At 38.5% G+C, this 129,963-nt stretch overlaps 5 protein-coding genes and 1 long non-coding RNA gene across 6 annotated transcripts; 2 read left to right on the forward strand and 4 right to left on the reverse strand.

Moving 5' to 3' along the window:
• Positions 1 to 4,786: 4,786 nt before the first annotated feature.
• On the reverse strand, positions 4,787 to 68,064 carry LOC140243899 (uncharacterized). Its single transcript, XM_072323569.1, has 7 exons — positions 67,941 to 68,064; positions 12,191 to 13,207; positions 9,526 to 9,664; positions 8,531 to 8,695; positions 7,627 to 7,778; positions 6,640 to 6,746; positions 4,787 to 5,581 (listed from the first exon to the last, which is right to left on the reverse strand). The coding sequence occupies exons 1-7, from the start codon at positions 68,062 to 68,064 to the stop codon at positions 5,363 to 5,365; spliced, it is 1,923 nt and encodes a 640-aa protein (XP_072179670.1). The 3' UTR covers positions 4,787 to 5,362.
• On the reverse strand, positions 33,924 to 38,776 carry LOC140243783 (uncharacterized). Its single transcript, XR_011902251.1, has 4 exons — positions 38,644 to 38,776; positions 35,502 to 35,769; positions 34,957 to 35,180; positions 33,924 to 34,440 (listed from the first exon to the last, which is right to left on the reverse strand). It is a non-coding gene; the product is annotated as an uncharacterized lncRNA (long non-coding RNA).
• An 8,003-nt stretch (positions 68,065 to 76,067) lies between the features above and the next one.
• Positions 76,068 to 81,625, forward strand: LOC140243943 (probable phytanoyl-CoA dioxygenase). Its single transcript, XM_072323613.1, has 4 exons — positions 76,068 to 76,373; positions 78,157 to 78,261; positions 79,740 to 79,970; positions 81,404 to 81,625. The coding sequence occupies exons 1-4, from the start codon at positions 76,086 to 76,088 to the stop codon at positions 81,623 to 81,625; spliced, it is 846 nt and encodes a 281-aa protein (XP_072179714.1). The 5' UTR covers positions 76,068 to 76,085.
• Positions 81,626 to 89,104: 7,479 nt separating this feature from the next.
• On the reverse strand, positions 89,105 to 106,246 carry LOC140243602 (WD repeat-containing protein 75-like). Its single transcript, XM_072323268.1, has 17 exons — positions 106,161 to 106,246; positions 104,546 to 104,675; positions 103,746 to 103,811; positions 102,868 to 102,955; positions 100,447 to 100,666; positions 99,819 to 100,003; positions 98,933 to 99,088; positions 98,382 to 98,575; positions 97,628 to 97,815; positions 95,296 to 95,465; positions 94,562 to 94,748; positions 93,600 to 93,691; positions 93,037 to 93,123; positions 91,510 to 91,742; positions 90,698 to 90,829; positions 89,951 to 90,045; positions 89,105 to 89,390 (listed from the first exon to the last, which is right to left on the reverse strand). Exons 1-17 carry the CDS (start codon positions 106,244 to 106,246, stop codon positions 89,105 to 89,107), a joined length of 2,595 nt encoding a protein of 864 aa, XP_072179369.1.
• A 292-nt stretch (positions 106,247 to 106,538) lies between these two features.
• LOC140243850 (oxidoreductase NAD-binding domain-containing protein 1-like) lies at positions 106,539 to 115,866 on the forward strand. Its single transcript, XM_072323524.1, has 7 exons — positions 106,539 to 106,671; positions 107,600 to 107,663; positions 108,015 to 108,121; positions 108,884 to 109,025; positions 113,556 to 113,801; positions 114,481 to 114,574; positions 115,438 to 115,866. The coding sequence occupies exons 1-7, from the start codon at positions 106,610 to 106,612 to the stop codon at positions 115,602 to 115,604; spliced, it is 882 nt and encodes a 293-aa protein (XP_072179625.1). The 5' UTR covers positions 106,539 to 106,609; the 3' UTR covers positions 115,605 to 115,866.
• A 6,739-nt stretch (positions 115,867 to 122,605) lies between these two features.
• Positions 122,606 to 129,721, reverse strand: LOC140243811 (uncharacterized). The gene is made up of 4 exons (XM_072323479.1): positions 129,563 to 129,721; positions 127,991 to 128,353; positions 127,112 to 127,163; positions 122,606 to 124,378 (listed from the first exon to the last, which is right to left on the reverse strand). Exons 2-4 carry the CDS (start codon positions 128,340 to 128,342, stop codon positions 124,231 to 124,233), a joined length of 552 nt encoding a protein of 183 aa, XP_072179580.1. The 5' UTR covers positions 128,343 to 128,353; positions 129,563 to 129,721; the 3' UTR covers positions 122,606 to 124,230.
• Between the last annotated feature and the right edge of the window lie 242 nt (positions 129,722 to 129,963).

Here is a 129,963-nt window from a genome sequence, read left to right on the forward strand (position 1 = left end):
TGGAATGCCATATATGGCACGCTGGCATGTGTGTGGGGAAGAAATGAGCTCCAGCAACGTTTCATTTGAGAAGCAGATGGGCATTATTTACATTGCTGCATTTCAACTGAGTATATGCCCTTCTTGTTCTGAAAACACAAAACTGGTGTAGCAGAGTATGTTGTGCATTTCTTTTACACGTCTTGTCAATATACAAGCATGAGGAGCGATATGATGGGTTGAGTGCCCTTAATAAGAATAAAAGAGTTTCAATGGATGTGTATGGTTTGGGTTGTCTGTCTGCATGTTGTGATATACAGTGGACTCCCGTTATAACGAAGTCCTCGGGACTGGCAGTTTTCTTTCGTTATATCGAAATTTCGTTATAACCGAATGAATAAACAATAAAGATACATAGTGTCGATAATGTTGCGGCCCTAAATTTTACTTCATTGTAACTGTGTTCGTTATAACCGTGTTCGTTATAACGGGAGTGCACTGTATGGCATCGCGACAAATGTGAGCTTGCCAAGTTTATGAGCATGTGAAAAGGGATCGGCAGCTTGTTTGAACTAGCACAGGAAACGTGTGCTACCCAAGGTGCTTGCTAACATGAAAGGATTATTTGAGATCTCTGCACTTCTTTGCTGTATGAGCAATTACCAGTAATGACCTCCAACTTTAACATCCTCTGAAACATTGCAAATTGTGGTTTTATACAATTGCATTTTTATGGGAGAAACCTACTGGTACAGTGGTTCAAGTTTCACCATTGTATTATGATGCTGTGAATTTATGTCCACATATATCCCACTCTTTCAAATTGAAATAAAAGTTGGCATTATTAGCCTCTTTGATACCATACTGTAAGAGTGGATAATTTCAAGTGAGTAATGTTTTGCGCTCAGCAGAGTAAGATGAGTTTTGCGGGTTTTTAATTCCGCAGAATCAAGACATGAACTACTGAAGCATGTAGCAAGCAAAAATATTTGCGTGCTTTCATTTTCACGCTGGTTTCTGGTCGCGCGAAATGCGCGAAAATTTCAACGCCGCGCAAACTTCCACTTTTACAGTACTTCTCCTATAGGACCAATGTAAGGCGAACTCAACAACAAGTTGCTAAAATAGTTGAGCTGAGTCAAATTAATATGTAGTGTGCACGTAGAGCTGTATGAAAGACTACCAGGGCTATTCCATGCCTTAACTTGGACTGGACGTATAATATCCATATAATGCAGCTAGATTTAGAATAGCCCATCGATAGACTGAGTGAAGCGGCTACTTTTCCTGTGTATACAACATGTATGCAAAGCAGTATTTCATAGTGTACATATGTAGATGGCACAAATATTTGATATGTAGAGACTACCGAGTGGATATTATTAATATGATGTTGATGATGCATAAACATGTATAGTGTATTCATGAGCTTGTACAGTGTGAAATAGAATGCCTTTATTCTGTGTCCATAAAGCCTCCCTCTTTCATCCTCCTCCTCCTCCCACTTCTCCTCTCTCTCTCTCTCTCTCTTTCTCTCTCTTTCTCTCTTACTTTTTTATGTCAAACCGCTGCCCCACATGTGTATGATTCATGTGTATACCCTGGTATTGTCCAGAAGTACAATGTGTGTATTGTACACACTAGTACATCAAGATGGTACTGCACTCTAAAATCGGCATGAGACCTTTGAAGCCTGTATGTTTTCCAGCTCACATTCTATCATTTTAAATCATGGGGGGGGGGGGGGGTGAAAGTAAGATGGCCATGTGACCAAAGGCATCGTAAATGTATGTTGGGAGGTCCTTTTTGCTAAGGAAATGGATAGGCCAAAGGGATAGTAGGCCATCCATTTTATGAATTTTGTGTGATTCAGACTATCTAAATCTTGGTTGATTAAACTGCCAGAATTCCTCTGCCCAAAGAAATACTGTGAAACCAGGAACATTCGCGGCATGAAGTTTTCACGAATTGGAGCCGACAGCCTTTTTTGCGGCATGAAACCTTTGTGCATTGCTGCTGTCATTCAGTGCATTGTGTAGACAAACACCTTTGCAGGCATTTTACTTTCGTGAATCTTTGCTTCTTGTGAAATTTCTGAAAGTTTCATGCATGCAAAAATTTCTGGATTTACAGTATCAAGAATGTAACCCTTGATGAACCAATATCCAATGGCACCACTCTGTGAAAACAGTCAAAAGCTGGTGTGGAGGAATGTGTGTCTTTCTGATAGAGTTTACTCAGATCTTACTAAATACAGTCGACCCTGCATGAGTCGATGGTGCAGCAGTTGATAATTCAAATAATAATCGAATAAGTCAGAAGTCGATGGTGTTGAGACCATTATTAAGGTATGAGGTTTTGCCCTTGTGTATCTGTTTCAGAGAAAGAGGAAAAGGGTGTGACAAAAAAATAATTGTACAAGAGTTTGAAAGAGAGACAAGATTGTGATTGGCAGTATCTTTATACGAAGCAAGGCAGTGTTGGAGGAGCAAGGTGGTTTATTCAAATCCAGGTGCGGCATTCTACAATTGAATATGCATTGTTCATAGTTGAATACGAGATGGATATGAATAAATCCTGTAACTATAATAGAATGGACTCATAGATACCAAAGGAAGTAAATTTTTGACTAGACTGCATGCTCTGTTGTATATTTTATGAGAGATTTGTTGTTTTATGACGGGGAAAGTGAATGTGAGAGAAAAAGGTGTGGACTCTGTGATCAGCATGTATTCACAAAGATGTAAATGCACATTGATGTAGCGAGAGTTGAATGTATCCAATCAGATGTACATAAATGAGCCGGGACTGTCACAGAAAAATCACAATGGACAGGGTAGTATTCAATGTTAACCTGTTGAAGACTATTGTCCCAAGTGTACTCGGGCAGGTGTCTATGGGAAATGCATGTTGTAGCGAAATCAGTTCATCCTCGACGAGTAAGTAAGTAGTAAGTCATTAAAAAAAAAAATAATTCCCTGGGTAACGTCCAGTGTTCCATGAATACTCTTTGTTTGAAAATAGTAGGGAGCAACTTTTTTTTTTTCAAGTTGTGGATATTCGGATTTTACATGTAGTTCTGTTGATGCGGAAGTAAATACAGTTTTTTCTCCTGATGGTCGTTGGAACAATTGCTGGACAAAGTTTCATCTTTTCGGGTCATTGACCACTGCCAATTGTCAAGTCGGTATCATCTGAAGAAACATAAATGAGAACAAAACATTACGGTAAGATTCACGAGATGTTAAGTCAAATGTTTTGATTTAATGTACTTTTGTAAAACCGGAATCAATGACAGTGGCAGCAAGCGTTAGCTTTGTGCAAATACAATGCAAAAATACTGCGAAGGCCTCTGTCTGTCCCATGCTCGTGAGTTTATTTGAAAGAATTTGAATGAGACATTGGATACATGTAGCGTGTTTCTCATTCTCTTGAATGAGATGGAAATTCAGCATTAGTCCTTTCATCTTTGATGATGGTTTTGAATCCCGGCTGGTCCAAATGTCACCCGTGGACAACACTTTGCTGAAAATTTGATGGGCTATGACAAGGAATATTGTTGCCTCAGTGCGGTTGTCTTTTTAATTTTTCCTCTACAGACCTTTCAAACATTGAGTTTACCTCACCCTGTAAGCTGCCAGTGGTGTAAAATGTACAGGGGTGAACAAAGATAATGTATGACCTCTATGGTGCAAGTGTGTCACGCTCCATGGTAATTTCTTTCAGGATGCAGAAATGAAAAGTCTAGCAGGGAACATTGTGTTTGACTACCTTCAGGCTCTACTAACATAGGATGAAAAGAACAAACAAACTTCAGACAGGGTTGCTCAGAATTGTGCCACTTTTGGCTCTTGTGATTGTTTCAGTTGATTTGTTTCCTTTGTGTCTATGTGTGTGTATGTGTGTGTGCGTGTGTGTCTGTGCGTCCCTCTCTCTCTCTCTTCAGCTTAGAAACTGTATCTTCCTACTGTAGAGCTGAAATAAACCTGACAGAATTTGCTCATCTTGTATTATACTTTGTCTCAGTGAGTGCCTTCTTTCCAATGTTTGTGACAATAAGAGATAAATGGGCTGCTTTGTCTTTTTCTCTCTCTCTCTCTTATCATGACAATATAAACTATCTCCAACTGTCAAAAAAAAACCCAGTTGAACATTAAAAATCTTACATTCTTCATATCAATCCATATCTCATTTAATAGCAAAGATCTAATAAATGCTTCTCTGAATTCATAGCAAGCCAGTTCCTTTTAAACATATTTTGATTTCTCAAATCAACTAATGTTTAAAATGATATTTCCACAATTCAAAATCACCAACAACAAACCCTCCCCTCCGAGGAATGGCATCCGCCGAGAACATACCTCTCCAAACTATTACATGTAGTTATTTGATTATCGCAGATGTGCTATTTAATTCTCCTTCGCACAGGGGTGGTCTCATCTGATTGATTCACAACGAAGGTAAAGCAGAAATACACTTCTCATCTGGATGCCATTTAATGTTAATTTAAATTTAATTTAATTTAATAACCATTTAATGTGCGTATACAATGAATAAAGGCCATCACACATACACACACACACATGTTTTCATACACATGTGAAGTGCGTATACACATACCCAGTTGCATAGAGAGGAAAAGCGATATACCTGTGCAATGTACAACAAAACTGTCCATAATACACTGTATACTGTAAGTATAAAGGCTTATAGCAAGAATGTGTTTTACTTGTTACTCTACTCAAATCTTGGTAAAACTAACACCAAATGTCAATCCAACAAAAGCTTCATGTAGTAAGAGCTAAATCGACAAAGTCATTTTGCTCGACAGTTCAACCTTTCAATTTACAATCAAAAGCATCTGTCGATGTAGTTCACATTCTGATTAAAAACGAAGTGCTGCAGAAAAGTACCATATCCTGGTATCACTTGACGACACTAAATGAATGATATCTACGTAGACAAACATCTGTACATAGACCAGAGAAACATGCCTCCAATGTTTGAGACTGATACTGTTCACAAAGATATGTCTTGTTGATTGGGTTTATAAGCACTAACTGTGGAATAGGTCGAAGGCATATGCCATCAACCTATATATTATATACTACATCACGAGCATTGCTGTTGCACAGAGTAACCCAAATCATCCTATAAAAACATAACAATATGTTTAAGATGATTTGGGTTATCTTACTCATTATCATTATTCATCCATATCATAAGCATGAAAAATATATATATGGTTTGTATCAGTAAATCGCTGTAGGCCTTTATGTGTATTCTACGGTTCACTGGATTTTTATCTTCATTTGTCATCAGGACACTAAAGATACGTAATTTATCTGGGCAATTCTGTGACTTATACAATCACCCGGGTCAATCACATGACTTGCTGAAGTAAGAACTCGACCAGGTTTTCCGACCGCAGTTTGCGCGGTACTTTGTACTGGTTAGCAGTGGTGCTGGTGTTGGCCAAAATATGGCCCTTCAACGCCTCGAACGCTCCAGGTTTTACGATGTGAACTCGAGGGGGCGCAATGGCACCTTCCCGGCGGAGCCGTTCGTAGTCGCTATTGCGGTCACGCAGTTCCTGATCGAGCTGACAGTAAAATAATCGAATGGAATATGAAACGGTAAACGGATTAACTGATAAATGAAAGAAGAACAAAGTAAACACAGTGAAAACATGTATTTATTGACTAACTATAAGTTCGCTAAGCAATAATTGTTTGTCATATGTCAATCGATTGATTAATGATCTAATCGAATGAATGATCAAATCGAATGGGTGATTGATTAACTGATTGATTGATTGATTGATTGATTGATTGATTGATTGATTGATTGATTGATTGATTGATTGATTGATTGATTGATTGATTGATTGATTGATTGATTGATTGATTGATTGATTGATTGATTGATTGATTGATTGATTAATGACTGATGACTGAATGAATTAATTAATTAATCAATGAAGGAAGGAAGGAAGTACTAATCGCTGAAGAGCTGTCGATGCTCATCACGGACCTAGGAGGCAGGGATAGTGGTGGATCAGCATTATTCCTATAGAGGCATTTTAATCTACACTTTCTCTTCAGCTCCGTGGATAGAACTCTAGTATCAAAAGTTCCAAGCAGAATGTTCAAGATAACCACATTGGAGAGTTCAGAGGGATATACCCCCATTTTTGAGAAATTGAAATTGAATAAAGAATAAGATGTGATTCATAGTAAGAAGCGATTGTTCAACATAGTATTCATGTCGTACAAAATACCCGTCCAGCGGTGAGTATCCACTGTTTCCGACCGGCCTAGTTGTCCCTTGGCTTGAACAGTGTTGTCATTAATTTCTTTCACTTGTATGAGTGGCCCACGTTGGCATTTTATTTTGCTAGTACGGGAATTCCATGAGAATCATCATGAGCTTTATGTTTACAAAGGAGAAACTTTTCGAAAGTAGTGCAGCGATGACGTTCGAATACCGTTCATAAACCTGTCTATGTTCGGGGCGGGGGGGGGGGGCATCCACTCTTGTGTTAAGCTTGGGCATGGTGTGTAATTTAGTGGACCTTGACATTGATTAAACATTAAAAAAAAAAAGAGAGAGAGAACAAAAGTCGATATTGATAATGCGTTCTACAAGGTAGATATTTACCAGTGCCTTGTGTTCTTGTGTGATCTCTTCACACGACTCATTTCCAGATGGGAACTCTAACTCCACAAAGAGCAGGTAGTATGGCATAATTTCGTCCTTCTCAAAGGCTGAATTAGAGGAGGAAAAAAAAAAACAAACAAAACAAAGCAAGTTGAAAACCAGAAATAAAAAAAAAAAATGTCAAGCATTTACAGAAGCTCGTTACGGAAGAAGGGACGCATCCGATACAAAGTTATCAGCAGATGACAACCTAGTGACACAAGGGAGTGATGAGGAGATGAGAGAGGGAGAGAGGAGGAAGAATGAGAAGGAAGGGGGAGGGGAGAAGGGACGGAAGAGGGTAAAGGAAGAGGGGAAGGGTACATTTGAGGGGAAGAGATAGAGGAGTGGAAAGGGAATGGGAGAGGGAAATGGAAGAGGATCGAATGGAAAAGGGGCAGGGGACAGAGGAGGGGAGAAAGGGATATAGAAAGGGGATCTCGATCGAGAGGGGAGGGAAGGGAAGAGAAGGGAAGGAATGGGATCAGGAGGGGGAAGGGAGCAGGGAGTGGGAATAGACGCATTGAAGAGGGAGAGAGGAAGGCGTGAAATGGGAATCACCTATATTGATAACAGGAATGGTGTGCCTGGGAGAGAGTTCATGGACGAGGAGTAGAAACTGACCTTGTAAGAGTTAGTGTTTGGCAACGCCCGGCGAGAGGCTGAGCGGTATATCAACGTACAGAAGCAAAGATATGGAGAAGGTAGTACGTAGATGGCACCCAGTACAGGATGATATCATCAATCACAGTTTACCCATCTTGACGCACGCTTATAGATGCAGCTGTCACTGATATGTTTTGGGGGGTTTTTTTTAACTCCAACTTTTAAAGCTATGCTTTGTTTTATCATTCTACGATTATCACTGTTGCTTCTACTCATTAGGGCATCGTTGGAATCGTTATATATCAGTTTCGGTGTAACTCCATGTATTCTTCGCATTCTCACCAGTGCACGTTTCAGAGAGCAAGGTACTTTCGGCAGCGGCGAACTCAGTCAGTTTGACCCGGCCCGGCCAGCGATCCACGGCAGCCTGAAGTGCCTGGAGTGCGACGCCTTGGTCAATCTTCTCGTATCGCAAATTCAGCATCAGGCCAAGACTGAAAATGGCACAAAGTGAAAGTAAAAGTGGGAGCAGTAGAGATGTACATGGTATACCTTTATCATAGCTCCGGGTAAATCTATTTACCTCCCCTGAAGAGACAATGATGTCATCGTTGATTAAGATCATTAATTAGACACTAATCATAACATGATTGGGCACTCCAACCATGCAACTCTCGTATTCATATTGACAATATTATTACGACTACACATTGCCAGAATATGTCATTTGAATTATAGGATATGGTGATTAAGATCACAAAGAAGCTCTAACTAGTATCAACAACATCAAATTAAACCTTAAAAACAACTTAGATTATAGTCATAAACTATCGCAGCTAGAGTAAGCTTGCGCTTAACAGCTCGTACCGTTTTAAAGAAATCAAGAAAGTATGCATGTAAAAGATCATAGATAGGAAGGTATCCATGGTGCCTTTTGTTCATGAGGCAAAACAACTGAAGATCACTTATCTGATATACACTACTGTGAAAATTTTCTGCCTGGCGACGCGAACGCTAAGACGACGCTGATTTAAAAAAAAAAAAAAAAAAATATATATATATATATATATATATATATATATATGTGTGTGTGTGTGTGTGTGTGTGTGTGTGTGTGTGTGTGTGTTCTGCACACGCGCGAGACAGCTGTTTCCGTTGTCCGATCGGGAGGCTGCGTCGTCTAAGCGTTCGCGTCGCAGATCTAAAGCTCGCTAGTTACAAAAGGAACGCAACTCTTCTCACTGACCGATACAAGAACCGAAAGGAAGGACAGTTGTCATGGAAACCAGTGACTCGAATGATGTCTCCCAGTCTGTATCGATAGAGGCCGCAATCCTGGGTGATCACAACCTCGTACTCCTGGCCAATCTCGAGTTCATCGAGGAACATCGTTTCAGGCTGACTCTCGTGGCTGATTTAAACAGAAAAAACCCCAACAACAAAATAAAACAATATAGGTTGTCGTTATTCACGAGACAAGAATTAAGCTAAGTGTAAACTGTTCTAGATATTCGATTATCATTTTGTATGTATCATCATGTATGCTTACGATTCATTCCCCTCTAATTTTCCTATTTTATCTTTTGTTTGCATTTTTCACGGCTTTTGTATCTCTGAACCAATTTAAAAGGTAAATATGGTGGAAATGTATATGTTTCTTTATTTATCACTTTCTAAACATCCCATCAAAGTTAACAATAGATCGTTGAATTTCAATTCTGAAAGTGCAAAAGCTCCCTCACCCTCCCCTCAGGTCCACCTCAATTGACAAAGTACGCAATGAAAGACGCGACAGTATAGATACTACCACGATTTAGGCATTCACATTTTCCGTGAATATTCGTTTTTCTTTTTGTTTTGATTAAAAAAAAAAAGGTCAAATTTTCAACCAGAAGTGAGCAGGAGATGGTTGAGTTCAACTTCTATGAATGCAAAAGTTCCCTCGTTTGACGTTGGGGATTGCCCTCTCAAACACCCATCCCGTATGTTCTTGTCACTTTAAAAACGTCATATTATCATTCTGGATTGGTTTGTTCACCCTACATCCCCACCAACTATACCACCATTAATTCCGACATCATCTTTCGGAAGTGAGACATCTTTAGACGGCGAAACTACACAGCAGCCTGCATCCAAACTTTCTCTACTTTAACTATAACCGTTAGCCAAGCGTTGCCTCCTATCCGCTATAATATTTCCACCTGCTCTGTGCTCTCAGAGCAACAGTTGGCACAAACTTACGTTTTCTGCAGCCTGATGAACTCGAAAAAGTTTGAAGTGGGATGGAAGAGCATCTCTGGTCGCTCTTCCCAGTCCCAAATGGGGATCCCTATGATAAACCCCTCTGAACATCCGTAACCACCGGAAACCAAAGTGATACCTGGTAGGTGGTAGGTAGAGGGAATACATCCAGGGAGCACTGTGAATATGATGCTATATGGGCTCTTAAACAAGATATGCCGCCCAGTGAGTACATCCCCGGATACACTATATCATGGAACACATCCGAGAGATTTTCGACAAATTCCTTTTAGATTTTGCCCATTACCACCACCCCATATTTTGACTCAGGTGTAATTCAGGCATACCTGCTATTACAATGGGGTCACGTCACGAGTTCGACACCCACGAATCTAACAGCCCATGAGTTCGACACTAAGCAAACAAGGCCCATGAGCTCGACATTAATTCACTGATGAAAACTTAACTTGGAATGATCACATACGTTATGATTGTTACAACCTGTATTTCCAAAAATATTGGTATTCTTATAAAGATGAAAAGTTATCTTCCTGAACGTACTCTTTTTATGCTTTACAATTCTTTAATCCTGCCATATATTATGTATTGTAATCTCGTGTGGGCTACAAGTGCGAAGACTAAACTCAACTCTATTTCATTTATTCAAAAGAAAGCCATTCGCATTTGTACTGGCTCACAATATTTAGCCCACAATAATCCGCTCTTTTATCAGCTAAAAACACTAAATATATTTGATATAAATACATTTCACTCCTTGCTTTTTATGTTTAGATATTTGAACAATTTACTTCCAAATACTTTTCACGATTTCTGAATAATACTGTCCATTCGTATCCCACTCGGAATTCGCAAAATTTTCATTTAGTAAATCCCAAATTATCAATTGCACAAAAATCTATGACATAATGGACCAAACCTTTGGAACACACTCCCAGATTATGTTAAATCATGTAAAACGTTATATTCTTTGAAGACTAGATTGAAAACTATGTTACTGTCAGAGTACAATCTATGAATATAGACTTCGTTTTGTTTGATCACAATTTTTTCAGTAAATTGGATTTAAAACTACAGCAAATGTACGCAATGTTTCTGTGTCTACCATTTCATTTCATTCCCATTACCTTCATCATCACCACCATCACTTTCATCTTCATTATCACATTTTTCCCCTCGTCATTACCCCGTTGTCATCATCATCATCATCATATAATTCACTTTATTTCTATTCGTATCTATGCACTAGCATATAAAGCATGATGCATTAGTGTATTATATTCAATAGTATTTCCCCATTCCGCTAAATATAATACGTGTATTATGTAGATACAACCTTGTAGGTCCCTGGGCTGCCACGTGTTAAAGATTTTGCTTTGTGGCAGTCCTTCTTCCGCGTAATCATTTGTAAATTTGGTAATACGATGTATATTTTGTTAAAGGAATTAATTTACACATTTATTTCCTTCTTCGAATCATGTACATTGTAATCTGTATACTGATATTTTATGTGATATTACTGAAAGAATATTGATTTATGTATGAAATTGTGTTGGAAGAAAAATCAATCAAACAAACAAACAAACAAACAAACATCAAACCCGTGTTGTAATGTAGAACACGTGGGCTGTTTTACCTAGCGTCGAACTCATTTTGGGCTGTACTACTCGTGGACTGTATAACTCATGGACCTTTTTTTTTTTTTTTTTTTTTTTGATGTCGAATTGGTGGGCTGTATGACTCGTGGGTACTGGTTTCGTTGGATGACCTCAATAAAATGCGGGCGTAGCAATGATGGTAGGGCCCTATGGAAGAACGGCCATCTGGAGTAAATGCGTCTCGAACGAAGGGTTTGAAATGCTATGGGAGTGGGGTACGGGGGGGGGGGTATTATTACCCCGAAATATAATGATAGCATTTCGAACTCTGTGGCAACATTTCTCTAAGAACTCACACCGTTGCAAGTTGAATATGGAAGGCAGCGTCGCAGCCCTGCACCACCCCAGCCCAATGCATGCTAGGCGGACCAATTTTTCATTCCACACTAAGATCAAATTTCGTACTCCCTCAATTCGTAGCTTTTGATGGAATACGAAAACTTACGTTATTTTTACATTCTTGGCTGAAGTTACATTAAGAAAAGACCGGTATTGTTTTTGTTTTATTTTGTTCTTTACCTTGAACTTTGACTTTTTATCACTATCTCACTGTGTAAAGAATGGTGTATCTACTTATTTCTACACATTCTCCCAAATCATCACCACATACCATGACTAGCTGATTTACTAGATGAAATTGCCGTTTGGGTCATAGGTTAGTAATTTCTGATATGTGACCTTAAAAGACTTTAAGTGCATATTAGTATAAAATAATACGCACACAATAACTCGGCCAGACAACGCAATTCACTGAACAAATTTTCTTAAGTTGTGAAAACTATAAAAACATGTGGACGGGCCGGTCGGACAGACTGGAAGACAAAATTATGCCTGGGGCATTCCTTTGAGGTATAAAAACGTTGTGACTAATAGTTTGCCAATCGTATGGAAAATGTTTTAGGGAAGGAGAATGAAGTAAGATTTAAGTACGCACTGTGAGTTTATAATATCTGTCCGAGTAGGTCTGTGTGTAATGGTCGATACAATACCTCTTGAGTATTTCTCTCTTAGTTTGGGCCAGATTCCAGTGTTGTCCGAAGATAGGATGACTCTGAGCTTCGGCCACACCCTTGGCAAGATGTTGTCCAGTCCGGCTACAAACTGTTGCCGTAATTCCAGTGCCCTCTGTCGGTCGCCTCCACGAAGTTCAGCTGTCAATGCCGACCGTATGTCGTCCGGGAGATCGAGTCCCTCACTGATGGTTCCGAACTCGATGTCGTGGACGATGTCCTCCCACCAATTTGAGAGTTGTTTCATCATGCTCTCGAGCGTACTCAGAAACAAGACGCAGATGGAATCGAGATTCCTGTCACGCAGGGCAAACAGGAGATGGATATAATTCGCAACCTCGTAGGAGTGGATGCCAAAACCAGCTGGAGGTGTGGCGTGATACAACCTTCTGATATCTCTTAATGTCAGGGCACTTTCGACGTACCCGCCATTTTTACTTCTAGAGACTACGGGGGCTACATAGTGATACAGTTGCTTCTGAATTATCCCCATATCAGGATTTGTCATGTAAACGATGGCGTAAAGAATATCCAGATAGCTCTCGAGTCTCCCTAGTCTATTCGTCCTAGGGATCAGCTTGGAGTGACCAGTCGTACCGGAAGTCCTGGCATAACTGGATTGGAATTTCCGGGTCATAACGTTTCTTTCTCCGTTCATCTCCCGTTCGACGAAAGGACGGTAGTGCTCGTATGTTGTGAGTGGATGGCGAGCCCTGAACTCATCTCTGTCCTTGATGTCTCGAAGTCGGTATCGTCGGCCGTACTCCGTGTCGCCATTTTCGCGGAGAATTTGTCGGAGGAGGCGATCCTGGGCTCGGCGAGGATTCTTCCAGTGTTTCTGCAGACGAGAGAGGGCGGTCTTTCCCCGCAAGAATGCCGCAGTGGCAGATAGGAAGTGACGCAGAGTGGACTTTACCCCGTCATTGGGCGCAGGATCAAGAGCGAGGAGACTCAAAAATAGCAGGGAGAGACAGGTAGCCACAATGGCAAGGAGCCCTGGAAAGGCAGAGCGAGAGAGAAATAATAGCAAAACAGCGAACGACAGAAGAGATATTGTATGTTACAGTCATTGCGTACTATTAATAGTGGTCTTTGAAAAGGACCGTAGACATGGTAGATCTGGGGGGTGTTTCATCAACGTTTGTCAGCGCTGACAATTTCAGCAAAATCCTCGGTTTTGATGAGATATGAGATGCTCTGGTCACTGACTGTTACTATGGTGATTGTCAGCGATGACAACTTTTAGCGCTGACAAACGTTGATGAAACACCCCCCAGGTGAATCGAAAATACTAAGAACGTCGTGCAAACACTGTTATCATACCGTAATATAACATCAAATGATGAGAATTTTCCTGATTGTATATAGTTGTAGGTTTGTTTGTTTGATTGTTTGTTTGTTTTTGTCTGCGGAGTAAACGTAGATATTCTGACTTTCTAAAAAATAGTCCAGAGAGGTAAACAGGAGTCAGCGTCAGAAGCGTAGGATTCATGGAACCGTCAAGGGAGATGTCATAATGATGGTGCACCTCTGCCAAAGCGAGATTTTTTCATCTCACGCGTAGCGAAAACAACCTCTGATGATCAAATGCTGAGATACATAAAGAGCAAAGGTATTGACACAGCTGAAATAGTTTGTAAGTCAAATATGGAGGCAGTTTTCAAGTCATACAAGCTGTCAGTTTCTGTGGATGAAAAGGACAAAGTCATGGAGGAAAGTATATGACCCTATGGTATCTGCGTACAGAGATGGAGAGAAAAGGCAAGAGAGAGACCTGGGTGAACATCATCGAAAATGGAAGTGAATCACAAACTGTCACTTATCACCTATAATTGCCAATGTGCAAATGACTCCAAACTTCCTTTTTTAAAGGAGATTTTTAAGCGTGGTGATTTTCTTTTATTACAGGAACATGGTTTGTATGAATCACAGTTTCCCTGGTTTGATAATAATAGACGATGAAAATGGTGTAGGGAAACATGGGGTTAGTGCAATGAATGAAGAAATTTTGTTGTCGGGAAGACCTCATGGAGGAACAGCTATAATCTGGAAACAAAGTAATGAGTTGAAAGTGGAACCTGTAAGATTGGATTCAATTAGTAAGAGAATGGCTGCAGTTATTATAACCTTTGAAGATATGAAGAGAATGTTATTATTCAATGTATACATGCCGTGTGATGATAGGTCACAGTACGGTAACTTACGGCAGTACCAGGAAATTTTAAATGATATTGAGATTTGTTTGGAAGGAACCAATCTTGACTATGTCTGTGTTGGTGGTGATTTTAACACTGATATCTCCAGAGATACTTATCAAACTAAATTATTTTTAACAATTTTCAATGATAATTTTAAAGTTTGCACACAAGATGAGTGTTGTATGTTTGATTACACCTACAGAAGTAAAGGGACTAATGCTATACATCATTGATTGATCATTTCGTTACAAGTGAAAATCTAGCAGAGTCTGTTCAAGAATACAAATGTATTGACACAGTACATAATTTTTCTGATCATGTGGCTGTGAGATGTGTACTGGATCTGAACGTCTCTGAGGCTGCTGAGAATCAATCAATTCCAGGTCCTCTAGGAGAAAAGGAGGTTGTGTGTAACTGGAAATATGCCAAAAAGGAAGACATCAATAGGTATGAATCAATACTAAGAGGCTTGTTAGAGAAGATTGATGTCCCCTTATGTGCTATTCATTGCAGTGGGACGAATTGTAATGATCATTACTGTGATATAGATAATTTTCGTGAGAATATAATTAATGCATGTTTGACAGCAGCTAATGTAATATTTGATAAAGATATTTCAGGAGTCAAGAGTGAAGTGATACCTGGCTGGAATGAATATGTTGATCCGTTTTTTAAAAATGCATTGTTTTGGCATAAGATGTGGGTTGAGAATGGACGTCCACAAGAGGGTCAGTTGTTTGAGATTAGAAAGAAATCAAGGGCTGAATATCATAAAGCTCTAAAAAGAATACTGAAAGAGGCTGAATCAATAAAAAGTGATAAAATTGCTGCGGATATTGCATCTGGTAATTCAAAAAATTTGTGGAAAGAGGTAAAAAAATGTAACAGTGTTAAAAATGTGAAAAGATATCCAAATGTAGTTGATGGAAAGCAGGGAAAAGAGGATATTGCTGAAATGTTTCCACACAAATTTGAGAATCTGTATAACAGTGTTTCCTTTGATGAAAGAGAAATGGCTATTCTCAAAAACAACATTGATAGTCTACTGAATGAAAAATGCAGGCGTGATTCATGTACTCATGGTGATCATGGTATATCAGCAGCTGAAGTGTTCAATGCTATAAAAAAGCTAAATAAGTCTAAGAAAGACGATATTACTGGAGTAATGTCAGATCATTTTATTTATGGTAACAACGCTGTAAGTGGATATGTTGCTTTGTTGTTTACCGCAATGATTAGACATGGGTATACACCTGAAAATATGCTTAGAAACACAATGGTCCCTATTCCAAAGGGAAGATGGGCAAATCTTGGAAACTCATGTAATTTTCGTGCAATAACTCTGAGTAGTATAATTGGAAAAATCTTAGAATTAGTTATTATGAATAGAGAACTAGATCATTTATGCACAAGTGATCTACAGTTTGGGTTTAAAGAGGGGATATCTACGACAATGTGCACAAGTATATATGGTTAGAGAAACAGTTTCATATTTTCTCCATGATAAGAGCAATGTTTATGGTCTTGTGTTGGATGCCAGCAAAGCTTTTGATAGAGTCAACTTTGTCAGATTATTTGAAATTATGTTAGGCAAAGGGGTGTGTCCAATGTTTTGCAAGCTGTTGCTAAATATGTACTTAGATCAGAAGATCAGACTCAGATGGAATGGAGTTTATTCTGATTTTTTCACGGTTTCAAATGGAGTTAAACAAGGTGGTATATTGTCTCCATGTATGTTCTGTCTCTGATGGGCTTCTGCATCAACTGCAGGCACTTGGTAAAGGCTGTTACATGGGTCAAATGTTTAGTGGCGTTTTCTCATTATGCTGATGATTTGATCACTTTATCCCCAAATGTGTCAGCTCTGAAGGAAATGATTACTATCTGTCAAAAATATGCTTCTCAATTTGATTTGAAGTTTAATAGTGACAAAAGTCAGCTTATTATATTCAAATGTGATGGAAAAGAAGTTGTAGATCCAAGGATAACAATTAACGGAGAGTATGTGAAAGTTGTAGACAATATATTATTATTATGTCATCTTGGTCATATTATTACAAATGATATTTTGCATGCCGATTTGTCTAAAATTAATGGTGATTTTAATTAACCGTCAGTGTAATATTTTACTGAGTAATTTTAGATATGCCAAGTGTGAGGTACGTAATGTTTTGTTTAAAAAATTTTGTTGTAGCTTTTATGGCTCTCAGTTATGTCCATTATATGACTCCTCTTTAGATGCGTTATATAGACACTGGAGAACTGCTGTTCGAAGAGTATGGAAAATTCCATGGCAGACACATAATGCATTCTTGCCTTTTTTATCAGCAATGATGAGCCCTAAATTATGGTTTCATAGAAGGTGTTTGAATTTTATAACAAAATCTTTAAACACAAAGAATCAGATTGCTTCTTATATAACAGGAATGAGTAGATTTGGAGCATATTCTGTACTAGGTGGTAATTTGAGATTTTTGAATAGTAGGTATTTTTTAGACCAGTCGAAGATAAATGAAAGATGGAAGGCATTATGCGGTGAGATGGATGAAGCCATGAGGAATGCCGAGCAAATAAGGGAATTGATACATATGAGGGATTACAAAGAATTTTCTTTTTTAAACCCTCAAGAATGTAATGAGTTGATTTCGTATCTGTGTCTACATTAATGTGGCATAGTGTAGCTGGAATGAAATACTTTCAGGGAGAATGCAGTTTTTTTACTGGCTACACTATTATACAGAACATAGAGTAAAAGATGCATTTTTTTTTTTCTTTTTATAATTATCATCATGACTGCTTCGGGGACAGTTGTTGAATTTTATACACATGTTGTGCTGCATGTACACATAGTTATATACATGCACACTGTCATATTGCTACTATTTGCGGGAGTGTATGGGAGCGAGTGAATGCCAAATTGTGAATGCATTCGAATGTGCGTATACGGGTGCATAGTAGAACATCGTACTTATTGAACAATGTGTGCATGTCTATGAGAGCATGCACGGGCGCATGTGCGCACTTGTGTATACACATCATGTACTAGTAGTCAGAGAGTGAGGTACATTGTGCTGGATGGGCGAAAATATGTGGATGTCTGCTGGATCTCCCTGAGGGCATTTTTAGACCTATGTGTGTGTCTGTTTAATTTTTTTTTTTTATATTTCATTTCTGTATCCATGTCTACACATTGTATCTGCATGTTTTTAGGAATATTTTACTGTATATATACGTGCTTTGTAAGAAGCGAATAAAGAATATAATAATAACGAGATATGAAACTCGTCACACTGAAGACGAGTTAGGTGATACGCTTGGGGTCATCCGTGATCGACAAAGAAAAGAATGTAATACAGAACCTTGAAGTTCTAATGAGATACTTAGTTGAACTTTTTTGGGCCTACATTATTCAGATCACATTTGTTTTTCTGTCACACAAACTAAGTGGAAATTCTGTGCGTGTGCGACTAAGTCGATTTACGGACTTTTTGAGTACTTACAGTGCATAAACTTAGACCCCGTTTACGGTGCGGGGCTGGGCCGAGCCGCGGCCGAGCTGCAATCAAGGACAACCTCAATTGCGAGGCCGAGCCCCGCAATTTAGTCCGTTTACACTGCCGGGCTCGGCCGCGCTTTTGATTCGAACCTTTCAATATTTTGTCGTAGTGGCGCTCTACCCTTTTAAACAAACGCAATTTGGTATTGTCTGGTTTTCAGATCCTTTGCCAACTGAATTCCGTGGCGACGAAGTCGCCGTTCGGGCAAAGGCCTTTGTCGAAGGAGAAAATCCTTTGCAGGACAAAACCACCTTAAACTATACTAGTTTTCGACGTTGAAGTGGTTAATATCCTGAATAGCGAAATAGTACAGGCGAGGGTTTGGAAGCCAGGCTAAAATTGGCCGCGCATTTAGCCCAGTTTGCGCTTACACTGAGAAAAAGGCCGGGCGCGACCGCGGCTCGGCCGCGGCCGAGACCACCTCCAGAGCGTGGCCTAATGCGAGGCCAATTTTGGCCCCGCATTTGGCCTTTTGCGCGTTTACACCGAACGCGGCCGAGCCTCGCACTGTAAACGGGGTCCAAGTGATCCTCGGCACGTACAAATAAAACATGACAATTAAGTGTTTATAACCATCCTGGCTTTAACAGTGGCCTTTTAAAACATGACCTTTGACCATTATTTACATAACCAATATGACTCCCTCTATAATCTTGCTATCACAATGATCAGTTCAGAGAGCTCTTACAACTATATACAAGCCTGTGAGATTTACCAGCAGTAAAACCAATGAAGCCTCCGATACAAAACAGGGGATATAGAGCAAGTGAGTCTATTTACATGAGAATGTGATTTATCCTGGACGAAAGTGATACCTCAATTAAAGAGAAAAGGGCAAAAGAAAAACGGGCCAAACGTACGGCTCTAGCGAAAGAGACATCACCTTTAACCATGTAACTATAGGTCTCCTCCAACTAAGAGTACACTTTGAACGTAAGCTTATACGTGAATGATAATTTATGACGATCTCACGTGATCGACACACATTCAAAGGGGACAGTTAGAAGTGGAAGGAGTGCTTAATCGTGTCATTAATTCCTAATCAATGACACCACTACTATAGGCATATCATAATTTCTCATCTAAAATCAATGGCCTATAGGACTCATGCACCATTACTTGTATCGTGCATAAACTTTGTTTTTTAAGCTTTGAGTGAAACGTGTCATAACATAATTCTGTAATTCCATCAGCAGTGATTGATATAATGAAGAAAGATATATCACCGTATTGAACGCTTAGAACCTAACGGGGGGGGGGGGGTATTATAGCATGATACTCGGCTCTTTACTGCCCAGATGCCAACAACACCCATCACCCACGGCTACGCATAGAGAAACAGCCATGGCGAAAATAAAACTTTGCTTTCTCGTAGGCAGAATGACACAGAACCCCGTCAAACACACTTTTATTGGCAGGGATGGGCATGAAAAAGTGTATTACTAATACTAAACAGCGTATGCATTCCATTCATGTGGCGCGAGATACCTCTATAGCAACATAAAGCCTGTCTTCAACTCCGTTGGTCGAACAATGACAACCTGAAATTTCAAAGATATGAGCGAGACGCTATATACACCTGGCCCAGAGTTAATTTATTCAGTTCTCATTCCTACTTCAAGTTGGGTTATGCTATTGTAATCATTCCCATCTGCAGTATAACAAAACCAAAGTGAGGGAAAAGGGGAGAGAAAAACGAGAGGTGGCAAAAGGAAAACTGCATGCACAACTGCAATCCATGTCATTGCGTGTGACAGGTGAAGCAAATGTATTAGTTGTTATAGCAGTGGTTTATGAGCATAAACTGGCAAATAGACAGACAATGTCAAATATAAAAACCATCAATTTAATGTCAGAGAAGATGGTAAACAAGATGCATTGAAACTGTAACTAAATCGCTGCTCTTCTACTCGATCACGGAACGTCTAACTTTATATTCAACAAAAAAACAAATGTTAGGGGAAAGAAACAAATTTAGATATAACATTCTTAAATTAAAAACAAGAAAAAGAAAATGTCCACGTCAGGATTAAAAAAAAAACGCCGCACGAACATGCATTATATTCTAGATGGGAATACGGTCTTGATGCAAAGGTCCAATGATTGTCTCATTACTTTAAAAGCAATCTATGGTTCCCTTACCATCACCAGTACCACACCACAATGACGTCTCTAAAATCAATGGTAGCACATTTATCATTGCATCATGCATTAACTCCCTTTGCCTAAACTACCAGTGGAACGTGTCATATTATATTGCGTATTTCGATCAGTAGTGATTGACTTTAAAGAAGAAAGATGATACAAAAAATTGAACGCTTACCACATTGCTTATAGGGCTATTCCAGTTTGGTACTGATCTGTTCTTTTCTCCCAGATGCCAGCAACATATATCACCTATGGCTAACTAGTGAAACAGCCATGACGAAAATAAACGACAGAGAACCCCGTCATAATCACTACACTTGGAAAGGTGTTGCCCGAAATTCCTCATTATGAAGCAATATCAAGTCACTTCCTTCCCTGCCTGTCTTTAACTCCGTTATTTGGTCAAACAATAACCTGGAATTCCAAAGAGATAAGCGAGACGCCATGCACCTGGACTAGAGTTAATTAATTCAGTTCCCATTCATGTTAGTTATGTAAACGTACACGTTCCTAAATATCCTGCTACAGTATAACAAGAACAAATGAAGAGAAAAGGAAAGAGAAAACGAATGGTGGCAAGCGGGACACTGTAACAAGGGGCAATTTACAACATTAAGTGTGACAAAATTATTGAAGCAAACCCAATCTCCAAACTCCAATACAAAGCAAGGGAAATAGAGCAGCCGTGTTCACGGGTTACGTACACTTGATAAAATAATACGATAAATGACATCGGAGTAAAGCTGAACTGCCGAAAAAAAAGAGAAAAAAAGAAAGAACGGATAAAAGTCCTGCGGGGGTCGAACCTCTCACCTTCCGGTATGGCGTTATGAAGAACCAGCGCGCTAACCGATTATGCCACATGGCTGTCCTGAAGATCGAGTGCGAAACTTAAATCTAAATACTATTGTGACAGTGTCGACTTGTGATGGCGCTATTCAACTTCTCACAAGTGGCAGCGTGGATTCGATCAATATACAGTTGCAAAGAAAAATTGGGAATCGTTCCGTAGAGATTGCATTCTCATTTTCAGTTTTAAATTGCAAAATTGTCAACCTGATGAGGAGATTTGAAAACATAAAATGCATGATTACTAAAGCTTATTGTCTCAGCTACAACATATTTATGTTTCAGAGGAAATGGAGCAAAATCAGATGAGGTAAAGGTGCTTAAACGTTGTCAAGTCAATGCATGGTTTTAAAAAAAATCACCTCCCATAGACATAACACGTAAACTTGTCTGATTTTGAGTCTTTACCTTTAATCACAATTTCTAGTGTGATGACGTCATCATATTTCAAAACCATTACATGGACTTGAAAGGCAAATGTTCAAACTGCAACATATCTGAATTTGGGATAATATTGAGCTTAAACAACAGAGATACGAGCAAATGAATGTCAGAAACAGTACCTCAAAAAAATCAATTCCACTTTTTTCATCTAAAATGACGATATGATGACGTCATCGCGTTTTCCTGGCAATATTGATACCAGGAATGTTATTTACAATTCATATACTTTTGTAATATGCAATAGAAATATAGGGTCAACGGACGATTTAAAGAGCTATGGCGAAATAAACAAAGACATGTTTTTTCACTATATTTGCAGAAAGACGCGCACGTGGAATTTCAACTTTGACGCCAGTGCATTCCTTTGCTATAGGTCGAAATCGATCAGAAATCAATGGATATTGTTACTCAAAGTATCAGGAATCCAAATCAGTCAAAAAAATTGCATTTTCATGTTGCTTACGGGCTCTGCGCGCGAAATTGCGCGGACGGACACGCACGCGAGAAAATGTTTGAAACGCTTAAAATTGTCTGAAACTTCGAGATTTCCCATTGGGAAGTCGTTTTGAGCCTTTTGAAATTTTGACGCGCGCTTACGCGCGCGTAATGATGACCTGTGTAACTAGCGTTAAAAAGTAAGATAGAGCGTGACCTGAACTTGATGTCCACCGAAAATGATACAGAAATGACATCTAGTTATGAAGTTATGATCGATCATGTGACAAGGTCCGAAAATCACAAAATGGCGCCTAGATGACGTCATAGATATGTTACTGTCATGAAAACCTTATTGTGGCTAGATTTTGTCATGAGACATGTTGACTGAAAATGTCATGTTATTTCGTAATGTCATTCTTGAGATATTGACGACACAAAATTGTCCAGAAAGAAAGAAGAATAAAAAACGAGATATGAAACTCGTCACACTGAAGACGAGTTAGGTGATACGCTTGGGGTCATCAGATGTCGGTCATCCGTGATCGACAAAGAAAAGAATGTAATATAGCACATTGAAGTTATAATGAGATACTTCGTTGAACTTTTTTGGGCCTACATTATTCAGATCACATTTGTTTTTCTGTCACACAAACTAAGTGGATATTCTGTGCGTGTGCGACTAAGTCGATTTACGGACTTTTTGAGTACGTACAATGCATAAACTTAGACCCCGTTTACGGTGCGGGGCTGGGCCGAGCCGCGGCCGAGCCGCGGCCAAGGCCAACCTCAATTGCGAGGCCGAGCCCCGCAATTTAGTCCGTTTACACTGCCGGGCTCGGCCGCACTTTTGATTCAAACCTTTCAGTATTTTGTCGTAGTGGCGATCTACTTTTAAACAAACGCAATTTGGTATTGTCTGGTTTTCAGATCCTTTGCCAACTGAATTCCGTGGCGACGAAGGCGCCGTTCGGGCAAAGGTCTTTGCCGAAGGAGAAAAACCTTTGGAGGACAAAACCACCTTAAACTATCCTAGTTTTCGACGTTGAAGTGGTTAATATCCTGAATAGCGAAATAGTACAGGCGAGGGTTTGGAAGCCAGACTAAAATTGGCCGCGCATTTAGCCCAGTTTGCGCTTACACTGCGAAAAAGGCCGGGCGCGACCGCGGCTCGACCGCGGCCGAGACCACCTCCAGAGCGTGGCCTAATGCGAGGCCAATTTTGGCCCCGCATTTGGCCTTTTGCGCGTTTACACCGAAATGAAGGTGGGCTCGGCGCGGCCGAGCCGCGGCCGAGCCTCGCACTGTAAACGGGGTCCAAGTGATCCTCGGCACGTACAAATAAAACATGACAATTAAGTGTTTATAACCATCCTGGCATTAACAGTGGCCTTTTGAAACATGACCTTTGACCATTATTTACATAACCAATATGACTCCCTCTAATCTTGCTATTACAATGATCAGTTCAGAGATCTCTTTCAGCTATATACAAGCCTGTGAGATTTACCAGCATTAAAACCAATGAAGCCTCCGATACAAAACAAGGGATATAGAGCAAGTGAGTCTGTTTACATGAGAATGTGATTTATCCTGGACGAAAGTGATACCTCAATTAAAGAGAAAAGGGCAAAAGAAAAATGGGCCAAACGTACGGCTCCAGCGAAAGAGACATCGCCTTTAACCATGTAACTATAGGTCTCCTCTAACTAAGAGTACACTTTGAACGTAAGCTTATACGTGGATGATAATTTATGACGATCTCACGTGATCGACACACATTCAAAGGGGACAGTTAGAAATGGAAGGAGTGCTTAATCGTTTCATTAATTCCTAATCAATGACACCCCTACTAGAGGCATATCATAATTTCTCACCTAAAATCAATGGTCTATAGGACTCATGCACCATTACTTGTATCGTGCATAAACTTTGTTTTTTAAGCTTTGAGTGAAACGTGTAATAACATAATTCTGTAATTCCATCGGCAGTGATTGATATAATAAAGAAGAAAGATATATCACCGTATTGAACGCTTAGAACCTAACGGGGGGGGGTATTATAGCATGATACTCGGTTCTTTACTGCCCACATGCCAACAACATCCATCACCCACGGCTACGCATAGCGAAACAGCCATGGCGAAAATAAAACTTTGTTTTCTCGTAGGCAGAATGACACAGAACCTCGTCAAACACACTTTTATTGGCAGGGATGGACATGAAAAAGTTCATTACTAATACTAAACAGCGTATGCATTCCATTCGTGTGGCGCGAGATACCTCTATAGCAACATAAAGCCTGTCTTCAACTCCGTTGGTCGAACAATGAAAACCTGAAATTTCAAAGATATGAGCGAGACGCTATATACACCTGGCCTAGAGTTAATTTATTCAGTTCTCATTCCTACCTCAAGGCCCGGTCCCACTGGCCAACGGACACAAAGCGTATGCAGAAAGGACACAGCGGACGAGCAAAATTTCGGGGATGGCTTCATCCGCTTTCATCCGCTCCAGAAATTGACAAAATTGGCGAAAATTGACGGTAACAGAACGGAAATAGAACGGACGTGGGTAGTATGTAGCGGGGATGTTAAACGGATGTTCATCGGAAGCCTAGCGGATGAAAGCGGATGGAAGGGGATGACAGCTCCGAAGGGGTTACCGGAGATAATTGCGAAACGGACGCATAGCAGAAAAAGCGGATGTAGAGTGGATGCAGAGCGGATGCAGAGCGGATGCAGAGGGGATGCTTTCGAAATGCTTTATATACGAGATGCATACGCTTACATCCTTTCTATTAACGTGCTGTTAACGATATAAAGACGTTCCACGTACCATATCTTTCCTCCCTCTTTCCGTTTTTAGCTGCAGCGGATGTGAGTTCCGAGGATGCCCAGAGGATGCAGAGAGGATGCAGCGGACGTTTAAGGGATGCCGCACGGACATACAACGTTTGTTGCTCGTATGTCGCGGATTTACATCGTACACAGCGGAAAGTTCATCCGTTCTAAAAGTTTTAAGCAGCTTAAAACTTTTTGCGCGGATGAAATCACAGTGGACGGATGCTCGATGGATAGAGCGGATGAAACACGTATGCGATGGGTACACAGCGGATTCGTAGCGTTTTCCAAGGGATGCCAAGATTTTTTGTACGCTTTACATCCTCTTTGCATCCGTAAGTGCAGTGGGACCGGGCCTTCAAGTTGGGTTATGTTATTGTACTCATTCCCATCTGCAGTATAACAAAACCAAAGTGAGGGAAAGGGGGAGAGAAAAACGAGAGGTGGCAAAAGGAAAACTGCAAGCACAACTGCAATCCATATAATTGCGTGTGACAAGTGAAGCAAATGTATTAGTTGTTATAGCAGTGTTTTATAAGCATAAACTGGCAAATAGACAGACCATGTCAAATATAAAAACCATCAATTTAATGTATGAGAAGATGGTAAACAAGATGCATTGAAACTGTAACTAAATCGCTGCTTTTCTATTCGGTCACGGAACGTCCAACTTTATATTCAACAAAAAAAAAATGTTAGGGGAAAGAAACAAATTTAGATATAACATTCTTGAATTAAAAACAAGAAAAAGAAAATGCCCACTTCAGGATTTAAGAAAAAAAAAAACAACGCCGCACGAACATGCATTATATGCTAGATGGGAATACGGTCTTGATGCAAAGGTCCAATGATTGTCTCATTACTTTAAAAGCAATCTATGGTTCCCTTACCATCACCAGTACCACACCACAATGACGTCTCTAAAATCAATGGTAGCACATTTATCATTGCATCGTGCATTAACTCCCTTTTCCTAAACTACCAGTAGAACGTGTCATATTATATTGTGTATTTCGATCAGTAGTGACTGGCTTTAAAGAAGAAAGATAATGCAAAAAATTGAACGCTTACCACATTGCTTATAGGGCTATTCCAGTTTGGTACAGATCTGTTCTATTCTCCTAGATGCCAACAACATATGTCACCTATGGCTGAACTAGTGAAACAACCATGACGAAAATAAACGACAGAGAACCCCGTCATAATCACTACACTTGGAAAGGTGTTGCCCGAAATTCCTCATTATGAAGCAATATCACGTCACTTCCTTCCCTGCCTGTCTTTAACTCCGTCATTTGGTCAAACAATAACAACCTGGAATTCCAAAGAGATAAGCGAGACGCCATGCACCTGGACTAGAGTTAATTAATTCAGTTCCCATTCCTGTTAATTATGTAAACGTACACGTTCCTAAATATCCTGCTACATATAACAAGAACAAATGAAGAGAAAAGGAAAGAGAAAACGAATGGTGGCGAGCGGGGTACTGTTTTAATTCAAGGGGCAATTTACAACATTACGTGTGACAAAATTAATGAAGCAAACCCAACCTCCAAACTCCAATACAAAACAAGGGAAATAGAGTAGCTGTGTTCGTGACATCAGAGTGAAGCTGAACTGCAGGAAAAAAAAAAAGAAAACAAATAAAAGGAAAAAGTCCTGCGGGACTCGATTAACTTCTCTCCTTCCGGTCGGGCATTATAAACACGCAGCGTGCTAAGCAAATCTGCCACACGGAAGATCCGAAGATCTTGTGCGAAACTTAAATATATCTATGTATGCTATACATTGATATTCAGTTTTTTGGCTATATACGTCAAGTGACTGATAGCGCTATTCAACTTCCCACGAGTGGCCGCGTGGATTCGATCAATATACAGTTACAAAGATAAATCGGGAATCGTTTCAACCAGATTCCATTCTCATTTTCAGTGATCGACAACGAAAATAATGTTAAGTAGCGACTTGAAGTAATATTGAGAAATGTTCGTGAAGTCCAATTCTTTATACAGTCCTACATAATTCAGATGAAGTTGTTTCTGTCATGCAACTAATTAAAAAATTTCGTTTGGTGTCGGCGTGTCCAAGCAAGTTGATTGGAAAGGATATGTGAATGAATATTTACCAATAGGTCTTTATATTGCAAAAAAACAACAAAAAATCAAACATGGCCATGCGGTCTTTTAAGAGTCATCTTCACTTTAACATTTGTAATTTCAAGTCCAAGTTGCCTGTCAAAGCTATGTGGTCTCAAACACAAAACAAAGGGATATTGTGTGGGTGTGTGTGTGTTTGTGTGTGTGTGTGTGTGTACGTTTACATGAAAACGTGATTTCTACATGGACGAAGGTGAATACTCCATAAAAGGAAAAAAGCAAAAGATATAAGTATTTTGTTTCGTGCTCTTACGGGGTTCGAACCCGTACGTGTGCAACCTCACGTCTCTTGTGACGTCGCCTTTATCCTCTCGGCCATGTACGTCTTGACGAGAAAATATGAGGAACGTAAGCTTATATGTGAAAGATGATTCAGGAATCGTTTTGTCCACATTCCATTCTCATTTTCAGTTTTTAGCTGCAAAATTATCAACCTGATGAGATTTGAAAAAATAAAATGCATGATTACTGCAGCTTATTGTCTGAGCTACCACATACTTACGTTTCAGAGGAAATGGAGCAAAATCAGCTGAATTAAAGGTGCTTAAACGTTGTCAAGTCAATGCATGGTTAAAAAAAATCACCTTCCATAGACATAACACGTCAACTTGTCTGATTTTGAGTCTTTACCTTTAATCACAATTTGAAGTATGATGGTAAGTCTTCTCGAACTAAGAGTGTGGAACGTATACCTTCTACGTGAAAGGTGAATCATGACGATCACCCGTGACTGACACATCTTCAAAGGGATCAGTTATTAGAAGTGGAAGCCCTCGTGCCAAGATAATATTGTCTCAGCAATTCCAAAGCAATGATACCCTTACATTAATTTAGGTATACCATAATTTCCCTCTGAAATCAATGGTATTATTCATGTACAATTGCTTGCCTTGTCCACAAACTTTGCTTTACAAACTTTCAGTGAAAGGTGTCATAACATAATTCTGTAACCGTCCATTAGCAGTGATTGACTACATAAATCAAGATGATAAATATCAATTGAACGCTTAGCGAGTATATAAGGGGGATTTCAGCCTGATGTTGTGTTATTCACTGCTCAGATACCAACAACACTCATCACCTACGGCTACGTATAAAGAAACAGCCATGACGAAAATAAGTTTTCCTTTTCTTTGGCAGATAGACACACAACCCCTATAACCCCTATAACTGACATGGAGGGACATGAAAAAGTTCATTACTACTACTAAACAGTGATGCCTTCTACTCATGTGGCACAAGATACCTCTATAGCAACAGAAAACCTGTGTACAATTTCGCTATTGGATCAAACAATAACAATCTGGAATTTCAAAGAGATGAGCTAGACGCCATACACCTGGCTTAGAGTTAATTTATTCAGTTGCCATTCCTGCTCCAGTTGAGTTATGTAAATTATTTCCCGACCTGTCTTGTGCAGTGTAACAGGAACAAACGTAGAGAAAAGGAAAGAGAAAACGAAAGGTGGCAAGCGGGGCACTGTATACCAAAGGCAATTTACAACATTACGTACGATAAATGAAGCTAATCCAACCTCCAGCCTCCGACAAAAAAAAAAGGAACTTGAGTGACTGTGTGTCGTGGGGTAATGACATTGGAATGAAGCTGAACTGCCAAAAGAAAAACAAAGAAAGAGAGAGAGAAAAAAATAATAGCGTCCTGCGGGTCTCGAACATCTCGTCCTAAGGTAGTGCGTAATGACCATGCAGCGCGCTAAGCGACTATAAAGCCACACGGCTGTCCCGAAGATTGGATGTGAAATTCATATCTTTATATCATTTACAACATGAAAAAGTTCATTACTACTACTAAACAGTGATGCCTTCCATTCATGTGGCACAAGATACCTCTATAGCAACATAAAACCTGTCTACGTCTCCGTTATTGGGTCAAACAATAACAACATGGAATTTCAAAGAGATGAGCGAGACGCCATACACCTGGACTAGAGTTAATCAATTCAGCTCCCATTCCTGCCAGTTATCTAAACGTACATGTTCCTACCTATCCTGTTACAGTATAACAATAACCAATGAAGAGAAAAGGAAAGAGCAAACGAAAGGTGGCAAGCGGGACACTGTAACAAGGGGCAATTTACAACATTAAGTGTGACAAAATTAATGAAGCAAACCCAATCTCCAAACTCCAATACAAAACAAGGGGAATAGAGCAGCCGTGTTCATGGGTTACGTACACTTGATAAAATAATATGATAAATGACATCGGAGTAAAGCTGACCTGCCGAAAAAAAAAAAAAAAAAAGAACGGGAAAAGTCCTGCGGGAGTCGAACTTCTCTCCTTCCGGTATGGCGTTATGAACACCCAGCGCTAAGCGATTACGCCACACGGCTGTCCTGAAGATTGAGTGCGAAACTTAAATATATAATAATACTATCGTCACTAGTTGACTTGTGATGGCGCTATTCAACTTCTCACAAGTGGCAGCGTGGATTCGATCAATATACAGTTGCAAAGAAAAATTGGGAATCGTTCTGTACAGATTGCATTCTCATTTTCAGTTTTAAACTACAAAATTATCAACCTAATGAGGAGATTTGAAAACATAAAATGCACGATTACTAAAGCTTATTGTCTCAGCTACAACATACGTATGTTTCAGAGGAAATGGAGCAAAATCAGATGAGGTAAAGGTGCTTAAACGTTGTCAGGTCAATGCATGGTTTTAAAAAAAATCACCTCCCATAGACATAACACGTAAACTTGTCTGAATTTGAGTCTTTACCTTTAATCACAATTTCTAGTATGATGACGTCATCGTATTTCAAAACCATCACATGGACTTGAGAGGCAAATGTTCAAAGTACAACATATCTAAATTTGGGATAATATTGAGCTTAAACAACAGAGATACGAACAAATGAATGTCTGAAACAGTACCTCAAAAAAAAATAATTCCACTTTTTTATTTAAAATGACGATATGATGACGTCATCGCGCTTTCCTGGCAATATTGATACTTGGAATGTTATTTCCAATTCATATACTTTTGTAATATGCAATAGAAATATAGGGTCAACGGACGATTTAAAGAGCTATGGCGAAATAAACAAAGACATGTTTTTTCACTATATTTGCAGAAAGACGCGCACGCGGAATTTCAACTTTGACGCCAGTGCATTCCTTTGTTATAGGTCGAAATCGATCGGAAATCGATGGATATTGTTACTCAAAGTATAAGGAATCCAAATCAGTCAAAAAAATTGCATTTTCATGTTGCTTACGGGCTCTGCGCGCGAAATTGCGCGGACGGACGCGCACGCGAGAAAATGTTTGAAACGCTTAAAATTGTCTGAAACTTCGAGATTTCCCATTGAGAAGTCGTTTTGAGCCTTTTAAAATTTTGACGCGCGCTTACGCGCGCGTAATGATGACCTGTGTAACTAGCGTTAAAAAGTAAGATAGAGCGTGACCTGAACTTCATGTCCACCGAAAATGATACAGAAATGACATCTAGTTATGAAGTTATGATCGATCATGTGACAAAGTCCGAAAATCACAAAATGGCGCGTAGATGACGTCATAGATATGTTACTGTCATGAAAACCTTATTGTGGCTAGATTTTGTCATGAGACATGTTGACTGAAAATGTCATGTTATTTCGTAATGTCATTCTTGAGATATTGACGACACAAAATGTGGCAGAAAGAAAGAAGAATAAAAAACGAGATATGAAACTCGTCACACTAAGGACGAGTTAGGTGATACGCTTGGGGTCATCAGATGTCGGTCATCCGTGATCGACAAAGAAAAGAATGTGATATAGGCACCTTGAAATTATTCAGCGTGCATGCAAATCCGTTTCTCTAACCACTCGGCCACGGGACATCCACGGAAATGGTTAGGCAAAAAAAAAATGTATAGATATTACAGGGGGAAAAAGTCAATGCCCACTCAACAAACGGGGCCGCGTGAACATGTATTGCATTGCTAGACGGAAATGCGGCCTTGTAACGACTGATGTCGCTATGCCATTTCTGGCGACTTGGGAAAAATACGTGCCGTAGACATAAAACCTATAATCGGCTGGTTTTGATACCTTGCCTTTAATCACAATTTTCAGTGTGATGACGTCATCAAAGTACGAAACAATAAGCCAGTTCGGGGTTCCACTTTGAGCATGAGCAGAAAAAGGTCATCTGTACCAGCAGAGCATGGTGGTTTTTAAATTCACTGAGATAAGCATCTGTAATGTAATGATTATTCAACTGATCCCTATAAGTGGTGCTTGCCAGCACATCCACATGACAGCAAAAGCGGTGTCTGACAATATCAATAGAAAGAGATTGTTAATACATTCAATGCAAAATAATGAAATGGATGCTTTCCAAAATGTCAATGGAAGGATCATTCTGGTCACCTGGTCTATGCAAGTTCATCCTTTGTTTGAACATGACTGATGAATTCCATAAATTGTTACGTTGGGCAAGCTCATGCCTTCTGTCGCTTGAAACTAGTGGAGTGCCTAATCAACTGAGAAAGAAGAAAGGTCATTTCCCTTGTAAAAAAATACCATGGTTTGACTATGAGTCATAACCATGGTTTTACATTGGATCCATCCATGGTTTAACCATAGTGCAATATGGTTTGATTATGGTCAAACCATGGTGCACTAATGTTTAACCATAGTTTAACAATAGTTAAACAATAGTGCACTATGGTTAAACCATGGTATCTACGGTTAAACCATAGGTTTAGCATGGGTTAACCATGGTAACCATGGTTTAAAGGTGGTAAATTGGAACGCACTTACCATAACATTACTGTGGTATTACCATGGTCACTACTGTGGTTCTACAGTACCAAAACCATGGTTAAGAAAAAGTAAAACCATGGTTACGGAAGTGTGAAACCATGGTTAGGAAATGGTGAAACTATGGTTAGGAAAAGATGAAACCATGGCAAACTTATGGTTTAACCATAGTGCAATATGGTTTAATTATGGTCAAACCATGGTGCACTAGTGTTTAACCATAGTTAAACAATGGTACACTATGGTTAAACCATGGTAGCCATGGTTAAACCATAGGTTTAGCATAAGTTAACCATGGTAACCATGGTTTAAAGGTGGTAAATTGGAACGCACTTACCATGACATTACTGTGGTATTACCATGGTCACTACTGTGTTTCTACCAAGCCAAAACCATGGTTGAGAAAAAGTGAAACCATGGTAAAGGAAGTGTAAAACCATGGTTAGGAAATGGTGAAACCACGGTTAGGAAATGGTGAAACTACGGTTAGGAAAAGATGAAACCATGATAAACTCATGGTTTAACCATAGGGCAATATGGTTTAATTATGGTCAAACCATGGTGCACTAGTGTTTAACCATAGTTTAACCATAGTTAAACAATGGTGCACTATGGTTAAACCATGGTAGCCATGGTTAAACCATAGGTTTAGCACAAGTTAACCATGGTAACCATGGTTTAAAGGTGGTAAATTGGAACGCACTTACCATGACATTACTGTGGTTTTACCATGGTCACTAACTTGTGTTTCTACCGTGCCCAAACCATGGTTACGAAGAAGTGAAACCATGGTTAAGGAAGTGTAAAACCATGGTTAGGTAAAGGTGAAAGTTTGGTTAGGAAAAGATGAAAACATGGTTTTACAGCTGCCAAACCACAGAATTACAACCCAAATAACGATACAACCATGATCCATTGTACAAAGTAAACCCACTATTTAACCACAGTGCAATATCGTAGAAAAATGTATTTTTAACTACAGTTGTATTTCACAAGTACTTTGAGAAACCATGGGGAAATTTGGTTGGAGAAATATATTTTTCCACAATTGCTTTGCTATTTGATGAATAATGATCAATAAATAGCACAGTAGAGTCTTCACATAAAGTGATGAAATAAAAATATTTTCAGTAAATTACCTGGAGCAGAATAATAATTCTTACAATTCCTATACATATGTATTGTGATACAGTACATTTGTAAACATGTATATGAACCTGGACTCTGAAACAGGAGAAAACCAATTCTCTATTACATGTATTTTCCTTCTAGCTATAGTCTAAAAAATATGTACAGCTGTATTTAAAAACTGACTTCCATGTGTGTGTTGGTGGATGGGTGCAGATTTTAAGTGTTAATTGATTCACTGTTTAATAAAAGAAGCTATATGTAGCAACGAGTACATGTAGGTCGATGCTCTTACCAGCATTGACTTTCACACAGCCAAAGCTCTCCCCAAAACATACATGTATATCGAATACACTATGGCCAAATTGAGGAAACCAATAAGTCCCAATTTTTATGGCCTAGTCATGTGTATTCCTCTGAACATGCAGAAGTCAAACATTGCCCAATTTGATGTGCTTTTTCAGTCAAAACTGACTGACTGGAGTTGACTGTACTGTCATTAGCATTTAAAGGCACATAGACCCGGTGGTTTGCTTGCGTACACGGCGCATGGCACAAGCTTCCTTGAGAGACCTATGCTATCGACTCCTCTTTATCGTTAGCGTACACGGCGCACGGCACAAGCTTCCTTGAGAGACCTATGCTATCGACTCCTCTTTATCGTTAGCGCTTACGCTTTGACCCATTTCCATGAGTCCGAAGAAGTCCAATCCACTGCTGATGATGACAGCTTTAATATTTTTTTCTCTGAAGTCAAACAAAGAAGCATGCACCCTGGCATTCAAATTCTACGGACTGTCTGACACGCAGAGAAGACAATGAAGGCAACATTACCTAGCAACACCTACGCGCTTTACCGTTGAAGACAGCTCAATTTCGGCAGTCTTTGTATCAATGCTAATGGTGATCGGCACTCTCATCCAAAAGCGCTGCAGCAACTACCGGGTCTAGGCACCTTTAGAATAAGAAAGTACACAGGGGTAGAAACAGTCAATTATGATTATACATTCAAAAGTTATTTTTCAGCAGCTGGGTGTGAGAAGTCAAAGTATCATACAAATATCACATTATTTCCAGTTGCAAAACTGTAGGTTTATGTAAACAAATCAATGAAGAAAATGTACTCTTACTGAACCTCAGACAACAAATAAGACATAAGAATGCACATTTGCTCACTTTGCTGTTACGATTGAAAAGTAGCTTTTTATTGCTTCATGAGCAGCATCTTGACTGTACGTGGGTATGGCTTATTGCCAGTCACATGATTTAAAACTATAAGAATATCACCTGCAAAGAATTAGTTGGATAATTAAATACAGTGTACATATATTAGTGCATGTTTGATGTACATGATCATTAGTAGCTTTGAATTGTATAGATAATGCAAATTTGGACTTAAGTGACACCAGGAGCACTGGACAACAGAACAAAACAGCATCAAAAAAAAAAAAAAAAATATCTAGCAACCAACAGTCCTGACATGAGAGCATACATGAACACTTCACATGTCCTTGTACTTCTACTGTCCAAGACTATCCAGCAGTAAGCTTTGGTGCAACTTCTGGATGAGGCTTCGCAGGAACTAGGTCTTGATATAGCTTGGTTAGTGTGCCCTTTGTCGTTGTGGAGCCTTGAGATGTCCTTCTTTTGCAACCGTGAGCCGTGAGAATTTTCTTGGGGAAGATCACTCCTGCAACGAACTGAGAATTTATTCATTACGCTATTATTTTTTTAAAATAATAATAACGTGTAGTACGTGTTAAACTCTACTTCAAATACTCAACACACAAAATTCTTGCACAGAATAGTTACCTTGCAAAAAAAACATAAGAATGGGATTAGATTGATGTGGTACACCTAGCCATCATTTCATCACTCTAATGTGCTGGAGAGATACTGTTTAAAATACAGTGTACTTTTACAATCATTTTAACCCCTAAGTGCCACATACAGGTGAAGCCATTACGTTCCACATTCCATATCATGTATTGTGCACAAATTGCCTGGAGTAATTTGATGTTTTTCAAAAATTGATCACATTCTATTTTAAGCAGGTTGCCAATATTTTAGGATGCTGCATAGCATGCTGCTGGTATTTGAGGATGTTGCACAAGAATTTGGGTATGCTGCAGTGTAATGCTCAAATTCCTCATGAACTACACTAATAATGGGTTGAAAAAAAGAAAGAAAGAAAGAAAGAAAGAGGAGTATCTTACCCTTGATGACATGGAAAAGCGGGAGAAAGTATGACATCAGTAGATGGACTTCTCTGCACCAGAATTCAGCCAGGAGGATGCCATACACGTATCAGCACTGCATATACTTGTACCCATGAAAGGAGCTAGCTAGGGGACAGCCTGATCGATGGTCATGGGTGGACTTCAAGTCTTCTATGGAGAAACCTTCTCGTGTCAGCCACTGGCACAATCAATCATTGATTCTGATGAGGAAAAAAAAAAGATAACACAACATAACGATAATAGTGATGATTGAGAGAAGTGAAATAAGGTTAGGCAGAAAAATCACACAGGAAAATGATGTAACATACAAAATACAGCATTGGATGATTTAAAGTTTGGTGCTTGTGCTAGCTCCCAAATGACTGCTGGAATAAAAGACTCCCAAATATTCTACAATGTCGCATAGCATGCTGCTGGTTTTTGAGGATGTTGCACAAGAATTTGGGTATGTTACAGCGATATGCTCAAATTCCTAATGAACCATACTGGGTTGAAATAAAGAAACAAAGAAAAAGGAATACCTTCTCCTTGATGACATGGTCAAACGGGAAAAAACATGACATCAGATGATCCACTTCTTTGCACCAGAATTCAGCCAGGAGGATGCCATGTACACATATTGATGTAAATCAGCGCTGCATGTGTATCATGTACTTGTACCCATGAAAGGAGCAAGCTAGTGGACAGCACGATCAATGGTCATGGATGGACCTCAAGTCTTCTATGGACTGCAAGTCTTCTATGGAAACACCTTCTCACATCAGCCACTTGCACAGTCAATCTTTGATTCTGATGAGGAAAAAAAAAAACACACGACATAACAATAATACACCTATTAATGATTGAGAGAAGAAAAATAAGGTTTGCCAGAAAAATCACACAACAATCCGTTAGGTGAATGATATACTGGTATAACATACAAATTACAAAATACAGCATCCTTTGCCATTGGGGGATTTCAAGATCAGTGCTAGTGCTAGCTCCCAAATGACTGACTTAAATTGAGCTCCAACACCGACGGTCGGATTAACTAAGCGATACTTATCAAAGTTATTGATCCCCAGCAATAGGTGTTGGAATCGCAGCATCGCAAGGTCCGTGAGAATCGCACGACGAAAAGTGATGGCGCATGATTACACTCGAATATTAAAAGATGCAGGACTGCTTAGTTTTTAGACACAAAGTGAGGAAGACAGACTAAAATGCCTCAAATTTCAACCATTCTTCAAAACACAACTTAATATTTAATTTTATGCTTCCAGGCTCAGATTTATGAAGCCACATGCTCCTGTAGGGCCTACGTTTCGTGGCGTGGGTGACCATTGCATTAGCATAAAATGTACATGCTACAGGCCTAACTCTTACACTACAAAATGGCGGAGCTAGGTTCAGCAGACGACATTCTTTGATTTCAACACCAAGCCCAGCACTTGACCGAAAGATTGGTCTGTATCTCGTCGACGGGGATATGTTCCACAGAGCAGAGACTGCATCTGGCTTTACGGATCCCCTCCTATAGACATAGTCCGGAGGTAGAGAGCCATAAGTAACGTCAAAAAAAAAAAAAATAAAAGACTCCTCCTTCGGACAGACGAATCTTTCACAAGTTTGCCCAGCACTAGCAACCAGAAATTTATGACATATTTTTGAGGTCATCCTACCAGCACCTACGGACTTCAAGTTCACTTCAGTTTTATCGCCAGTGCCAGTGGCTGCCAGTGCTTAAGTTAGTGCTGAGACACAATCAAAGAGTATAGAAGCTAAGAGGGCGTACTCTCGCGACTTGGCACGCAAACGGGTGTAGTGCGGCATGGAGCGGGAGCCCAACATGGAGCCCAATGGCAGCCAATTTAGTAATAATACCGCAAGCTTCTTAAACACGTGAGCCTATGGAGCAAACCCTACCTTCCTTTCATTTTCTTCATTTTAAAGGAAGCACACAGCGGTAGAATTGCATTTCAGACCTCAAAATATCACAAAAAGTATATTTTCTGTCGATATGTAAAAAAAAAAAAATTGAAGTAATGTAATTACTTTTTTATCAGTAGTCCCTCAGCAAGTTTGTATTTGAGCTGACAAACGCCACCTATCTCATTTCTCTCTCCCTCCCGAAACATAGTTTGGTCTACCTACTTCAGCTCAAACTTTGTGGGCCTGCAGATTGCGATTGGAAAGTAAATGACATTTTTTTCAAATACATTTCACGGTTAGACAGGAATGATATTTCTTTACGACAAAACAAGATTCTAAGTACATACATCGGTACATATCTTCCCCTGTTAAGTATGCCCCCTAAAAAGGGGAAAAATGAAAGGGAGACAGAAATACAAGGACCCAGTGATACGGCACTGATATCATGATCGCGTAATATACAGTACGCCCTCTAATCAATCTATCGGTCTGTTGCTTTCAATGGCGGAATGGCGTCAGTATTTCGCCCATGAGCGTACTAGTTCGCAGGAGTAAGCCCTTGTGTCTTAGCGTAGCTTCTACTGATTATCTTGATTCACTGGAGCAGTTACCACTAGAAGTCCTAACAGAGTTAGCAGAAAATAGTGTTGTTGATGTAGCTTGCACCGAACCTGATATCACCACCCAATATGAGGTAGGCCTATGCCTACTAACATTGTTAGGGATTACGCCTAACTGTTAGAACTACCGACTACCGTCTTGTTAGCCCGACCAGACGCTGTTAGAGTACGCTGTGCGAATAAATTATAGCCTGTCGCTACTAGTAGGGTTGGGGGTACCACGTATCGTCACCCTAAAGATCTGTAGCTTGTTTATTCTAAAAATATAACACAAATCCGCCTAATTCTTACCTCAAATATGCCATAAATACTGCAGTTTTGAATGTCGAGACCGTCTCGTTGATTATGAATCTCCGTTTTAAAATAGCGCAATTTTAGCGCGTGCGTTTCGTTTTCTTCGCGCAGCTAAAAAGGGAACCTTGCGATCGGCACCCCCTAACCTCCATAGGTATACACGTGAATTTCACAGCATAGGTAATACACGTGAATTTCACAGGCCATAGGTAACACGTTAATACACGTGAATTTCACAGCCATGCGTCGTTACTGAGCGGATGTGTAATTTTTAGCTTGGTTTGTTTGAGTTTGATTTTCGTTTCTTCGTTTTTATTGTTTTTATAGCTCATGACACTCAATCCCGTGCGTACCTTTTCGTTCTATACGCAAACAGCCATGATACGCAGGGTGCCGATGGGAAGGTGCCCTGCCGATAGGTGGTGCCCCAACCATACTAGATCTACACTGTCTACAGCGACTGGGTTGTGTATAGAATCTAGTTACCGTACAATGGCGTAGATAACTTGTAGAATTTACGTGACACAGTAACACTAACAGTTCAGTACATATACAGCACCGTCAGTAGCTGAGTTAGAACAACTCATTCCAAATTCTTGAGCTCTCATGTCATACTCTCACACTCACTGACTCAGTCACACTTTCAGATACAGAACAGTCTACTGGACTGGTTATCCCCACTTGATACGATCATGCGAAATTTGCACAGCAGGGGCAGGGCCGCTGCCGGCCCCGGGTCGGTCGGGACAATTCAATGCAAATCTCGCTGGTATCAGTGGTAATTATTTTAGCTAAGATTAGGTCTACTAATAATGTATTAAAAGTTACGTTGACCAACCTTCCTCGAAGAATCCCAAAGGAGCAGTTCCTCTTTTTCTTAGGGGCCGTTTGCTAGCCATTTCTGAAAATATCATATTCGTACGTCGAGATGTTTGACTCCGGTCAGAGATTATCACGAAAGAGCGTTTGAAATGATGAACAGCAAATCATCGTAGCCGTGTGTGTGGTTTTTGAGCGCGGTCGCGGACTAACGGTTCAGCAGTACATACACGTAAGGTTCAATCAGCGACAACAACAACACGCACATGACCTCTTACGTTACATTATTATCAAGAAAACTTGTAATCATTAATTTTTTGGTTTTGAATTATAAATATATGTTTAAAACTTTTTCTTATTGCGAATTAAATTTTTTTTAATGTGTCAATATTTTTTATGCTCCATATATTTTGAAATATATTTTTGTTGTGATCTTTGGTACGAACGAGCCTCATATCAACAACCCGGATCTCCCATTCATCGTACACAATTACTACACGCCGATTGCATTCATATAGTTTTCTATTGTTGTGTGTACATGTCAAAGCTACGGGGATCGAACGGGCGGCAATGGGTTACTACCTTTTTTTATTTTTTCACGAGTATGTAATCTCATTTAAGGTTTTTTATGTGCTTTATTCCGTAGTGAATAGATGTTGCATTTTAGGAATGCTGTAAATCAAGCAAGTGAAGCAGCTTTTTGTTTGCAATGGTAAGACTACTGTTTGTTTACATAATCCTGTTGAAGCCATACGGGTGCTGGTGGTTGCGTTAGATGAATGTCCGTCATGACTTGCATTGGCATTGCGGCCATCAAATTATGAGTTTTCATATTGATTTTTGTGATCGACATCATTCAATAATCATGGCTAGTGCACGTGGTTTAAACTTTGGTAAAACAAAAAGTTAACCATGGTTTAATAACCACTGTTCTTATGCTATCATACAAGGTTCCATGGTTAGAAATTCTAGAATATGGTTTTTCCGCACTCTATTTTATATCTGATCAGCATGAAACCACGGTTGAAACCATTGATTGTTAAAAAATAACCACTTTTTCAACCGTGGGTAAACAGAAGTTAAACCACGGTTTTATAACCACTGTTCCTATGAGCTATCATACAACCATGGTGAAAATCATATGGCTTTTTAACCGCCTCTTCACTATCATGAAACCACGGTTCGTAGAACCAATCAATGTTTCATAACCATCCTTTGCACATCACACTATGATAAAACCATGGTTCAAATCCTGGTGTAGCTATGACCATCGTTTTCCTTGCTAAAATGGAATTTGAACGATTGTTTAAAACGTTGTTTTCACACTTTTGTTAAACCACTGTTAAAGTCATGGTTATATAGCCTAACCATCATTTTTTAACTATGATAAAACCATGGTTAATATAATCATGGTTAATAGCCATCGTTTTCAACCTTTGTAAAACGAAGTTTAACCATGGTATTATAACTAGTGTTTTTGTGCTATCATAAAACCACGGTTAAAATCATGGTTTTATAACTATTGTTTTTACACTATCATAAAACCATAATGAAATCATGGTTTTATAACGATGGTTTTCAACCTTAGTAGAACGAGAGTTACACCATGGTTTCCTAACCATTGTTTTTATACTATTGTGAAACCATGGTTACAACCATTGTTATATTATTATGTTATTTTTACCAAAGTAGAACGATAGTCTTGTTGTGGTTTTCTCACCATTTTTTTTTTATTTCTTAAAACTGTGGTATAACGATAATTTTTTAACCATGGTTTTAAAACACTTTCATTAAACCACTGTTAGAGCCATGGTTATATAACCATCATTTTTAACTATGATAAAACCATGGTTAATATCATGGTTATAATACCCATCATTTTTAACCTTTGTAAAACGAAAGTTTAACCATGGTATTATAACTAGTGTTTTTGTGCTATCATTATACCATGGTTGAAATCATGGTTTTATTACTATCTTTTTTACACTATCATAAAACCATGATGAAATCATGGTTTAATAACGATGGTTTTCAACCTTAGTAGAATGAGAGTTACACCATGGTTTCCTAACCATTGTTTTTATACTATTGTGAAACCATGGTTACAACCATTGTTATATTATTATGTTATTTTGACCAAAGTAGAACGATAGTCTTGTTGTGGTTTTCTCGCCATTGTTTTTTTAATTTCTTAAAACTGTGGTATAACGATAATTTTTTAACCATGGTTTTAAAACACTTTCATTAAACCACTGTTAGAGCCATGGTTATATAACCATCATTTTTTAACTATGATAAAACCATGGTTAATATCATGGTTAATACCCATCATTTTTAACCTTTGTAAAACGAAAGTTTAACCATGGTATTATAACTAGTGTTTTTGTGCTATCATAATACCATGGTTACAATCATGGTTTTATTACTATCTTTTTTACACTATCATAAAACCATGATGAAATCATGGTTTAATAACGATGGTTTTCAACCTTGGTAGAACGAGAGTTACACCATGGTTTCCTAACCATTGTTTTTATACTATTGTGAAACCATGGTTACAACCATTGTTATATTATTATGTTATTTTTACCAAAGTAGAACGATGGTTTTGTCGTGGTTTTCTCACCATTGTTTTATTAATTTCTTAAAACTGTGGTATAACAATGATTTTTTCACCATGGTTTTAAAACCGTCGTAAAATGAAAGTTTTATCATGTTATCATAACTATGGTATTTTAACAATGGTATTACCACACTTTCGCCACACATTTACCATGGATATGAATTAAAAATCATGGACTACCATCGATCCATTGTAAAACCGTCCATAACCATGGTTATACCATAGTTACCGTTGTAAAACCATGGTTTTTTTTTTATAAGGGTTGTACCCATGTGCCCATGAGCTAACCCCGAACTGGCTTATTGACATGGTCTTGAAAGACAATTTTTCAAAGTACAACACCTCCGTCGTCGTCATTACATACTATGATCGGTTTGACAAAGTCAGCCTGCAAAAGTTTGCAGCAGTCGAAGCAATGTGGTCTCCAACACAAAAAAGAGGGATATTGTGTGTGTGTGTGTGTGTGTGTGTGTGTGTGTGTGTGTATAGGTGCGTTTATATACGAACTTGACTTCTACATGGACGAATATGTAATACACCATTGAAGAAAAAAAAGTAAAATAGCAAAGTATTTTGTTTCGTGATCTTGTGGGGTTCGAACCCGCACGTATGCAACCTCACTTTTCTGAGACGTCGCCTTTAATCACTCGGCCATACGTCTCGACGAGAAAATATGACGAACGTAAACTTATGTGTGTGAAAGATGAATCAGGAATCGTTTCGTCCACATTCCATTCTCATTTTCAGTTTTAAACTGCAAAATTGTCAACCTGATGAGGAGATTTCAAAGAATAAAATGCATGATTACTGCAGCTTATTGTCTCAGCTACAACATACTTTAGTTTCAGAGGAAACGAAGCAAAATCAGCTGAGATAAAGGTGCTTAAACGTTGTCAAGTCAATGCATGGTTTAAAAGAAAAATCACCTCCCATAGACATAACACGTAAACTTGTCCGATTTTGCGTCTTTACCTCTAATCACAATTTTCAGTGTGATGACGTCATCAAAGTACAAAACAATGACATGGTCTTGAAAGACAATTGTTCAAAGTACAACACCTCCGTAGTCGTCATTACTTATACTATAATCGGTTTGATAAAGTCAGCCTGCAAAATTTTGCAGCAATCGAAGCAATGTGGTCTCCAACACAAGAAAGAGGGATATTGTGTGTGTGTGTGTATAGGTGCGTTTCTATACGAACGTGATTTCTACATGGACGAATATGTAATACACCACTGAAGAAAAAAAAAAGTAAAATGGCTAAGTATTTTGTTTCGTGATCTTGTGGGGTTCGAACCCGCATGTGTCATGGTATACCCTACTGTAAAGTCATGTAATGTCGTTGTGTTTCTACTGTCTTGTTCTCTCCTGTCTTTGTAAAAAAAAAAAAAAAAAAAAAAAAAAAAAAAAAAAAAAAAAAAAAAAAAAAGTTTAATGTATTCACAAGAATCCTTTTGAGTGGTTCACAATTTACAAGCATGCTTTTCAGTGAACCTCTCAGTTCTTTCTTTTTTTTTTATCCTCCAAACATAACTTTGTATTTTGCTGGTATGCATGTATAATTTCGTATTTGTTAACCATTATCTACCATGTAAAGTCGAATACATGCCTATGTTATATCTTCTGATACATTTCGTGTTATGTTTGACGAAAAAGAAAGAAGGAATGAAATAAATGAAATGAAAATGAAAATGAATGAATGAATGAATGTGTGCAACCTCACGTCTCTGAGACGTCGCCTTTAACCACTCGGCCATACGTCTCGACGAGAAAATATGAGGAACGTAAACTTATGTATGTGAAAGATGAATCAGGAATCGTTTCGTCCACCTTCCATTCTCATTTTCAGTTTTAAGCTGCAAAATTGTCAACCTGATGAGAAGATTTGAAAAAAAATAAAATGTATGATTACTGCAGCTTATTGTCTCAGCTACAACATACTTAAGTTTCAGAGGAAATGAAGCAAAATCAAGTGAGGTAAAAGTGCTTGAGCGTTATCGTCTATGCATGGTTAAAAAAAAAAATCCCCCCATAGACATAACACATAATCTTCGCTGATTTTGATATCTTGCCTTTAATCACAACTTCTAGTATGATGACGTCATCAAATTAGAAAACATCGACATGGACTTGATAGACAATTGTTCAAAGTATAACATATTCAACGTATGTCGTCAGTTTGGTATTGACTGGACGATCAAACACAGGAACATGAGGCAGCGATTAGTAATCTTCGCTGATTTTGATATCTTGCCTTTAATCACAACTTCTAGTATGATGACGTCATCAAATTAGAAAACATCGACATGAACTTGATAGACAATTGAAGGGGTCGATGCAATATAGTGCTAACCCACACAATGTTCATTTTGAGATAATCGCTGTTGAATGTTTGGAAAGTCCATACATTGTATATTGATAAAACATGAATGCATGCATTTTTTACCATCTTATTGGTTGAATTCAAATATGATATTTTCACGGAGGTTAGAGTGAAGGATAAGGATTATGAAAATGCTTAATCGTGTCATTAATTCCCAATCAATGACATCCCTACTATAGGCATATCATAATTTCTCATCTAAAATCAATGGTCTATAGGATTCATGCACCATTACTTGTATAGTGCATAAACTTTGCTTTTTAAGCTTTGAGTGAAACGTGTCATAGCATAATTCTGTAATTCCATCAGCAGTGATTGACATAATGAAGAAGAAATATATATCACATTGAACGCTTAGAACCTAACGGGGGGGGGGGGTATTATAGCATGATACTCGGTTTTTTACTGCCCAGCTAGTGGCTAGATGCCAACAACATCCATCACTCACGGCTACGCATAGAGAAACAGCCATGGCGAAAATAAAACTTTGCTTTCTCATAGGCACAATGACACAGAACCCCGTCAAACACACTTTTCTTGGCAGGGATGGACATGAAAAAGTTCATTACTAATACTAAACAGCGTATGCATTCCATTCATGTGGAGCTAGATACCTCTATAGCAACATAAAGCCTGTCTTCAACTCCGTTGATAGAACAATGACAACCTGAAATTTCAAAGAGATGAGCGAGACGCTATATACACCTGGCCTAGAGTTAATTTATTCAGTTCTCATTCCTACTTCAAGTTGGGTTATGTTATTGTAATCATTCCCATCTGCAGTATAACAAAACCAAAGTGAGGGAAAAGGGGAGAGAAAAACGAGAGGTGGCAAAAGGAAAACTGCATGCACAACTGCAATCCATAGCATTGCGTGTGACAAGTGAAACAAATGTTTTAGTTGTTATAGCAGTGTTTTATGAGCATAAACAGACAAATAGACAGACAATGTCAAATTTAAAAACCATCAATTTAATGTCAGAGAAGATGGTAAACAAGATGCATTGAAACCGTAACTAAATCGAACATATTCAGATATAACATTCTTGAATTAAAAACAAGATAAAGAAAAATAATGTCCACGTCAGGATTAAAAAAAAAAAAAACGCCGCACGAACATGCATTATATTCTTGATGCAAAGTTCCAAGGATTGTCTCATTAATTTAAAAGCAATGATTCCCTTACCACCACCAGCACCACACCACAATGACGTCTCTAAAATCAATGGTAGCACATATCATTGTATCTTGCATTGAATTAGCTCCCTTTTCCTAAACTACCAGTGAAACGTGCCATATTATATGGTGTAATTCGATCAGTAGTGATTGACTTTAAAGAAGAAAGATAATGCAACAAATTGAATGCTTACCACATTGCTTATAGGGCTATTCCAGTCTGGTACTGATCTGTTCTATTCTCCCAGATGCCAACAACACATATCACCTATGGCTAAACTAGTGAAACAGCCATGACGAAAATAAACGACAGAGAACCCTGTCAAAATCACTACACTAATTGGAAAGGTATTGCCCGAAATTCCTCATATAATATGAAGCAATAAATATCAAGTCACTTCCTTCCCTGCCTGTCTTTAACTCCGTTTTTGTCAAACAATAACAACCTGGAATTCTAAACAGATAAGCGAGACGCCATACACCTGGACTAGAGTTAATTAATTCAGTTCCCATTCCTGTGAGTTATGTAAACGTACACGTTCCTAAATATCCTGCTACAGTATAACAAGAACAAAATCTAAATGAAGAGAAAAGGAAAGAGAAAAAGAATGGTAGCAAGCGTGGCACTGTTTCAAGGGGCAATTTACAACATTACGCGTGACAAAATTAATGAAGCAAACCCAACCTCCAAACTCCAATACAAAACAAGGGAAAGAGAGTAGCTGTGTTCATGACATCAGAGTGAAGCTGAACTGCTGAAAAAAAAGAAAAGAAAAAAGAAATAAAAGGAAAAAGTCCTGCGGGACTCGATTAACTTCTCTCCTTCCGGTCGGGCATTATAAACACGCAGCGTGCTAAGCGATTCTGCCACACGGAAGATCCGAAGATCCTGTGCGAAACTTAAATCTATCTATGTATGCTATACACAACACAAATTTACATTGATATTCAGTTTTTTGGCGATATACGTCAAGTGACTGATAGCGCTGTTCAACTTCCCACGAGTGGCCGCGTGGATTCGATCAATATACAGTTACAAAGATAAATCGGGAATCGTTTCGACCAAATTCCATTCTCATTTTCAGTGATCGACAACGAAAATAATGTTAAGTAGCGACTTGAAGTATAATTTAATATTGAGAAATATTCGTGAAGTCCAATTCTTTATGCAGTCCTACATAATTCAGATGAAATTGTTTCTGTCATGCAACCAATTGAAAATTTCGTGTGGTGTCGGCGTGTCCAAGTAAGTTGATTGGAAAGGATATGTGAATGAATATTTACCAATAGGTCTTTATATTGTAAAAAAAAAGAAATCAAACATGGCCATGCGGTCTTTTAAGAGCCATCTTCACTTTAACATTTGTAATTTCAAGTCCAAGTTGCCAGTCAAAGCAATGTGGTCTCCAACACAAAACAAAGGGATATTGTGTGTGTGTGTGTGTGTGTGTGTGTGTGTGTGTGTGTGTGTGTGTGTACGTTTACATGAAAACGTGATTTCTACATGGACGAAGGTGAATACTCCATAAAAGAAAAAAAGCAAAAGATGTAAGTATTTTGTTTCATGTTCTTATGGGGTTCGAACCCGTACGTGTGCAACCTCACGTATCTTGTGACGTCGCCTTTATCCTCTCGGCCATACGTCTCGACGAGAAAATAAGAGGAATGTAAACTTATGTATGTGAAAGATGAATCAGGAATCGTTTCGTCCACATTCCATTCGCATTTTCAGTTTTTAGCTGCAAAATTATCAACCTGATGAGGAGATTTGAAAAAAATAAAATGCATGATTACTGCAGCTTATTGTCTGAGCTACCACATACTTAAGTTTCAGAGGAAATGGAGCAAAATCAGCTGAAATAAAGGTGGTGAAACGTTGTCAAGTCAATGCATGGTTTAAAAAAAAAATCACCTCCCTTAGACATAACACGTCAACTTGTCTGATTTTGAGTCTTTACCTTTAATCACAATTTGAAGTATGATGGTAAGTCTTCTCGAACTAAGAGTGTGGAACGGAAGCTTCTACGTGAAAGATGAATCATGACGATCACCCGTGACCGACACATCTTTAAAGGGATCAGTTATTTGAGGTGGAAGACCTCGTGCCAAGATATTGTTTCAGCAATTCCAAAGCAATGATACCCTTACATTTAGGTATACCATAATTTCCCTCTGAAATCATTGGTATTATTCATGTACAATTGCTTGCCTTGTCCATAAACTTTGCTTTATAAACTTTCAGTGAAAGGTGTTATAACATAATTCTGTAGCGCCATTAGCAGTGATTGACTACATAAATAAAGATATATCAAATTGAACGCTTAGCGCGTATAAAAGGGGATTTTAGCCTGATGTTGTGTTATTCACTGCTCAGATACCAACAACACTCATCACCTACGGTTACGTATAGAGAAATAGCCATGGCGAAAATAAGGTTTTCCTTTTCTTTGGCAGATAGACACACAACCCCTTTGAACACACTATAATTGACATGGAGGGACATGAAAAAGTTCATTACTACTACTAACAGTGATGCCTTCTACTCATGTGGCACAAGATACCTCTATAGCAGCATAAAACCTGTCTACAATTCCGTTATTGGGTCAAACAATAGCAACCTGGAATTTCAAAGAGACGAGCGAGACGCCATACACCTGTCCTAGAGTTAATTTATTCAGTTGCCATTCCTGCTCCAGTTGAGTTATGTAAATTATTTTCCGACCTGTCTTGTGCAGTGTAACAGGAACAAACGTAGAGAAAAGGAAAGAGAAAACGAAAGGTGGCAAGCGGGGCACTGTATATCAAGGGCAATTTACAACATTACGTATGATAAATGAAGCAAATCCAACCTCCAGCCTCCGACAAAAAAAAAAAAAGGGAACTTGAGTGACTGTGTGTCGTGGGGTAATGACATCGGAATGAGGCTGAACTGCCAAAAGAAAAACAAAGAAAGAGAGAGAGAGAGAAAAAAAATAATAGCGTCCTGCGGGTCCCGAACATCTCGTCCTAAGGTAGTGCATAATGACCATGCAGCGCGCTAAGCGACTATAAAGCCACACGGCTGTCCCGAAGATTGGATGTGAAATTCATATCTTTATATCATTTACAACATGAAAAAGTTCATTACTACTACTAAACAGTGATGCCTTCCATTCATGTGGCACAAGATACCTCTATAGCAACATAAAACCTGTCTACAACTCCGTTATTGGGTCAAACAATAACAACCTGGAATTTCAAAGAGATGAGCGAGACGCCATACACCTGGACTAGAGTTAATCAATTCAGCTCCCATTCCTGCCAGTTATCTAAACGTACAGACATGTTCCTACCTATCCTGTTACAATATTACAAGAACCAATGAAGAGAAAAGGAAAGAGCAAACGAAAGGTGGCAAGCGGGACACTGTAACAAGGGGCAATTTACAACATTAAGTGTGACAAAATTAATGAAGCAAACCCAATCTCCAAACTCCAATACAAAACGAGGGAAATAGAGCAGCCGTGTTCACGGGTTACGTATACTTGGTAAAATAATACGATAAATGACATCGGAGTAAAGCTGAATTGCCGGAAAAAAAAAAAGAAAGAGAAAACTTCCGCGGGAGTCGAACTTCTCGCCTTCCGGTATGGCGTTATGAACACCCAGCGCGCTAAGCGATTACGCCATATGGCTGTCCTGGAGATTCTATGCGAAACTTAAATGTATGATTATACTGTCGTGACAGTGCTGACTGAGATGGCGCTATTCAACTTCCCACAAGTGGCCGCGTGGATTCGACCAATATACAGTTGCAAAGAACAATCGGGAATCATTCCGTACAGATTGCATTCTCATTTTCAGTTTTTAACTACAAAATTGTCGACCTGATGAGGAGATTTGAAAATATAAAATGCATGATGACTGCAGCTTATTGTCTCAGCTACAACATATTTATGTTTCAGAGGAAATGGAGCAAAATCAGATGAGGTAAAGGTGCTTAAACGTTGTCAAGTCAATGCATGGTTTGAAAAAAAATCACCTCCCATAGACATAACACGTAAACTTGTCTGATTTTGAGTCTTTACCTTTAATCACAATTTCTAGTATGATGACGTCATCATATATCAAAACCATCACATGGACTTGAGAGGCAAATGTTCAAAGTACAACATATCTGAATTTGGGATAATATTGAGCTTAAACAACAGAGATACGAGCAAATGAATGTCAGAAACAGTACCTCAAAAAAATCAATTCCACTTTTTTTATATAAAATGACGATTTGATGACGTCATCGCGTTTCTCTGGCAATATTGATACTTGGAATGTTATTTACAATTCATATGCTTTTGTAATATGCAATAGAAATATAGGGTCAACGGACGATTTAAAGAGCTATGACGAAATAAACAAAGACATGTTTTTTCACTATATTTGCAGAAAGACGCGCGTGCGGAATTTCAACTTTGACGCCTGTGCATTCCTTTGTTATGGGTCGAAATCGATCGGAAATCAATGGATACTGTTACTCAAAGTATCAGGAATCCAAATCAGTCAAAAAAATTGCATTTCCATGTTTCTTAAGCGCTCTGCGCGCGGAATTGCGCGGACGGACGCGCACGCGAGAAAATGTTTGAAACGCTTATAATTGTCTGAAACTTCGAGATTTCCCATTGGGAAGTCGTTTTGAGCCTTTTAAAATTTTGACGCGCGCTTACGCGCGCCTAATGATGACCTGGGTAACTAGCGTTAGAAATTAAGATAGAGCGTGACCTGAACTTTATGTCCAGCGAAAATGATACAGAAATGACATCTAGTTATGAAGTTATGATTGATCATGTGACAAGGTCCGAAAATCACAAAATGGCGCCTAGATGACGTCATAGATATGTTACTGTCATGAAAACCTTATTGTGGCTAGATATTGTTATGAGACATGTTGACTGAAAATGTCATGTCATTCCGTGATGTCATTGTTGAGATATTGACGACACAAAATGTGGCAGAAAGAAAGAAGAATAAAAAACGAGATATGAAACTCGTCACACTAAGGACGAGTTAGGTGATACGCTTGGGGTCATCAGATGTCGGTCATCCGTGATCGACAAAGAAAAGAATGTGATATAGGCACCTTGAAATTATTCAGCGTGCATGCAAATCCGTTTCTCTAACCACTCGGCCACGGGACATCCACGGAAATGGTTAGGCAAAAAAAAAATGTATAGATATTACAGGGGGAAAAAGTCAATGCCCACTCAACAAACGGGGCCGCGTGAACATGTATTGCATTGCTAGACGGAAATGCGGCCTTGTAACGACTGATGTCGCTATGCCATTTCTGGCGACTTGGGAAAAATACGTGCCGTAGACATAAAACCTATAATCGGCTGGTTTTGATACCTTGCCTTTAATCACAATTTTCAGTGTGATGACGTCATCAAAGTACGAAACAATAAGCCAGTTCGGGGTTCCACTTTGAGCATGAGCAGAAAAAGGTCATCTGTACCAGCAGAGCATGGTGGTTTTTAAATTCACTGAGATAAGCATCTGTAATGTAATGATTATTCAACTGATCCCTATAAGTGGTGCTTGCCAGCACATCCACATGACAGCAAAAGCGGTGTCTGACAATATCAATAGAAAGAGATTGTTAATACATTCAATGCAAAATAATGAAATGGATGCTTTCCAAAATGTCAATGGAAGGATCATTCTGGTCACCTGGTCTATGCAAGTTCATCCTTTGTTTGAACATGACTGATGAATTCCATAAATTGTTACGTTGGGCAAGCTCATGCCTTCTGTCGCTTGAAACTAGTGGAGTGCCTAATCAACTGAGAAAGAAGAAAGGTCATTTGTACCCATGTGCCCATGAGCTAACCCCGAACTGGCTTATTGACATGGTCTTGAAAGACAATTTTTCAATGTACAACACCTCCGTCGTCGTCATTACATACTATGATCGGTTTGACAAAGTCAGCCTGCAAAAGTTTGCAGCAGTCGAAGCAATGTGGTCTCCAACACAAAAAAGAGGGATATTGTGTGTGTGTGTGTGTGTGTGTGTGTATAGGTGCGTTTATATACGAACTTGACTTCTACATGGACGAATATGTAATACACCATTGAAGAAAAAAAAAGTAAAATAGCAAAGTATTTTGTTTCGTGATCTTGTGGGGTTCGAACCCGCACGTATGCAACCTCACTTCTCTGAGACGTCGCCTTTAATCACTCGGCCATACGTCTCGACGAGAAAATATGACGAACGTAAACTTATGTGTGTGAAAGATGAATCAGGAATCGTTTCGTCCACATTCCATTCTCATTTTCAGTTTTAAACTGCAAAATTGTCAACCTGATGAGGAGATTTCAAAGAATAAAATGCATGATTACTGCAGCTTATTGTCTCAGCTACAACATACTTTAGTTTCAGAGGAAACGAAGCAAAATCAGCTGAGATAAAGGTGCTTAAACGTTGTCAAGTCAATGCATGGTTTAAAAGAAAAATCACCTACCATAGACATAACACGTAAACTTGTCCGATTTTGCGTCTTTACCTCTAATCACAATTTTCAGTGTGATGACGTCATCAAAGTACAAAACAATGACATGGTCTTGAAAGACAATTGTTCAAAGTACAACACCTCCGTAGTCGTCATTACTTATACTATAATCGGTTTGATAAAGTCAGCCTGCAAAATTTTGCAGCAATCGAAGCAATGTGGTCTCCAACACAAGAAAGAGGGATATTGTGTGTGTGTGTGTATAGGTGCGTTTCTATACGAACGTGATTTCTACATGGACGAATATGTAATACACCACTGAAGAAAAAAAAAAGTAAAATGGCTAAGTATTTTGTTTCGTGATCTTGTGGGGTTCGAACCCGCATGTGTCATGGTATACCCTACTGTAAAGTCATGTAATGTCGTTGTGTTTCTACTGTCTTGTTCTCTCCTGTCTTTGTAAAAAAAAAAAAAAAAAAAGTTTAATGTATTCACAAGAATCCTTTTGAGTGGTTATCAATTTACAAGCATGCTTTTCAGTGAACCTCTCAGTTCTTTCTTTTTTTTTTATCCTCCAAACATAACTTTGTATTTTGCCGGTATGCATGTATAATTTCGTATTTGTTAACCATTATCTACCATGTAAAGTCGAATACATGCCTATGTTATATCTTCTGATACATTTCGTGTTATGTTTGACGAAAAAGAAAGAAGGAATGAAATAAATGAAATGAAAATGAAAATGAATGAATGAATGAATGTGTGCAACCTCACGTCTCTGAGACGTCGCCTTTAACCACTCGGCCATACGTCTCGACGAGAAAATATGAGGAACGTAAACTTATGTATGTGAAAGATGAATCAGGAATCGTTTCGTCCACCTTCCATTCTCATTTTCAGTTTTAAGCTGCAAAATTGTCAACCTGATGAGAAGATTTGAAAAAAAATAAAATGTATGATTACTGCAGCTTATTGTCTCAGCTACAACATACTTAAGTTTCAGAGGAAATGAAGCAAAATCAAGTGAGGTAAAAGTGCTTGAGCGTTATCGTCTATGCATGGTTAAAAAAAAAAAAAAATCCCCCATAGACATAACACATAATCTTCGCTGATTTTGATATCTTGCCTTTAATCACAACTTCTAGTATGATGACGTTATCAAATTAGAAAACATCGACATGGACTTGATAGACAATTGTTCAAAGTATAACATATTCAACGTATGTCGTCAGTTTGGTATTGACTGGACGATCAAACACAGGAACATGAGGCAGCGATTAGTAATCTTCGCTGATTTTGATATCTTGCCTTTAATCACAACTTCTAGTATGATGACGTCATCAAATTAGAAAACATCGACATGAACTTGATAGACAATTGAAGGGGTCGATGCAATATAGTGCTAACCCACACAATGTTCATTTTGAGATAATCGCTGTTGAATGTTTGGAAAGTCCATACATTGTATATTGATAAAACATGAATGCATGCATTTTTTACCATCTTATTGGTTGAATTCAAATATGATATTTTCACGGAGGTTAGAGTGAAGGATAAGGATTATGAAAATGCTTAATCGTGTCATTAATTCCCAATCAATGACATCCCTACTATAGGCATATCATAATTTCTCATCTAAAATCAATGGTCTATAGGATTCATGCACCATTACTTGTATAGTGCATAAACTTTGCTTTTTAAGCTTTGAGTGAAACGTGTCATAGCATAATTCTGTAATTCCATCAGCAGTGATTGACATAATGAAGAAGAAATATATATCACATTGAACGCTTAGAAACTAACGGGGGGGGGGGTATTATAGCATGATACTCGGTTTTTTACTGCCCAGCTAGATGCCAACAACATCCATCACTCACGGCTACGCATAGAGAAACAGCCATGGCGAAAATAAAACTTTGCTTTCTCATAGGCACAATGACACAGAACCCCGTCAAACACACTTTTCTTGGCAGGGATGGACATGAAAAAGTTCATTACTAATACTAAACAGCGTATGCATTCCATTCATGTGGAGCTAGATACCTCTATAGCAACATAAAGCCTGTCTTCAACTCCGTTGATAGAACAATGACAACCTGAAATTTCAAAGAGATGAGCGAGACGCTATATACACCTGGCCTAGAGTTAATTTATTCAGTTCTCATTCCTACTTCAAGTTGGGTTATGTTATTGTAATCATTCCCATCTGCAGTATAACAAAACCAAAGTGAGGGAAAAGGGGAGAGAAAAACGAGAGGTGGCAAAAGGAAAACTGCATGCACAACTGCAATCCACATCATTGCGTGTGACAAGTGAAGCAAATGTATTAGTTGTTATAGCAGTGTTTTATGAGCATAAACAGGCAAATAGACAGACAATGTCATATATTAAAACCATCAATACATGTCAGAGAAGATGGTAAACAAGATGCATTGAAACCGTAACTAAATCGAACATATTCAGATATAACATTCTTGAATTCAAAACAAGATAAAGAAAAATAATGTCCACGTCAGGATTAAAAAAAAAAACGCCGCACGAACATGCATTATATTCTTGATGCAAAGTTCCAAGGATTGTCTCATTAATTTAAAAGCAATGATTCCCTTACCACCACCAGCACCACACCACAATGACGTCTCTAAAATCAATGGTAGCACATATCATTGTATCTTGCATTGAATTAGCTCCCTTTTCCTAAACTACCAGTGAAACGTGCCATATTATATGGTGTAATTCGATCAGTAGTGATTGACTTTAAAGAAGAAAGATAATGCAACAAATTGAATGCTTACCACATTGCTTATAGGGCTATTCCAGTTTGGTACTGATCTGTTCTATTCTCCCAGATGCCAACAACACATATCACCTATGGCTAAACTAGTGAAACAGCCATGACGAAAATAAACGACAGAGAACCCTGTCAAAATCACTACACTAATTGGAAAGGTATTGCCCGAAATTCCTCATATAATATGAAGCAATATCAAGTCACTTCCTTCCCTGCCTGTCTTTAACTCCGTTTTTGTCAAACAATAACAACCTGGAATTCTAAACAGATAAGCGAGACGCCATACACCTGGACTAGAGTTAATTAATTCAGTTCCCATTCCTGTTAGTTATGTAAACGTACACGTTCCTAAATATCCTGCTACAGTATAACAAGAACAAAATCTAAATGAAGAGAAAAGGAAAGAGAAAAAGAATGGTAGCAAGCGTGGCACTGTTTCAAGGGGCAATTTACAACATTACGCGTGACAAAATTAATGAAGCAAACCCAACCTCCAAACTCCAATACAAAACAAGGGAAATAGAGTAGCTGTGTTCATGACATCAGAGTGAAGCTGAACTGCTGAAAAAAAGAAAAGAAAAAAGAAATAAAAGGAAAAAGTCCTGCGGGACTCGATTAACTTCTCTCCTTCCGGTCGGGCATTATAAACATGCAGCGTGCTAAGCGATTCTGCCACACGGAAGATCCGAAGATCCTGTGCGAAACTTAAATCTATCTATGTATGCTATACACAACACAAATTTACATTGATATTCAGTTTTTTGGCGATATACGTCAAGTGACTGATAGCGCTGTTCAACTTCCCACGAGTGGCCGCGTGGATTCGATCAATATACAGTTACAAAGATAAATCGGGAATCGTTTCGACCAGATTCCATTCTCATTTTCAGTGATCGACAACGAAAATAATGTTAAGTAGCGACTTGAAGTATTATATAATATTGAGAAATATTCGTGAAGTCCAATTCTTTATGCAGTCCTACATAATTCAGATGAAATTGTTTCTGTCATGCAACCAATTGAAAATTTCGTGTGGTGTCGGCGTGTCCAAGTAAGTTGATTGGAAAGGATATGTGAATGAATATTTACCAATAGGTCTTTATATTGTAAAAAAAAAAAATCAAACATGGCCATGCGGTCTTTTAAGAGCCATCTTCACTTTAACATTTGTAATTTCAAGTCCAAGTTGCCAGTCAAAGCAATGTGGTCTCCAACACAAAACAAAGGGATATTGTGTGTGTGTGTGTGTGTGTGTGTGTGTGTGTGTGTGTACGTTTACATGAAAACGTGATTTCTACATGGACGAAGGTGAATACTCCACAAAAGAAAAAAAGCAAAAGATGTAAGTATTTTGTTTCGTGTTCTTATGGGGTTCGAACCCGTACGTGTGCCACCTCACGCATCTTGTGACGTCGCCTTTATCCTCTCGGCCATACGTCTCGACGAGAAAATATGAGGAATGTAAACTTATGTATGTGAAAGATGAATCAGGAATCGTTTCGTCCACATTCCATTCGCATTTTCAGTTTTTAGCTGCAAAATTATCAACCTGATGAGGAGATTTGAAAAAATAAAATGCATGATTACTGCAGCTTATTGTCTGAGCTACCACATACTTAAGTTTCAGAGGAAATGGAGCAAAATCAGCTGAAATAAAGGTGGTGAAACGTTGTCAAGTCAATGCATGGTTTAAAAAAAAAAAATCACCTCCCTTAGACATAACACGTCAACTTGTCTGATTTTGAGTCTTTACCTTTAATCACAATTTGAAGTATGATGGTAAGTCTTCTCGAACTAAGAGTGTGGAACGGAAGCTTCTACGTGAAAGACAGTGATGCCTTCTACTCATGTGGCACAAGATACCTCTATAGCAGCATAAAACCTGTCTACAATTCCGTTATTGGGTCAAACAATAGCAACCTGGAATTTCAAAGAGACGAGCGAGACGCCATACACCTGTCCTAGAGTTAATTTATTCAGTTGCCATTCATGCTCCAGTTGAGTTATGTAAATTATTTTCCGACCTGTCTTGTGCAGTGTAACAGGAACAAACGTAGAGAAAAGGAAAGAGAAAACGAAAGGTGGCAAGCGGGGCACTGTATATCAAGGGCAATTTACAACATTACGTATGATAAATGAAGCAAATCCAACCTCCAGCCTCCGACAAAAAAAAAAGGGAACTTGAGTGACTGTGTGTCGTGGGGTAATGACATCGGAATGAGGCTGAACTGCCAAAAGAAAAACAAAGAAAGAGAGAGAGAGAAAAAAAAATAATAGCGTCCTGCGGGTCCCGAACATCTCGTCCTAAGGTAGTGCATAATGACCATGCAGCGCGCTAAGCGACTATAAAGCCACACGGCTGTCCCGAAGATTGGATGTGAAATTCATATCTTTATATCATTTACAACATGAAAAAGTTCATTACTACTACTAAACAGTGATGCCTTCCCTTCATGTGGCACAAGATACCTCTATAGCAACATAAAACCTGTCTACAACTCCGTTATTGGGTCAAACAATAACAACCTGGAATTTCAAAGAGATGAGCGAGACGCCATACACCTGGACTAGAGTTAATCAATTCAGCTCCCATTCCTGCCAGTTATCTAAACGTACAGACATGTTCCTACCTATCCTGTTACAATATTACAAGAACCAATGAAGAGAAAAGGAAAGAGCAAACGAAAGGTGGCAAGCGGGACACTGTAACAAGGGGCAATTTACAACATTAAGTGTGACAAAATTAATGAAGCAAACCCAATCTCCAAACTCCAATACAAAACGAGGGAAATAGAGCAGCCGTGTTCACGGGTTACGTATACTTGGTAAAATAATACGATAAATGACATCGGAGTAAAGCTGAATTGCCGGAAAAAAAAAAAAAAAAGAAAGAGAAAACTTCCGCGGGAGTCGAACTTCTCGCCTTCCGGTATGGCGTTATGAACACCCAGCGCGCTAAGCGATTACGCCATATGGCTGTCCTGGAGATTCTATGCGAAACTTAAATGTATGATTATACTGTCGTGACAGTGCTGACTGAGATGGCGCTATTCAACTTCCCACAAGTGGCCGCGTGGATTCGACCAATATACAGTTGCAAAGAACAATCGGGAATCATTCCGTACAGATTGCATTCTCATTTTCAGTTTTTAACTACAAAATTGTCGACCTGATGAGGAGATTTGAAAATATAAAATGCATGATGACTGCAGCTTATTGTCTCAGCTACAACATATTTATGTTTCAGAGGAAATGGAGCAAAATCAGATGAGGTAAAGGTGCTTAAACGTTGTCAAGTCAATGCATGGTTTGAAAAAAAATCACCTCCCATAGACATAACACGTAAACTTGTCTGATTTTGAGTCTTTACCTTTAATCACAATTTCTAGTATGATGACGTCATCATATATCAAAACCATCACATGGACTTGAGAGGTAAATGTTCAAAGTACAACATATCTGAATTTGGGATAATATTGAGCTTAAACAACAGAGATACGAGCAAATGAATGTCAGAAACAGTACCTCAAAAAAATCAATTCCACTTTTTTTATATAAAATGACGATTTGATGACGTCATCGCGTTTCTCTGGCAATATTGATACTTGGAATGTTATTTACAATTCATATGCTTTTGTAATATGCAATAGAAATATAGGGTCAACGGACGATTTAAAGAGCTATGACGAAATAAACAAAGACATGTTTTTTCACTATATTTGCAGAAAGACGCGCGTGCGGAATTTCAACTTTGACGCCTGTGCATTCCTTTGTTATGGGTCGAAATCGATCGGAAATCAATGGATACTGTTACTCAAAGTATCAGGAATCCAAATCAGTCAAAAAAATTGCATTTCCATGTTTCTTAAGCGCTCTGCGCGCGAAATTGCGCGGACGGACGCGCACGCGAGAAAATGTTTGAAACGCTTATAATTGTCTGAAACTTCGAGATTTCCCATTGGGAAGTCGTTTTGAGCCTTTTAAAATTTTGACGCGCGCTTACGCGCGCCTAATGATGACCTGGGTAACTAGCGTTAGAAAGTAAGATAGAGCGTGACCTGAACTTTATGTCCAGCGAAAATGATACAGAAATGACATCTAGTTATGAAGTTATGATTGATCATGTGACAAGGTCCGAAAATCACAAAATGGCGCCTAGATGACGTCATAGATATGTTACTGTCATGAAAACCTTATTGTGGCTAGATATTGTTATGAGACATGTTGACTGAAAATGTCATGTCATTCCGTGATGTCATTGTTGAGATATTGACGACACAAAATGTGGCAGAAAGAAAGAAGAATAAAAAACGAGATATGAAACTCGTCACACTAAGGACGAGTTAGGTGATACGCTTGGGGTCATCAGATGTCGGTCATCCGTGATCGACAAAGAAAAGAATGTGATATAGGCACCTTGAAATTATTCAGCGTGCATGCAAATCCGTTTCTCTAACCACTCGGCCACGGGACATCCACGGAAATGGTTAGGCAAAAAAAAAAAAAATGTATAGATATTACAGGGGGAAAAAGTCAATGCCCACTCAACAAACGGGGCCGCGTGAACATGTATTGCATTGCTAGACGGAAATGCGGCCTTGTAACGACTGATGTCGCTATGCCATTTCTGGCGACTTGGGAAAAATACGTGCCGTAGACATAAAACCTGTAATCGGCTGGTTTTGATACCTTGCCTTTAATCACAATTTTTAGTGTGATGACGTCATCAAAGTACGAAACAATAAGCCAGTTCGGGGTTCCACTTTGAGCATGAGCAGAAAAAGGTCATCTGTACCAGCAGAGCATGGTGGTTTTTAAATTCACTGAGATAAGCATCTGTAATGTAATGATTATTCAACTGATCCCTATAAGTGGTGCTTGCCAGCACATCCACATGACAGCAAAAGCGGTGTCTGACAATATCAATAGAAAGAGATTGTTAATACATTCAATGCAAAATAATGAAATGGATGCTTTCCAAAATGTCAATGGAAGGATCATTCTGGTCACCTGGTCTATGCAAGTTCATCCTTTGTTTGAACATGACTGATGAATTCCATAAATTGTTACGTTGGGCAAGCTCATGCCTTCTGTCGCTTGAAACTAGTGGAGTGCCTAATCAACTGAGAAAGAAGAAAGGTCATTTGTACCCATGTGCCCATGAGCTAACCCCGAACTGGCTTATTGACATGGTCTTGAAAGACAATTTTTCAAAGTACAACACCTCCGTCGTCGTCATTACATACTATGATCGGTTTGACAAAGTCAGCCTGCAAAAGTTTGCAGCAGTCGAAGCAATGTGGTCTCCAACACAAAAAAGAGGGATATTGTGTGTGTGTGTGTGTGTGTGTGTGTGTGTGTATAGGTGCGTTTATATACGAACTTGACTTCTACATGGACGAATATGTAATACACCATTGAAGAAAAAAAAGTAAAATAGCAAAGTATTTTGTTTCGTGATCTTGTGGGGTTCGAACCCGCACGTATGCAACCTCACTTCTCTGAGACGTCGCCTTTAATCACTCGGCCATACGTCTCGACGAGAAAATATGACGAACGTAAACTTATGTGTGTGAAAGATGAATCAGGAATCGTTTCGTCCACATTCCATTCTCATTTTCAGTTTTAAACTGCAAAATTGTCAACCTGATGAGGAGATTTCAAAGAATAAAATGCATGATTACTGCAGCTTATTGTCTCAGCTACAACATACTTTAGTTTCAGAGGAAACGAAGCAAAATCAGCTGAGATAAAGGTGCTTAAACGTTGTCAAGTCAATGCATGGTTTAAAAGAAAAATCACCTCCCATAGACATAACACGTAAACTTGTCCGATTTTGCGTCTTTACCTCTAATCACAATTTTCGGTGTGATGACGTCATCAAAGTACAAAACAATGACATGGTCTTGAAAGACAATTGTTCAAAGTACAACACCTCCGTAGTCGTCATTACTTATACTATAATCGGTTTGATAAAGTCAGCCTGCAAAATTTTGCAGCAATCGAAGCAATGTGGTCTCCAACACAAGAAAGAGGGATATTGTGTGTGTGTGTGTATGGGTGCGTTTCTATACGAACGTGATTTCTACATGGACGAATATGTAATACACCACTGAAGAAAAAAAAAAGTAAAATGGCTAAGTATTTTGTTTCGTGATCTTGTGGGGTTCGAACCCGCATGTGTCATGGTATACCCTACTGTAAAGTCATGTAATGTCGTTGTGTTTCTACTGTCTTGTTCTCTCCTGTCTTTGTAAAAAAAAAAAAAAAAAAAAAAAAAAAAAAAAGTTTAATGTATTCACAACAATCCTTTTGAGTGGTTCACAATTTACAAGCATGCTTTTCAGTGAACCTCTCAGTTCTTTCTTTTTTTTTATCCTCCAAACATAACTTTGTATTTTGCCGGTATGCATGTATAATTTCGTATTTGTTAACCATTATCTACCATGTAAAGTCGAATACATGCCTATGTTATATCTTCTGATACATTTCGTGTTATGTTTGACGAAAAAGAAAGAAGGAATGAAATAAATGAAATGAAAATGAAAATGAATGAATGAATGAATGTGTGCAACCTCACGTCTCTGAGACGTCGCCTTTAACCACTCGGCCATACGTCTCGACGAGAAAATATGAGGAACGTAAACTTATGTATGTGAAAGATGAATCAGGAATCGTTTCGTCCACCTTCCATTCTCATTTTCAGTTTTAAGCTGCAAAATTGTCAACCTGATGAGAAGATTTGAAAAAAATAAAATGTATGATTACTGCAGCTTATTGTCTCAGCTACAACATACTTAAGTTTCAGAGGAAATGAAGCAAAATCAAGTGAGGTAAAAGTGCTTGAGCGTTATCGTCTATGCATGGTTAAAAAAAAAAAAAATCCCCCCATAGACATAACACATAATCTTCGCTGATTTTGATATCTTGCCTTTAATCACAACTTCTAGTATGATGACGTCATCAAATTAGAAAACATCGACATGGACTTGATAGACAATTGTTCAAAGTATAACATATTCAACGTATGTCGTCAGTTTGGTATTGACTGGACGATCAAACACAGGAACATGAGGCAGCGATTAGTAATCTTCGCTGATTTTGATATCTTGCCTTTAATCACAACTTCTAGTATGATGACGTCATCAAATTAGAAAACATCGACATGAACTTGATAGACAATTGAAGGGGTCGATGCAATATAGTGCTAACCCACACAATGTTCATTTTGAGATAATCGCTGTTGAATGTTTGGAAAGTCCATACATTGTATATTGATAAAACATGAATGCATGCATTTTTTACCATCTTATTGGTTGAATTCAAATATGATATTTTCACGGAGGTTAGAGTGAAGGATAAGGATTATGAAAATGCTTAATCGTGTCATTAATTCCCAATCAATGACATCCCTACTATAGGCATATCATAATTTCTCATCTAAAATCAATGGTCTATAGGATTCATGCACCATTACTTGTATAGTGCATAAACTTTGCTTTTTAAGCTTTGAGTGAAACGTGTCATAGCATAATTCTGTAATTCCATCAGCAGTGATTGACATAATGAAGAAGAAATATATATCACATTGAACGCTTAGAACCTAACGGGGGGGGGGGGGGGTATTATAGCATGATACTCGGTTTTTTACTGCCCAGCTAGATGCCAACAACATCCATCACTCACGGCTACGCATAGAGAAACAGCCATGGCGAAAATAAAACTTTGCTTTCTCATAGGCACAATGACACAGAACCCCGTCAAACACACTTTTCTTGGCAGGGATGGACATGAAAAAGTTCATTACTAATACTAAACAGCGTATGCATTCCATTCATGTGGAGCTAGATACCTCTATAGCAACATAAAGCCTGTCTTCAACTCCGTTGATAGAACAATGACAACCTGAAATTTCAAAGAGATGAGCGAGACGCTATATACACCTGGCCTAGAGTTAATTTATTCAGTTCTCATTCCTACTTCAAGTTGGGTTATGTTATTGTAATCATTCCCATCTGCAGTATAACAAAACCAAAGTGAGGGAAAAGGGGAGAGAAAAACGAGAGGTGGCAAAAGGAAAACTGCATGCACAACTGCAATCCATAGCATTGCGTGTGACAAGTGAAACAAATGTTTTAGTTGTTATAGCAGTGTTTTATGAGCATAAACAGACAAATAGACAGACAATGTCAAATTTAAAAACCATCAATTTAATGTCAGAGAAGATGGTAAACAAGATGCATTGAAACCGTAACTAAATCGAACATATTCAGATATAACATTCTTGAATTAAAAACAAGATAAAGAAAAATAATGTCCACGTCAGGATTAAAAAAAAAAAAAACGCCGCACGAACATGCATTATATTCTTGATGCAAAGTTCCAAGGATTGTCTCATTAATTTAAAAGCAATGATTCCCTTACCACCACCAGCACCACACCACAATGACGTCTCTAAAATCAATGGTAGCACATATCATTGTATCTTGCATTGAATTAGCTCCCTTTTCCTAAACTACCAGTGAAACGTGCCATATTATATGGTGTAATTCGATCAGTAGTGATTGACTTTAAAGAAGAAAGATAATGCAACAAATTGAATGCTTACCACATTGCTTATAGGGCTATTCCAGTCTGGTACTGATCTGTTCTATTCTCCCAGATGCCAACAACACATATCACCTATGGCTAAACTAGTGAAACAGCCATGACGAAAATAAACGACAGAGAACCCTGTCAAAATCACTACACTAATTGGAAAGGTATTGCCCGAAATTCCTCATATAATATGAAGCAATATCAAGTCACTTCCTTCCCTGCCTGTCTTTAACTCCGTTTTTGTCAAACAATAACAACCTGGAATTCTAAACAGATAAGCGAGACGCCATACACCTGGACTAGAGTTAATTAATTCAGTTCCCATTCCTGTTAGTTATGTAAACGTACACGTTCCTAAATATCCTGCTACAGTATAACAAGAACAAAATCTAAATGAAGAGAAAAGGAAAGAGAAAAAGAATGGTAGCAAGCGTGGCACTGTTTCAAGGGGCAATTTACAACATTACGCGTGACAAAATTAATGAAGCAAACCCAACCTCCAAACTCCAATACAAAACAAGGGAAATAGAGTAGCTGTGTTCATGACATCAGAGTGAAGCTGAACTGCTGAAAAAAAGAAAAGAAAAAAGAAATAAAAGGAAAAAGTCCTGCGGGACTCGATTAACTTCTCTCCTTCCGGTCGGGCATTATAAACACGCAGCGTGCTAAGCGATTCTGCCACACGGAAGATCCGAAGATCCTGTGCGAAACTTAAATCTATCTATGTATGCTATACACAACACAAATTTACATTGATATTCAGTTTTTTGGCGATATACGTCAAGTGACTGATAGCGCTGTTCAACTTCCCACGAGTGGCCGCGTGGATTCGATCAATATACAGTTACAAAGATAAATCGGGAATCGTTTCGACCAGATTCCATTCTCATTTTCAGTGATCGACAACGAAAATAATGTTAAGTAGCGACTTGAAGTATAATATAATATTGAGAAATATTCGTGAAGTCCAATTCTTTATGCAGTCCTACATAATTCAGATGAAATTGTTTCTGTCATGCAACCAATTGAAAATTTCGTGTGGTGTCGGCGTGTCCAAGTAAGTTGATTGGAAAGGATATGTGAATGAATATTTACCAATAGGTCTTTATATTGTAAAAAAAAAAAATCAAACATGGCCATGCGGTCTTTCAAGAGCCATCTTCACTTTAACATTTGTAATTTCAAGTCCAAGTTGCCAGTCAAAGCAATGTGGTCTCCAACACAAAACAAAGGGATATTGTGTGTGTGTGTGTGTGTGTGTGTGTACGTTTACATGAAAACGTGATTTCTACATGGACGAAGGTGAATACTCCATAAAAGAAAAAAAGTAAAAGATGTAAGTATTTTGTTTCGTGTTCTTATGGGGTTCGAACCCGTACGTGTGCAACCTCACGTATCTTGTGACGTCGCCTTTATCCTCTCGGCCATACGTCTCGACGAGAAAATATGAGGAATGTAAACTTATGTATGTGAAAGATGAATCAGGAATCGTTTCGTCCACATTCCATTCGCATTTTCAGTTTTTAGCTGCAAAATTATCAACCTGATGAGGAGATTTGAAAAAATAAAATGCATGATTACTGCAGCTTATTGTCTGAGCTACCACATACTTAAGTTTCAGAGGAAATGGAGCAAAATCAGCTGAAATAAAGGTGGTGAAACGTTGTCAAGTCAATGCATGGTTTAAAAAAAAAAATCACCTCCCTTAGACATAACACGTCAACTTGTCTGATTTTGAGTCTTTACCTTTAATCACAATTTGAAGTATGATGGTAAGTCTTCTCGAACTAAGAGTGTGGAACGGAAGCTTCTACGTGAAAGATGAATCATGACGATCACCCGTGACCGACACATCTTTAAAGGGATCAGTTATTAGAGGTGGAAGACCTCGTGCCAAGATATTGTTTCAGCAATTCCAAAGCAATGATACCCTTACATTTAGGTATACCATAATTTCCCTCTGAAATCATTGGTATTATTCGTGTACAATTGCTTGCCTTGTCCATAAACTTTGCTTTATAAACTTTCAGTGAAAGGTGTTATAACATAATTCTGTAACGTCATTAGCAGTGATTGACTACATAAATAAAGATATATCAAATTGAACGCTTAGCGCGTATAAAAGGGGGATTTTAGCCTGATGTTGTGTTATTCACTGCTCAGATACCAACAACACTCATCACCTATGGTTACGTATAGAGAAATAACCATGGCGAAAATAAGGTTTTCCTTTTCTTTGGCAGATAGACACACAACCCCTTTGAACACACTATAATTGACATGGAGGGACATGAAAAAGTTCATTACTACTACTAAACAGTGATGCCTTCTACTCATGTGGCACAAGATACCTCTATAGCAGCATAAAACCTGTCTACAATTCCGTTATTGGGTCAAACAATAGCAACCTGGAATTTCAAAGAGACGAGCGAGACGCCATACACCTGTCCTAGAGTTAATTTATTCAGTTGCCATTCCTGCTCCAGTTGAGTTATGTAAATTATTTTCCGACCTGTCTTGTGCAGTGTAACAGGAACAAACGTAGAGAAAAGGAAAGAGAAAACGAAAGGTGGCAAGCGGGGCACTGTATATCAAGGGCAATTTACAACATTACGTATGATAAATGAAGCAAATCCAACCTCCAGCCTCCGACAAAAAAAAAAGGGAACTTGAGTGACTGTGTGTCGTGGGGTAATGACATCGGAATGAGGCTGAACTGCCAAAAGAAAAACAAAGAAAGAGAGAGAGAAAAAAAAATAATAGCGTCCTGCGGGTCCCGAACATCTCGTCCTAAGGTAGTGCATAATGACCATGCAGCGCGCTAAGCGACTATAAAGTCACACGGCTGTCCCGAAGATTGGATGTGAAATTCATATCTTTATATCATTTACAACATGAAAAAGTTCATTACTACTACTAAACAGTGATGCCTTCCATTCATGTGGCACAAGATACCTCTATAGCAACATAAAACCTGTCTACAACTCCGTTATTGGGTCAAACAATAACAACCTGGAATTTCAAAGAGATGAGCGAGACGCCATACACCTGGACTAGAGTTAATCAATTCAGCTCCCATTCCTGCCAGTTATCTAAACGTACATGTTCCTACCTATCCTGTTACAATATTACAAGAACCAATGAAGAGAAAAGGAAAGAGCAAACGAAAGGTGGCAAGCGGGACACTGTAACAAGGGGCAATTTACAACATTAAGTGTGACAAAATTAATGAAGCAAACCCAATCTCCAAACTCCAATACAAAACGAGGGAAATAGAGCAGCCGTGTTCACGGGTTACGTATACTTGGTAAAATAATACGATAAATGACATCGGAGTAAAGCTGAATTGCCGGAAAAAAAAAAAAAAAAGAAAGAGAAAACTTCCGCGGGAGTCGAACTTCTCGCCTTCCGGTATGGCGTTATGAACACCCAGCGCGCTAAGCGATTACGCCATATGGCTGTCCTGGAGATTCTATGCCAAACTTAAATGTATGATTATACTGTCGTGACAGTGCTGACTGAGATGGCGCTATTCAACTTCCCACAAGTGGCCGCGTGGATTCGACCAATATACAGTTGCAAAGAACAATCGGGAATCATTCCGTACAGATTGCATTCTCATTTTCAGTTTTTAACTACAAAATTGTCGACCTGATGAGGAGATTTGAAAATATAAAATGCATGATGACTGCAGCTTATTGTCTCAGCTACAACATATTTATGTTTCAGAGGAAATGGAGCAAAATCAGATGAGGTAAAGGTGCGTAAACGTTGTCAAGTCAATGCATGGTTTGAAAAAAAATCACCTCCCATAGACATAACACGTAAACTTGTCTGATTTTGAGTCTTTACCTTTAATCACAATTTCTAGTATGATGACGTCATCATATATCAAAACCATCACATGGACTTGAGAGGCAAATGTTCAAAGTACAACATATCTGAATTTGGGATAATATTGAGCTTAAACAACAGAGATACGAGCAAATGAATGTCAGAAACAGTACCTCAAAAAAATCAATTCCACTTTTTTTATATAAAATGACGATTTGATGACGTCATCGCGTTTCTCTGGCAATATTGATACTTGGAATGTTATTTACAATTCATATGCTTTTGTAATATGCAATAGAAATATAGGGTCAACGGACGATTTAAAGAGCTATGACGAAATAAACAAAGACATGTTTTTTCACTATATTTGCAGAAAGACGCGCGTGCGGAATTTCAACTTTGACGCCTGTGCATTCCTTTGTTATGGGTCGAAATCGATCGGAAATCAATGGATACTGTTACTCAAAGTATCAGGAATCCAAATCAGTCAAAAAAATTGCATTTCCATGTTTCTTAAGCGCTCTGCGCGCGAAATTGCGCGGACGGACGCGCACGCGAGAAAATGTTTGAAAAGCTTATAATTGTCTGAAACTTCGAGATTTCCCATTGGGAAGTCGTTTTGAGCCTTTTAAAATTTTGACGCGCGCTTACGCGCGCCTAATGATGACCTGGGTAACTAGCGTTAGAAAGTAAGATAGAGCGTGACCTGAACTTTATGTCCAGCGAAAATGATACAGAAATGACATCTAGTTATGAAGTTATGATTGATCATGTGACAAGGTCCGAAAATCACAAAATGGCGCCTAGATGACGTCATAGATATGTTACTGTCATGAAAACCTTATTGTGGCTAGATATTGTTATGAGACATGTTGACTGAAAATGTCATGTCATTCCGTGATGTCATTGTTGAGATATTGACGACACAAAATGTGGCAGAAAGAAAGAAGAATAAAAAAAAAGAGAAATTTTGACAATTACAATAGGTGATACGCTGATAGCGTATCACCTAAAAAGAGAAATTTTGACAATTACAATAGGTGATACGCTGATAGCGTATCACCTAAAAAGAGAAATTTTGACAATCACAATAGGTGATACGCTGATAGCGTATCACCTAAAAATAAAGAGAGATTTTGACAATCACAATAGGTGATACGCTGATAGCGTATCACCTAATAAGAATAAATCAAAGTCCTCTGCTGTCGTAACATAATTGTCGTAATCATCATAGGAGGAGGTGCATGGGCTATTCGAGACCATGGCTGAAACCAAAGTAATATAACTGCAACATGACTCCACAAAAGAAAAGAGAAGCAGAATCGCTGATAGAGTGATTCCCTTGCGATTTGCATGGCTTGACATTAGGCCCGTCGCAGCAGACGGACAGCAGGACACAGCTAGGTTATGTATACTATAAAAGCTCACCAAAGCTAACGCGTGCGATTCCTCCATACTCCGCCACCCCAGCTGCTTGGGCGAGTTGCAGCGCCGTCACCAGACATATCGTCGACAACAGCGACAACTTCGTCTGAAGATTCAGGAGCGCCATATTCATCAGCATGGAAATCTCCACAGTCTGAAGTCAGACGGTGTAATCTTATTATAGGACAACGCAACGAACATATATTATGACGTTACCAGTCAATGGATCCAGCAACACACAAAGTAACATGAACACCGTTTTTTTTTTTTCCACGCATCAGTTACACACGTATGGCACCCGAAAAACGATCTCTGCCCTCAAGTTACAGCCTCAAAAGTTGAAAAGTGCAAGCCATACTATTGTATTCACTCAGCGTTGACTTTGTCGACCTCGCGTCAACCATATTAGTAGGCAGTGGTGTATCTAGAGGGGGGGGGGGGGGCAAGGGGGCACGTGCCCCGGGCGCCACTCCTTGGGGGCGCAAAAAAACGGGGGAAAAAAACGAAGAAGAAGAAGAAGAAAAAAAAAGGAAGAAGAAGAAAAAAAGAAAAGAAGAAGAAGGGGAAAAAAATCGCCCGGAAGGGGGGAGGGAGAATGGTGGGGGGGGGGGGGTGCAGAAAACCAAATCAAACAAGATAAAAACTAAACATGATGATGACGCGGACAAAATTACAACGTTTATTGTGTTCACACAAAAATTCCATGTTCTGTGAGCTGAAATACAAAAATTTTCGGCTCGCTCGCTGCGCTCGCTCGCCAAAATTTATATAGAAAAGAAGGTAAGAACAAAACGTGATGATGACAAAATGACAGTGTCTATTGTGTTCACACAGCGGCTGCAATTTCTTTCGTTCTGAAGCGATCGCCAATTGGATCAAAAGAAGGCACCAACGGTTTCGAACATACGGGGGGGGGGAGCGCAAAAAAACCCGAATCAAACAAGATAATAACAAAACGTAATGATTACGCGGAAATATACAAATTTCGGCTCACTCGCTCGTACTAATTTAGATTATTTTCTCAAGTCCTCGGTGTGTTGGTATAAATCGTTATCTATAAGGCCGTCACTATTGTCTTGATTAGAATTGTAAGATTTGATAAGCAAAAAATGACAAGAGTTTCATGATTTGTAAGCTGAAATACAAAAATTTTCGGCTCGCTCGCTGCGCTCGCTCGCCAAAATGTGTATAAAAAAAGAGAAGAAGATAAGAACAAAACGTGACGATGACGCGGACAAAATGACAATGTCTATTGTGTTCACTCATGTCATTTTATATTTAGCAGGAAAAATGTTACACAGAGCAGCGTCTGCAATTTCATTCGTTCTGAAGCGATCGCCGATTTTATCAAAAGAGGACGCCAACGTTTTCGAACATACGGGGAAGGGAGGCGCAAAAAGAAAATCAAAAAAGATAAGAAAAAAAAACGTAATGATGACGCAGAAATATACAAATTTCGGCTCACTTGCTCGTACTAATTTAGAGTATTTTTTCAAGTCCTCACTTTGTTGGTATAAATCGTTATCTATAAGGTCGTCACTATAATTGTGAGATTTAATAAGCAAAAAATGACAAGAATTCCATGTTTTGTAAGCTGAAATACAAAAATTTTCGGCTCGCTCGCTTCGCTCGCTCGCCAAAATTTATATTAAAAAAAGATAAGAACAATACGTGATGATGACGAGGACATATACAAATTTCAGCTCACTCGCGCGTACTAATGTAGAGTATTTTTTAAAGTCCTCAGTTTTGTGTTGTTGTTTTTTTCTTGTATAAATCGTTATCTTTAAGGCCGTCACTATATCTCGTTTAGAATTGTAAGATTTGGTAAGCAAAAAATGACAAGAATTCCATGTTTTGTAAGCTGAAATACAAAAATTTTCGGCTCGCTCGCTGCGCTCGCTCGCCAAAATCTATCAAAATTTATTACATTTAAATCACCCTCAAAAGATCCCTTTTAAGTGCTTGAAAAGGCATCATGTGGACCTTGTTTAAAGTCCCTACCGGGATGGGGTTGGGGTTGAACACTTTTTCAGAAATCAGGGGCGCAATTTTCGTGCTTGCCCCGGGCGTCGTTTTCCCTAGATACGTAGGCCTACTGGCCTCGACATTCTCGGTTCATACTTCGTATTTCTGTCATATTGTATCTATCATGTGCCTCGCTCGCGATTTCTTCTATCTCCTGGACCTTCTTTGTGCATACATTCTACACTGTATCTGACTAATATCGCTCTGGTGATAACGCAACTCTCCAGAAGTTTAGTGCTGCAGACATTGTTTTCTATGTCTTCTTTTTTTTCCATTCTTCGACATTTATATTAACCTTCTTTCGCCAATTCATAAATTGCCATTCCTTTGAATTGTAAATATCAAGTAAGAATCAATCTCATATTAGCATGTGGGAATCTGCACCCTATATAGAAGCAATGCTTTTATGTAGATTCCTCATATTTCACATGTCTAATTGTCTTAATGACAATTCACCCATGCATTTGTATGTTTATGGCTTATTTGATGAAATGTGAAATATGGAACAATAAAAACAAACAAACTGGCAGTGGTTTAATGTGTCTACGTGCCCACTCGAGTGTGGCGTTTCTGAACTTTGCTTTCAAGTATTGCGGGAAATGGTTTGGTTTGGTTTTATTTCCCGTCATAAAAAAAAAGACATACAAATGAAATGACTTTACAAACATACACAGTTTACAGAAATATAATGTCATACAAGCAAAAAGAAAATTAATATCATTGAAAACTAAGAATATGAGTTTACAGACAGAGAACCTAAACAATAATAACAAAGACAGGGTAATAGATGGGATAGAGTAAAACGGCTGGAAAACCCATATTCAGCGACACTTATAGAGTCACTGGTCTTCCATGGGGACCCGAAATCGACTCGAAAAGAAAATCGTAAAACCGAGGTATAAAGCATTGGAAATTGATGGACATTGAAAAAGGGGGAGATAAAATGAGTGATTGTGGAGGGGGTGGGGGTGAGAGGATACCCTGAGGAGACAGGGTAAAACATGCAGTCAAAGTATCCTACTATCTTTGTGAATATAAGCAACAAACAAATTGTATTTATTGACAAAAACTAGTAGCAAAGTCTGACTGAAAAATGGCCAGGCTTGAAAAATGTTTTTCACATTAATTAGCTGTCTTTGTAACAAGTGTGTGCCTTCCTCTGATTTGGGTTTCGTACATAATTTCGGAGTTTTCCAAGGACATAAACGTAAGCATAAGAAAATTACTTTGATACATGATTTGAATGAAACTATATATAAACAATTATCGTACATCATTTCCAATATCATTATACTACTACAAATAAAAACATTTTGAAATACATGTCGTAATCAACAGATATGATTATCTGTTGCAAATCGCAGAAACGGCAACGCCATCTTTGAGCAATAGTTTCTTGATCATGATGTTGGTCCCTTTTCGAAAAAGGGACCGACAATATATATATATATATATATATATATATATATATATATATATATATATATATATATATATATATTTATGTATATATATATATATATATATATATATATATATATATATATATATATATATATGTATATATATATATATATATGTATGTATATATATATATATATATATATATATATATATATATATATATCCCTAGTTGGCACCTTAGGGAGACATATTGGGGGGAAGTGTCTTCATTAGGGAGACAACTGGTCATTAAGGAGACAATTTTCGTGTCTCCATTGCGTAAATTGCCATTGAACATGTATTTTAAAATTTGCATATAAAACAAATGGAAATGTCTTCCAAATGACCCATCTAGGAGTATATATATATATATATGTATATATATATAATATCTGTATAGTTCTACATCATCTGCATTATCAGATTCCTTGACCATCAAAACATACCCTCACTGGCAACCAGCCGTCGCTGCCTCGATCTGCCGTACTTTTTGGCCGACATCATTAGGACTCTGAAGGTCACAGAAACAAGCGCGCCAACTAGTGTTCATGCTGGACCCCACCAACACGACCACTGACAGATAGAGGATCCTTTGAAAATGCAAACACACACACACACAAAAAAACAAAAACAAAAAACAAATAACAAATAACAAATAACAAAATATAAATACTGAATTCAGACGGTAATCCGGATCACTGCAAGAAAAAAAAAAATGATCATCTCTTCCCTGTAACATTATCAACTTTCCCTTAAAATTTAATCCAAATGCGTTCGTGGAACTCTTGAGCTATGTTGCAAACAGACAGACAAAAAAAGAAATGAAAATCATACAGCCGTTGAATAAGAAGAGTCCACTCGAGAATATAGTACAAAATTGGTTATGAGTGAAATTACAAGTGCAGTAGTTGTCGGCATGTGCGTGTAAACATTATTGTACGAGATTTCAATACAATTAAATTATATCTATAATTAATATTATAGTCATATATCTCAGAATTTGTAAAGTGATTATGTGCAATATTGGTGGAATTTAGAAAGAAATTTATATGACGATATAATCACTGATATTGTTTTTGTATGTGTTAATTTGTTTGTTGTGTTGTATTCTAGGACGAGTTGGTTTGAGTTGTTTGAGTTCTGTTATCGCGGGCTGACATGGGGGGGGGGGTTACTGGGAACGTAGCAACGGGGAAGGTTTCTGGAGTTTTCAACATCATGCCAATTGAGTCGGTTTTATGCCATGTTTTTATACGATTGTTCTTTTCAGTTTGACGTTGCATACATGTTCGGTTATTTATTTATCTATCACGTACTATTTCGTGTTGTTCTCTCTCTATGTATATATTGTATTTGTGATGTTTCGTCATGCATTTGTATGTAAAAATCCAGCACTGAATTTCCTGTAATGTTTTTTATTGGACGATTAAAATGAATTGAATTGAATTGAATTAAATTGCATTCTTGCCGTAAAAACGATAGATAGATTGTGCCGATAGTGAAGGTGTATCTTGATGTATATGAGTGATGCTAGAAGCAGTTTATTTTTTCTTTTTATATTTCACATTCCTCGAGTTAAACGATATTTCCAGAATTGTAAGGTAATGAAATCATAAAAGTATACCACATAAAGTATGCATGAAGTCGCACAATGGCCAACGTAAATATTATATCCAAAAAAAAAAAAAAATCTCCCTACCCCACACCCACCCTTTGAAGTTTAAAGGGGCTGTACAGTACTGGCTGAGGTGGGGATTCATGTTTTTACATTCCTAAGTGAGATAATGAGAAACCTCTTATGAAATATGAAAGAACGTGTAATTTTAAGAAGGATTCAACGTTTATTTGATGAAAATTGGTTTTCAAATGGCTGAGATATCCAAAAAGTGATAATGATAAAAAAACTACAGGCCACAACTTTATTAGGATCTCTTTGTTTCACCTTGTTTTTGGATATCTCGGCCACTTCAAAACCGATTTTCATCAAATACCCCTTGATACCCCTTAGAATTGCATGCTCTTTGACATCTCAAAGAGTGGTTTCTGAATATCTCGCAAAACGTTAAGAGGCTAAATCCTCACCTCGACCAGAACTGTACACACCCTTTGATAAGTCGCTCTTACATGATGGAGAATATATTGTATTGTTGGGGGTTTTTTTCACTTTATTAAAGAAAACGTAGATATTGGATTTATCTTATTCGTCGCATCATATGGTCTGGGATTCCTGAAAATGCGAGGTGAGGCCAAGTCGAGGGCAACATCCTGCTGACAGAACACAGTGTGAAACACAATGTAAAACACAGTGTGAAATCTCTTCACACTGTTAACATTTTATTTAAGCACATTGTGAATCATCGATTCGATCACAGTGTGAGCACAGAACATCATCATGTGAACACTGTGAAAAACCGCACCACAGTGTGAAATCAGCTTCACATCATGCAGTGAGTGAAATTATCTTTACACTGTTAAATTCGAGTGCTTTCACAGAGCCGACATTATGGACATTATTGTGAATATACTGTGGGACACTGTGTTCTTTCCAGCAGGGATATCTTGCAGAGAGCTCTGCGTCACATTAAAAAAGAAAGAAAACAAAAACAAAAACAAAACGAAAGAGTATTGGCTGAAAAGTTAAGGCATTTAGAATTTACATACGTTACATGCCCGCCTCCATCCTGACTTTGACACATAATGCAGATATGATTTGGAAATGCTGGATGAAATAAATCTAAAGTAGCAATCACCAGATCTATGCAAAGATGGTATTGAAATAAGGGAAAAGAATACTCAATATTACTTGAATTTGGAAAAACGAAATAAGATATAAACAACAAAGGTTTATGATGAAAAGGGACAAAATATTCTATGCATCCATTAAAAGCACACTTTCCACGTTACTAAAAAGTAAAGGGCAATATTCATGATGTCCAGTGGTCTTCATGGGGTTCCTTGTAAACAGATGTCCCCCTACAAATATTTGAGTTTTAAAACTTTCTCAAATCTTAAGGTGTAATAAACGTTGAGGTTGCATAACAATGCAGGAGCGCATGGACGACCTGGATAAAAAGAAGAACAACTGAGTATAGTTTTTCTTTTGAATTTCACAATTTCTTATTCGAAACTTAGAAAATATCTTTTCAGTTAGGAATAAGGTCTCCTTTATCAAAGGAGCTAGGTTTATCAGTCTTGAATTACCCCATAGAAATCTAGGAGACGCTGTTTCTGAAGAATTAGCGACCAATAGGCCTATCTGTTTTAAGTGTAGATACTGTATGAGCCCGCGGGCACCTCTTGCTGCTTCGAGTCCTCAGAGGGCTGCCATCGGTTGTCAGAAGCGACCCTTCTGGTAGGCATAAAGGTGATCTATATAGGGGCAGCCATCTAGAGACAATAAAACATTCTGAACAAGGGCTGTTCCTCTGACAACCGGTGCTTGAATTGCCCTGGCCTAATTGCCAGTCATTAGAATCGACTCATGACATGCAAACTTCATTCCAATTACAGAATTTAAATGTGTGAAGCGGGCCTACAGATGGATGAAATTTATCACTACTAATTTGTCCTTGGAGGATTAAATTCACACCTACGAACAACATAGGAGAGGTGAAAGGGAGGTCTCTATCCCCTCCTTATCTGCGGAGGTCCACTGAATCGAACTATCAAGGATCAAAAGTGGGATTTTTTTTTAAACACCTTTAGTACTGCACTATAATGCACCGTTTAACGTGTATAACAGGCGAGTGGGAAAAAGGGGGTCAGAGATCATGCATTATTATTGGATTCAAGCGTTTGTTTGTATACGTGCACCAACAAAAGGAGACAAGTAAACGTTCGCTCCTGCACTTTGACTTACTTGCTGTTATGATGTACACTCGAGTACCCTGGAAAGCATAGCTGCTAAAAAACGGTAGGTCAACACAGAACAATGCGGACTAATAGGTACGTACGTGTATATGCCTATGAACTGGTGCTATTGTAGACAATGGTATATCGATGAAATAATATTGTCTGTTGTCATCACTGTAGGGCCTAAGCACAAGAAATCGTAGGTGATATGTATGATACGGGCTTAACGTATACTATAACTCGAGCGTACGTAATTAAACCCTTAATAACCGGCTATAAGGCCATAAGGTGGGACTATAATATAAGCACGACTTTCCAAATGAATTTACCATATTGCAAGCATTCATGTCACTGCTAATCTATTGTCGTTGAGTTCATGTATGTCATGATTATAGTCTGAATCGAAGTCGATGCACTGACGTTTGTCATGAGCTAAAATTTAATATTTTCATGCCCGTGTCTAGCGTATCATTCAACATAATGCACAGACTGAGACTGAGGTAGAGATTAGCGTTATAAAAATCTCTGTACATTCTGCATATATTGGTATACTATCTCTCGAATAAAACACACACAGACACACACACACACACACACACACACACACACACACACACACACACACACACACACACACACACACACACACACACACAAACAGTTGCGTGCTAGATAGACCATGCATGATTAGTGCACTTTTTCAGGCGGGGAGGACTTGCTAATTCCTTGTGTATGTTGATAATTTTATACTACAATTTTATTATTGTCAAAGTTGCCACTCTGCTCAGCTGTGTAACCCCATAACAACGGAAGACAAGAATCGCAATGTCGTCTGCAACATTTGACCTGAGTGCGGAACAGATAGCGGAGTTTCGCGAGAACGGGGCGGTCTGTCTTCGGCAGGCGTTCGGGAGCGAGTGGCTCGATGTCGTTTGTCGGGGGATCAAGAAGAACATGGCCGAACCAGGGGAGAACGTCGAGGTGCTTGACAGCGAGCACGGGTCGGGCAAGTACTTTACCGACTTCGCCAACTGGTGGCGCATTCCCGAGTTCAACGATTTCGTGCGGAGATCGCCGGCAGCGGAAATCGTCGGCAAGCTCATGGGAAGTAAGGTATGATCATAATTATAATAATATGGACTCCGCTGGCAGCTAGCTAAGATAGCTTCAGATAGTATCCCGGCAAAATATGATAGGGAAAGTTGGGTATATGTCTATTATATTTTAAGTTTGAGCCAGAATTCGAGGTGGTAATGTATATAATTCACAAATCATTGGATTATACGACATGTAATAACATTTTGGTGGCAACTCGAGGAATGAGCACGTAAGATCCCAAAGTTGTGTCCTCCTCCCCTCCATGTATTGTTTGCATTGATTTCAATTGCTACAGAGAACAAACTAAAATACGACTCCCATATAATATTGTGAGGAATGTTTCAACCTTGCTGAAGAATTTGTGGATTGTATTGCGACTGAATACTTATTCAGTGTGGCTTCCTTCTGAGAGAGGTCAGTATATAGCGAGAAGTGGTGGGGATCAGGGGCCTCTAACGAGGGAGATAAGAGTGGTGTTAACAATGAGTCATTAATAATTATAATACACGTATTGAAGCTCTGGGAAATAACACGCACTTCCCATAAGCAAAGTGGTAATCAAGGGCAAGGAAGATTTGAGAGGAATAGGCCAGCTTTTGTTGATGTTATTGGTCCCCACACCACCACTATCACAAAGCATACTATTAAAAAACGTAATAGTGCACACAACAAAATTAATAATGTCTGACATTGTCTTGGTAAGGGATGAAGGTATAATAAATGACTGAATGAGTGAGTAATTGAATGAATGAATGAATGAATGAATGAATGTATGTATGTATGTATGAATGAATGGAAATCAAATGAGAAACTATAGAAAAATATGAGTGATGATTGACTGTTATTGGACCCGGCAATACTGAATTAGTAGATGTTAGGCGTGAATGAATGAGTGCGAGATGTATTGATGAAAACGAAGGCACCATCCCTCCAGTAATAGGCATATCTAATTTCGTTTATCTGAAACACGGTTAAGCACGAGTAGGAATACCGAACAAAAGATATCGAATTGAATACTTTATACCTTGATAACTGAGTGTTTTGAACGCACGAAGGTATGAACAAATGAATTTATTATAAATTCGGGTGCTGTTCGTTATTACAAAGGTTCGATATTCCGAAGGATCGTTATTCCGAAGGTTCGTTATTCCGAAACACACAAATTCCCTATACCTATAGAGCAGGGCTCGACACTAACGGTGGCCCGGGGCCACCAAAATTGAAAGTCGGGCCACCAAATTTCAAAAAAGGGCAAATTTGGTGGCCCACCTCGAGTCATCAAAATTTCTTAAAAAGTATGTCAGTTGATAAATTTGTAACTTTTTGCGCCGGAAATTAGCAGTTAAATTTGTTTAAAGGATGGATGGATGAAAGGGACTGAATGAGTGCCTGAGAGTGAGTGTTGCGACTTTGTTGAGGCTTATTTATGAGTAGATATGTCCAACTTCCAGTTCTTAATATTATAAAACTTAGATATTTGACTCATTTAAAAAAAAAAAAAAAAAGGATTTTGAATGTTTGGTTTTTTGTTTTTTTCGGGCCACCAAATTTTTCTCTCGGGTCACTAAAACTTTCAAATTGAGGATTTTGTTCGGGCCTCCAAACAAAAAAGTTAGTGTGGAGCCCTGCCTAGAGGTTCGTTAATCCGAAAATAAAAAATGAAATTCGGAAAAAACGAACCTTCGGAATAACGAATCTTCGGACTGAAGAGCCTTCGGAATAACGAACCTTCGGAATAACGAGCTGTAACCATAAATTCAACATCTTATTTTGTCACTGACGCTATACCTATACGCAGCACGTGGTGTTCTACCACGAGTTGGTGGTGAGCAAGGAGCCCGGAACAGACCGCATCACACCTTGGCATCAGGACCAGCCCTACTTCCCCATCAACGGAGATCAGGTTGGCGTTTATCAGTGAACCTCTTCTTTTAATTTTCAATCTTTCTTCACTCGGCTCAAGTTTGACAACATCATAAAATGAATGGAGAAAAAGATTGACCAATAAGCCTATAGGTGATAATTGAATGCACAATGAAACATAAGTATTACTAAACGACGAAACAAATAGGTAAAGCAAAAAAGAAAAATGATGAATTGGTATAGATAGATTGCGACATGATGATCGATACCACGGAATGAGATCAGTGGATTAATATATCTAAGTATTTAATATTTTCTATATCTATCTATCTACTAATTGCGTGTGAACAAACTCGCCATCTGAGCAGCCACCAATGCCGTTTGTTGTGTTCACACACCCCCGAATTAACGCCTTTTGAAACGCGAGTTTTGCGAGGCAGTGCAAAAATTGTTCATAAGTGTGCGCACACACACACACACACACACACACACACACACACACACACACACACAAACACACACACACACACACACACAAATGAAATCGCGATGGTAAAACTCGATCCCGCTTGATTTTTTTTTCTTTCCTTCCTTTTTAAATATCGCGATAATTTGCCCTGAGCGGGCGTGTGTGAACGGAAGAGAAACTGAAGTTTGTTTTGTTTTTCTTTTGTTTTTCTTTTTTTTTTTTAATCTCACAATGCAACTCACCAAAATCGGATGCCCGGGGTCATGTTCCTGTCACTATTGTTTTTTTTTTTTGTGTGTGTGTGTGTGTGTGACACATTGCGATGATCGTCCCCGCTAAGCTTATGTGAACAGCGCAAAATAAAAATAACCAATTTTTGCATCGCGATTCAAAAACCAATAACTCCTGCGTGTGAATGGGGAGAAATGCATAGCTATGAGCTCCTGTCTCATTTTCAACAGTTTTCCATTGGACATCTCAGAATTAGGCAAATGGCGAGAGACCATGACAGATTTTGTTTTCCTTTAAGTTATGGTTTATGACAACATAAATGTCAGTAAATTGTTGGATATTGTCTTTCAATGTACCTACTCAGATTATGTTGTTGTTATTTTGTTCTGGTACGTAAGGACGGTAATAAAGGTCATTTTGTGATTGTAGTATCCGTTGTGAGAAGTAAAGAAGCATGATTCTTGTTGCCTATATAATAGTATGGGAGTGCCGTAAATTTCAATTCAAAAAGTCTATCAATTTTGATAATGAACTTATGTCCGCAGAAATGGCGATGAATATCGCATGTACAGTATTCTCTATATATTTTATTGTATTTGGATATTAAAACGAAATCACGATTAAGATTTATTATACGGGAAATTTTGCTTGCAATGGCAAGACAAATAACAAGTGTAACATGTAAAAAAAAAAGTTGTTTCTTTTTTCCTACAAAATAAATTCTAAACATGAGATAAGTGTTCACTTTGCCTGTCTGCTCCGTAAATTGAGCAAATTTGCAGCGAAGGGAATAACGGTATCCCGCTAATCCAATTTAGGTGTGTTCCATTTGGATGCCCATCGATCCCGTTGCCAAGGAGACGTGTGTGACGTACATCAAGGGTTCGCACCGATGGGGCAAGTGGTTCTACCCCCAACGCTTCAAGACTTACTCGGACTACGAGGCCGACAACGAGAACTCGTGCGACACGCACGAGTGGACGAGTCTGTCGACGATGAACCTCGACAAGGAGCTCGACCAGTATGAACTCCTCAGCTGGGAGCTGCAGGTACGTTGGAAGATTTAGGGAACGAGTGAGCCAGCGAATCAATGTTCGTTTATGAACATGATATATTTATATGTGCGTTATAGAATAAAGCAAAGAATAAGTTGATTGATGAATGAAAGCATGAATGAAAGCATGAATGAATTAATAGATAGACGAATGAGTACATGAATGAACACTCGATGAATACATAAAGAATAAAATGAGTGGAAATGAACGAATGAACGTGGCCTGCATTCATGAATTTGTGTAACACATAGGCCTATAATGTGTTTATAAGGATATTACTTTGTTTGAGGTATGCACGTATACTAATATCTAAGTTTGTTTTCATGCGCGTATTGGATGAAGCCGGGAAATTAGTGAATACATTAATTGGATCAGTCATCATGATTGTCATTCGTCTATTTTTTTTTTTAATGCGGGTTTGTCTCCTATTACGGAGATTGCCAAATTTGCCTCACTCTATAACAGCAAACGCTCTCACATCTCGCCATCTGGCCCGATCTGGGGCATCCTCCTTCCTCGAGCAAATCGTCCCAAGCTCTTCCCCCATCTGTCTCTTTCACGTCTTCTTCGGTCTTCCGATCCTCGCTTTCGTGGCTCAATTACCTCAGCACCTTCCTCAAAACACGATCAGTATCATTCCTCAACACATGCACATACCGCCGCACTCCAATTTGCCTTTGCCAGCTGTCCGACAGATTCCTTGAACCCAATCATCTCCATCATGTCCTCAGCCTTCTTTTTATCCATCAGTTTCATACCGCACATCGCTCTCACCATTGCTATCTCGGTCCTTTCTGAAAATCGCCATTTCGTCTTTCCTCAAACACCATGTCTTACACTCATACAACATTGTAGATTATAGAAAACTTCGATACAGCTGTATATGTCAATTATTAAAAGATCGCTTAGAATGAGGAGGGAAGGGGTAAACCAGGGAATCAACGAGGAAGGAATCAAGGTAAGAGTTACAAGAAAATGAAGTAAAATCAATCAAATCAATTAATCGAAAAGGGTATAGGCGGTTTAGACCTGAAACTCTGATGAATAAAAAAAAAATGGCTGAAATGATTACCAAATTAAGTTAATGGATGAATTGAGGGGAAAAAATATAGGTACCGATATCAATAGCAGTAATCGCTTCAACCGCATCTGAACTTTTACTTTTTGACCATGGTACTTATAGCCGCAGTAGTAAACATTATGGTTATAAGAAACTACGAGCATTGTCATGCGCTTCATAAAACGTAGTTCTGACCTACCTTGGCGTAATTTAAACGGATATATTACACGTATAGTTTTGTTTATCTAGACATTATTTTGCTTTATTTTCCTTGTTAGTCTGTTTTTGCAACTCGACTAAACTGGGACAGTTTTGATGTTTTTAACACATTAGTGATAGTGTTTCCCTAATTATGTTTTCGCACCAGCCTGGGGACTGCATCGTGTTTCATCTTCGCACCGTTCACATGGCGCCCGCCAACGCGTCGCGCGTCACGCCGAGACGAGTCCTGTCTACGCGCTGGGCGGGCGATGACGTCACGGGAACCAGACGACCGTGGAAGACCACCGACGTTTACACGAAGGACCTGACCCCGGGCAAGCACATTGCGTGCGAGAAGTTTCCCGTAGTGTGGAAGGCTGAAATATAGACGGACAAAGATGGGTCAACGTCTCTTCTTCATTCGTAAGACGTGCATGGTTGTGCAAATAACAACTCTGATTTACGGAGGATTGACTTACGATACGATGAATGGATGTCACTGCATGGTGTAGGTACACTGTATTAACTTTTGTCAAAATATCGGCTTAAAAAGGGAAATCCCCTTCATAGCATACATATGATGTCTCATTCATGTTGTACCTACAAGGTGTAAGCAAAATCAGTTGAAGAAATATTGGGGAGCGCGGAATGAATATTGTAGTTTACGTGTAATTCACGTTGCTTTGTGATGGGTCTCTTATTATTTTTTCCAGCTACAATTACCACTGCGGTGAACATAACGTGCACTAATGTCCTACGAAGATTGCTGGAAATGATACGAGAGCCCTTGATGTAAACAGTACACCAATATTTTTACAGATGGGTTCTTATGGGGCATTTCAAAAGAATGCTGCAATACAAATCTTTCTTGTATCAGTTAGTTTTGATAACTGTATGTTGTTTTCATAATGTAAATGCTACATGCCATACATAGGCCTATATACACACTGTATGTCCATGAATATGAAGAGTTTGTTTGCAAAAATGTTAAGTCCATATTTGCCAAATGGAGATATTTGCGATTAAAGGTCAAGAAAAATAAAGAGAAAAATAAGAAAATTGTTTCTTCTTTTGACCATAGCTTCAAAAATGTACCTTTATATGTAGTGACCAATATATCATTTAAGGACGTTCCTCAGTTAAAGTGAAATCCGTGTCATTTTCTTGAAACTTTCCATACCGTAACTTTGACCCATCCGAAGCACAAATATGTAAATAAAACCATAGGTTCATGTGCTTGCTTTTCTTCTACGGGACTTTGAAGAATATGACTAACCTGCCGTCCTGTACCAAAATGATAGCGTTACATGATCAAGACCATGATTGGCAACAAAATCTGCAATGACAAACGTAAATCCCCATAATTCTTTCAAAATCCACGTTATTTTCTCCAAATTTGCAAGAATTGCAGAAAAGGGTACCCAAAACGAGGAAAAGGTTTTAAAGTTAGGGTTTACACTCTCATTCTTCAGCAAGCAGCGCCCTCACGCGGCAGAAAACACCGAAATCTCTCAAATCCTTCTCATCGACGTTTTCTGTTAGGGGTGAGCAAAAGGACAACGTTCATAAAACTTATGCTGTACATTCAAAACCCATGTCAATTTCACGAAACTTTACCAAATTGTAGACAGAGGCTTACTTATTCCAGAAAAAGAATCAAAAGTGGGGGTTCATGTGCTCATTTTTGTGCTAGCAGCGCCCCTATGCGACATATCATCGTAAGTCCCCAAAATCTGGTCAGGAACCTATGCAGGGATGCCCTGACAGGGTGGGTTAATAAAACTTATGCTGTACATTCAAAACCCATGTCAAATTCATGAAAATTGACCAATTTGTAGAAAAAGGCTCACTAATACCAGAAAAACAATCAAAAGTGGGGATTCATGTGCTCGTTTTTGTGCTAGCAGCGCCCTCATGCGACATATACTATAGTACGACCCCAAAATCTGGTTAGGAACCTATCCAAAGTCGCCCTAACAGGGTGGGTTCATAAATCTCATGTTGTACATTCAAAACCCATGTCATTTTCACGAAACTTAGCCAAATCATAGAATAAGGCTTACTTATTCCAGAAAAATAATCAAAAGTGGGGGTTCATGTGCTCGTTTTTGTGCTAGCAGCGCCCTCATGCGACATATATCATCGTAAGTCCGCAAAATCTGGCCAGGAACCTATGCAGGGATGCCCTGACAAGATGAGTTCATTAGGCTTATGCTGTTCATTCAAAACCCATGTCAATTTCACCAAACTTGACCAAATTGTAGACGAAGGCTTATACTAATTCCAGAAAAATAATTGAAAGTTGGGGTTCATGTGCTCGTTTTTGTGCTAGAAGCGCCCCCAAGCGACATATATCATCGTAAGTCCCCAAAATCTGGTCAAGAACCTATGCAGGGATACCCTGACAAGTGGGTTCATAAAACTTATGCTAGCTGTTCATTCAAAACCCATGTCATTTTCACGAAACTTTGCCAAATTATAGAAGAAGGCTTACTAATTCCAGAAAAACAATAAAAAGTGGGGGTTCATGTCCTAATTTTTGTGTTGGCAGCATCCCCAGATGATAGAAATCACCTCACCGGACCCCAAAATCTGGTTATAAACCTCTCGTGGGTGTCCTGATTATAGGTGGGGTTCGTGAATGTCATGCTGTACATTCAAAACCCATGTCAATTTTACGAAACTTTATCAAATTGTAGAAGAAGGGTTACTTAATGCAGAAGAATTGTAAAAATGGGGGGTTCATGTGCTCGTTTTAGTGCTAGCAGAGCCTTCTTGCGACGGAAATCATCGTAAGACCCCCAAATCTGGTCAGGAACCAATGCAGGGATATACCCTGCTAGGATGCATGAATCTCATGCGGTTCACTCGAAACCCCATTTTCTTTAAAAAGAAAAAAAAAACACACACAAACAAACAAAAAAACATGTCACAATTGCAGTGATATGGTGACAGATATTCAGAAAGAAAGTTCCATGTGCGTTTTTGTCATCATTTCCCTCCCACAGCCATAATGATATTATGTGGATGCAAGCGTGGAAAACTCCATATTATTGATATGCACGCTTGTTTGTTTGTTTTACCCACTTGCTGTAACCATGTACAAAAAGTGATAATGGAGGAAAAAGAATGAATATAAGGAAATGGGAGTTTTGGCATTAGTCTGACGGTCCTCCAAATGAAAAACAAATCTTAATACAATGACGTTGATTGTAGAATGCATGTGTTGGTTGTTGCAGTGGTTGGTAAAGTGCGTATTGTAAGCTATTATATGGAGAAGTACCTTCCCCCCCCCCCCCCCAAAAAAAAAAAAAAAAATTATTCTCCTTTTGTTACACCAGATTTGGTAATAAAAAATATAATATATGAATGGTGAAAGTGATGAATAGTCTTGTTTGATAACACTTTCGTGACCTTGTATTTTGTAACCAAAAATAAAAAAACCCAATATTTTGTATTACTATAGTAATGACAAGTTTAGATCTAATTTAGATACACTCAGATTGTTTTAGCTGCTAGACCTAAAGATGAAATGTGTGTCATATGCTTGTATTTGTTGTTGTTGTTGTTATTGTTGTTGTTGTTGGTGTTGTTGTTTTAACACCTAGTCCAATAGACTAGTGAGCCTTAGACCCCGACTAGGGCCTATAGGCCCTTGGTACCTTAGCACTCGACTTTACCATGTTGATGACCGGATAATGAACTTCATGTGACAAAACAGATCTATGGATTGAAAATGGAAACAGCTCAGTTCCACTTGGCAAGCTTCGCGATTCCGTCAATCAGTGTTGTGCTACAATGACCATGTATATGCGACTCGGACCGCTGAACTTTGCGTGGTATGTACAGATTGTAACGCGTACAGTCGGCACGCGAGCCGAGCGAGGCCGCCCAGCGCCGCTGCCCGGCGCGGCCGCGGTGGGGAGCTGTCGGGTATCCGTACGTACACATACCACACTCTAGTTCGATCTACTAGCAGCTGCTCAGCTCAGCTAGCTCAGCTCATCACTCGTGCGTGCGCTTCTACGCTCTTTGTTACGTCACTGACACCTGCGCAGCTAGGATGCGCACAGACTCAACTGAGGAACGTCCTTAAAAGGTATTATTTTGTATTTTATGACAGTAACCGTACTTCAAAATCTTCAGAAATGGACTTATCGGTTTTTGCGAACAAACTCTTCATATACATATATACATGTATATAGTGAAAACTGGGTTTTCATCGGGATTCGAACCCGAGTTTTCCCTTTGTTTCAATATATATATATATATATATATACATGTATGTATATATGAAGGGTTTGTTTGCAAAAACCGATAAGTCCATTTTTGAAGATTTTGAAGTACGATCTCTGTCATAAAGTACAAAATAATACCTTTTAAATGATATATTGGTCACTACATATAAAGGTATATTTTTGAAGTTATGGTCAAGAGAAACAAAAATTTTCTTATTATTCTCTTTATTTTTCTTGACTTTTAATCGCAAATATCTCCATTTGGCAAATATGGACTTATCGGTTTTTGCAAACAAACTCTTCATATATATATAATATAAATATATATATTCATATAATATATAATATATATATATATATATATATATATATGTATATACATGTATATATATATATATATATATATAGGCCTACATGTATATAATTTCATATAAGCATTTTATATGTACAATGTAGTTATATTTATATGGCATGTATGCTTTTGAGTCTGTATTTGCACTTACCAAAATGTTTCTTACAGTGTGTAAAATGAGCCACTTCAAGGATCATTTCACTATGCAAGAAGTAAGTGGCCACATTCTTGAACCAAGGGCATTAGTAAAGTCTTTCACAACAACAACAACAAGAGGCCTGTGGTAGCAACAATCAACAAAATACATCAAGCCACTGATTACCAAAGATCGCTTGGGTGTAAAGATGATTTGCATTTGTGTGTTTGGATCCAGCGATTGTGCCCACTCATAAAATACCAAACTGCATATGTGCTTGCTTCTGTGAGACGGATATGCAGTGAGGATGAAGTGCCTTGCTTATGGACCCAACCACTGCTGCCAAGAGACTTGAACCAGTGACCTTAAGATTAAGAGGCCGTGGTCTTAATCACTGAACCACAATGGCCCAATGGATAAGCGGACAAATTTATCGGTTGCCAATGAGAAGTTCATGAGGTTATCTGGAACGATGAATTGATGTTCTGAAAGAGAATGTGCTGTACTTGGGTTGCTATTTCATGTACTGTACTTGCAATACACAGATGTTTACTTTACTAGTAATAGTAGTAGCAATGGTTTATCAAAATTCATGTGCAGTCAAATCTGCTTGCTGAATTGCAGAATTTTGTACATTTCCATTGAGTAATAACATCAATATCTATATATATTCCTGTATTCCACATAAACTAAAAGTAAAATGGAAACTCGATTGTGTGTGCCGTGTATACTTTCTCGCCCTCGTCTGATGAGATTACTGTGTTAATTTACATTCAGCTATAAAGAATTACCAGCACAACTCACACTCTAGGTGACACAGTATGGTCAACGATGCATAGTTGAGCACATGAACAAAGCATCGACGCACTATTGGTGTTTAATGCAGACAGAATATACCATTATTACTAATCAGAATGAGTAACTGCTTTCTGTCACGTACACACATACATAACATAGGCATGTACACACATACAAGCACACACAGAATACCCACAGAAGAAAATAGAATGTACTTTGTATATTTCCCACTCCAAAATGCACACACTGAACACACAAAGCGCTGAACTTTAAACAAACATCATAAAGACAACCGATCTTCACAGGTCATCAGTTCACCTTGACTTCCTATTTATTCAATTTAAAACCAAAGTTTACACATATTACACATCTATGAGCGATACATAGATAGCGATACTTTCTAAATGTGACCCTGCATCACAAAACCAACAAAAAGTTGCCAGACATGCATTTTTAGCTAAGGGCAGATTCTGAAAGAGCAGACTCTAAGCTTTAAAATGATGTATAACTCAAGTCAAAAGTCTCCTACTAAACCTATCTAAATATTGGAAAGAAGGCACACGCTGTGGAAAAGTGTGAACTGAGAAAAGAGGCTCTGAAGCACAGGGTCTATTCAAGCAATCTTTACCAAGCCATGCTAGCTGTGCGATGAATGGGACAAAGACAGGATGTAAAACACCAGAGTAACAATGATGGGGTTATTAGATTAAGCTGAAATTGAGCATGTTTATTAACACATTCTGTCCATGATTAATGCCAACTTTCAAAGCAGTAGCATCATCCTTTCTAAAGTTATTACAGTTGAAAGTGAAGAGTGTGTACAGGTGTTTTTTGTTTTTTTTTTAGACTACAGACACACCTAATCACACTATTATAAACATAAAGTGTTCAAGATAAACTGCTAAAAAACACACTTTCCTGTTTGTTTTATGATCCCAAATTTTAGCATTATGTAGAAGAAGATTTGCTCTTTCAGAAAATAAGAAAAAGTCAAAATTGGCTAGGTTGGCCCATTTCACCTTTTTTTCAGTCCTCACACAAAATCAGTACTTGCGACTTTTTGTTCGTTTTGTGATGCATGGTCACAAATAGTGTCCATTGGAAGAAATGGAAATACTCTGCATTTCATGTGATTACAAAGCAATGCACAAATCTGTGAAGCCTTGTATACACACAGGATGTAGGTGGTGCCAGTTCTTTATTGCCAACTTGGAAAACATGACAGCACTTGCCTACTTTGCCATCATATGGTCTTGCCATACAATTTAATACAGCATTAAAGCTAGGTCGTGGCTGAGTGGATAAGAGCGCTCGTCTGTGAACGACATGAGCGTGGTATGGTTCGTGGGTTCGAGCCCATGCCAAGCCCGACACGTTTGCCCTTCAGCAAGGCACTTTATCCACATTGCTGCTCTCCACCCAGGAGTATAAATGGGTACCCGGTAGGATGAGAAAGCTTATGTTGGTTGATCAGCATGTGCGCGCCTGTAAAATGGCTGCGACTGGCTGGAATGCTCCCCAGGGAGTGGAGAATGAGCACTGTTAGTGCTGGTTGGATATAATGTATCCAGTGACCGGGGTAATAATAGTCTGTAAAGCGCATTGAAACCCTGAAGTGTGTGTGAAATGCGCTATATAAAAACCAGCTATTATTATTATTATTATTAGGGAGGGAAGCATGAGGAAATGTACTGTAAAAGTTGGAAATTTTTGTGCATTTCGTATGACAAGGAGGTAGCCCAAATAATAAAAGCACATGAATAATTAGCTTATCATATGTAACCCTATTTTATGTTTTGATTCCGCGGAAATAAAAACTAGCAAAATTCATCTCACCCCATCAAACACAAAAAATAACATGCAAAAATTTGCACTTTTACAGTAGCATTCCCTGCACACAAAAGAGGCCCATTAACCCGTCGTTTACTAGAGGAAGGTGTGACTTGCATTGAATGGCAACGGCCGCACCACAGAGGTTACTACTAAAAGGCTACATGCTACCATTCATGGAACAATGCGTGAGATCTTAAACACAAATCAGGTCCATTGTGCTTTTCCACGATAACTGACACGCTTTCAAGAGACCGGGGCTCAGCTGACATCACAAGAAAGGTTGTGGGGATTTTTGCTGAAAAATCTCTGGTAACAAACGAGGCCCACTGGGAACTGAACTTTGAAGCCGTGACTCCCGTAGCTGTTCATACGTTGAGCTGGACTGGAATGGTGGGATACGTCGAATCAAGAATAACATTCCTGAGGAAGGAGCATCGCACACATGACTAGGTCAGTGCAGATTTCGCGTCGGCGCAGTTTGTTTGCAGGCTTCTTGACTGGCAGTGTGTGTCATGACAAAGCCAGTTCCTCCACCGCTGATGAAAGCCACTTCAGGGACAAGCTTCCATTCTTTCTCAGTCTCCTCAGCTCCTTCTGGCTGAGTTCCGGCGCCGCTTCACGGCTGGGCACCTCTTCCTCCTGTGAAGCCTCAGCAGGTTGCGACCTGCCAGGGTTATTAGAGGCACCGGACATGGCGGGGGCATCCGTTTCCATGTCGGAGTCGTCCGAGGGGGCGCGACCCTGCTCCCGTTCATCTCCAGACTCTGCCTCGCTGTCAGTCTCTGATGATTGAGTTCTGAATCAGGCGAACACGTTTGACATTGCAAAACTCACATGGGTATTTCCACAGTAAAAGGGTACTTTTCAGGGATGTTGCTTTATTTTCTGTTTCCATTGTGCATTACCCCCCAATACAATATAATCTTCTAGAACACTTAGATGAAATAACTTAGCCCAAAAATTACTTCAAACAAGCAATCTATCAGAATTTATGCCAAAATGAAAATTTTTGGGTGAATGTATGTAACACTGGGCAGAAATCTACGTACTAACATGTGAAGGTCAAATTATGAATGCTCATTGAAATTTAATTGTTTTTCAATTGAATAGTCTAATACATATTAAAAAAAGATAATAACAGCTCATAAATTCTATTAAACATGTATTGTCTTTTATACCATTTCTAGACTTAGTGGTGAACGTATGTAACTTGGCAGTTTTCAAGAAGATGGAAATATGAAAAGTTTATGTGTACGAACTTACTTGAGGGTTAACTTAACAAAGTGTATGTGTGTGGGGGGGGGGGGAGGGGTGGGAGCAAAATTCAGGATTGGGAGGGGGATTTGGGGAACTCACCTGTGTGGATCTGTGCTTGGTCCTAGAAGGGAATGGATGAAGGAAGAGCACAGCTGTCTAGCTGGAGGTAGAACATGGGGTGGAGCAGCCAGGATCTGAGATTAACAGAAACAAGAAAAAGAAAATAATGACACATGCTCTTTGATTGGCTGAAAGGGAACATAACGGCTTTTTTCTATTCCATCTCTATTTGAATTGACAGACCTGGGTGAAATAAAGTGTAGCTGATAATACCTTTAAAGATTTATCAGTTCATCAATTTACGCACATTAAAATTTTCTGATAAGTTATTACACAAAAGAATCAAAAGTTCAAAGTAATGAAAATGAGCAATGTAGCTAATGATCTACCCTTATGTTATTACCCTGGATGCGACACAGAAAAACAAAGAATAGCTATTCATCCCCCCCCCCCCAAACAAAAAACAACACAAAAACAATAATAATAATAAGAAGGTTAAAGATTTAAGAAAAAAAAAGTGAACAGAAAAAGATCTATTCAAACCTGAAGCTAAATAGAAGCATAATTTACTAAAATCTCAAACTAAATTCAAATGATCACATTAACTTAGACAACATTGGCTCCTTGCATAAGATAACGGTGGAGGGTTTCGAGGGGAAGAGTTTACTTTTATACCTCCATGGGATACAATAGATCCAAAGCTTAACCCTCTTACGGCCACCATCCCAAACTGCCATAGACAATGTACTCAAAACAGGTTGCCTATGGGAGTGACACAGTTCATACCTCTATGGTGGAGGCATTCTTGGAGGCCAGTTTCTGTCTGGTACTCGATCCACCGTCCACGGTGCCACGTTTTCTGGCTCCTTCTAGGAGGAGAGCGAACGGCGTCAGAGGCAAACTCTTGTGCAAAGTGGTCTGCAAGAAAAACAGAGAAGGTCAAGGCAAAGATGCTAAGAAACACCCTACAACAGCAACAACATACAATGTATCTGGCATAATATATTTCAAAAGGATCAAAGCAATAGAATCATATCATTGTTTCTACAGAGTGAGATGGGGGGGGGAAGGAAGGAGGGAATACAGACATGGTGGAATGCAGTGTAACAGGTACAAACTATGGATGTTTGGAGTCATATGAAGTGTGTCTTCAAGAAACAGAAAGAAAGTTATTCTTAAAAGATTGGGACAGTTGCTGGCTAGGTCAACAGAGGCTTGACAAAGAAATAAATAAATAGATAAACAAACAAAAAGGAAGTATGTGCTGAGGACCCTGACATGCACACACACACACACACACACACACACACACACACACACACACACACACGCTATACTCACTGATTTATGAATGAGTGAAGTGACAGGTAAAAAACAACTTTCTTTCCTGTTGCACCAAAATATATCACAGTCAGTGTAAATCACATGTATAGATTCAGATTACCAGCCAAACTTGTGTTTACTTTATCAACATAATATACAAGTGCTGTGATTATGATCTTATCTTCTGTGCCATATCAGTGGTGTGGTACTTATTTGCTGACAGCCTCCTACAGATTATACACGGGGATTTTCAGTCTTGACCGCTGAACTCTTACCATGTCGTATCTGCTGACGTTTCCCTCCCGCTCTGCCTGCTCCTTGCTCATCACTGTCAGCAGCTCCTGCGACCGTGTCAGGAAGAACAGCTCTGAACAGTGTTGCCATGGCAACGCGTCGGGCGGGGACGCCTCCTTCCTGGACGGCACGAAGATGGCCGAGAGGACCTCTGACTCGGAGGCGGATGGGAGGCGGAAAACGGGGCGGGGCTCCGATCCCTGGAAGACAAACACTGGAAGAGAGAAGGAGAAAGAGCTGGTAACCTAGGATTGCAGGAGATCTAATGGAACACAGGTGACTTCCATCCTCAGTCTTCTTGCATTATCTCAAAAATTCTGTTTCAGCCAAACGAATAAAGTAAATTTCAAAGATACATCGTAAACAATTTTGGACCTGACTCTTTATCTTGTTGCAACAAAATTTCGTTATAGAACCATGTTCTTTATAAGGGGAGTGCACTGCACCCAAACTGTACATTGCTTGGAAGATTCGAGTCTGTTGTCAGTCTACTGAAACAATTTACACCTGCTGGTTCTTAGCAGATAGTAGACGTCATTTTCTTCATTACAAGACCTCACTAATTTAATTCACACAAGAACTGGGAAGAGATTCACTGCCTATCACAACAATCTTCACCATTTTCACTTTCAAGATTTCTATGCTACCATATTATAAAATGTCGAGTAGACGTCAGATCCTGTGGATACATCTCGTCGCCGGTCACACGAACCGACGAATCCCTCAGGTTTGGGTAAGAATGACAATTCGAGAAAATCGCGTTTGAAGTTAACCCATTTTTTACTTATGGTTGCTACACTTTCATGTCTATAATTTCCAATTATTTTTGTAGTACATCAGACTTCAATTCTTGCTTTAACTTGTGAAGTTTTTATCGAATTGTATTGTTAACAAATAAGCGGGAAATCGTCAAAGAGCTGCATGCATGTATTTTCGGTCTGCAAAGAACGTTGTCATTTCATTTTCCATGTGTGTCCATATGTATTGTATGTACATTGAGCATTGTCATTGTCAACGCATGTATTATATAGTACGCGCACTGTGCACACGGTCAATGAACTGTTGAATCTCAAAAACTACACGCAAGTCAATGCGCACCGAACCGTCGAATCGCCTGATTGTTTAACACACGCGTCTATGGGGAAAACAAATAATTTTCACAAATGGAATTACATACTTCTACAAAAGTGATAACTATGTAAAAATTACACCGAATTACACACTGATAATTTCAGAATATGTAGTATGGAATATCTACTATCGAAATGATTGAAAATCTCAAAATCGAAAATTTGACCCAAAATCGAGTGATTCGTCGGTTCGTGTGACCGGCGACGATCTGATCTTTGTCTAATCTAACCCTAACTTTGCTCGTCTGTATGTTCACGAAACTGTGGAAAATTGTCCTTATTGTCTATCTGAAGCTCAAGCTATACACTTTATCCTAAAAAAGATTGTATCTCGTCTGAAAATGTTAGGGCTCTGATGGCCTGTTGGTGGGTACTCACAGTCATTATCAGCATTAAAGATGGCAAAGTGCTGCGTGTTGGGGTCAGCGATGAGGAGACGTACATCCATGGAGACACTCCAGGACACTGCAGTGGACAGACATGGACAGACATAGATAAAGACAGAGCACATGGAAGAGACAGAAAGTTTGACAAAACACACGTTCACAAGCAGTAAGAGAGAGAACATGAAGACTATATGTACAAGTTCTACTAGTACCGAATGATTTTATGCGGTGATTCCCTGTACATACACAAGTAGCCTGTTCTGCAAGTGAAGTACCGTACTAGAATGTTATTATGACCCAGATATCACTATGTCCTAAACGTGAAAATCTAAAAGATTCATCAATAAGTCTTAAAGACACTCTTTCATATTGTGGAGATGCCATTTCAGCAATCATGCTGATTAAGCTGTATGATTGTTTTCAAGTACATGAAAAAAATAAAAAAACAATTCCATCATTTTAAAAAAAAAAGATCAATTCTTGTCTTCCTGAAAAAGGAAACACTTCTATTCAGAACATCTCAGAAGGTAAAAGCCACTTCACAGGTTTAGTTACCTCTGCATGTGAGCAGGTTCCAGACCGTCAGGGAGGATGATGTGCTGCAAACCAGCAGGTGGGAGGAACTGCCGTGCCCAAAGCATAGGTGCCTGTAGAGAAAAGTAGGGACCAATTCAGAATCAATTTTTAAGACTCTCACATACTAACTAATACGTCAGAGACACAAGTTTGTTTGTTTGTTTATTTTTTACACAAGCGATACAACAAAAGCAAGATTTTGGTGACAATTTAAGCAATGTTACACGGTTTCCATGAAGAAGGTTTAAAGCTCTTGGTAGATGAGTAATATAATCTAATGTGGCATTTCCACTGATCCCAACAGAGAGCAAGATTCCATAGAAAAAGGATACTTACAGGTGTGTTAAACTGAAATGTCTTTAAGTCAGCATAAATGGAGTTAGGTAATGGAAATCACTGAAAACAAAGCAAAACAAAACAAAACAAAACAAAACCCTAAAAGGATAGCCGTTAGATTTCTATGACTTTATTCCTACCCCAATTTGATGAACCTTCCACAGACTGATCAATTTGTCAAATTTATTCTCTTTACTGAAGTCAATTCCAAACTGGTGGGAAGTTCCCCTTTAAAGCTTGATGAGTCACATTCCCTGAAGGAAGTGACCACCAGAAAATATCCTTGCTGTTTGAACTACATCCTAACTGTTGTTTAATCCATTACAAATGCCATGATTGGACATTAGTAGCTGATCATGGATTTTCTTTTCTTTTTTCTTTTTTTCATGTCAATCGCAATATGTACCACAATGGAACTTGTGGTCTTAATCATGGAGTCATTGTGGTGATCTTATCTGCTTATCAGATCTTAAGGTCAGTCCTGGCAATCACGTTGATTGTAGGTAAGTCTGAACCATCCATAAACAAAAAGTCCATGATCAGCTGCTAATGGCCAATGGTGGCACGTGTAGCTAATTGCACGACAGTGGGAAACCCATCATTACCTTATTTGGCTGTTGACCGTGGCATGGCAGAGAATTTTTCTCAGCTGGTTGTCGTCCGGGTCCCATAGGGTCAGCACTTCATGGAAGCCTACGGCCAGCAGCGAACCATCGCTGGCAAAGGCCGCAGCACTGGGCTCTGTGTTCTTGTAGAAGCCAACCGAGTCGCAGTTCCAGCATACCTTGTTCCCTGCATGGGGACAGATGAGAACAGCATTCATGTCAAATGTCAATACCGCTGCTTTTACATAACAATAAAATCATATATATGCAACAATACCAATATGACCACATTTTCTCAGAGATGCCTCTTAGTTATTGGCAATGTTTTGTTTTGTTTTGTGTTTTCTTTCTAACCTTATCTACTTTGCACATCTCTTCACGGTTTAGACACACCCATAGCACACACATACAGCAGTAAGATTTTATCTGACAAAGAGTGAATAATATACTGGCATTATGTGTCATGAATGGATTTACTGAGGTCAGAGATCAACTCTCATAATAGCATGACGACAATGTCACTTCAGATGAGCTGATAGGATGCCATGCCTAAGGAGGAACTACTATCAATTTTGTTTCAGATTTCTTAGCTTTCCACGGCAACAGTGAGGAATACCATCATTCATACTTATTGTCATAGCCTTAGAATTTGTGTATTATGTGGGCAAAGCTATCAGAATTATTCATCAACTCAAATGAAAAACAAAACAAAACAAAACAAAAACAAAACTCACCATCCACATCGGTATCATCAACCAGGGACCATGTCTTGAATTTTCCATCTTTGCTGGTTGTGGTTGCCATGGGAACATCATCTTTGGTGCCCTGCCCACTGGGTGGGCGGAAGCAGAGGTTATTGATAGCACCCTGGTGGGGTGATTCTACCGTGGTGTTCAGCCGGAAACTGCGGATGAAAAGGGAAGGGATGTTGGTGTCAAAAGTAAAACTAGAAATGTCGCTTTGGCGACTGGTATGCCTCCGCCATAATGCATGATTTTCCCAATAGGTCTAGATAGTACATGTGGACACTGTGTGATTACATTTTCACAAAATTGGCAAAATATTGGAATGACAAGTTTGTAACAAATGTGTTGAATGTTCACCTTCCTTGACGTAGGTTTAATTGGATGAATAGGAGAGCATGTATCTAGGGATTTAAGGACTTTAACTTGACTTTGACCCATTCATACATTTAGGCATTGAGTAATTTTCAAGGTACAGGTGTGGAGAAAAAGTGCAATTTCTGAATTGAATAGTAAATTGTTACCATTTTCATCTGGCCCTTGACCCTAAAATTCATAAGATAATTACTTTCAGGTAGAACATGCATAATATGTACTAAGTTTCAAGGTAACTTGAGCCACTTCCGAGATATGGAGGAAAAAGTTAGTTCAGCACTTTCACTTGATCTTTGACCTTTTGACCTTTGAGGCAAAAAGAGAAAAAAAAAAATTCCAGAGAATTTCTATTAGGTTACACACGCATACACCAAGTGTAAAAAAAATAACCCTGCTGGCATTGCATAAATATGAGGGTAATAGTAAAATTTTGAAGTCTTGCACTTGACCTTTGACCCCATGAACCCTACATTCTCTAGATAATCACTTCCAGTCAGTACATGTATATTACTATGTTCCATGAAGATACCTTGAACAATTTTCCAAGGTACGGAAAAAAAGAAGAAGTTTTAATATTTTTACTTGACCTTTTGACCTTTGACCTTTGACCTCATGACCCAAACTTTCACCAGAGAATCTTAATTGGGTAATACATGTATACACTAAGTTTCAAGAAAATCTCTTCAGGCATTCAATAGATATGGTGGAAATAGTGAAATTTTATGTATTTGACCCTGACCTTTTGACCTTTGACCTTTGACCTCATGACCCAAACTTTCACCAGAGAATCTTAATTGGGTAAAACATGTATACACTACGTTTCAAGAAAATATCTTCAGGCATTCAATAGGTATGGTGGAAATAGTGAAATTTTATGCATTTGACCTTTACCTTTTGACCTTTGACCTTGAGCATGTGCACCCAAAAGTTGATAGGCACAACTTCACCCCCTAATACACATACATGCCAAGTTTCATTAGGATACCTCAACAGGTTTCGATAGTTACCTTGTCCACAAAATTCATTACGGACGGACGGAAGGACGGACGGACGGACGGACGGACGGACGGACGGACGGACGGACAACCCGAAAACATAATGCCTCCGGCACCACTTCGTGGCGGAGGCATAAAAAAACAGTTTAACATTGTAGCGGCCAAATAAAAAACAAAAAACACACAACTCACTATCAAACTTTGCTGACTGAGCTGTGCAAAGATTTTAAAATCAGAAAAAATACTGAAATATATAAACGTTTGAAATTTATGCTGTCAATACCATGATAGCTACAAAGCAATATCGCCATGCAAAAAGACCACATGGTCAAGTTTGAAAAGTAAATCATGCTGTATGCTGTGAAGGATTTGATGTTGTCCTCTGTGCAGGCCCATATTCCACATTGCCTGAAATACATGTGGTTTATCCTTTAGTTCTACCAACTTGCTACAGACATGGACAGGAACAATACACATGAATGAATTTGAGTGACAAAAACAAGGTCATGGAAAAAACCCAAAGAATAATATGTAAAGAAAAGTGTTGGAATGTAAGCAATTCTATCAGTATCCTGGAGCTAAACTGGAGTGAAACAGAAATATTAAAACCTACTGTATCCATTGTAGATGTTTGGTTTTATTGTGTTGGCTGCATTTTTAATACATTCTTGAGAAAACTGTAAACAGATGGAACAAAGACTACTGTAAAATTAGACATTTTCACGCATTTCACGCGACACTAGTACAAAAATAAAAGCATGCAAACTTTTGCTTGTATATATATTACTACATGTATTTCATATTTTGATTTTGAAAAAGTAAAAACACATGAAGTTCATCTTACTCGGATGAGCACAAAAAGTTACTGGGGCTAAAATTTTCACTTTTACAGTGCAATGAGTCCCCCCTCCCCCCCCCCCCCCCATCCAGCAAATTCCTAGAATGCAACCTACCATTGCTTGGCGTGCTCGTACTGCCAGAACTTGAGTCTGAGCTCCACCGACGTCTCGCCGTCGTCCCGCCTCTCGGCAGTTATCATCCAGTCCCCTCGGTGGTCAAAGGTCACATGGGTGACCTCGGTGTGGGCCAGTGGCTTGTCCAGCTGCTCCGGTGAAATGTAGTTCTCACTCGTGATGTCCAGCTGAGGGTGAAAATTGGATTTTGTATGAGTAAAACAATGTAGAGGTCACAGTATTCTATACACGCAATGTCAGACACCAAATTATTGCCATGTACTGTAAACACTGATACTTTTGGAGTGATTCATCGTTTGTGCTGAGTGGCTCAAAAACATAATCGTGGGTTCTTGAATTTGTGCTATGCAATTGTCAACCCATTCAAAAAGTGCAAAGAAAATTGTGAAGATATTTTCCCGTTGTTTAAAATTTGTGGTGGCCAAAAGTAGCACAAAATACGCAAAAATTTCAGTGTTCAAAGTAATTGTTTTCATATTTGCAACCATTCTAAAATACTATTTTGGATAGTATCATGTCTTAGCTTATTTTGAAAATCTATGCAGTCCTTAGGACAAAGAAAAATCTTGACATATGGCTCATTTACTAAATAGGAAATGTGTCAGTCTGAAATGCTTTGTGTATGTTGTTACAAACAGTTTGTTACTTTCAGAAACACATTTGAAAGAATTTTAACAATCATCAGGCATGTTGTCTGAAAAATGAAATCAAAGAATAGCGAATGTATTCTCACGTTGAAGAGCAGCTTGTCGTCGGACAGGTGGTAGAACTGCAGGTGGCCGACCCTCCCGTTCAGGACCAGGGCCTTGGAGCGGGGGTCCACACTGAGTCCCGTGGGGACCGGCCCGGACCGGCCCTGCTGGTGGAAGCTGGAGTGGTTCAGACCCTGGACGGTGTGCTGCACTCTGGTGGTGACAAGAAGTATGGCTGCAGGAGAAGAGAAAGAAATGTTAACACCACTGGGGGGTGAAAAAATCACTCTAATTGTTTGCTGGAATTGGATATTCATTTTGAAGATAAAGCTACAGTTTTTAAGCCATAATCAGGGAATAATTTATCTGCTATCTTTACAATAATCCAGCTTGCTAGGGGAAGTCTAGAGTCAGTTTGGTCAAATTTTGCTTTTGTTTGGACTTACTTGACAATTGTTTACCTGTTTTGTCACTCATTGCCCCTTTTTGGAATCCATTGGGCTCTTACAATATGGCAGTAATTTGGCTTTCCTTGGCATTTATAAGGGCATGCTATGTATTTTTATTTTATTTCATTTTCATTTCAACTCACAGTTGTTGTTCAGGGCTAGCGCCCTCATTAGTCCATCTGGAGAGCAGGCGACGTGAGTGATGGAAGCACCGAGCCGGGGCAAGAAGTCTCTGTGTTTGGAGTTGTACTGCCACCGCACCAAGACACACTCATGGCCACCACTAAATAGGTACGTACCTAGGAAATCAGATAACAAGGAATGCTTATGAGTCAACTAAAGTAATCAATCTAAATAAAAGCAACTCAAAAACTGAACAAGTAATACCCAAACAACTTTTGAAGGAATGGAATAGTTTTGGTTGAGATGGGGCTTCAGGTTTCTAACTTTTTTTTTTTTTTGTGAGATAATTAGAAACCACCTATGAAATATTTAAGAGCATAAAATTCTAAGATGAATTCAAAGTTTATTTGATGAAAATTGGTTTTGAAATAGCTAAAGATCTGCAAAAACAAAGAGGTCCTAATAAAAAGGTGGACCCAACCTTTTATTAGGACCACTTTGCTTTGCTTTGTTTTTGGATATCTCAACTGATTTTCACCAAATAAACTTTGAATTCATCTTCAATAGAATTATATGTTTGTTTTGTTTTTATTTCATAAGTAATTTCTAATTATCTCAAGAAAAGATAAAATCTGAATCCCCCATCTCAACCAAAAGTATACTATCCCATTAATGGATTTCAATGAATCTTTCTATCTGAACTCTACATGGATATGGTGGGAGACATATAATATCTACTTTTTTTAGTGTGTGATTGTTTCAAATGCTACAAAACAAGCTTGTACCATAAATTTGAGTCACCAAGGAGCAAAATGCCAGTGCAATTAAAAGGCTGGAATGTTAGCACATGAAGAGACAAAAATCAGACCAGTAAAAACCATCATGGCTAAAAACTCCATCTCTCACCCTCTGGTGAAAAGCAAAGATCTCCCAGAGGGAGTGCGTGCCAGTGATCCACTGTCCTCACTGGAGAGGCCTTCTCTTGGATGTTCCAGAAGAGGGATATCCTCCCATTCTCGTCTCCCACGGCGACACAGTACTCATGGGGGTGGCAGGCCACACAGTTGGGGGGCGGCCCATCCATGTGGATTCTGTTTAGAGGTGGAAGCAGTATGAAAGCCCTGAATAACGACCACAGTCCACTTGAAGGACAAATAAACAAACAAACAAATGAAAATCATTTCTGCATTCCTTCATTAACATAACTTACAGGCTGAAAGACCTCCCTGTTGGATGTTGATGTATCTGTACATGTACATCTGTCACCAAATATCTATCCAGACTAACACACAAACAGGTATTCCCACAAATGAATAAAGAAATAAACATACATCACACACACAAAGAAACACATGCACACATAAAATCATACTGTACATGCAAACAAAAAACAAACATACAAAAAAAAAAAACATCTTTATTACAACTATCCCACTACAGAGGACAATCTACCAGTAATTTTCTGTTTAAAGATACTGTATTTCAAGAAAGTGAACTGAACATGAAGAGGATATTTTCTTTGAAGCATGCTAACTTGTTAATGGTCCGGTCTGCCATGGAGTAAATCCTGAGCTGGTTCCAGATCACACAGGCCAGGAACTCTCCCCTCGTGCCGAACGCCAGACATCGCTCCCCTCTGGCACTGATGGGGGTCAGGATCTCCATGGGAACAGTTGACCCCTGGCTGGACCCTGCTGGGGGGATGTGAGCCTCCGACACCATCAGAGGCTTCTTGTGATTGGTATTTCCAGCAGCTGAAGTAGAGAGTGAGAAGAGAAAATCAAAATTTACACATTCAAAAGCACCTGTGTACATCAGAAAGCTGCAAATATATACATATACATATCTAAACTGTACATACACATATCCTACTTATACTTGTACATATATGTACACACAAAAACACACACAGAGACATACATGCATACATGCATACATACAGACAGACAGACATACAGACAGACATACATGTTAACCCTATTCTAACTGGGCTATTTGAGACCAAGTTTTTACGGGGGGGGGGGGGGGGGTCAATTTGACCCCCCCTTCAGATCTCGGCTGCCGATCGCGCGATCGCCGCAAAATTTTGCCTGAACATAGAGCCGGATGTCAACTACAAGATTACATGGTCATACAATAGAAAAATTTTGATTTCATATTTTTTAATGAATTAATTATGCAAATTAACGCATGAAATCATATTTTCACCTATAACTCCATCAAAAAGACTGAAGGATTATTAATTTTTTGTGTCAGAGTTCCTCAAGACACATCAAACAATTTTCTAGTAAAAAAATAGCGCAATCAAAATCATTTTCTTTTGTTTTTTATTGTTTTGTTAATTTCTTATGTATTTCATTGTTTTTTCGCTCTTTTGTTTTCTATTGTTTTTTTGCCAAAATTTGTTAGAGGCACTTTTTCAAGCTTATCTACATTAGAATTGATTTATTTCAATGGTTAAAAGTTGAAATAATCTAATTTATATCAATTAAACAAAAAAACACAGTTTGCATTGGATTTGCACACGAAATCATGAATTCGAGCGTTTTTCGGGTTGACATGCATACGCAAAACGTTGCATAACTTCAGAACGGTGTACCCGGATGTCGCAAATTTGGTCTCAAAATATGCGGGAGACTCAAATGAAAAAAGTCATGAAACGACGCGGCAAAATCTTTGCGCGTTGCGGAATCGTGGCGCGAAACGTCGAGGGGGGGGGGTCAATTTGACCCCCCCCCCCAGTTAGAATAAGGTTAAACCATTCCTCATGGGTACATGTACTTTGTATACCAGGCTCCCAAAATGTAGACAACGGTGTCCGCATTTGTGGCCTAAATTCATACAACGTTTATTTGTATTATACTGACCACAAAAAAATCACTTTGATTGAAAGATTAGAATTTCTTCAATCAACTGTTCTCTTTCTGCATCAAATCTGCTAATATTTTGGTCTAATTGACCTTTTCCCAATGTATTAGTGTGATTGTTTGAAAAAATTGCTAGAAAACTTGTATGACGACATGCAGTACATAGCCATCAAGGCTGAGCTCACTAGATTTTGACTCTCTCTGACCCCATTTGGGTGCCTTTAGAGTGTACAACAAAAGAGTTTGCAAGCCCATCAACACATGCTGTACTCATAATTCTCATACAATGGATATTTTGCATTGTCTGATGTCAAATACAATTGACTGTGGGACGGGGAAACATGCACTGCTTGACTGCTTTCACACAGGCAGATTTCAAACTTGTCCATTCTATGTCGACTGGCAAAGAAAATCTCATTGGAGGACATTGAAGGCTCTCAGAAAATTGTAAAATGGGTTAACTAACAATATCATTTACATGTCAATTGCAAGAATAACCTCATAAACTTACAAGCTGTAATCAGCAAGTTATCAAAACTCATCTGCATGATTGTAACAAATGTGGGTTCTGAAGTCCAAACACTCATCTCTCTTTACAAAAGGTAATTTAAAACATTTGAATCAATTTAAAGACATCAACATTCAATGCAATCTTTATTGTAAAGTACAGTATTCAGGGCTCATCCAAGTATGAAGATTCAGAATTCATAGCCTTTTTCAGACTACTCCACGACTGATCTTTGAATCTTTTTCCAAAGTCTAAATTTTTGATGTTGAAGAAATTGGGAACACTAAGAACTGTCATCGGCATATTAGATGTCACAATCATACTACATGACATTTTACATTTGTCATTGCATTCCTTTCTTTTTTTCCCCAGAAATATGAGAGCTACGGAAGAGAGAGAGAAAAATACTTTCCCTCATAAAATGATAAAATCCAGATTGCCATCAGACAATTAAAGACCTAATTTCCTGAATTTCCACAGAGTGAACATACAGCATACATTACAATTTAAAGTTCAAGTAAACTTTTCATGGCCAAATGAAAAATTCAAGCCCTTTTCAGGGCTCCTAGATTTGACTTACCATCCAGTTTATGGCAGATGAGGAACATAGCATTCTTGTGGGCTTCATGGACCAACAGCCCATACAGCGGCCTGTCAAAGTTCATTTGCTGTTGAATTTCAAGAGAACAGAAATGACAATGTGGATCACTACAGCATGCTGCAATGAAACATAGAAAAACTTTGCCTTCACATTCTATAGAGATTGAAACACGCACACACACACACACACACACACAAATAATTTCTTCACATGAAATACGGGAGGTGGAGACTATTATCATGTGATCTCAAGTATCACTACTGGAGGCATAAAAGAAACCTTGAACATCATATTTACAGAGCTCTCCCCTAAAAGTGATACCCCTCCCCCCCAAAAAAAAAAAAAAAAAAAATTAAAGCAAAAGAGATTAAAGAAAACTGTACAATCAGAAACATTGGCAGCATGAAACCTTCTTGAAGTGCCAATCACAAGTACAAATTCATTATTACTTTTAATTTATTAATGTACCGGATTGTGCAAACAAAAATATTCACTTTCATTCTACTTTCGCGAATCATGGCTCTTTGTGAATTTGCACAAGTTTCATGCACACAGAAATTTCTGGTTTTACAGTAAGTGGAAACTAAATGACACATAAAACAAATGCCTGCATTGGTCATCAGCAGGATTCAGAATTGGATTTCAACAAACAGTATCTTCCGTGCTCATTTTACTCAAATCTTTAGTGAGTTCTAGCTTAGTTTGTTGGTTGTCTTTTAGCTCTTCTTAGGTATAAATGAAGAAAAGTCACAAATTATCCATTTTGTTTTATCCATGTTTATTTCGGAAGGTAAATCATCTGCAAAGCAAATCTTTCACTCATGAATATAAAGTGATGTAGAAAGAATTCTCCATACCTTTAAAATGACATTGTCCATGTAATCCCATAACAGTACTGTGCCATCTTCAGAAGATGTCAATGCCTGAACAAGCAAGTGAGATAAGAAGTATTGCCATTATTTTTAAACAATTGCAACAGGTTTCAAATTCCCTGATTGGTACATTCAAATAAGATATGCATACATAACTCTGTTTTTTAAGTAATAGTGAAGGTTCAAATTATTAATTTCTTATTAAATGCACATGACCGATGCACTTTACATAAAATATAAAGAAATGAAAGAAAAAAAACAAAAAACAGTCATTAGGTGACAATAGTGATACCAAAACACAACAGGATAAGTTTTCCCCTGAAAATATCAATCACATTTTACATGAATTTCCCAACATTAAATTGTTGCAAGAAAAACAAGCACATTTTCTTTTTTATATACAATTTTGATCACCTCTAATATCTTTATGATCCTGGGTGGATACTGATATAGTTTTGTTTCCAATTCATCAACTAAGCACACCTTAACTCAGTCCCCACAGCTAAATCAAAGTGGGCAACAATAATTTACATTGGACACTGGATTTTTTCTTTTTAAAGTATTTTTTTTTTCCAGTTATAAGTTGACCTTACCATGGTGCACCAAAAGATTAAAAAATACACATATTGTCAGTAACACAAAAGACACTTTTCAGTTGATAAGTAGAAATATTAATTCTTGTGAATTTCTCTCGACATGCATACATACAAAGTGCATGCATGGTAAACATGATTGTGAGAACACAGTAGTGGTGGTGTTCCATCATATTCATATTCATGGCATACCTGCAGTTTGTTCCAGGGGCTGATCTGAACTCCTGTGACCCTGGCCCTGTGACCAATCAGCTCTCTGACACATTCTCCGCTGGCACAACTGATGATTTTCACCTTCTCCCCAGAGCAAACCAAGATGCACCTACACATATATACACACACATCATATCATTGTACAAAAAGGTCCAATCACAAAAAGGTTCATAGAAAGACTAGAAAACCTTACATAGAGAAATCAACCTAGTTTGTGGAAGCGTACCTATTTCTGGCAGGGGCACTTTCATTCATCAATAAAACAGCTAATGATCATCATGCGCACTTAGTCCCACTTTAGAACACAAGCAGGAGTTACTTACGAGTGTTATGGGAAGTGACATGTGATTGAGCCTTTTCATCAACATTGAATGCATGAAATGGCCCCTGCCGCAAGTAGGCACCCTGTACATGACAAAGCCTGCCACAAACAGGGTTGTTTACTCATCAGGCAGAGTTCTACAAATTCTGCAATAATAGACTCTAGATCTATACAGTTTAATATTTACAAAGGTCCAAGGCATCACAAAGTATCTTTTCTCACTTGTTCATATGACTACATAATCAGACAAATAAGTCTCACATTTACATACATTAACTGTTTAGTTAAGATGAGATATTTTAACACTAGAAACAGGCAAATAAAATCATTCAAAAACAGCATGACTGCCATTGCCCATGATACAGTTGCATTAAAGTTTACATCATGAATATGAACACGATGATGTGCATGTGGGTTTCTTTTGTCCACTCTTGTAATTCATTCAGACGAGCGGAGTTATGTAGGCCTTTATATAAAGTTGTCGGTACACCCATAATGATCTACTACCATGACTACCGTTGTCTGCTACTAGGCCCTAAAGTTAGTAGTTACCCCAACAAAGCAAACATATTTAAACAAGTAACACGTTATAGGGCTCACACCCGTAAATACAATGGACTGTCCCAGACCCCTTCACAAATTCGTACCAAAGATACCAAAATAAATGAAGAAAAAAAATTGACTAAAAATCAATGATGTAGTTTGGCAAAAAACTGAATAGCTGTAGATATTGAGTATGAATTCCTCTACAAATTGCATTTTGGTTGGAAGATGAAAGCTTTTCTGGTGGAATTTGAAAGGACTATATTTCATTGGGTATGTGTACGGAAAATGGGTGATTTTTTGAGTGACAAGAAGTGGAACTCGTAGTCTGCCTTTGCGGACCCTCCCGGGACAGAATTGCAGAATTTGAACTGAATTATCCACCCTGAGAATTTGATGAATGAAAGGGTATATCTAACTTATCCAGGTTAGTGAAGCTGAAACACCTCATTTCTCCCAGCTATTTTACAGAATTTTTTGAAATTTGATTTTTAACACACATCCCTATATGGGGAAATATTTATGGGTGTGAGCCCTATAGAGCTCCTACCACGTTGTTCACTGACACAGTTGGAAATATATGGGACTAAGAATACGTCGGCCTGTCTGACTTAAAGAACGCTCGCGCTCCGAACTATTCGATGTTTAATACTTTAAAATCACATAACACGAATAAATGATAAAGAAATTCCCCCATATGTATGCATGGCAAATTAAAATAATACTTACTTGCTATCATGGGTGAAAATTGGCCTTCTTTGAGACAAGATTCCTCCACCACGCACTACCACGTTCCCCCTCGCGATGGCTGCCATTTTGGAACATGTGGAGTACTTAGTCTTTAACCAGACAATATATTTTCTTCGCAGTCAAATAATTAGTCTTGTTTCACGACATCAACATTTTTACAACCCTTAAAAGCTGCGATATATCTAATCAAGTATTTATGTTAATATTTATAGGTATGAAAATTAAGGAAAATCATCAAAAGTTGTCTTTTGGTAATATTATGAAATTACTATTAGTGTAAAAGAGAGGGTATCACTTGATAAAGACTATATGATAGATATTGCAAAACATCAACTGTCTGATGAACGATGTCACGAGACTGAAATTTGGTCGTATTGGAGAAACTCTCATCTCAAAGTGTATGTCCTGTTACCCTTTAGAATAGTGAAATGAGTGTGTGCATGGTCAGGAAAACGCAAGCTGTTGCTTGGAGGTCGCTTTCAATATTAAGGTGAGTGAAACAAAAATTTATTCTGGCCGGCCGGCGCGGCGGCATGTCTTTTCTCCAGCCCAGCCGGCCCCGGCCGGCTGGGCTGGCTGGTGGGTGGGTGAGACCCGCGAGTCCCGCGATGCGATGCGCATATATGCGAAGGTAGAATAGAGCTGCAGTAGTGTTTATCTAGTAAACAGCCTGCATCCAAATATCTGATTTATTAACCTTATTAATTTGTGGAACAAGTCAAGAGTCACAACCTTCTGTTCTGTTCCAATGATCATGCCGATGGGGACTAAACTTTAAATTCAGAGCTGCAGCTGCCAAGTCTCCCTGTGAAATGAAATTATTTCTTCTTGTCTGGACAGTTAAGATTAAAGAATGTACCAGTCTATTGTAAAAGTCCTCTGGGCTCTGGTTTGAGATATTTTTCCTGTTGAGCAGTTGCAACTTAAAGTTATAGCGATAGGTCTGTGGAAGTGTGGAATGTCTCCCTCAGTTTGATGAGTGATGTGGTAGTCCTTGGCCTTGCAAGGTTTCAGTGATCAATTTATGTAATAATTATTATATGTGGTCATATGAAATAATGTTGTTGGAGGTAAAAAACAAAAAAACAAAAAACAAAACAAAACAAAAACCAAACAAGTAGCATGAGCAGACATCCCAAAAATGGTCATGCTAGATGTATAGTTCTAATGAATATGAATGTGATAGCCAAGTGTATTTCAATAGCTAATGAAGTCTCATGTCCTGAGCTGTAAATCATAATTTTGTCATTGATAACACTCCTCCTACTCCTCATCCTTTGCTTCTTTTCCTTCTATCTCTTTTATCCACTCTTCTTCTCTTTCACTCTCCTCTCTCCCCTCCTGATCCTGCTTCTCCTCTTCTTTCTCCTCCTCTTCATCTTCTTTTCTTTCTTTTTTTCTATTCTTTGTGATTGCAGGTCAAGTCTTCTACGAACCATGAGTGATCATCTAGACAGGACAGCTCACAGTTACAGAGAACCGGTTAGTTCAGAAAGTTACAGTAAAATGTTGGTTTGCTCTCCTGAACAGAAAATTTTGTTTTCCCTTACTAAAGATCTGACAGGGTTTTAACCCTTACTGTACGCAAATATTATCCCAGTGTTTAATAGGTTGAGCAAATCCAAAAGTCCAAAGTTGATTTAAGTCCAGGATACATAGGTTCAAACTGTTTCAAAAGGATGATGTACTATAAAATGTATTACATTTAATGAAATTTGTAGCATCACAGTGCAGTGCTACACTGTATTCAGATTGGCTTTATAATCAACTAGTAGACTATCAGAAAAACAGAATGTTGGTAGAATACACAGTTATTGTTACTTCTTTTACCAGGGTGTATCTGAAGCAGAGGTAGTCTCCATTCAGCAGGCCTCGGAAACTGTGCGACTGCTCACACTGAAGGTCGACGACCCCAAATTCACCTTCAAGGCGGGGCAATGGTGAGATTCAGAGTCAAATCATCTTTCCTCCAGTAATATTTCTATTTGTTGGTGCTATGACTTTCTCCCCTCCGATAACTTCTTTCCATGCTCACTTCAGACATTGACAAGATCTTCCAATGCGGTAGGTTTCAGTAAGGGAGAGTTTTCATTATATTTGCAAAGCAACAATATATTAATGTAGATTCAGAATGTGTGTTTAAAAAAAAAATGATAAGCCTGTTTCTATCCATTATCTATTCAAAAGGACAGGCTATGCGAACAAATGGGGAGCTTACCACTTGATATGATATGTGAATTATTCCTATGTACACGTATACCCCTGTATGTGCTCATATTCTATATCCATTGGAATAAATCATACTGTCTTTGTAGTGTTTCCTTGTTTTTCTCCTTGTTTCATTTCTTCCTCCGGCTCTATAAGTGTTCTTTTTCATTTCTCATAGAGATTGTTATATCATGCATAATACATGTATGTGACACTTGAGATTTGCTGATTATGTGAAGCAGTAGGCTGAAAGGAAAAAATAATGGAGATGAATCTGGTACGTTCGAATATGAACAATTATTGAGTCAATTTGATAGTACCAAACCAAAGAAACAGTTACTTAAAATTGACGAATTATCAGTCTGCCAAGAGCTAAAAGTCCAACATGCAAATGTTTGAGAAGGATCAAATAGGCAATTGAAAATAAAGTCACACTCACACACACACTTGAAATTGAGCACCTTACAACAGGTTGCTGTGTTTCTGATATTCAGGGTTGACTTCTTCATCCCGGGCATTGAGATCTTCACGGGATACTCCATGTGTTCGAGTCCATCCCAACTGACCGCGAGTCAAACGTTAGATCTTGCGGTCAAAATCAGTGACTACCCTCCTACAATGTGGGTTCATGAGCAGGTAATACACTACTTTGCCTGTAAAAAAAAAAAGAAAAAAAAAGAAAAAAGAAATATAATGAAACAACGCATCGATTACAATTAGTAACCATTCACATGATATTGTGTTTGACTGAAGTTTAGTTCAGTTAAGTTCAGTTCAGTTCAAATTTAGTACAGAAGTACAGAAGAATCTTTCCCTTCAGATGGTATGAAAGGATTAGAGTCAGTGAAAAAGGTGAAACGGTTCTGTCAAAGCCTAGGAGTAAAATCATGCAAATATTAGATTAGAAAATAGTTGTGTCCACTGAAATGCTACTAAACTGTCTCACATGGCACCTCAGGGTATCTCAAACTCATCATCTTGGTTATGTTGGTGTGGTGTCTCGTGTGTTGTATGTGCCTAATTTTTGTGTACTATGTGCTCAGACATTTGTGTGATTCTCCTCTGTAATTTTTAGGAGTCCAGTGTTGTTTTACCCGTTTCATTCAAAGTAAATGTGTTGTATTTACGGGGTATACTAAATATTGACCATCATAGATCCCTTGAGGAAAGAAGGAGAATGAACCTGGGTTTTGTATCCAAGCAATTATTTCTCTCTGTGACTCAGTTGATAGACCACTAACTCCCAATCTTAAAGGACAAGTTCACCTTCATAAACATAAGGATTGAGAGAATGTAGCAATATTAGTAGAACACATCATTGAAAGTTTTAGGAAAATCAGACAATCCGTTTTAAAGTTATGAATTTTTGAAGTTTTTGTGCAGTCACCGCTGGATGAGAAGACTACTGCAGTGTACGATGTCACATGCGTACAACAATATAAGGAAAATATAAAGAGAATTTCACAAAATTTCATCTTTTGAAAAAGAACACATTCCCTTGACTCATTACTGACATATGTTATGGGTAATATTATTCCCATTGCCTTTAGAAAGAGGCAAGTCAAGTGCTCTTTTATTATGCGAAAAAAGTGAAAATAAGTTGAATTTTTTTACATTTTCTTACTGTTGTACTCATATGACATCACGAGCCTTAGTAGTCTCCTCATCCAGCGGTTCCAACACAAAAGTTTTAAAAATTCATAACTTTTGCATCAATTGTCCAATTTTCCTCAAACTTTCACTGATGTGTTCTACTAATATTGCTGCATTCTCTCAATCCTTCAGGAAGGTGAACTTGTCCTTTAAGGTGCCTCATTCTGCTGCCAAAATGAGCCCTGCAACAAGGCACATAACTCTCACTGCCTTATATCCTTTTGCGGTGACTTAACGCCTGTCCATCCCATGGTACGTTGCTCACTTAAAGGGAGAATATTACCCAACTATACATGTAGATTGAGTGGATGCAGCAATATTAGTAGAGCACATCCATGAAGTCTGAGTAAAACTTGTGTATTTGTTCAAAAGTTCTGAATTTTTAAAGTTTTGGTGTCGTTATTGCTGGATGAGAAGGCTACTACAGTTTGTGGCGTCACTGTAGGACATTGATGATATAAAGAAAATTTAAAGAGAATTCCACAAAATTTCTTCTTTTTTTAAGGAAAAATACACATTTAGACTTGTTACAGATGGTAAGGGTAATATTATTCTCAAGTGCTCTTATGTTTATGTTTAAGTTATGTTTAATTCCTGTTACATTTCTTTGTACCATATATAGAATTTAGAAATGATTGTCTTATTTTCCTCAAACTTCACTGATGTGTTCTACTAATATTGTTACGTCCCTCAATCCACATGCATTTGCATTTGTTATATTCCCATTCACAGGCACCCTTTAAGCATTTAAGTGCTTCCTAGGTGGCCATGTAATATAAATCCAAACACACACAGCAATATGGTTTTCTGTGTCATCCAGGGGAGCCTCTTATGGTGATAGTCTGTGTGATCCAGACCTTACTACCCTCTTCCCTCTTCATGTATAAATTACTTCTTAATCTTTGTGACTCTTGCGGTTGTAGTGTGGATAACACTTTTTAGTTCATGTCAACTTTGCATCACAGCTGTGCTGCTTTTTTTCCAGATTTATTCCCTTTGCTGTCACTCTTCCATTTCCCCCTTCATACATACATGTCAAACAGTCACAAAAGAATGCCTATTTAAAATATGATTCATTCCTATCTGCTGTTCTGTAATGTTTACCTCAGTCTATACTCACATAAAGGATAGGCACTCAAATTCTGTGAATGCCAGTAATCATTTCAAGGTTTTCTGTTCACAGAAATCATACTCTTGCTACAGATATGTCATCGGCATGTTTTCTTAAGGTTCCATGCCCCTTTTGCAAACATCACATGGTTTTACATGGTAGAAAGATAATGTCTCCCAATGTCATGTATAAAATCTTACAGTAATGTACCTCGGAGTTTTTACAAATGAAATGAAAAATAACCCTTTGGTTTGCTTTGTTTATGGATATCTCGGCCATTTCAAGGCCGATTTTAATCAAACAAACTTTGAATTCCTCTTACAATTGTATGCTATTTCATGTAAGTGGTTTCTAATTATCTCACAAAGAGTTTAAACCTGAACCCCCATCTCGACCAAGGTTATACCATCCCTGTAAAGAAAGACCAGGTTTAAAAAAAAAAAAAAAAAAAAAGTTGTGTTCAGCCCAGCAGTTTCCTTCAAAGCATATCCCCATCCCTTTTGAAAGTGTGTAATGAATTCAGTGGTTTCCTTTTTAGAATTTCCCCATTATTCAATGTCACCACAAAGCATCTGTTACCTAGCTCTCAGTCCAAGTTTCACATTGCAGATGTCATCAAATTTATGTGACAAACTATATTCAAGTGTCATAGTCTCAGTAATTTTTGTTGCATACTGTATACGCCGAATATTTTGCGAGGTTTTAATTTTCGCGAATTTCGCGAGTCGGGTGCTATTCGCAAAATTAAAGACACGCGAAAATATTGACTCTGATCCCCGATGTGAATGTTACATACATGTGTACATTTCTCCGTTCAGTACAGGACTCCACGATCGCGAATTTAACCACTCGCGAAATCGATGGGAATTCCCGATTCGCGAAAATTTAGACTCGCGAAATATATGGCGTATACAGTAATGTAACCATGCTTGACCAGATAAGTTGTTTGATTTACATGGCCTCTCTTTCAATACTTTTCTTTCTCCTATTTCTGGTTGTTTTCATCTTTATGGGTACAATATGTATTTGTAGACTCTTCATGTTTGTTTGGTTTTTTTTGTATGTGTTTTTTTTTACTGAAATTATCCATCTTTTTTGCCATTGCCCAGGCCTGTCATTTTATCAACTAATCTTTTATTCAACTTTCTTTCTATCTATCTATCTATCTACCTATCTATCTATCTACCTACCTACCTATCTGTTTATCCATCCATCTTTTATTGTAATATATCTGTCCATCAGTTTGTTTGTCTGCTTTCATTATTTCTACTTGTCCTTACATAGAAACCTCTTTGTCTAATTGTATGCCTTCATTAATGTCTCAAGCAATTCTAGTTGCTGTTTTCTCTCTATTTCTGTCAACTTTCAAAGATTTCCTGTTGTCAACCAGAGCTGGGATTTTGCTGCCAATTTGCAATCATATATCATTGCCTTCAGCCTCAATAAAATAAAAACATTTTTTTCTTTGCATGGCTATTTTTCCCATACTTGCAGGGTTGACATGTTCATACCCAAGGTTGAGACTGTGGGTGGGTTTTCTATGAGCTCGGCCCCCAAAGACTTAGCAGAACATGGCCTGATGGGACTTGCAGTAAAATATACTAATCATCCCCCAGCTTTCTGGGTGCATAGACAGGTACACAGATTTAGTCTAGCATGTGCTATTTAAATAAAATAGATATTTGATACTTGTCAGAGTACATCAGTAGAAAGATGGGTAAATAGATAGAAAGATTGATTGAAAAAAAATGCAGTAGAGTAATGCAGCCACAGAGTCCCATGTTTACAAAATCTGAAGGAAAAACTTGGCAGCACTTTGTGATGTGCCTGGGAAAATAAGGGAAAACCCCATAGGACTTAACTGAGTGCATATTTCAGCCACCACTTCCCTTGTCCCCAAGTATCACATAACAAAAGTTGTTATACCGGTGCAATAAATGCCCTGCTCCATATGAAGACAGATTGGTACTGTGAACCCAAGATGAATGGAAATTGTGCTTTGCTGGCAATTGACTGTGTGTGTGTGTGTGTGTGTGTGTGTGTGTGTGTGTGTGTGTGTGTGTGTGTGTGTGTGGTTCTTTGTCTGTCTGTCTGTCTGTCAGGTTGGTTGGCTAACTCGCTGTCTGTATTGCTGAATGGGTGTAAGGAGAGAGTGAAAAGAATCCAAGTGATCACGAGAGAGAGGTATTGCCATGTGCATGTACTTTTTTTTTTTTTTTTGGAGAGAGAGATATTTTGACAAACTTATAGGGACAGTATGAAAATAATTGTTTAGTAGCTGGAACACAAATGTGTATTTTTATCAGATGTTGTTATCTAAAATATTGTTTTACCATTTCCTTTGTGTCAAAAATTGATATTGAATGGAACTACATGTATATAACTTTCCCCTTTCTTTTCAGTGCACTGTGGGCTCAAAGGTTCATGTCAGAGCAGGAGGTGACCAGCTGATCTTTGACCCACAACCTGGTGACCCTTCCTGGAACGTTCTACTCATAGCAGGGGGGATAGGCATCAACCCGCTGGTGTCCATGCTACATCACACAGCACACCTGCATGACGCACGGAGGGACGATGCCAATGCCTACACCCCTGGCAAAGTGGAGATGCTCTTCAGCGCAGCCTCAAAGTCTGAGCTCATTTTCAAGGTGTGTCCCAGCTACAGTTTGCAGGTTCCCAAGTGACATGCAGCTTACTTGATGGAGCTAGTGGGACCAGTAGGGGAGATGGCTAACACATTAGTTACCATGACATATGCAAAGCAGATAAGGTTTTATGATGTCATTGCCTTGAAACTCTCAGTCAGTCAATTTTTCTATTCAAAAAGAAAAAGAAAATATCTTGATAATTCAGATCAAGTTGAAATTATTGTATGCTGTGTGTGTCTTCAGTGATGTTATCTTCCAAATAAAATCAAAGTTTTTGAGATATTTACAGTGCATGCAGCCATTAATTTATAAAATAAGGATACGTGACAAAGAATTTTCCCCCTAAATTTTGATAACAATTTGAAGCAGATCCTGAAAGCATTTATTGATAAAACTGAGCAGGGAAACCAATGGCATAGGATTTTAAGCTGACCTTGACTTTTAAGATCAACTTCATGAAACACCCCCAGAGTTATTCCTGTTTTGTTCTGTTGTGTTATATCTTCCTTTTTTTTTCTTTTTTTTTTTAGAGTAACACTTGACTGTATATGAGGGGGTATTACTTCCAGAACCTGATGGGGTTTTTTATGCTTTCTAAAACATGCAGATCATCACACATGGTTCGAGTTTGATATTTTCATTCATTTCATCATCATTCATTTCATGTTCTCCACTGCAGGACACTATTGAAGACCTCGCTTCAAAACATCCCTCCGACATCTCGGCTCAGTTTTTCGTCACTAGGGAGTCGATGGCTGACCCAGCACTCACGGGTAAGTGGTGAAATATAATCCACATACTGTAAAAGTGGAAATTTTCACGCATTTTGTGCAACATAAAACTAGTGCAAAGATAAAGGCAACCAAATACTTGTTATAGTTACACTATGTCAAACTATTTTATATCCTATTTATTGGGATTAAAAACAAGGAAATGCATGTAGCCTAGCTGAACACAAAAGATCAATCACACAAAAAATTCATGTTTCTACAGTATAACCTGATCTCTTGGAATCATATCTCCCAGTATTCAGGTTTAACAAAAAAAAAAAAAAAGCACACAAGCACAAAGAAAGAAAAACATTTGCATATACCTCAAGGGCTCTTTTGTGACATTTTCTTGAAGATTGCAGTGTAAAGACATCAACTCATATATTTCTTTGAGACATTAGTTTCTTGACAAGGTTAATCATTGTGTAGTTCAATTTCAGTTCAGTTTGACTCTATTTCTGCAGTTTCCCTGAAAATTGATATTTATTTCTACGAATTGAATGTTTGTTCATACCATGTTTTATTCTGAATTTTGTGCAATTAAAAGAAAAGTATTTGGATACAGGCAGCTCCTGTAATAGATAAGTCCTTGGGTCTTTTGTTAAATTGAAATTTCGTTTTAGCAAAACAGTAAAGTATATAAAGATAAAAGAAAATAATTATGGGACCTGAATTTTCTCTTCATTCTATAAAGGAGAGTTTTGTTACAATCATGTCCATTCGCTCCACCACACTGCATATTGTGCACTTAAATTTTGATCACTACGTTCAGTAAAAATATTTCTTACCCACAAAGTTAGTTATAACATTTTTATGAGATTCACGTAAGTTAAAATTCTAAGGTCCCATCTCCCTTGTGTTCACAGGCAGGAGAATAGGTAAAGATGATGTTAAGGCATCAATTCAGAGACTAAAAGGGCGCCCTCTACGATGCTTTATCTGCGGCCCGCCTCCGATGATAGCCGACATGGAGGCCATCCTGCATGACCTCGGTGTCTCAGATTCGGACGTTCTGTGCGAGAAGTGGTGGTAGTCCCTCGCATCGCCGTGGTCACCGATGCAATTCTTTGATCGAGGTGGAGAGACCCACACACTACAGGTACACCTGATGCACCTTTCACAGTGTACCTTACTTGCAGCACTGCACGATTGTCAGAGATTTATGGTATGTGAGATTGTCCTGGAAGGACCAAGATGTGGAGACAAGGCCAAAGTGTGGACAATACATTCAGAATGAAATGAATTCTTATTAGGCTTGCCATTATCATTTTATTCTGTTGTATACTGGTTTTTGTTTTAAATTGTTTTTTCATACATACTACTAAAACTCCCGTGAAATATATCACCTGCTTAGTGAATTTTCTTTGGTTTTCTAGAAGAAAAAAATGACTGTTGTAGATGTACTGTCATGTCCTTTGATATGTTGATAATATATGCTTCTAAATTAGTCACTTCATTGCATTTGATAAGTAAATATTACATTATTAACATTTGCCACTTCTGGCATTATTGGGGAATTGACCACAAATGTACACTTTGATTGAGGGAATGCAACGATATTAGTAGAACTCATCACTAAGTTTGAGGAAACTCAAACAATGTGAACATTATGATTTTTTACAGTTTTGGTGTCACCATCATTGCCTTAGAAGACTACAACATTTTGTGTTGTCACATTTGTGGAACGATATAAAGGAAATACAAGGAGAGTCTCACATAATTTCATTTTTGTAGCGTAATGAAAGAGCACTTAAAGGAAACCTCCGGATGATTTTCAGATTTTTACATTTGAACAACTATAAATTATTTATGCTGAGGACAGAGTTTCAGAATTTGTGATAATTGGGATGAAGAATAAGAATATTTTCAAAATTTAGAACAAATTGCACTGAACAAGGATGATGACATGGCAGAGTCACCATAAGAATGCATGAGTTGGGGCTCAAGGAAGCAGAACAAAAGAAGAAGGCATGCATAGATTATACACAGGTGAACTCGCAAGCAAGCGGTATTGTAATGGAATTACACTGCTACATTTCTGAAATATGTGAACCTCCTATGTCATCATCCTTGTTCAGTGTAATTTGTTTAAAGTTTTTCAAAGTATTGTTTCTCTGCTCAAAAACCACAATAAATTCCACAAATCTACACATGGAGTTGTCGATTTATGTACTACATGATGTGAAATTATGAAAATCATCTGGAATGTCCCTTTAACTTGATGACTTTGGAAGAGAGGGGGAATAGCTTTACATATGTTAATGTCAATGATAAGTCAAAGGAATGTGGACTTTTCATTAAAAGTTAAATTTTGTAGAATTCTCTGTAATAAATTTACATTGCTTCACTACTGGGGCATCACAAAATTGCTGCAACTTTTATCTAGTGATGTCGGCAAATGGATTCTATTCAAAACTTTGAAAAAGTCAATTTTTCATCGCGTCGTCTGATTTTCTTCAAACTTAATGGATGTGTTCTACTATTTCTGCATTCACTGAATTCACACATTTGTGGTGATTTTTCCTTTTAATCAATGTAGGAATTCTAGGAATGGAGAGTCAAACCTGGTGAAGATACAGAATCAAGATGTGGCACACATCCCTTCTCATGTTAGCCTAAAACTACAGTGTAGCAGGATTACACTCTTTAATAAACTCCCATTATTCCTTACATGCAGAGCACAGAGATGTTGGCCAATTGGAGATGCAGTGTACTTCAGAGGCCAAAGTCATGTCCCTCGTCTCTATGAATTTTATTTTTGCAAGGTTGACTGTGTATTGCAGTTGGTTGGTTCTACAGCGTTGTAATCCAATTATCTCACAGTACAAGAATTAAATTCAAATGATGCCCTGATATCAACTGAGGCCATGATATGCGACATGTATTTCAGATTGAATCATATTACATCCAGGTTTCTGGTGCAGATTATGTGTTTATGTCCTGAAATGTCTTGTGCACAAAAGTTTCTATGGTACTGGCAGCTGATATCAGCTATTAGAATCTGTATGTAATTTTCCTGTGGTAGTATTTTTTTCTGACATTGATATACAATGTCTGTAATAAGAAACTAACCTCATGTTGCATATATGAAGTATATATTATATTTGGAAAATGTGTCATTATAGCTATTATGTCATGAATTTTAATATTTCTCAGGGGTTTTCTCCCAAATATGAATTTTACATTTGAGCAGCATGAAATACAATCAACCTTAACACGTCAACACGTACAAGAGGAACAGAGAGAATCTTTCAGTTTTCATGAATTTTGATTTACCCCTATGCAATGGAATAGCACAAAGTTTATATTCTTCCAAAATAGACTTTTTCTTCTGACTTAGCCACTTTTTCACTTCTGCGAGGTCAACTTTGGCGAGGTTGACTGTACTATGTCTTCTCAAACTACAGTCAACCTTGCCTAAATCAAATCTATGTGGACTGAAGAAATAGCTTCGACTTCGAATTTTGACATATGAGGGATTAAAATCAAAAGAATATGAAGAGATGAGGACTTGAAAAGAAATTTGACTTTGGGGCTTATTCGACCTAGGCGAAGTCGACTTAAGCAAGGTTGACTGTACCTTCTGTCAGCCCAAATTCGTGAGGGAGTTTTGCATAAACTGCAAATGATCTGCTGCCAAATAAAGAAGGAGGATTTGGCATCTACCAAGATCTGTGTCACGCAGCCTTATTTTCTTTGGCTTGGACATTCCTGATGTCTGTTAACATGCAGGTTATTGTGTATTCCCTAATATCAAGCAGCCCAGTTTGTATATTGTAAAGAAATTTGACAGATTTATATCAAGTTTTCTTCGACTCTGAATAATCACACTTCAACATGTCAGGAGCACAATTTCAGGCATGGTTTAGTAGTGCAGTGCTCACTTGATAAGAGGGAACCACTTTTGATAGTGGGAGCTCCGCTTAAATGCCAATTAAAGCCAAAACATAGTTCTGGTACACCTGCAAAATTGTCAAATTTTGCTCCAAAATGTACACGTATGCCTAGAAATGTGTGGAATAAGAACAAGATATTCGTTGGGTAATGACAAAAATGTGAAAAATTAACCAAAAATGTTCGCATAAATCAGAACTTACCCGATCGGGGTCAGGCTAACTCGGACTTGGAGACAACTTGGCCCCACTTTGACGGCGGGGCCGAATTGTCCCTGTGGATCGTACAGTGTTGTACTATGGGAGCGCTTCGCGTTCTGACTGGTCGCAGTTATGGGCCGAGTAAAAATTGATACAATGCACGCATCGAAGAACCTCTTTTGGTGCGCTTACAAAATGAACGTGCACCTATGTATAGAATATGGCGATCATGAACTGCGTATAAATTGTCTGAAATAGGGCCGAGTTAACCTTGATCCTTCTGGAATAAAAGTCGGTGTACCAACTTTTATTTTTTATCTCAAAACACTCCGAAACAACTCATCATCCCGACAAATCACATCAGCCAGGTAAGTTTCTTGGTAGACTTTTTTGATGTATTGCATGCAAATGTGAAATGGTGCAGACGGGTACTCAAACCCTTACCAGAACTACGGTATGTTTTCACTTTAAGCAGGGATCATTGCACTGCTTTTGAGAACTTGAAAGGCCAATTCAGTGGCTGTTTCATGCCCATTATGGGCAGCTGTCTTTCTGTATGTTCAAGTACAGTACTGTAAGCATTGTGTATGACTGTGAGAAAAAACAGCAATGGCAGCCATACAATCTGGAAGACTGTATCATTGCTATTCATATTGAATTAGTTGGATATTGACACACCTCTTTTAATGAGAGGATACAAGTCCTGCCAGATATTTAAATGACACTTGGACATTCTGCCCAATAAATATTTTACCTACCTGACGAATCATGCATCTCTTATGTTTTTTGTTTTGGTTGTAATGCTGGCATGGAAATATTGCATAGATCTGATATTACATATATGTAGAAAATAGGCATGCGCCACATTTAGGTCCATCTTTAACAGCTGGAATTCAGAAAGGCATACACACGGAAAACGTGGAAATTTTTTAGTGAGAAATATTTTTTTCCTATTATGCTGGGCAAGATGAATTTTGCAGAATCAAAATCAGAAATAGTAGTACATATAGGCCTACATCTATAACATGCAAAAACTTTGGCTGTTTTTATTTTCATGCTGGTTTCATGTTGTGGAAATTGCATGAATATCCACATAGTGAAAATTCTGACTTTATTCTAGTTAGACCCTGACATGTTTTTCTTTTTAATCCACTTCTGGTGATTTAAAGGCATCGTATAGTTTTGGTTGAGACCTAATTTCAGGTTTCTAACACTTTTTTTGTGAGATAATGAAAAACCTCTTATGAAACATGAAAGAGCATGCAATTCTATGAGGAATTTAACGTTTATTTGATGAAAATTGGTTTTGAAATGGCTGAGATATCCAAATAAGAGCGATTCTAATAAAGTGTGGGACCCACACTTTATTACGATTGCTTTGTTTTACTTTGTTTTTGGATGTTTCAGTCATTCCAAACCCGATTGTCATGAAATAAACTTTGAATTCCTCTTAAAAGGGTATGCTCTGTACTATATCATAAGTGTTTTCTTGGTATCTCGCAAAAAGTTAAAAGCCCAATTCTCATCTCCACCAATACTGTACCATCCCTTTAACTTCATATACATGTATGCCCTACTGTTGTTAAAAAAAAAGAAAAAAAAAAGATTATAATTATTATATTATGAAAGGCTTGATATAACAATCAGTGGTTTGTTTTTTTTTTCGAAATTGATTTTACATACATGTATTTTTATATTTGTTTTGTCAAGTGTCACAAAGAACTTCATATTTTCAAGAGAATAATTGACCTATAGTCCAACAGACCTCTTTATACTAACTTAACCCCCTCACAACTTAACTTGATCAAACACATACATACAATGCAACCAAATTTTGACTTCTGATGTAATGTACACACAGGACAAGACATTTACTCCAGCTTTTTTTTTTTTTAACATCGGAGTTCCATCATATAACAAAGCAATCATGTAGATACGCAGTTGTCTTAAGACATTTTATTTCAACAAATCACAAATAATATTCACATCGAAAGCATTGAGGATTACGACAACTCAAATAGAAAAGTAATAGTTAGTCACTCTGTCATGAACAGGAATATACATGTGCAACTCTACATCAGAATTTTAAGTGCCAACAAAAAACGGGCCATTTTGGTTCTGATTTCGACATTTTACTAATTCATTGTGGTTGTTCCCCCTCCCTTCTTTTTCAGTTAGAAAGAAAGAAATCAAGCTAGTTGGCTTTTTTTTTCCAAGAATTCCCCCAAATTATTAATTTCTATGTGCAGGATCTCAGTGCATGGTTTTCACACTTTTGCCAGATACATGAAGTGTAATCACAGGAGAAGAGAGATTACTTTGCATGTACGGAGCATGTACATTTACGAACAGTCAAGTTGTTGCCAATGTCAACATGGCCAAGTAAACTTACACATTCACATGACAGATTTGGTATAGACAAGAGCAGCTACCAAAAGAAATGACTCCTCATATTTCAGGATGTTTGATCACTGCCGTGGTAGGATAGGTCAAAGTTGTCACTTCTGTTTGCCCCTTTCTTGGAATTCAATGCTCTCAATCTGCAAGACATTGCATCCATTGTCATGGTGGCATTTGGCAGCACAATGAATTTTGTTAAAGCAAACTACATATAGAATTCAGTTGCCTCTCATGCTCAGGTAACTGGACCATGAAATGGTAGAGGAAAAAAATGGGTTGAAGTGATGGCATTTTGTGGCAACCATACCACAAACCAAAACATGCAAACATCTGCCTCTTTTCTTCCACAAACAATGGTGACATTAAATTGTTTTGCTTCATTGTACAGTATGCTCCTGGTTATGACGGACAGGGTTGTAACGAAAATCTTGTTTCATACATTGTACTTTCAGTGAGTTTAAAATTCAGGTTGCAAAATTAATATCCATATATATCTTTATATCTCTGTATCATACTGTTCAGCTATAATGAAATTTTGATAACACGAAAGAAAATTGCCAGTCTCAAGGACTTAGTCATAACGGGAGCCGCCCTAGACGGCAATTGTGCAAGGCTGATCTGGTTCTGTACTTCCTTCCAGAAGCCAAAAATTGTTGGCAGGACTTGATGTCATGGTTGGATATACACATACTTTTTGTGGGATGTTCCCACACAACAAGCCAAAAAGTGTTGGCAGGACCCAATGACATATTTTGATATACTTCTTGTGTGATGATCCCACACAAAAGCCCTGTACATAGATTCTTGACAAAAAGTGTACTGTTTAATTTGACTAGCTATCCAAGGCCATGTGACAGTAATCATGGTCACCTTTATTGACACTGCCAGTTTGCAGAAATCATAATTCACACACACGCCTTGATGGTAAAATGGTGGGTGGGGAGGAGTACATGAACATCAAATGTGTAAGGAATTTTTACTGTAGGTGATCTTTGATTTTAGGTCTACATGGTATGTCAAATTATTTTTGCGGAACTTTGCATGAAAGTTTATTTAGGTATCTTTCAACAGTATTACGACTGTTGATGTAGGATCGTTTATAACATTCATATCAATAAATCAAGGACCTTGGCACCATGCATGTCGTTAATCATCGTGCAGTACCCAAGGCAACATTTGTATAATTCAAGTAGAACGTATCATCGTCACATGTTGTTGTTTTCTTTTTTCACTGTTTATTGGACTCATCATGGCATCAGGAGGGACTTGTGAAGAGTGACATAATACCCTTCCAGCATTCACAAAGTAAAAGAATTTCTTTTTTTTCTGTAGCTGGAGCTTCATTCTTCACACCTAGTCATATTAGAGCAGTGACACTAAGGCTCAAATTCACGAAGGTGGTACAATCTTGTCCATGGTTTAAACCATGGACAAAGACCATAGTTTTTTTATTGGGCACAAAGTGTTGCATGGCCTGTTTTGTTATGACGAAATGACTGATTTCATAACGAAATAGGCCATGTGACACTTGGTGCCCCATAAAAAACTACTGTCTTTGTCCATGGTTTAAACCATGGACAAGATTGTACCACCTTTGTGAATTCGGGCCTAAATTTTGGTTATTTCATATTATCATGAAAAACTTGAATTCAAACAGGAATGTGTCAAACCTTTTGAATCGTCAGTAGTGAAATGAAGCTTTGAATTGGCATTCTGCATTGTGTTGTGAGTCTAAGTTATAAACTCTGATTTGTGCAACTCAAGAGATCCTCTTACATTATAAGAGAGAGAAAAAAACAACCAGAATATCTCTGTGTTAAGTCCAATACAGGTAAAAACTGTTACAAGAAGATATCACAATTAAGAGAAGATTATAAGTGCATGTCTATATGACATAATTCTCTGCAAAATAAAGGGGGGGGGGGGTAATATTTAAAACACATAACGAGAGTTCATTACTTTTCAAAGTACTTTGTTTGACAAAAGCATATGCTTAAAGACAACTTCCCCATATCCAAGTGGGGCTAAAGGTGTCATGATCATCTGTAGGTCTTATGTAGGAACCTATGGGTGTCCATTATAACAGGGGTGTGCCTGTACTTGATTCACTGTAACACTGTAGAATTGACACAAAATGCCTTATTTTTTTCCCCCTTGGTACATGATAGGTATATATATCGTCGCTAGGGTGATAAGACCTTGTATCTGCAATTTTGGTGAAAATGAGTTTTTTGGATTAATGGTCAAATAATGGGTTGAGTGATGTCCTGTCCAAATCCCAACTGTCTTACTCCAAAAATGAAGCCACCACGGCATGTCAAAGGAAAGGCTATTCCATTCGCCACAGTGCTTTGGCCGCCATGTTTTTTGGCTCTCCTGAACATTTGACATTTTGTAGATACGAGGTCTTATCGCCCCAGCGACGATATATATATATATATATATATACAGTTGAACCTCTCGTATCCGGACAAGTCGGGACCGGGGCTCATCCGGATAAGGGATTTGGCCGGATACGGGAGACTCAATGCGTATAATAGAGCTCTATGGTACATACACATACACATGTACTGATGTAGCCCATTGTAGTACCACATGTAGTAATGTGTATACTGCGACCTTTTCATTGTTACACTCAGTAACAGACCCCAAAATAGAGGTTCGTGTTTGCAAGCGGAAATCATTTTCTTTTACAAATTCTTGGGATGATTTACCTAAATAATTATTAAGAAATGTATCAAGTATATGTAATTCATGTGTGTTTCCTCCCGTAATTATTAAAAAAAGATATAAAAAATCACCGCGAGATTGCGTAGGGATAATAGAGAGATCCGGATAAAGGGAGGCCGGATAATAGAGGTTCAACTGTATATCTATATAGCAAACAGAAATAAAGCAAATGAGGAAATCAACATTTATTCCTCTAATAATTATCAAAATGCATGGATAGTGCAATGACAAATTTTTCTCAAGTCTTGAGCTCACTGGACACCATCACTGGTTGACAGTGACCAAAGGCTGGCCAGGGTGGTAAAGAAAGGTGTATGTCATGTGAGGATGCATGTACAGGGTGTCTCTTGAAAGTCATCCACTGAGATTTCAGCAAAGAAAACACTAGAGTTCATGACAGAGATGTACATAGTATACTCGGGTCTTATACGACAGTTATGGCACTTTCAAAGTCTGGGACAGTCGTCTGAGATGGGATACCAGTCTTTCCTTCTTCTGCAGTAGCCTGCATTCAAGAGACTTGGCATCTTGGAGCAGCTTCTCGACCATTGTGGAACTCTCTGCCTCAAACTGCTCACTTTCCCTGAAAATGTAATGAATGTAGGTGGGAAATGAAAAACTGATGAAAACAGAACATCAGAGCAACTTGACGAACAGAAGATGTATTGAGGATGCCTCTATTCTTGTTAACATATAATATCCCCTTCTCTAGTACAATGGCCATTTGTTCAACACCTGAGAAACGTCACAGCGTCCTTACAGTCTTTTAGCAAGACTATCCAGTGCATGGACATTCCTGTTAGAATCCCGATTTTCTTTCCATTACTGAGAGGTCTTCTTTTTAGAATTTTTTTTTCTTTCATATCAATCATTGCGATCCTTGTGGAAAGTGTCCATCTCTGGCTTCACATTTTCATTTCAGAGAGCAACAATAACACTCAAGCTTAAAAGCTCCCCCATCATCACGTAGAAAAAAAAACAGACACACAAACAAACTTGAAGCAAGAAAACAATCCAGGGTGTTCCAGTTACAACATACACGTTGTTATGAGATTTCATTTGGACGAAGTCAAAATGCAGGTCCCAAAGTTATCTTTATACGTTAAATGTATATCAAATACAATATTTTGTGCAGCTTCATAGAATTTAAATATCATGAAAGAAAACTGCCAGTCTCGAGGACTTAGTTATAACGGGGGTCGCCTGTATATAGAAGAGAATGACGGCAGTATCATTTACCAGTTTTATGACATGATTGATAGAAAAGTTGTCATCATCATCAGACCCCTGGCTGACAAGCATTTTGATTTTGATTTATGGAAAGCCTACTTTTTAAAACCATTTCCTTTTTAACACCTTCTTTGACCTGTCACATGGAGAAGTGTACACAAATGTTCACCCCTCTACTCAGAGTTCATGTGATGGTTCAGTGATGCATAGCATTTGGGGCTTTGAAGAAAAAATAAAGGCACAGTTAAAATCTATGTGTATTCGCCTACACAAATTGTTTTCTGCAGCATAACATGACTTTAAATTAGCTCCTGTGTTTGGGAATTTCCCCTGGAATCCCCACCTCTTTTACCATTGTGATCAGGTATGATGCTGTAATAGTAGTAGTAGCAGTAGTAGTAGTAGTAGTAGTAATAATAATAATAATAATAGTGATGACATTGATTTATAAAGTGCAAAAACCTATATACTCTTCTGTGCTGCAAAGGCTTCTGATATGATTGACAATAATGCACAGTTAGATGAAAAGATATGTTTCAAGTCTTGATTGAAAGACAGCTACAGATGGGGATTTCCCGACTTCTAATGGTATGTCAATTCTTACTTTGGCACTTAAAATTTTTGGACAGATCCGGCCTGTAATATTATTGTACATGGTTATATTGAATTGCAGGAATACAATAAGGAGGAGGATGTCTACTTGAACGACATGTTCTCATGTTATGGCAAACTTTTCCCTTTCCTCTTCATACTTTTTCACCAGAACTTTTTCAAGGCAAGGCATACTTACATAAACAGCACAAGTTTCTTTCCCTTTTTTTTTCCTCTCTCTCTAACGAAAACAGATGTTAATAACAACATGCAGGGCAGAAACAAGCTAGCGTTTGATTCCGGCATGGTAAACATTGGAAGATGGCCAATGTGATCAAGATGACAACAAAATGTGAACATTTCAGAGACTGACCTTGCCAGTTGATTGATCGTCACCAAATCCAAAGCCAAAGTAAACTTTATCTATCATCACAACAAGTGTTATTCCTGGTTTTGATCAAATTCAGTGGAATTACAGAAAAGAACCGCTCACCTTTTTACTTAATCAATTGGATCTCTCTTTTTTTCTTTTTCTTTTTCTTGGGCGGGGGTGACCTATCGCAACATTTTTCATGGCAGATACATCAAATTGTTTACAGCATACAAGTATATTGGACCGGAACAAATAGGAGACAACTTGATCAACCAGAAAACAAGGCTTGTCGCATTGCTGCTTGTTTAAAGCATAAAGATCATCAAACAGAATATATACAAAATAAATGGTATAAATTATATCATAATATGAATATTTTCTTGGGATGGGAACATTTTTGATCTATCAGGCAGGCAGTTTTCACAATTTCAAAGAAGCTTTTCTACTTGTTTGGTTTGTTGTCAACAAAACCCATGGACATACGACTCCAACATTCTGTTTGGTGCATTATTTTATGTGAAACTGATGCATCCTATGGCCTCACTGTTTCTTGAGCGGATACCTTCCTTGTTTTGCAGGTTCTTTTGAAAATCTTACTTCTGAAAAAAACAAAACAAAAAAACAGAGCATTATATTCCTGTCATGTGATAGTTTTCTTTTCAAAATTCCAGGTCAGGCTTTTCTATGTATGTTCAGATATTTGTGATGAACGTGACAACTGTGAAAACTCATAAACTCTCTGACTTGTCCTGTTTATGTTGTAATCTCACATGTAAAACATTTTTCCTCTGGAGTCGGAACTTGTCACAAGGCCAATTCTGTGTGTACTGACACCCGGAAGCACATGTTGGCAATGTACAGTGCACTCCCATTATAAGGAAAACTGTTATAACGCAATTCTCATGACAACAAAGTAAAGATTCAGGCCCAAACATTATCATCCATATACATCTCTATGTGCTTTACTTTTCGGCTATGACAAAATTTCAACATATGAAAGAAAACTGCCTGTCAAGAGGACTTCGTTTACCGGAGGTGCACTGTAGTTGGGCCAAAGTGACTGCTGCACACTAGCATTCAATGGTATTTGGCTACCCCTAGAGCACTCATCTCTGCACTTACATGAAAACCTGTGTCCACTGAGCACTTGCTACCTTGACATTCCGCATGATGTCTGCAAAAAGATGAAGAAAACTCAATTAAAATAATGAAGCCTTGATCAATATTCAATGTGCCTATCCAAAGATGTATTTTGCTCTTTTAAAAATTTTAATTTTTTACCATCATTTTCTAGTTTTTGTTTGAGACAAGTGGCCATCAGCACATCAAAAAATACATGCAAAATCATTTTCCTCCACTTAAATAGTTTCCAAAATGAAAGATTTGTGGCTTTAAAGTAGCATTGGGTATCAGAAATAAAAGAAATTTTGTAGTTCTTGCAGTTGCAGTGCCCATGCCTAAATAGACTTTGTCTTTTCTCAGGTACCCTGAAGCATGCACATAATCATGAAACTTGAATATGTATATCATCAATCAAGCTTTATTTTGCTTGGGGGCACAACATCCTGAGCATGTCAGTCAGACAATTTAAATCACATACTAGTAGTGGTAACAATCATGAAACATTTGACAGAGCACACTGCGCAGTAACAATTAGACTTTACTGCGAACTGTGTTGTAAATGCAATTATTTACAATATGAAATGAAACCATGTCAACTGCAGAAGAGGTTTACACATAGGTTCTAACATTACTTTAAAAACAATGAGGTTATTCTGCAAACCTTCCTTGCTTTACTACGGTACTAGCTATCACTGTAGATAGCAGAAAGAAAATATATTAAAGCCATAAATTGTCACTGTCACAATTATGCTTGAACCTCCATTTTTCTTTTTGTTTTGAAGATATGAAACAAAAGTAAAAAAGACCAAAAATATGGTAATCAGATGAAGAGAGAGAGAGAGAGGGAGGGAGAGAGAGATTGGTAAGGATATATTTTACCCTCCATGGCAGCATCCAAGGTTAGCATTCTCTTGTTGCTGCTACTTGTAGCATCTCCAGCAGGCCCCGCATGCAGCGGAGAGTTGCTGGCTGTCTCACCAAGATGTGGACTCACTACGCCGTCTTGCTTCTCCTCCTTCAGAGGCTCAGTTGACAATGGACTCCCATCATGCAACAGTGACTTCCCATAATCCATTTGGTTGGCCTGGTCCGTATCCCTCCCCATGCCAGGCCCACACGGATCCACTGTCACAGGAGCAGCACTAGATATGTTCCCCTGTGCACCAGTGCTCATCTGGGGACCACTGCTGTTAGGAGACTTTGCAGCCGTTGGCACTGCAGCCTTATCCATGCTGTTGTTAACTACACATCATGAACAAATGAACATTATTAAACATTGTGATGCTGTGATAATCTTGGACAGTTGGAGTATAGTATTCATTCACAGAGTATATCCTTGGATTCGAACACTTAATATTATTGATACATTATTTGTAAACTCATCATAAGACATCTAACGAGTTAGGTTCTATCACTCTTTCCATCCAAAGTGTATGGAGTCTAGGGCAATTACCCCTTGGGCAATTACCCCTGACCCTAACCCTAATCCTAATCCTGAACCTAATTCTAACCCTAACCCAAAACTTCATACCCTAAACATAACCCTAACCCAAAACTTCATACCCTAAACATAACCCTATTCTGTACTTCCCTTATCACTTACCGGGGGGGGGGGGGGGGGGGGGGGGGGGGGGGGGGGTAATTGCCTTTGGGAGGTAAATGCCCTGATACGGCAAATGATTATCATTCATTTATCATCTGTTCTTTATTCCATACTTCAGGTAGAATATCTAGGCAGTCTGACTCTGAATTGTTGAATTTCATAAAATTCTTATTCTCCGTCATCAAATCTTGCATACCGTACAACAAATTGAAGTTTAACAAAAAGAAATGAAAAAAGATCTTCCTATGTGACTTTATTAAAACTCATTGCAAACAAATATTTAACGTTAGGCCTGTATTATAAGTAGAGGTTAAGTGATAAGATGTAGACCACCTTGCTTTTAATTAAGCGACAACACTCTGAGTCTAAGTGAATATTCCAGATCTAACTCTGCACCTGAAGAAAAAGGGAAACTTATGAATCAACACATGCAACAATATAGGCCTACAAATCTAAACCAAAGTGAAATGCTCACGCAGTTATGTGTAATTTTATGAATCCTGCAAATATGCCTTCATAGACTCTAGATCTATCTAACGAGTAACGTTAGACCCCTAGCCTACACTCTTTTTAAGGCGTTATTTTCGTTCCTACGAGCAGAACCCCACTTAGTGTTACTTAATGGACTAGTAAACACTAACACTAACAGTTACAGTAGTTAGGCGTCAAATAGACGGCTAGACCGGCGTGAATAGACCCCCCCCCCCCCCCAGCCCGGCCCTCTAGTCTAACTAACAGAACACGTAATGCAGTAGATGATAGACCTATATCACGTTACATATGTGTATACACGTGTACACTCAACAGTCAACACTCCCCAACGGCCTCACGTCGTAAGTTAGACATACCTGGTTACCTGGCACTACTACAAGTGGCACTGGTAGTGTCAACGCCGTCAACGACAATGTCGGCTCATTTCCTTCTAACTGAACCGCACCCGTTGTCTTTGACCCTTGATCGAACGATGTTAGAGCTGTCTTTCTACTGTCTCAACGTTGCTTTTTCACCGTTTACGTATAGGTCTACATTACAGTAACACAGCCTCACTCGCCAGGCTTCCTCTAGCCCGCCGCTAACCACACCATCTGCATATCTGCTGGGCACAGGCGCTAGGCTAGCGAAGCATTGTAGCCAACACGGAAGTTTATGGGCGGTCCCTCCTTTCGGATCGATCCATCCTCACACAACAGCAAAAATCTCTACAGCTAGCTGAGTACAACACTATCAAAGCTAAAAGCATGGCTAACGC

This window comes from Diadema setosum, chromosome 20 (assembly GCF_964275005.1).
Source record: "Diadema setosum chromosome 20, eeDiaSeto1, whole genome shotgun sequence".
Classification (NCBI taxonomy): Eukaryota; Metazoa; Echinodermata; class Echinoidea; order Diadematoida; family Diadematidae; genus Diadema; species Diadema setosum.

Bases quoted from the DNA above. Each gene is read 5' to 3' on its own strand.
- LOC140243899 (XM_072323569.1), bottom strand. From the start codon at position 68,064: ATGGCGCTCCTGAATCTTCAGACGAAGTTGTCGCTGTTGTCGACGATA. The intron at 13,208-67,940 runs GTGAGCTTTTAT...CTGCCTTTCCAG, and splicing joins AATCGCACGCGTTAGCTTTG to GGCTCCTTGCCATTGTGGCT. The intron at 7,779-8,530 runs GTCAGTGAGAAG...TGCCATTTTCAG, and splicing joins TCCTTTCGGTTCTTGTATCG to TCTTGGCCTGATGCTGAATT.
- LOC140243943 (XM_072323613.1), top strand. From the start codon at position 76,086: ATGTCGTCTGCAACATTTGACCTGAGTGCGGAACAGATAGCGGAGTTT. The intron at 76,374-78,156 runs GTATGATCATAA...ACCTATACGCAG, and splicing joins GCAAGCTCATGGGAAGTAAG to CACGTGGTGTTCTACCACGA. The intron at 79,971-81,403 runs GTACGTTGGAAG...TTTTCGCACCAG, and splicing joins TCCTCAGCTGGGAGCTGCAG to CCTGGGGACTGCATCGTGTT.
- LOC140243602 (XM_072323268.1), bottom strand. From the start codon at position 106,246: ATGGCAGCCATCGCGAGGGGGAACGTGGTAGTGCGTGGTGGAGGAATC. The intron at 95,466-97,627 runs GTAGGTTGCATT...TTTCATCCGCAG, and splicing joins TACGAGCACGCCAAGCAATG to TTTCCGGCTGAACACCACGG. The intron at 94,749-95,295 runs GTGAGTTTTGTT...GTCCCCATGCAG, and splicing joins TGATGATACCGATGTGGATG to GGAACAAGGTATGCTGGAAC.
- LOC140243850 (XM_072323524.1), top strand. From the start codon at position 106,610: ATGAGTGTGTGCATGGTCAGGAAAACGCAAGCTGTTGCTTGGAGGTCG. The intron at 106,672-107,599 runs GTGAGTGAAACA...TTGTGATTGCAG, and splicing joins AGGTCGCTTTCAATATTAAG to GTCAAGTCTTCTACGAACCA. The intron at 113,802-114,480 runs GTGTGTCCCAGC...TCTCCACTGCAG, and splicing joins AGTCTGAGCTCATTTTCAAG to GACACTATTGAAGACCTCGC.
- LOC140243811 (XM_072323479.1), bottom strand. From the start codon at position 128,342: ATGGATAAGGCTGCAGTGCCAACGGCTGCAAAGTCTCCTAACAGCAGT. The intron at 127,164-127,990 runs GTAAAATATATC...ATCTTTTTGCAG, and splicing joins CTTGGATGCTGCCATGGAGG to ACATCATGCGGAATGTCAAG. The intron at 124,379-127,111 runs GTAAGTGCAGAG...TTACATTTTCAG, and splicing joins CAGTGGACACAGGTTTTCAT to GGAAAGTGAGCAGTTTGAGG.